The sequence below is a fragment of the Gopherus evgoodei genome, chromosome 4 (genome assembly GCF_007399415.2).
Source record: "Gopherus evgoodei ecotype Sinaloan lineage chromosome 4, rGopEvg1_v1.p, whole genome shotgun sequence".
Classification (NCBI taxonomy): domain Eukaryota; kingdom Metazoa; phylum Chordata; order Testudines; family Testudinidae; genus Gopherus; species Gopherus evgoodei.
This window is the reverse complement of record NC_044325.1, coordinates 112,907,218-113,029,113: the sequence shown is the minus strand read 5'-3', so window position 1 is coordinate 113,029,113 and position 121,896 is coordinate 112,907,218. Positions and strand designations below refer to the sequence as shown.

At 48.6% G+C, this 121,896-nt stretch overlaps 1 protein-coding gene across 2 annotated transcripts; it reads right to left on the bottom strand.

The window, feature by feature from the left end:
* Window positions 1–10,857: 10,857 nt before the first annotated feature.
* On the bottom strand, window positions 10,858–102,940 carry DUSP8 (dual specificity phosphatase 8). Of its 2 annotated transcripts, XM_030560581.1 has the most exons (7): window positions 102,619–102,940; window positions 80,133–80,516; window positions 61,178–61,316; window positions 25,474–25,640; window positions 21,998–22,157; window positions 21,253–21,376; window positions 10,858–20,081 (listed from the first exon to the last, which is right to left on the bottom strand). In XM_030560581.1, exons 2-7 carry the CDS (start codon window positions 80,361–80,363, stop codon window positions 18,953–18,955), a joined length of 1,950 nt encoding a protein of 649 aa, XP_030416441.1. In that variant the 5' UTR covers window positions 80,364–80,516; window positions 102,619–102,940; the 3' UTR covers window positions 10,858–18,952. The 2 variants fall into 2 exon arrangements, with proteins under 2 accessions (XP_030416441.1, XP_030416442.1); XM_030560582.1 differs by lacking the exons at window positions 61,178–61,316; window positions 80,133–80,516; window positions 102,619–102,940 and adding an exon at window positions 36,339–36,684.
* Between the last annotated feature and the right edge of the window lie 18,956 nt (window positions 102,941–121,896).

Genomic DNA, 121,896 nt, shown 5'->3' with positions numbered 1-121,896 from the left:
CATGGTGTTCTTGGGACAGTTGGCCTTGATATGTCCCAGTTCATTACACTTAAAGCATCTTCCATCTGATGGGTCACTGGGCCGAGGTGAGTTACTGGAGACTGGTGAGGTTGAAGGGTAGGGTATCTGTGGCTTTACTTGGGTGGTATGTGGGGTCTTTGGCTGTCCTCGGGTGTAGGGTTTATGGTCTGTGTGCCCCCTGGGGTAATCGTTCCCCTTGACAGTAGCTTTCTTGCTTTCTGCCAGTTCCATCCATTTGGCTCCAATCTCTCCCGCCTCAGTGATATTTTTGGGATTTCTATCTTGTATGTACCGTGTGATGTCTTCAGGAACACCGTCCAAGAACTGTTCCATTTGTATGAGGAGGTTCAGTTCTTCCAAGGTTTGAATGTTGTTTCCTGTTAGCCAGGCCTCATAGTTTTTTGCAATGTAGTAGGCGTGTTTGGGAAATGACACCTCTGGTTTCCACTTTTGGGTTCTGAAGCGCCGACGGGCATGATCTGGGGTTATCCCCATCCTGTATCTGGCCTTGGTTTGAAAAAGTTTATAGTCATTCATTTGCGGCTTGGGCATTTCAGCTGCCACCTCTGCTAAAGGTCCACTGAGGTGTGGCCTTAATTCTACCATGTACTGGTCTTCGGGGATGCTGTACCCAAGACAGGCTCTTTCAAAATTTTCCAAGAAGGCCTCGGTGTCATCACCTGCCTTGTAGGTGGGAAATTTCCTGTGCTGTGGAGCAATAATGGGCGATGGGTTGTTAGGATTGGCTGGAGTCTGTTGCTTAGCCTTTTCTAATTCCATGGCCTGTTGGTGGGCTTCCCTCTGGAGTTCTATCTGTCTTCTGTGGGCTGCCTCTTCTTCTTCGTGCTTTCTTCTGTGGGCCAACTTTTCTTCTTCGTGCTTTCTTCTGTGGGCTAACTCATCTTCTGCTTGTTTCCTTCGGTAGGCCACCTCTTCTTCTTCTAGTTTTCTTTTGTGTGCTGCTTCTTGGGCTGCCTGTTTGATGCTTTCTTCCTTTTCTTTCAGCTCCATCTCTTTTTGTTTTATTTCTAGTTGTCGCCTGTGTTCAGCTTCTTTGATTTGGTCTTCGGCCTCCATTTTTGCCTTAGAAGTCATGATTCCTGTTTTCTTGTGTTGGGGTGCCCTCCGGTGTTTATCTTCTGCACTGCAGGCTCTGTTCCCTCCTGGAGTCTGCCTAGCAACAGTGCTTTTTTCCTTTTCTCTCTCTAGCTAATGTTCAATTAAGGGAAACCAGAAAAACCACTTTATTTGCATGCATATAAGTGCTGGTACTTGCCTCCTAATGGGAGGGCTATTGCATGACAAAAGACCCTTAACAGTTTCTTGCTTAACATGCAAGGCACACACTGCCAGAGAGAGCAGAAAAAAAAATTCTCTCTGGTTCCCTTTTAAAACCAAACTGTTTCTCTCTGCTAAAAAGCCCTTAGCAGAGAAAAGAAAAATATAATATTCCTACTGGCTTCTGGATTCTGTCTATATCCCGCCGCTGCCACCATGTTATAACCTTATTCCCAGATTTGGACCTTAGCGTCCAAAATATGGGGGTTAGCATGAAAGCCTCCAAGCTTAGTTACCAGCTTGGACCTGGTACTTGCTGCCACCACCCAAAAAATTAGAGTGTTTTGGGGCACTCTGGTCCCCCTGAAAAACCTTCCCTGGGGACCCCAAGACCCAAATCCCTTGAGTCTCACAACAAAGGGAAATAATCCTGTTTCCCTTCCCCCCTCCAGGTGCTCCTGGAGAGATACACAGACACAAGCTCTGTGAAACTACACAGAGAGACTCCCCCTCTCTGTTCCCAATCCTGAAAACAAAAAGTACTTTCCTATTTCCCCAGAGGGAATGCCAAGTCAGGCTAGCAATCCAACACACAGATCTCCCTTGATTTCTTCCTCCCACCAATTCCCTGGTGAGTACAGACTCAATTTTCCTGAAGTAAAGAAAAACTCCAACAGGTCTTAAAAGAAAGCTTTATATAAAAAGAAAGAAAAAATACAAATAGTCTCTCTGTATACAGATGACACAATACAGGGCAATTTCTTAAAAGAATATTGAATAAACAGCCTTATTCAACAAGAATACAAATCAAAGCACTCCAGCACTTATATTCATGCAAATACCAAAGAAAAGAAACCATAGAACTTACTATCTGATCTCTTTGTCCTTACACTTAGAAACAGAAGACTAGAAAATAGAACTACTTCTCCAAAGCTCAGAGGAAGCAGGCAGACAGACAAAAGACTCAGAGACACAATTCCCTCCACCCAAAGTTGAAAAAATCCAGTTTCCTGATTGGTTCTCTGGTCAGGTGTTTCAGGTGAAAGAGACATTAACCCTTAGCTATCTGTTTATGACAGGCCCCTTAAGGACTACTCTAACACTGGGGCCAGATGGTATAGGATCAACCAGCTCCTGGATGGCCTCACCAGCCCTGTGTTAACTAACATAAACTAGCTTAAGTAAATAAGTACAAGTTTGTGTGCAGTCAAGACCTAGGACCCCAGTCTTGCACTGAGCTCTACATGCGTGATCTTTCATTTAACTGGGGCTTGAGCTCTTAACTGCTTTGAAGACTAGGGCTAAACCCTTGGTATCAAAAGCTGACTGGAAGCCTGCGGAGGGGCTTGAGCATAGGCTTGATGCGCTTACAATGGCCTGAGCCATGGTTAAAGCAGGCAGCGGCCTTCTGTCCCAGCTGGAGCCTGTGTAGCATCTTCACCTTCAGCTTCAGGTACAGTAATCCAGCCTAGAGGGGACAAATGCCGGCATGACTGCGGCTGGGTCCATGTCAAGGAGGAGGGGATGAAGTTTCCTAGAAAGCTGAAGGTGAAAGAAGGCATTTTTAGATACTCATGCTAGTGAGGAGTCACACAGGACACCACTGGGCTGCGTGTGTCAGGGCCAGGCCACAGGCAGCCTGTGTGCAGCTGCTCAGTTGCAGTCAGGAGATATGTAGTGGGGTCGGGAGCAGCCAGGTCAGAATGCCAGAAAGTCAGGGTCAGGAACCAAGTTGTAGGCAGTAGGCAAATAGCAGAGTCAGAGTCAAGGAGATCCAGGATACCAGGAAGCTGGGATCAGGCATGAGGATTATAGATATCAAGCAAATAGCAAAGTCAAGAACAAACTAGGGTCAGAAGCTGGAGTCTGGGGTAGGGGCAGACAGACAATCTGCATTGTTGCTCAGAAAGCTCCCCATGCTGGCTTCCTGGTTTAAATACTAGCATCCGCCAATCAGTGGGCTGTAGGGGGCCACTAATTTCTGACATGGTACTAGTAGTAGTGGTGGCTGCATCAGTTGAGAATGAAGCCTTGGCTACACTTGCAAGTTACAGCACAATAAAGCAGTCCCGGGGGCCCTAGCTCACTCCCCGTCCACTCTGGTGAGGCATATAGAACACTCTGACTCTGCGGCTACAGCGCTCCTGGTACTCCACCTTGACGAGTGGAATAACGTTTGATGCGCCCCTGCGGCGCCAGTGTGAACAAGGTGTTGCATTACTGAGCTGCGATCAGCCTCCAGAAACGTCCCATAATCCCCTTAAGTCAAGTGGCCACTCTTGTCATTGTTGTGAAATCGGCTGCAGGCATGCAGAAATGCCCTTTCAAAGCTCCGTTTCAGAGAAGCCGGCTGCTTATTAGCTCGGAGAAAAAGCAAACATTTACTGTTTGCTTTGAGTGAGTGAGAGAGAGAGGGGCAGGGTGGGGGGTGGGGCAGGGGGTCTGAACTTACAAGACAGCATGCTGACACACTCTCAGCACCCCAAAACCCCACTCTCTCTCCTCCCACATACGCACAGCACACTCCCCGTCACACTGCACCCCACACCCCATTTGAAAAGCACATTGCGGTCACCTGCATGCTGGGATAGCTGCCCATAATGCACTGCTCCCAATGCCGCTGCAAGTGCTGCAAATGTGGCCACGCCAGTGCGCTTGAAGCTGTCAGTGTGGACTGACAGCAGCACTTTCCTTACTGCGTGCTACAAAGGTGGGTTTAACTCACAGCGCTCTACATCTGCAAGCATAGCCATGCCCTGAGATACATTACTGAATATCAGTGGCATATGGTTGGCAGCTAAGCTCACTGTCACCCAGGGGTCACGTGTAGATATTGAAGAGAAGTGAGGACAGTACAGATCCCTCTGGAACCCCATAGGCAAGGGGCTTTGCAGAGGAAGAGCAGTTACCCATCACCATTCTGAGTTCTGCTGGAGAGGAACAACTGGAGCCACTGTTGTGCTCTGCTACATCATGTGGGTGATTTAGTAGCACCTGTGATCCACTGTGTCAAAGGCTGCAGAGATTCCAGCAGTCTGGGCATGGTGGTTTTCCCATGTCTGTGGCCATGATTTCAATGAGACTGCTCTCAGTTTCAAAGTTAAGCACATAGAAATGGAAGGGACCTTGAGAAGTCACCAAGTCCAGCCCCCTGTGCAGAGGGAGGAGCAAGTGAACCTAAACCATCCCTGACAGGTGCTCATCCAACCTATCTGAAACCCCTCCTGTGATGGGACTTCCACATATCATATGTAAGTCTTTACAGTATCAGGGCTGATAACTCAGAGAGCTGTGGTCTAGTGATATAAACACAGCACAAGGAGCCAGAAAGTCCCAAGTATTAAACTCAGCTCTGACACTGATTTTCCTCTATAGCCTTGGGCAAATCACTTGACCTCTCCGCTTCAGTCCCCCATCTGTAAAACAGAGATAATGAGCATGATTCTCTTCTCATTTTCACCAGTGGACTCCTTGATTTTATAGAGTTCATTCAGATTAATATGGGTGTAAGTGAGAAGAGGATCAGGCCCAATAACAATAATAATTACATAGCTCCCTCCCATGGGTGTTGTGAGGATTAGTTCATATTAGTAAAGCGCTGTAGATGTGCTAAGCATTATTAATGTCTTGGATTGCTCCAGGAGTGGATATAGCTTTCCAGGGAGTGACTGGTTTTTTTCCTTTGCTGGCATGGGTCTGCAGCAGAGTCATCACAGCTCAAGGTAAGCAAGGTCCTATTTCTGTTGGCCTTGGAGCACAGAGCAGCGCCTGCTTGCAGTACTAACGCCGCAAAACCTTCTCATCTTTCTTTCCTGCTGTATTTTCTGCTTTGGAATGGGGGCTGTTCCAGAAAGGTGCAGCTGTTATGTCAATGAATAACCAACACAAATAATTTCCTGCTTAATTCTTGCCTGCTTCTTTAGTAGCTAATTACTTTGGATGAAATCCACCCCTGTTCAGAGGGCCAGCATAAGCCAATGAACCACTTAAGCCCTATGGGTCAGATTTGTGGAATAAATTCCCCTTTTTACTGTTATTCATATTACAGTAGGCCCTAGCTTAGAGGCTCCAACCAAGATCAAGACCCCATTGTGCTAGGTGTTGAATACACATGCAGTAGAAGATAATCCTGGCCCTGAAAATCTTACAGTCTAAATAGACAAGACAGACAAAGGGTAAACTGAGTCACAGTGAGGGGACGTGACTTGCCTGAGATCACCCAGCAGGTCAGTGGCAGAGCCAGCAACAGAACCCAGGTCACCTGCATCCACTGCCCTATTCTCTGGAACACACTCTGATCCTCTCCCGAGTTGGTGCGTTCTGTTCCTTAACCAGTTCCACTCCTTAACCAGCTGAAACTCAGGGCCGGAGTCTTCTCTCAGTTACACCTCAGTCACTTCAGTGCAGTGGCACAGGTGTAACAAAGGGAAATGTGGCTCCCAAGCACCAATTCTTCCTGCACTTAAATGGAGCAGCAAATGAGAGAATATTTCCCTCACCGTGTCTCTCTTATACAACCAATGACACCAAAGATGAATTTGGCCCCTCCACACCATGGGTTAATGGTATCCTAGAAATGGGTTAAATCCCCTTACACTGCAGAAAATGGAATATCAACACTTCATTAATCTTTGCACAATGCCTTGCAGATGTCCAGTGCTCTCTTTTCCAGGTTGAAGGGAAATGCTTGGCTTCTTCGTTAAGGGTGATTTCCTTGATTTATAATTGTCTCACAGTGGTCCTCAGAAAGCATGAGAAGATTGTATTAAGAACATAGTACTCACCAACCTGGATCAGCACCATGGTCCATCCAATCCCGTATCCTGTCTTCAACAGTGGCTAGTACCAGAGACATCAGAGGAAGATGCACTAAACTCTGCACACAGCAGTCACGACCTAACCAACCCTCAGGGATAGCTTCCTTCTAACCCCCCAGTAACTAAAGTTTGGCTTATGCCCTGAGGGTCATATCCCTTTCAAACCCCTGCTATTTTAAAATCCTTATTATTGTAACTGTAGCTGTTCTTGGGATCCATATAACATGTCTGATTATTCTCCCAGTCCTGTTAAGCTCTTGGCCTCAGTGATACCTTGTAGCAATGGGTTTCAAATGAAAAAACTAGCAGCAGTTCCACTGAGGTCTATAGCGAGTCATGGCTTTCTAATGTGGGTAAGGAGGCACTCTTTTATGCCAGGTAAATGTGGCCAGTCAAGAATGAGGTCAGGCATTTCCACAGAAACCCAGGCTTATTCTCCCCCTCAACCCAAGGTTAATGGCCAACAACCAAACTGGGAACTGTGAGGTCCACTGTCTCTGGGGGAGGGGACAAGTGCGTGGCATGTCAAGCAACATTACGGTACATTATGAGTGCTGAAATGAGACTTCAGATTCAATTACAGAAGTAGAGTTCAGCTTCCTTCCATTAGCCCTGAGCTCTTTACCTGAAGGGCAGCTGTCAGCTCTGTACGCACAAGCAGAATGGAGAATGTGCTACTCTGCTAACCTCTCCTCCCACTGGGAGGGTGCAATATACCACATAGGTTCCCCTGGGAGACCCCAGCTGTCAAACCACTTTTTCCTATCCAAGGGATCCCATCTCCCCAGGAGCAGGAGTCCCAAGGTGTCTCCCCATATAACCACCCCATCCACTCAGAGGCTACCCCAAGCCTGACAATATTATCCCTGAAATATATGGGCCCAGGAGGCTCTGGAAGGGAATGCCTGGCAGAGGCTTTTTTGCTCAACCCCTCAGAAATGTGCACTACTTTTGGTGACCCTCTCTCCCTGCATTGACTCAATCTTTCACCTTCCATGGGTGGCCACAGCACGGTGTGGGATAAAGCTAAGGTAGAATTAATCCTGACTGGCAAGCTTTCAAAGAGGCCATAAGCTAAATAAATGGGTTGCAGCCTATTTCAGTGGCTGCTATATTTAGCACTAGAACATTTATTTATAGGCTTGGCAGCCTGTCTGAGTCAATAAAAGCCGGAGAGCTGGAAAAAGGCCGTTCCTGTGTTTCGCAGGCAATAGCAGTTGCGGCCAAATGGAATGGGATTGGCAAGACAGGTTGTAGTAGCACCCTGCCTTGGAACTAGGGTAAAGGTGACAGGACAATCCCAGACATGTCAGAATGCACATAACACATCCAACCACATGTGGGCCAATATGTATGCATGCATACACACCGTGAGCAGTGCACACATGACAACACATGTAGTCACATACACCCCCAGCATGCACACGAGACACATGTTGCCATGTGTGCCCATTCACCCCAAGACACGATAATCACATGTACATAAGCACACTCCTGTTGCCGTGGCCGCACAAGTCAGATAGTTAAATTGAGAGCTGATTTGCTCCAACAGTATTAGCAGAAAAGAAATGCTTTCTCTTTCCTCGTTCTAGACGGAGCTGGGGCCGTCCTACTGCAGACGCCATGCTCCAGTTACACTCCCATGTCTCAAGCCCAGTAGCATGTTCACGCCAGGGCACTAGTCTCAGGAGTTACACTGCCAGCCTCCATGGACTGCAGTCTGCATCGGTTTGTTACATGTGCTTCCACGCCAAGCCTTGCACTTATCCCTGCCATCTCTCTCCGGAGCAGAAGCATTTCCAGCACGGAGGCAATAGGACTGGTTAGTTCTGACTTTCTGGTTGATCCCTGGCACATTGCCTTAGGGTGCGAAACCAGTTCTTTAGCCTTAGAGCCAAGGAGCTCAGGCAGCAGAGATCCTCAATGGTGCCATTCGTGCCTGTGTTAGGTATTACTAATGGTCTCAAGTTGCAGTGGGGAAGGTTTAGGTTGGATATTAGGAAAAACGTTTTCACTATGAGGGTGGTGAAGCACTGGAATGGGTTATCTAGGGAGGTGGTGGAATCTCCTTCCTTAGAGGTTTTTAAGGTCAGGCTTGACAAAGCCCTGGCTGGGATGATTTAGTTGGGAATTGGTCCTGCTTTGAGCAGGGGGTTGGACTAGATGACTTCCTGAGGTCCCTTCCAACCCTGATATTCTATGATTCTATGATTACTAATAATACAGGGTAGACCCCGGGAAGGAGGGATGTTTACCGGGCATGATAGCTTGTGGGGACTGCTCATTTCCCCCGTTCAATGAGTGCAGGTACATACCCTGCAACAAAGGGTAGCTATAGGTGAGAAGGGAGGGCTACCAGCTCTTCCATAGTGCCAGGCTGTGGCTGCCTGACAGACTGTCAGTACCTGTGATGCAAGGCAGAGAAACTTCCAACTGACCAGCTTACACCTCAGCCACTGGCTCAGCCAGAGCCAGATGTCCCTGCTGTGCAGCTGATGGAGCTGCTGCCTTCTAAGCACAAGGGCACAGATTTGATTCTCACCTGAGGTGGTGTGTGGGTCTTACAGTGATGGACAGAACCATCCCTAAATTATTGTGTTCCCCCAAGCGGAGGGAGATCAGCCATCTCCTTTGGCAGCCCACTGAGCAAAGCTGGAGTGCAACCCTGCCCTTTGTCGCAGACCTTGTGTGAGGTAGCCACATGGATTGTGGGATCCCAAACACACAGGGACTTCTGGGCGGGATGGCAGGTGTTCTGTATGCAGTGGCAGGGAGCCTCCCACTTACCCAAAGGTGAAGTCTGCAAGGCACAAGGGAAATGCCCGTGTGCACGTCTATATTAGAAGAGGTTAGTGGTCATGAAAGCAAGATGCTCACAGCACCGGACAACGCCAGAGATTTTGTAAGCAAGCACCGTGCAATGTCCCACATGGCTCTGCTAATGCACTGCCATCCAGATCTGACACACATCCCTCTGTGGTGCCGGTGAGTCTCCTCTCAGCTCTGCCAGGCCACTTATGTAATAGGTACATGCTCACCATTGCTGGGTGAATACTCATACAGGACACATGGTATGAATAAGGGCTTGGAGCACTTCTCCTTTGTGCTCCCCAAGTCACACTCGCTCTTAGTCACGTTGCACTTGTGGGGGGCTCCTTTCTGGAGGAGCTTTCTGGAGCTCCCTAGCTTGGAAAGATGCATGTACATGAGAGAGAGCTCCTGCCCCTGCTTAAAAAACTCCCACCTCCCTTGGCCATGGGTTGGACTTTGCTGCATGGGAGAAAGAATGCATCTGGCCCCTCTAAAGGTATAACTGGTGAAATTAGCCAAGCAGTGGGGCAAAGTTTTGCTCCTTGCTTCTGAGCTGGCTACATTGTTAAAAATCTCCTTCCACTCTAGGTCTGTCCTCTAACTGCCCAGAGAATGGAACAAGTATCCTACCTAGGTCCAGTCGTTGCAAAGTACAAGGGTGGGGGATCCCACTGTTGCTCCAGAATGATAAACTAAGAAAGGTGGTAGCCATTCCAGGTAATCTGCCTGAGGACTGTGGGACTGCATCAGGATTAATGGTCTCCTGGTTTGACAAGTTTTGATTTGTACAAGACATCGAGATTTAGCTGTGCCTGCCGTTACCACTTGGCAATGGGTGGTGGTGCCAGATGTTACTAAGTGTGTTAAAGTCAATTAGCGCTTCAGTTTGCTGGAGCCTGATTGATACAGTGCCCGCTCATGCCCTCTCTCCCATGTTAAGGCTGCTGAGAATGGAGGGATTTTGTTTCAGTTTAATAAAGTTCTTCAGAACTGGTCACTGATCTATACATCCCAGGGGTCTGAAATGAAGTGATGACAGGTATTCAGCAAAGGAAGGGATAAGTTCCAGGCTGACTCAGTATTGTGTCAGTCCTGGCTGGATCTACGTGGGCATCTACACTATAACTATCGTACTTAGCAATTACTGAACTACTTTGCAAACACCAACTAATTTATGCTCACAATGACCAGGGCAGGCTGTTACAATATCAGGCATTGCCAGATCAAGAGGAAACTGGGAGTGTTAGATAAACTACTCCTCCCCTTCTCATTTGGATGGGGGATAGTTGGGTTGCATTACAAAAATGTAAACAGATACCACTAAACCTCCTGTGTTCCTGTGGCCATTTGGAGTATAGTTTGTTCTGCCTCAGTCACGACTAGGGACACCCCCACCCCTCTGCAGGTCCAGTCCGAAGCAGAGACTGGCCAGCTTTTCACATTCTGTGGGTGGGCGTTGACGGCCTATGGGCATGCCCAGATCATGCATTTTAAAGGGAACTTTATGGTCGTCTAGTTTGACCTCCTGCATAGCACAGGCCATAGACCCTCACTCTGTAATTGCTGCATCGAAGCCTAACTTGCGGCTGAGCTAATGCAAGAATCTAGTTTCCATGTAGAGATGTCAGGTGATGGAGAATAAACCACATTCCTTGGTAAGTTGTTCCAATGGCTAATCACCCTCACTATTAAAAACATGCCCCAATCTCCAGTTTGAATTTCTCTAGCTGGAGCTTCCAGCCAGTAGACCATAGGTGGACAGATCTTCCAGCAGGGCTTACCAGTGCCGATGGATCCCATGCAAACCCATTTCCATGCGCAAGAGCCATGAGTTGAGCCTGCTCTCCCAAGAGCGACTGTTCAGGGTAGGATTCCATGGCACCCCCCGCACGATGGTCTCACCATCAAAGAACAAAGCCAACACCGGCTGTTAAAACATCTATGTGGGCATTTATTACAACACGTTGTTCCAAAGTACAAAAGAAAGGAAAAGAAAGAGGGTAAAAAAGCACTGCTGTTTACAGCCTCTGGTAATAAATAAATAAAGACAGGACAGGGCAGAGCTTGTCTCTCGGTCCTGCCAGGTGCCATCCGACTTCAGCATTGGTGTAACAGGCAGGAGATGAGTTTGGTTTCAGTGACTGAGAAGGGAATGGAACACAGTGGGCTGGTTGCAAGATACTGTCTCCCCACCTAGCACTTAGGATGCATTGCAAGTGCCCCTGTCCATTCTGGACCCAATCTCTCTGCTGAGGGGCGCTGTGTGTTTGCTACTGAAGGCCTGGTGCTCTCCTGTACGGTATTGCACACCTTCTGAGCAACATCCTTGGGGGCTAGGAGTGCTCAGCCCCCTCAGGCCCCAAATCCACAGCATTGTCTGCAGAGCAGGTGATCCTCATTTAACCCTCTAGCCACTGCTGCCTGGAAATGCACTTGAGAGGGGAAGAATGGAGCCCAAACTGGATTTCTAGAAGAGCTGGAATGGATTCTACATATGACTCCTGAGAAGAGGATAAAGCCGGAACTGGATTTCTCTGCTCCTCTAGAATGGATTTTGAGTGACAAAATAAATTCAGCACAGCACAAGGAAAAGATGACTTCTATCTATAATAAACCACACTCATGTTAGACACGATAGGCCATTGCATGGCTGTTATTGGAAGGGCAACATTAATCCCTTTGATTTAAAATGACTTCTAACTGGACTGGCTAGTTAAAGAGATAATATTTGATACTGTGGCACACAGAGAATTCCCTCCCTATTGCACTGACACTTTCTCTCAGGCCTCCTCCCCACTCTGTTGACTGGGTACTTGTAGGCTTCAGGACGAGTCCAGACTATGGGTACAAGAAGCAAGTGCCAGGTTCTGGCCACTAGAGTTACTCGGAAATCTTAACTCTGCTTCCTGTGAATTCTTAATGCTGGAAAACCAGTTATTTCTGCCAGCAATGCATGCACTTATAGGGCCATTCCCCCTCTCTTCTTGCATCCCTATCATTCTTAGAGGCCAGTCTGATCAGATCTCTCTTTGCCCATGGGCTGGTCTTCCACTAAGCCTCTTCTGGGCAGCCTGGAGCTCTGCTGCTCTAAAACTGAACATCCTCATTCCCCAGAAGGTGTGGCTCCTTGGACAAAGAAAGATCATCAGGTGGCAGGGAAACTGAACCCAAGAAAGCCCAGGATTGCTCGCCAAAGAAAGGTGTGGTGGCTTTGGGTGGCTGGGAGAATGCTGCCAAAATAGCTGGCGATGCCAGGCCACTAAACCATTCCTGGTAAAGATAAACTTCCTGGATTCAGACACTAGAGTGGGGGACCCTGAGAGCATGTGTGCATTGACTGTTTCCTGGAAACCTGGTCAATTTTCCTTAGTTTTAAGCTTGTGCCTTTGAATTCTCCATTCCTGCTCCCTACAAACTTGAGTAGACTCCAATGGGTGTGGGTGTAGGGGAGAGAAAGGCATTGCCCTGGGCTTTGGTGTTTTCAGAACCTCTGGAGGTTTCACTCTTTCAAATCCACTCACATGGGCCTACCAGTGTGTGCTTTCTTCAGGACAGCTAATGAACTAGGCCTGGCACAGTATAGTGCAGCCAGCCCCAGACTGGTGGGGCAGGTACAGGGTTGAGGCAGGTGGGGAATGGAGAGGTGGCTGGGGGTCTGCACTTATTCACAACAGAGAACCAAAGAGCAACATACAAAGATTAAGAAGAAAAAATTACATAATAGTAATAATAATAATAAAATAATAATAATAATTAATAAATACTTAAATCTATAATTCATAGATTGCAATTACAACACTGACAGCTTATTATTGGTAGTTTAAGAGGGAAGGCAAAAGGGGTTTCTTTTGGGTGTAGGCTTCCTATAGCAGAGACATGACAGGGATGCATGGCCACAAAAAGAAACAAACACAGAAAGACAAGAGATTGGGAACACAGCACAAGCTAGGAAAATACCTTTGGGCTTCAGTGTTGCCGACTCCTTTCCTCCCAGGATCCCTCCCTTGCCAGTCCTCTGAAGCTACAAAAGAAATGGGGATGCTGCAGGGTGTCAAGGAGTTAGCCAGTTATGCCTGACTGAGTGTGGCTCAGCCTTGCACTCCTTTAGAAGCTGGGAGATATGGAGCATTCTAGAGGAGGGTCATCTGGATAGCTTTACTGTCTGCCCTTAAGAAGGTTGAAAATCTACCAATTCGCAGCTGCACTCCAAGCAATGCAGCTATAGCAGGAAATAACTGGATGATCTAAGCAGCAGGGCACCAATCAGATGCTTTATAAATTCATCCGATTGTCCAATAGGGGGGCTCATTTACTTTCCTTAGGGCCAATCCTGCTCCAATTTAAATCAATGGGACAGAGTCTGATCTCACTTACCCTGCTGTAAATCAGCAGTAACTCCACTAAAGGCAAGGGTGATACATCACTGTGAACCAGACCCTAGTGAGATCAAAATCAAGCCCAATGACTCTGTGGCTCAGAGATTCTGGCTGACAGAGTTCATTAAAGAAACACAGTTAGGGATGGGGACCAATTAGGCAACAGATAAAATCCTCCAAGGTAACTAACCTTGATACAAGAGACAGAAAAGATCTATTCAGCCATGCAGGGCTTGATCCAAAGCCCAGTGAAGACAATGGGAAGACTCCTATTGAGTTCAATGGCTTTGGATCAGTCCTACCACTCGAGGTTAATGCAGGAATCTTCCCTTAGAGGATATTTTTCTAGAGTTTTAGCTTTAAAATGCTCCAAGTGAGAGCAACTCCTCTCACAAGGACCATCAGAAAGGGCAGGGCAAATGCAAGCATATTCACAACACTGATGAGATGGGTTATAAATGCGCCATGGTTCTTAAAATCTTTGGCTTAGTTGCAGAATGGACAGCAGAGTAGATGTCACCTCACTGTGTGCAGACACAGAGCTGCTGAAGGGCTTTGCTGACAGTCTAGGGTTGAGGGAGACAAGACAAAAAAACGAAACCCCCATTTTTGCACGCACCACAGTAGCTGTTTCTCTAAAATGCCACAAGATGGAAGCTGTTCAGAGCCCTGCTGCTATTTCTGAGCAGGGAGCTGCTCATGTCATTCTTCACTGACCCTGTCTGCTTGTTGTTTGTATTTATAAAGGTTGAGATTGCAGTGTCAGGCTGAGGATGGCCCAGATGTGTCCCAGAGCACACTCTGCAGTGACTTCATGTAGGACTAAGGGGCTGAGCCCCATCACATCTCATGTCATGTCTGTCATTAAGTTGCATCTACACTAGATTTTTAACCCCCAAATGTCCTACCATTGCAGCTCTAATAGTGGTATTAGTGCTGGAGGGTAATAATGTAGAGTAGGATCCTGTGTACCACCATTTCATCCAAGTCCACCCAAGTCTTGAGGTCATACTGGTAAAAATGCCAATGCCTTATCTACTCTAGAACTCCACTATAGCTACCATGGGTGGAGCTGGACCAATGCTAGCAGTGGTGGTAAGACCCACTGCAACAGGAAAAGGAAACTCTTATTCTCTCTAACGCTGCAGGGTTAAAAGATGGGAGACAGCAACTCCGGGCCGAGCTGGTGCTGGCAGCTATGGAATGCCAGCTGTGGTGGAAGGGGAAAACCCCTTACAATACAGAGGCTAGCAGAAATCCAGGGAGGAGACTGTGGCTTTGGGGTGCTTTGCAACTGCTGTGGCTCATACTTCTCCCAAGCTTCAACCAATAATATATGAATGGAGGCACCCTCATTAGCTCCTCCCTCTGCACTGCAAAGCAGCTGGGTCACATGCCATGGAGGGGAAACTATCACAAACTTCACAGCTGAAGAGGTCTCTGTACTAACTGCAGTTCTAGTGCACCAACCCTTGGAAGATCAAGGGCAGAACCTACATGAACAGATGTCCGTGTGACTTGCAGAACAAGAGAGAGTCATTTACTGCTCCTAAGCAGCTGGATGGCTCTTCTCCTTGTCATAAGGCAAGTATCCTTTAGGACTGCTGATCAATACAGTTGAAATGGTCAGAGAAGCTGTGTGTTCTCTATGGAGATACTCCTGTATATGACAGCTCTGCTTTCAGGTCAGGTGGAATGCAATAAGGATACAAATGGGGATTCTCCATTTGTGGTGCATGATCCTGTACTAGGCTTATGGAACATCGGTAAGATGTGAACATGGAAACGCTGTCTTGCTAGCATATTTCACAGTGTAACCTCTTGCTGTCTGGGACTGACCAGCCAATTGACCTGGCTTGGCTGAGAATCTCTGAATTTATATGTTGAAATTTAAAAAGGGGGGAAAAAATGTAGACAACCATTTGTTCTCTTTTTTGTGACTAGCTCTAGGGCTGGCTGGAATTTTTCAAATTTCACCGAAAATGCAGCACAGAACGAGAGAGAAGATTGGCGGCCCAAAAGGGTTAAAACATGAGACAGGTCATATTGCAGCCAGTGGTTAGTGGAGTCTCAGTGGTTAAAAGCTCAAGAAGCCCTTTGAAAGCTTTCCTTTGTTATTAACCTCCCGGATGCTACTTAATATACCAGTTCCCTTAGAATCACCGCCTCCCCATTGTCCCCACACACCATATCTCTACGCTGGACGGGAATGCAAGAAAGAAAGGGGAAGGATTCTGCCTGCCTCCTAAAAACATAGTAGTCGGCAACACTGATGCTGATTTGAGGTGCTCACTAGAAATATGGATGCTGTGTTTTTTAAGAGAGAGAGTTAAAATGAGTATCTACCCCCCCTTTCAAAATAGCTGTAGGAAAAAGAGGGATGGGATAGGCAGAGGGATCCAACCATCATCAAAACTTGTATTTTATTAATACTTCAACATGGAAAATCAAATGAATTTAACCACCCAACTTTCCCCTCCCCCACTACCAACTCCAGCACATTTTGGGGTACCAGAAGGGATTATTTGAGGTTTCCATGCTTCTCACTTAACCCCTTTAAAAAAAAAATCAAGAAGCCTAATGCCAGTCATAAGCCTCCTTGGAGAGTCCCCTCTCCCATCCGCCGAGGACACGTGCACATCAGCAGAGACAGACAATGATCATAAGGAAAGTGACAATCTGATGCCACCAGAACATTATAATTATTATTGCAGCTCCTCACGGCTTCAGTCTGTGGTTAAGTTTTAAACCTGAGATCATCATTTTTGTCTTGTGTAGTTTGATTTGAAAATAAACACAAACAAACACATAAGAAAAAGAAGGGAAGGTGAAAAAAAAAAAAGAGCTGGGGGGGATCTAAAATCACACACAACACACACATGAACAAAAACCCCTGAGGTATTGGCTTGGAAACCAGCATGATACTAAAAGGAAGAAAGCTCCAGAAAGCGAAATGTGCTTTGCAGCAGAGATAGATCTGTGCCCATAACACCAAGCAGCGGCTCAGCAGCAAGGTCTAAGCATCCCGCTGCGTGGGAGAAACACAGCTTTGGGGGTGAGGGCTTTGCTCCCCTTTAAAACAGGGGTTTTCATAAAGAGGAGAAGCAGCCAAAAGTGTCTGAGAATCAGAACAGAAGCCACTCATGCCCCTTTGTCATTCTTCTCTTGACCGTGCTTGCTAACTTATGGAAGCTTTCTGCACTGTGCTCATTGGCCTCCTTGAGGGCTCCCTCTTGCACCCTTGGCTTCAGTAATAGCAGGACCTGGCCCTTCCTCAACACCTGTGTTATCGTAAAGGTCCCACCTGGGCCCGACGCCACCTCTAAAAAAATAAATCAAGGGAAGAATCCCATGCAGGAGGCCTTCCCTAGGAAATCCTCACCCTTTACCCACCCGAACTCCCAGAGGGAGACGGGTTTTTGGCAGGGATTCCCTTGGCAGCTGGCACCCTGCCTTCTACTGGGTAAGAAAGAACCATTATTCGCTTCAGATACTCTGAAAAGGTCAATTAACAGAGACTCTCCAAAGCAAAATCCCAGGAAAAGAAAAAAAAAACAGGAAAAGAAAAACAGTGAAACCAATCTTCTTAGCAACACATCTGAGTGTGGGAGGATGCTGCTGCAGGAGGGTGGGTGGGTTTGGAGATAGGAGATGGGGGTGGGGTAAGGAGGGAGTGGTTTGTCCTCATACTAATATCCCAAATATTGGGTTTGGCTCTTAGCCTTTCAATGCATTTCCTGGCGTTTCCTCTCTCTCTTTTCCTTCCTGAAGTGCCTATTCAGTTTGGTCTTTCATTGGCTTCACCTGTGTCTTTGGACTGTTTTCCCTCTGCCACATGTCACTTGCATGCCCACTGGAGCCCCAGTGCTGGATATGCTCCATGATCATGCTCCCTTACACACACACGTGTAGAGAACTGGTGCAGGAGTACCGAGCAATACTTTATGCTAAGCACTCAGAGGTAACTGTCTAACTATCTTGCAGTGGCAAACCTGTCGCTGTTCTCAGGACCCCCTGGGGTTCATTCTGGTACTACAATAAATAACTCCATTTGTTCCTAAGGATGAGGCCTGTATTTTCCGCCAGGGTGCAGCCCCTCTGGACGGCCATGTGGAGTAACACTGGGAGGGGGAAAGCAGGGCCTCAAGGGCTTTTCATTACAATCTCACCCATCCACAAGGGTGAGAAGTGTTCCCTATTTCTCCAGGACACTATTGCCCCCACCTCCTCCCCAGAAGCACCCTGAGCAAGTGGGCAAGGCAGTTGCTCATGAGAGTCCAGCCCACCCAGACCCACTCGAGAATTATCTAGGGAGTGATTTTTTCTCCAAAAGGACTCAGTAACCCCCAAATTCTCCAACACAACCCAGTATGGGTTGCTGCCCCTTTAATGAAAAGCCTCCTCTCCTCCCTCATTCCTCACATCCCATCCTCCATTTTTTACATAGTCTCTCCCTTCCCCCCTGGTTTTTCCATAGAACAATGCCAGACCTTCTGTCCCAAAACTGGGAGAGGGAAAGATTCTATGGCTTTGATGGAGACAAGAGAGAATCAAATAGGAACCAAAAGGTAAAGCAGCAGCTTTCAGGAGAGAATTTCCTGCTCAGTTTGTGTTGAAAGAAGATATTTTGTTTTGTTTTGTTGTCATTTTTAAAAAGTGCATGAAAGATTTTTCCTGCCCAGTTTTTGCTTTGCGCACAGGGAATGGGGAGTCCTTGTCGCTGACGTGCGCTACAGAAGGAGTCACAGGCCGCGGATATTGCTTAGAAACTCGTGTTTCAGATTTAAATACTATAGACAGTAAAAATAGAGCTGAAAGTACCGCCCCACAATATCTGCAAATCATTGCCAGAATGAACAGCTTCAATAAATTAAAAACAAAACCATTGAAATATTATTTACGTCTCAATAAAAATTGCAGTAAAACCGTTTACCTTTTTCTTTGTGTGGGGTTTTTTATATTATATATAATATATATTTATATATGTATAGGGCTGCGGTAGTGCAGCATTAAGATACTTAGCCAGAAAAAACACAGGCAGAGCATGCTTAGTGCACCAGGAAGAGAAAAAGGCTTAGGGGGAGGAGCTAATGCAAATATCCTCACTCCACCCTTGAGAGGGAGCCTCCTACATTTGTCCCCCACCCTGATACAAAAGGACGGAGAGCTGGAGTGAGCAAAGCCTCTGCCATTTCCTATTGGTCAGGATAATGCTCTCTTCTAAATGAAGACACTCCTACTTTTTGATTGCACGTCTGCAGAGAAAATATTAAACCTCACTCAGAATTTTAAGCTGAGAATGACACCGCTGGGGTGCTCAGATATGATGAGCATCTCCTCCACTTCAGTCAAAGATTCGCTCTTCCATCACCCCAGCGAGTCACTTTCTGCCCAGGGGGCAAAGAATCCAGGGGTGAAAGAGGCTCATCCCTCCCAAAAGGGAATGCAGCCAGGGTGGGGAAGAGGAAGGGGCACTAAGCATGCGCAGTCATGTTTCCTGACTTTGGATTCATTCATCTTTGTTTCATTTTGGCGTGTGTGCACCTGCAAATACACACACGGGTATAAATACTGTCCCCACCCCACCCCCACCTGGCCTCTTCCCAGTTAAATATCCACCCCTCACTCTCCAATGCCCCAGGATGAATGTCAGGACACCTCAATAATCTCCATGCTGCCCGAAAAGCTAGACTGTTTGCCTATTTTGCCCAGGTCTTCCCGGGACCTGCCCTCTGACATGGTCTCCTCGAACTCCATCTGGCAGCTCCTCCTCTTGAACTGCTTCTCCGCGGCAGCATCCTCGTGCCAGCTGTGCCGCCCATCCCTCTGCTCCGCTCTCTGCTTGTCCCTCAACCTGATCTCACAGCTGCCCTGCAGAGTGGTGCAGCTGAAGGAGGAATACGAGGCAGCACTGGCAAACAAGGCCCCGCTCCCTCCGCCGCTGCTGCTGCCCACTGCCGAGTCTGTGCTAAAGTACCAGGGGTTCTCTGACGACGGGGTGCTGGGTGATTCCAAATGCACACCCCAGGCGCCTACCCCCCCTCCGCCGGCAGAGTTTGGTGCCACAGCTGGCTGTGTAGGCTGCTGTCCCACGCCAGGGAGGCTTAAGCGCAGTGTCTGCTTGAGATTGTCCTCCACGCTGGTGCTTTTGTGCATGGCACACACCCCACTGAAATTGAGGCTCATCCCATGGGCAGGGGAGCCTGCCTGATGCCTGTGTTTCCGCCTCTGCCTCACCTTGGCTTCCAGCAGGAAGTCCGGCCCACTGGGCCAGTCGGGACTATCTGGCATGGGCGAGAACTGGCACAAGCCGTTAGGTCCAGAAGGGCTGTCCAGCTTGCAAAGCTTGGGGGCTTCCCCGGTGTCAGCAGGGCCTGGGGTGTCCTGCCTCAGGCCGGGGGAGAAGGCTGATTTGATGTCCAGGGAGAAGGAGCGCTTTAGCCGGTTGGTGTCTTGAATGCGCTCCGAGGACAGGTGTAGGCCATTGAGTCCTTGCTGTAGTGCTGTGGGTGAGAGAATTTTGGGAGCGCCTGCTGGCTCACTGCGGGAGGGTGCCAAGCTTGTGCTTTTCGATATGTCCTCGGCCTTTTCTGAGGTAGAAAGCTTCAGGTGCCTGTTGCTCTCAGGCACTTCAGCTGGGTCTGGTTGGGCATCCCCCTCACTCCTATCACCTTGGGCCTTCAAGGCCTTGAGGAGCTTCAGGCTCCTCTCGTACTCCAGGAGCTGGCCCAGGAAGTTGAAGTTGGGCGATATGGATGGGCGCCGGTCTTTGACAAACCTGCAAGGGTAGACAAACAGATGGGGTGGTCACTTGGTCTTTGGCCCACCAGCTAGTCTATCTTAGCTCTGCCGGTCTCCTCAGCGGGAGAAGCTAGTGCATTCTACCAAAAGCTCAGAAAGAAACAGGTGATGGGCTATCCACAATGCCACAGGGCACTCTGCAGAGCAGGGCCGGCTCTAGCATTTTTGCAGCGCCAGGCAAAAAAAAAAGAAAAAGAAAAAAAAAGGCCTGACTGCCGAAGCAAAAAACCAGCAGCCGCAGCTCATGGAGGGCAGTCAAGGTAGCTTGCAGGGGGGTGAAGGGCAGCACCCGCCTGCTCCCTCCACCCGCGAGCAGCCAGGCGCTGCAGCCCGCTCACATTCGGGTGAGAGGGACTCCCTCCTCCAGCCTTGGGGTGCTACAGAAAGTGGTGGCTCAGCAGTTCCTTTAAAGGCGGCTCGGCCAGGCTGGGCTCAGACCGGCGCGGGAGGTGGAGGCCGCTGCAGGGGGCGGGGAGTAGCACGTCCCGGGGAGCCCGGCGGCACAATGAGTGGCGGGGATTGCTAGTTCCTGCCGCCCACTTGGCCAGGGTCCGTGTTCCTGCAGGGCTGGCCTGGCCACCCCAAGATTGGCCGGAATGCCGCCCCTTACAATGTGCCGCCCCAGGCACGTGCTTTCTCATCTGGTGCCTGGAGCCATCCCTGCTGCAGAGAAAGCCAGGACTGCTCAGGCTCTAGGAAATTTACCACCCTCACTCTTACTTTTCCATGGGCAGCCCCCCACCTCCCATGGCATGTAGTCCCATTGTGATATTTCAAAACTGCTCCCGAAGGACAGCCCTCCGCCTCCCATGAATGCAGGGCAGCACCAACCTGCTGCTAGGCCAGCCTACACCAGATTTCAACCTAGTCAAGAGTTTTGCTTCTTGAAGCTGAGCCCTTCATTTCCTTTGACTGTGGCAGCAATGAGGGGTGTGCACGGGCACTGCTCTGTGGTAGGGCACAAAGCGTATACCCCACCCAGGTGTCAGCCTAGCAGCGTGTAATCCACTAGCACTCAGAAAATTCATTCAAAGCAGTGCTTTGAAACCCTTTCTGACAGCTTCTTCTGCCTGCGCCAGCCTGCTTCCCTTTACTAGAGCAGGGTACATTCACGTACTTCCTCATTCCGCTCATCCAGTTGCACCTACCTGTAGGCGTCGTCTGAAGACATGCCCATGGTCTTCATGATGTAGGCGATGGCAATGGTGGCTGATCGGGAGATCCCTGCCAAGCAGTGCACTATCACTTGGCAGCTGGATACCTTGGCCTTGTCTGCAGCATGGTACAGAAAGAACAGCTTTCAGAGGGGTGCCCCTAGAGGTTGGACAGAGTCATTTCATCCTCTGTCCCTGTGGAACAATCTTTGTGAGGCTGTATGTCTAGTGGCCAGCACAAAGGATTGGGAGGCAGGACTCCTGTGTCTCCCCCTGGCCTTGCCAGTGACTCGTTGTGTGACCTGGGCTAATCTCTGCACCTCTCAGTGTCCCCATTTCCCCATGTATAACATGGACATAAGGATACTGGCCTTTGTTTCTCACTGAGACCCTCAGATAAAAGGTTGTCTTACAGGATGGCAAAGTATTATCATTTGCACAACGAGCTGGTTGTGGCAAAGGTCACACTTTTAAATGACTGATGCTGGTTGAGGTGCCAAGTTTTCTAGGGGAGGAAAGGCTTCTCCTAGTGGCTGAGTGCACATGTTTCACTGTGGGTGAAGGGACAAGGGCTCTCTGGACGAAGAGAGGAGTTGGGGGAAGAAAAGCCTGGGTTTTGTTGGCTAGGATAGGCAAGGAGTGAAGAGTCCAGCTCTCAATGTCTGGGGCAGCACAGCAAAATCAAGACTGGAGCTGGAAGAAATAAATAAAGGCCCAGAGATCCAGGGAGATGCCTCACCAATGAACTCAATGGACTTGTCCAGCCAGGGAAGCAGCTTCTCACAGTAGTTGTCATTGACAGGAATGCGCATGAAGTGACTGTCACAGATGAAGTCTGGCTTGGGGCAGGAGTTGCTGGCGTTGAGGACGTAGCTTATTCCATTCCGAGTCATCAGGTCCTGGTGACAGAGAAGATACAAGCGACGTGGGCTCAGTCAGTACAAAGCTGGACCTTCCCATCTACACTCTCATAGGCCTCACGCACTCCAGCATTCTCCCCTTGCAGTTCCCCACAGTAACTCCAGTGCAGTTCAAAGAAGCAACATGGGGAGCACCAGCACAGATGAGCCAATGAGGAGTAAACCATTGTCATATGGACCTGCTCTGAACATGAGTAAGCTGTCTGCAGTCTCTCTGCACTAGTTCTTCCACCATTGCTTCTGCATTGTACTAGAGCATGAGGTTCTCACATTTGGGGTCCTGATCAGGTGTTGGGGGTGCTGACCACCTTACCCTTCCCGTACTGGTAAAGAAAAGTGGGTCCTGGGTAGAAAGCAGGGAGTGTGCTTGGTGGGCTCCTGATAGGGGAAAGATTGAGAACCGGGGAGCTAGAACAATGGTGGGAAATTTTAAGGAAGAAAAACAAAATAGTCTAAGGGTTACATCTGCTGTAGAAGAAAGCTTAGAGGGGCCAGGTTCAGGGGAAGAGAACATCATACTAGCAGAGCTAGTATTCATTGAATGTAGTCCTCTTTTCTGTTTCCAAATCACCTGGAGACAAGTCATGATTTCCCACAGATTTGTTCCCTGTTTGAAACTCTCCTCTCCATGGTTTACCGGAGCCAGTTTGCAGTCTATAAGAGACCTGCAAATGGTTTGCTGCTGGTATCATTCCTAGCACAGGAGACTGGCAATTCAGAACATGAGATGTTTTGTTTGGGACACATTTAGGTCATGTGATTTCCTTTTGGGATGAATGTAATCATGGCTCTGGAGTGAACTCTTTGGACTAGCCAAAAGAGAAGTAGCTTTCTATGAGTGTTCTGCCATAGTCATTACTAGTCACCACTTCTTCCTAACGTTCCTGCCAGTAACCTGATTCACCTGCATGCTTATGGAAAGTGAATGAAAAAGTCAGAGGGCTAGTTCAAAATGTCAAGTCAGTGTTCATGGATCATTTCTTGCCATGGTTTGGTCATTGGGCACATGTATGTGACCTCTCATCCTTCCCAGAGACAAGGCTAGATTCACCAGTGTGCATGGCCAGAGCAGCATAAAACAGCCAGAGTGTAGTGGTGAATATGATCCGTTGTTCCCCCTGAGAGCTGAAATCCAAGCCAGATTATGTCCAAAACAAAGGAGATCATCCATACCAAAGATCCGATAGCTCTAGTCCTACGAACGCCTGTTCTGTGCTATTTTGGGGTGAGGAAGAAGAATACAGAATTGAATGGAAGGAAGCAGTTGAGAAAGAAATAAAGGTGCCATAAAATTGACAATGATTAAGGAAATGGAGAGAGAAAAGAAACCTCCCTCCTGCCCCAGGCTGAGCCCTGTGCCATGGCAGCAGTGAGGTGCAGAGCTGCCATATGAGGTTTGCGTAGGGTGACCATAAGTCCTATTTTGGCCGAACAGTCCCTTTTTTAAGCCCTGTCCCAGCCATCCTGACTTCTTTTTTCCCCAAAAGAAGGCATTTGTCCCTTTTGCTCTTGCTGACTTGATCAGCTGGCAAGAGCAAACAGGACAAACGTACACTTTTGTCAAAAAACTGGGGTGCGGTGCAGAGGGAGCGAGGAGAGAGGGAGGAGGCAGGCATTGCAGCATGCAGGGGAACCCACTGGGTTCCAGCAACTGGGCAATAGCCTGGTGTGTATGTGTGTGTGTGGGTTTCCCGTGACCGGCAACAGCATGGGGGTGGGGGGGACGACAATAGACTTGGGCAAGTGGTTGGGGGTGTCCCGTTCTCTTTTTGGGAAATATGGACACCCTAAGTTTGCGTGCTCACAAGGTAGCCTGCTATCCCATCACAGAGTATTGTTCTCTGCCAGCTCTGCTCTCTAATGCCCTAGATTATGAGGAGGGAGTGATTCTTGTCCTCAGTAATGACCACTGCGCAGAGAGGGAAGCAAACACCTCTCAGAACAAAGGGGTGAGCAAAAGGTTGTGCTGAGATGGGTGGGGGGCAGGGTTGAATCCTAGTCAGTCCGACGCCTGATGTAGGGCTCTCAGGGGACACGGCCAAGATTTCCTCCCTGAATTCCATGTAATTCACCCTGTGGTTCCTATCCTAACTAAGCTTACATAAGAGTCTCTTCCTCAGCAGGCTCCCTAGAAGCCTAACCTCAGCTCCTAGGAGCCAGCCCAGCTCCTGAGTTCACATTCTTGGCATTTTTCTCTTTCATTTCCTTCTACTCCCTGTATATAAAAATTTCTCTCTCCTCTTTCTGGTCCACCCCCATGCTCCTGTCAGATGCTTCTCCCCTGGCCCTCTCCCCAGGCGAGAATGTCTGATTGGCTCCCTCCTGCCCACAGTAGGCGCCCAGTGGAATTTTAACTACAATTTCTGTTTCTTTCTTCTCTCATTTATTTTTTTCTTCTCTTAAAACAAAATTCCTTCCCCGAGGTGACATCACTGCCCAAGCATTCCGGCACCTTTAAAAGGACAGTACCCCTCTTTTCCCTCCGCTCTTTTCTTCCCGAAGCAAATCTTTGTCTATTTCCAGGCCTCTTTAAAGAGCTCCTTGCCTTGGACTGTGGTTGCTGGCCCCTTCCCCACTCCCCCCTCAGGATTAAACATCCCAGCTTAACCCCTCCTCTCCCTCTGGCTGCCAAGCTGGGCCTGGAGCAGCTGAAGTCAGCTTTGGCAGCCCAGCTGGCAGGGGGGATTAGTTGGGAGAAGCTGGCTCCCTTGGTGTGAATCTCGCAGGGGCTCCTTTGGGGCGAGGCACCCTGGCAGCTCCTTCTTCTTCTTCCCCCTTCCCAGCTCCACTGTGCCTCTTCTGTCTCTTCCCCACTGCTCCTCTCCGCCCTTCCTGGATTGGATGCCACTCACCAAGCCCAAAGAGCTTAAATCTTCCCTACATGCATATTCTTGGCCATGCTCCCTCACCCTTTGCCACCACAGAGCATGGCAGTCAGGGAAATCGGGCAGCTCCCCTAAAGCTGCAGAGAGATGGCCGGTCCTTTCTCACACACCCCTTCAGGACTGAATCAAACCACAGCAGGACAACACCCCTGCCAGCCAAGAACTATGCAAGGCTCCTCCTGCGGATGCTCTCCACCCCCCGAGGCCTTTGTATGTATGGTCCATGTCCTTAGCTCCTTATTCACTCCAAATTGGGCAGGACAAACACTGAATGTTACATATGCATTGTCCTCAAATGTGAAAAGTACGAGCTTCCCCTATGTGCCATCTCGATCAGATAGGCCTGTTCCAATTGGTAAGGGGCAACAGCAGTGTGGGGCAGGCGCGTCTCCCCACCAGCAAGACCGTACCTTGTTTAGGACATCTTTCTGGGAGCCCAGGTAGAGATGAGGCAGGATGCGGGTAGGGCCAACATTGGCCACTGGCAAGCACGGCTGGGAGATGCTCATTGGCAAGATGGCAGCTGGTTTCCCTTCGCAGAGTCCTGGGAAGCAAGAGGAGAAGGTGGCAAAGCCCCCTGCAGACAGAAGGAGGAAATTTAGACTATGTAAACTCTCCAGGACAGAGCAGGTCTCTCACTGGGTGTCTTTAAAGTGCCTGGCACAATGGGGTCCTGATCATGGTTAGGGTTTCTTGGTGCCAGAATAAAACTGGAAGAAGATACCGACAGTCAATTATAATCAAGCCAGCCCCATAAGAGACCTGGTGTTAAACTGATCGTAGGCAACCAAATAGCTTAATGATGGGCATCAGTGTCAACTTACATATAAATAAAATATACAGAAAGTACAGGGAGGGGCTGGGGGTCGGCAGAACTAAATAACCTATGTTAGAATTTGGCCAGGACCCCATGGCTAATCCTCTTTCTCGTATAAATACATCCATGGGATTTTTAGTGGCTACAAGCAGTCAGTGCCAGGATTTTAGATCTGATCCAAATGACAACAACCCTAGCAGCGCAGTGGTTTGCTAGCACTGTGCTGGGCAGTGGCTCAAGGGAAGAGGGAACATGGCAACTGCTCGCTGCAGGATTTAGGTGTTCTTTGGCGGTCTTCAATCTAATGAGTCGGACCCTGCTTAGCTTGTGGTTTTTGACAGGATCAGAGCACAAACAGCTGCAGGCCTTTGTACTTGAGCAGGATCAGCGTCAGAGTCATGCAGTGTTTTAAGTGGCATTTACCCCCCCCCCCCCCAAACACACAGCTCCTGTCTCTTTCCTAAATGAATGCCTGCCTGATTATGCAGCCCTGTGTACAGTGCTAATTAGAAAAATGAGTCCGCACACAGAGGAGGAGGGAGGTGGGCGGCTGGGATGCAGAAAGTATTTGGACAGAGAGGGTGGAATCTGACTTTTTTTAAACAGATTCCTGAGCAATTTTTCATGGTCAGATGTTGCTAAACGTGATAGCAAGTAGTGTCCGATTCACTGCGCCAGCGCAGGCTGCAACCCTGTTTGTGTCGGTTTTGCTCAGACGGCCCCGAACACCAGATTCAGAGGAACAGCTATGGGGTGGCAGAAGCAGGTAGAGGATGACAAGTGAAGCTAGAATTCTGAGAACTCTAGTCCAAATACAGAGCAGCTCTTCCAAGTCTGAAAATTATAGCCATGCTCACCCAGCAGGAATGGGGAAACGGAGAAGAGAATCTTGTTGCACTTTCCAGCCAGGGATCTCCAAGTGCTGTATGAACTTGTACAAATCCTCACCTCCCCAAGCGATTAGGTAACAGCATTAGTTCGTTTTGTAGATGGGGACGCTGAGGCTCAGAGAGGTGAAGCGATGTGCCTTAGACCAGTGGCAGAGCTGGAAATGGAAACTCAGGTTTCCTGCCTCCACACCTCTGCTAGGCCACAGCATAGCCAAATGCAGGATTTACCGAAAGGAACACACAACATGGTCCCTCCTTGCACTGCTTTAACTTGTTATATATGCAAGAGACCTGCATTCTTGAGGGAGTTTCTTAACATACACCAACTCCTTTCTCCACACACAGAGTTAGGCCTAGCAACCCCTAGCAAGAACTACATCTGGACTAGGTTACCAAGCCGAGAGCTGGTGTCAATATGAAGGGTCCCGAGTGGTGTATGCCCCCACTCTCTGCTTTTCATACTAGGGACTATAGATAGTATAATACAGACTGGGAGTTTCACAGAGGCTGAACAAAGTTCCTGACTCCCACTGACTTTCACAGAGATCTGGATATCTAACATAAGGTGACCAGATGTCCGATTTTATAGGGACAGTCCTTATTTGAGGGGCTTTTTCTTATATAGGCACCTATTAGCCCCGTGTCCTGATTTTTCACACTTGCTATCTGGTCACCCTAGTCTAAATCCATTAGGTCCCATTGAAACTCCCAGTCATTGTTTCTATAGGGACTGTTTCTGTAGAGTCGAGTTCAGTTAAAATAAGAATCTCTGCCCTTGAACCCAGCCCATCTCCATAACTGAACTAAAATGTCTACTGAAGTTCACTTAAAGACCTTCCACCCAATCCCTCCCCATCTAGGGAGATGGAAAAGGCTGAAACATGGCCCCCCTCCCCCAGGTCATACTCAACAGAGTCCTGTCAACTTCCCAGCAAACCCCTCTGAGAGTCCCCATCCTTACCTTACTGGATCCTGTGTGAGGCTCTGATGAGTCCTGACTAGTGTTGAAATCAAACCTCCAGTGCTCTGGGATGAAGTAGGGGAGGGGCTGACACAATGGGCTCTGCGGTGCTTAGCCCTCGAGCAGACAGTGTCTGAGAGCAGCAGCAGCCAGGCCTCATAGACTGAATGCCCAAGTCCTGGGCCCTATCTCTGCTCAGATGGGGAAGAGGTCCTCAGTCCTCCAAACAAGGGAGATGCCTCATTTTCCATGCCACAGGAACCCCAAGCTACTTTGGACAGACACCAACCTCCATGTCATTGGCCCTCACTTTGAGTCCTTTGAAGAACAATGCCTTTTCCCAACACAGTCACACAGCAGGCAGCCCAGCTGTACTTGCCCAAGGAAGCCACCATATTGGAAGAGAAATTGATCTCCAACCTGAAATGTGTCTCCGCTGGCCGCTTAAGCTTCCCTGTGTTGCTGGCACTTATCATCAAGAACAGCTACTAAGACTTTGGAGACTTGGGATATGAAGAGTTAAAACACCTTCCAACACTTCCTCATCCCCGGTTCTTTCCAACATGACATCACTCCCCTCAATTGGGATATTAAATCAGAGTGAAAGAAAGATGCTCGGCACAGAGGTGCACACAAGCTCTGGTTACTCCCACTCCCTCCCCGGCCAAATCAATCTCACCAGGAAGCATAAATCATGAGGCAGAGTGGGGTGTTCACATGAGGATTTGAGTGCAAAGAGCCCACATCTGGAGACTGCAGAAGAGGTTCAGTGGACAATGCAGCACAATGGGCAGTCAGGCAGAAGGGCAACCTGCTGCTCCCTCCCAGAGAGACCTTTCCTTCTATTATGCATCGGTGCCAAAGGAAGGAAAAAAAACGATCTCCTGTACTTTCATTTGGAGGGTGTATGTGTGGGGAGGTCTAGTTTTGCAATGAATGCATGGCCGTACCAGGGCCAGGTTTGGGTCCATAATCCTTTGTTCACTCAAAAGGCTTAGGAAGCATTAATAGCACAAGAACTGGTGTTTTTCATCTTGGAGCAAGGTGTGTGCCATTCCCCCTGGAGTACAGGCTGGAAATCAATGCCTGCCTCCCAGCCCCCGGCCTCTCTACTTTGCTCATGTTCATTATTGACCTATATAACTCAAAACGCTCTTCAGGAGCCAGCAGTGTTCAAGGTGACATCATAGCTAAAGCAGGCTGGCACATGCTGCGACTCTCCTAACAATGTTCCCCCTCCTCTTGCACCCGCCAGCACTTGTCTGCCTGCAGATCCTTTGCTGGCTCTGCTGGGGAAAGCACAGACAAGTGACACAGGGAGTGTGCAGGGGGAGATTCACTAAAAGGGACAGAGTCACCCTTGCCTCAAGTTTGTATGTCCCAACCACCTCTAGGGAGGAGACATGCTCCCTATATGGCCCACAACAAAGCACCTAAGCACATGCTTAACTTTAGGAATGCGAGTCGTCCCATTGAAGTCATTTAAACTACTCTTGTGCTTCACTTTAACATCACGCTTATGTGCTTTGCTTGACAGGGTCCTAGCTGAGCAAAGCTTTTACCATTTTCTGCTCTGTCCCTTCATAAACCTCTTTCCACATAAACCTTATTTCCTCCCAAACATCATTGCCCACAGCTATTGAGCAATCCCAGGGTTTGAAACAGAACTGGGAGACAGCCTTGAGCTGAGGACATCAGGCCCCGACACCTTCGAACTTTCAGGGATATAAAACCCAGCCCTAAAACGTGCAGCTACAGCAAGTCTTACATTTTTGGAAAGCAAAGCTGCTTCTTAAAATCACCCCAAAGGCAGTAACTGTCCCTGGAAGCATTCCAAGCAATACTTGGGCTTTCCCTTACCTACACAATACTCCACATTTTAGTGTTAATTCAGAACAAGAAGGGGCCGTTCTAGTCCTTTATTTGTAATGCTAACACCTCCCTGGGGCTGGCAGTGGGATTCTCCTGGCACGCATGGAACTAAGGGTGGGGGTGAGAATCTGTATTTTGGGTGGAGTGGGTGGAAAGAGATCTTGGGTTTCTTCTAGATGCTCCCTCAAGCAGGAGCACTGGCTGAGGCTCTTGGATAAGGAGCTTGTCCCTTGAAATGCACAGAACCTTATCCTTGGCCTGGACTCCAGCATTCCTGAGGGCTTTAGAAAACATTCCCTACTAAATCCAATGTTTTCCTGGTTTCTAGAGTTACCTACATCATGCGAGGGTGGAGCCCAAGCGAACAGAGAGATGTGTGTGGATGTGGGGCCCGAGACTAGGAGAAGTGCTGACACCTGCTACTCCTGCTGAAGTGGAGAAGAAAAAATTACAAGAGGTGAGCGCATCAAAGGATCAAGACGCTGGTGGGACTCCCCACCTATCCTAAGCTTCATGGATCAGTCAGTCTTTTTGAAGTAAGAAAAACCCTTAGTGCCTTCTTCCTGAGGCTCTCAAAGAACTTTACAGACAGCAAGGAACGTAGCACCCCTGGCACATATGTAATTGCTATTGTTCCCATTTAGCAGATGGGGAAACAGAGGCACAGAGTGCCTAAGTTACTTGCTCAAGGTCACACAGCAAGTCTGGGAACAGAACTCTGGCCTCCTGCCTCCCAGTCCTGTGCTTTCACTACTAGGCACCGCTGCCTCCCTCCCTTTGTAAAACTACCCAAGTGTCCCTGTAAGAGGCTTTTCTCAATGCTCTAGACACTTTGCTGCTGGGGGCAGGAGTCATAATCACTTTGGGAAGCAGCATGGAGCATTTGCCTACTGTACACTGAAAGGAAAGAAGCTATTTCTTACTTCCACTCCCTCTCCTCTTCCTCTACCCTACCATCCCAGACTCTCAACCCCATCCCCCTGTCACTTCCTCCAGCCCCAGATTGTCACAGAGGATATCAGTGACAACCACCCATTACAAACAACTTTCACTGGGAAAACTGTGAAAGTTCAAGGGTGAAGGCAGTGGGCCTTGGAGTTCTTTAAAAGCCCAGACATTTGACAGAGAAAGCAGCTGCCATTCCCTTTGAGCTGTAACATCTTCTCATACCACCTGGCCCGCTGGTAGATAGTGGAGAATCATGAGAACTTCCCTCCTGGGACGACAGGCCGGTGATAAATAAAAACAGTCAGAGGGTTACAAAGAGAACAAGAAGCCCTGTACAATCATCTCACTACATGTCTGGATAATTAAGAGCCAATGTACAAAGCACATCTCAGCAAACACCAAGACAAAAATAGAGGCACACTTGTAATAGTGCTTAGCCGCTTTGTGCCACCATCATAGGGGAAGAAAATGCACCCACAGACATGGCCTAGGAAAGAGAAACATATAGGTGAGGGTCTCCATAATCACTGCTGAATAATTATCAAACCTCGGATTTCTGGATTTGAAAGAAGAAGCTGCCTCCATTGCCTGCGTCTAGCCACTATCCTCAGCTGGCACAAACTGGTGTCGCTCTCCTGAAGTCAATGGAGTTGATTTACACCAGCTGAAGATCTGGCCCATGATTTGAACAGTCACAGAAATAACAGTCAGAGGACTTTTCTCTAGACAACGCTACACATCACCAGTGCCCACGGTATTCTAGATCATGTCCAAGAATTTTGGGACAGTACAAACTGATTGGGCTATCAAATCCATCTCTCTGCCAGGGAAGGACTGCTCCCGATGGTGTGTTCTGTATGACCCTGTGCAAAGTGTAACAAGTTCTAGGTGAAGGTAAGAGCAGAGTCCCATTGTTTCGCCTCCTGGGTGGTAAACCCCAGCTTTGTGGATATATACATCCATAAAGGAAAGAGTATTGTTGAGTTTTAAGAACAGTAATAGACTCCAGTGCAGCAGAACAAGAGACCATCCCCTGCTGTCCTCATTCACACTCAGCCAGGCATCACAGACCCACTCCATTGCCGCTCTCACTATGATCACAGGAAAAGCCAGCAGTTGTGAAAGCAGCTGCTAGGGCAGGGGGAAGGGGACTTTGATAAAAGGTATGCTCTCAGAATCAAAAGATACCAGCGTCTGACTTCACAAGGGAGGACGGGGAGAAAGGGAAATGTGATCCTCATTCTCCTCTAGGGATTAAAGGGCTTGGAAAACCCTTTGAGATATGAAGGCAAGGCAGGGAAATGAGGGGAAGCGCTGAAGTGAGATCAAAAGGGATGTGGGCACGTTAAACAGGGCCATCCACATTCCCCACTGTTTAACTGGGGGACATTCCACTCAGGCTTATGGGACTGTGTTGGGCCTAGCCATCTGTGATGCTTTGCTGCTCCCAGTCAGGTCTCCTTGCAGTCAGGGTCATCTTGGCTTGAAAACCTGTTAACCTGCTGTTTTGAGGGCCCCAGGCTCCTCCTTTATTTCCAGCCATGTGGGCTCACCCCTCCAAGTCTCCACTGAAACCTCATGCCTAACTGTGCCACTGAGGCCTTGGTCCTTCTCCCATTGGAATAAAAGGGAAAACTCCCACTGACTTCAATGGGGAAGGATTAAGCTTTATATAAACAACACCCCCACTCCCTGCAGTAACAAACACTGAAGCGATGCTCTAGTGCGGAGACAGCGCTTTGCTCCTGGCGGTGCTCTCTGGGAGTCTCCAGTTCCCACGGGTGCCTCTGACGCACTGGTGCACATGCTTTCCACAAACACCCCTTTCCCCGGAGAGCATAAGGGCTGTCTGTGGTAAGACATACTGGACAGCAGAAAAGTGACCCACGTACTCATCCCTCCCTTTCTTCTGTGCACACAACACGGGCCCTCTGGAACGGGCCCGGGAAGGAGGGTTGCACTTTCACATCAGCAAAAGCAGAGCTGTCCTTAGCAGAGAAGAGGAGGGGGATGGAGACACAGCCACAGAGCGACAGCCTCCATTTAAGCTAGCTGGCTCACAGGCCATTCTGCCCCATCTTCCTCTCTCTCTGGGGGAAGCATAGGAGCAGCTGGTCCCCATCTTTCTAATAACTGCTGTTTAAAGGCAGTGGCTGCTGTAATAGCCCTCCTGGTATGGCTCTGATGTTGGGTATCTGAGCCTGCACCGCAGCCTGAAACCCCACCTTCTGGTATGACCTGGAGCGGCACAGGACCTACGCCTGGGAGACAAAAGGTGCCTCCACCTGGAGGTGCTAAAGCTCATCTGCTCTAGGGTGAGACAGTCCCTGCCTGCCAACATCTCTGTGCCTTTGAGGGGGAAAGTCACAGTAGACTCTTCCCTCCCTGGGCCTTGGTGTCAGTAAATGCAGTCAGTGGGCTCAGGATTCAGAGATGCTCCCTGATGTGGAAAAGGTGCAGCAGTGCATGCAGTTTCACACAAGTCAGGTACGGCCTTATGAACACTTAGTCTCATGTTGCTCCCGCACAGCCAAGCCAGGGCTGGCTCTCCCTCCTGGATTACATAAAGCCATGTGCTTTCAGATCTCCTGTCCCTCAATAGGAAACAGCTCTTCACGCTGGTCCCTCTGTGATATCGCCCTGTGCTCGTAACTGTGCCTGGCATTCCCAAGCTGCTTGGCAGCGCCAGCAGTGAATCCACAGCCTCCGCTGTGCCGAGGGATATTCATTACAGGCTTTTAAACAGCTGGAAGCATTCTCGTCTTTGAGTAACAGAGATGTCACTTTCCTCCTTAAGGGTCAAGCCCTCAATTCAGCAAGATATTTGAACACATGCCTAAGTGAAAGGATGAGTCCCACTGAAGTCAGTGAGAGATGCTTCAAGTTAGGCATGTGCTTATGTACCTTGCTGAATTGGGGCACAAAGCCTGTAGTCCTTACTTGGGCAGCGAGTCAACCAGAGAGTAAAGAACTGAGAACTGCAGGATCTTGCCCCTAAAAAAAATACCAGCCCTTTGTCTCTTATTCAGTCTCAGCTAAACCTACCCTGTTCTCCTAGGCAGTGACATGACTGAACACGCTGGCCAGGATTCCTTCGAATCAGGGCAGAAAAAAAGGAGAAAAGCACATAGACCAGAGGGGTTGGACCACGACAGCTGCCTTCAGATACTAAAGTAGCATCATTTCCTTGGCCTCTGGGAAAATCCCTCACTGCAGCATCACCTCCCCTGGCTCCTACCTCATTTTTTTGCTTGGTGGTGGCCCATTCATGCTAGCTGCTGAGTGAGATGATGAAAGGGCCTTTACGAACACCCTTACTCATCACTCTTTGGAAAGTTTCTTGGTGTGGGTCAGGGCTTCCTACTCTCTGGGAAGTTTTAGGTTTCCGCTCCGCCCTGCCATCCTCATCATTTCTCCATTGGACGAGGTCCCATGTTTAGCCCTTTTGATTTTGCACAATGACCGTCTCAATGCATAAGAACGACCCCCACCCCACCAAGCTTCCTGCTGAAATAAGTCATACAGCCACTGCTGGGTCTCAAGTGCTGGGAGTAGGGTGACCAGACAGCAAGTGTGAAAAATCAGGATGGGGGTGGGGAGTAATAGGAGCCTATATAAGAAGAAGACCCAAAAAACGGGACTGTCCCTATAAAATCAGGACATCTGGTCACCCCAGCTGGGGGAGCAAGTATCAGTGCTGGTCAGGACCCAGCACTGCAATAGCAGGGGAGGCTGCAGGTCTGGACTAAGGTGTATAGGCACCTGCGTGGGAAATCTGTGGCTTTCTGTCATCTTCTCTGTAATTAAGAAATGAGTTCTGGTTTCCCTTCTTCCCAACTAACTAAAGATCCTGCCCTCCTCTCAGTCAGGTCAACTCGCCCTCTGCTGGACAATGCCTGCATACGTCTCCAATTTCCTTTTTGTATAAGACATCGCTAGAACTCCCAGAGCATTCCAGATGTGGCCTCACTGATTCCTTATACAGGGGCTAGATTAGAAGGTCCCATCAGCTGGGTTTGCTGGCTTCCCGGACCCTTCTTCTGCTCTGTGTTTTATAGCCTATGAGGATATATTCTCTATTCAGGTTCTTCCACTCCCTCCAACCTTATCACAGTGGAGAGAAACATACATCTACCCTCTCTACTCCTAGTCACGCTGAATCTCATAGTATTGTATCGATTGACCTCTCTCTTTATACCTTCCCTCTCCCTTAGTTTGGCACAATCAGGAGATTTCAACCCCCCACTGCAGGTTCTTTCTTCCAGGCTGTTAGTATAAGAAGCAGATGAACTAGCGCTCCATTACTGATCCATGTACATTCCCCACTAGTCACTTCCTTCCCTCCCAAACTGCTTCCACCCACCAACCTTGAGCCTCCTTTGGCTGTCCTGCCCAATACTTATTCTTGATTTTATGCCAGCAGTTGCTGACCTCGTAGATTCATCCTACAAACCTGAAGACCGGGTAAGCCTTGTTGCCTGCTCCTCCCCTAGTCTTGCCAACTGGGTTTTTGGTACTTCCTTAAAAAAGAAAAAAAAAGAAACCCACAGCTCCAGCCCCCAAAAGTTGCTTGTCCTGATTTTCCTCTGGTGACTGCGCCTGCTCTGGACCAGCTTTACTTGTTCTAAGTAAAGAAGAATGTGTCATTTCCACGACTGACTTATTACTAATTACACCATCACTGGGTTATGTGGCTCACGCCACAAAAACATGCCAAGCTCATTTAACAGATTCCCATTTTAAGGGATGATGATGGTGGGGGGGAGGGGGGAGAATTGCTTGATTAAACCATTTGGTAAACTAGGTCATTCGAGGCTGGGCATATTTTAAGCCGCTCTATTTAATTTCACCCTTTCCTCCTCTCACTCCAGTGCTGTGGAGCTAAGACATTGCAAAATCTCTTTTTGAAAAAGGCACTTGCAAGAGGGGAAATTTAGTGATCATCTCAGTGGGGAGAAATGAAACAGAAGCAGGGGCTATTTGGTTGGTTGGAGGTGGGCTGAAGCAGTGTCACTTTCTTAATATTGTTTCTTTGAACACCCTGTCCGCAATCATCACTTTCTTCTGGGGGAATTCCTCCCTTTGCTCCCGCCCCCCCACCGCCCTTTGCACATGAGGACAGATAACAATTGCCTCACTGGCCCCTAGCAGCCCAGCAACCAATGCACAATGCTGCTTAATGCCTGGAGTTGCCTACAGGAATACACCATTTCCTTTGTGTCCTGCCCTGGAGGAGTGCAAGTGCGGGTACATAAGGACGGAGCCCCCCCACCTTCCTCCTGGGACAGTTCTCTTCCACTCCTGCTTAGCCACTCCAAACTTGCAGGATTTAGTCCCAGTTATCTAATCCCACTAAACAAGCAGCACTCCTGGTTTCTAGATGGGAGCCCAAGCAAGTCATAGGAGGAAACCCAGCTGACACCACCTCCTAATGTCAGTCTCCTCCTTCCCTCTCCCCTTGCAGTCAACAGCAGAACCTCACTTGCCATGCTCTGCAGCGAAATATCTCATTTCTTCCTTTGCCACCCCCCGCGTCCCCTGGAGGGAGAGGCCAGATGCCCCCTAAAAAGCTTCCTGAAATTGCAAAGGTTGAAAATTCCTGGTATTTCTCCCCATCCAAAAATGCTCCCTGGATCCCTCGATCCTCATGCCTGCAAGATGCCAGCTGTCCAACATCTTTCCATTGCCTGCACATCAGCAGCTCTGCAAAGACAGCATCTTACCGCATGGGTCAGGCTCATCAAACAGCACCCCCGGCACCCAAAGGAAAGTAGCTGGCCAACAAACCTCGCATGTCCCTGCTCTCCTTCATCCTTCGCACCCTGATTTTCAGCTTCATCTGCCCCTCATGCATGTCCATCCAGAACTGGTCCTCGGAGGGCGCAATCATAACATCTAGAGGCATCCAGGCAGCTGGGCTGCGTCTCACTGAGGCACAGCTTGCCCTTGCAAAACAGCTGGCAGGCAAAAAAAAAAAAAAAAAGCCCAAACTCCCCCCCAAAATCCAGCGTCCAGCAGGAATTAAAATAAAAGGGGAGGGGGGAGAAATGGGGAAGAGAGATACCCTAACACCCTTTTTCCAGCACTACAGCTTCTTCTCTCTCCTCTCTCTCCCTGCGTGTGTGTGCGCAACTCCAGCTCCCCCGAGCCTGAATGAGCTCAGCACATGAGCAACAACCCTGCTGATCATAGCTAAGGGGTCAGGCATGCAACCGCATTCCTTACTCAGCACACAGACACGCAGTTTAACTCACAGGCTACACCACTTGACACATGCTTCACTCAGCTGCTTAAAGGGGCAACATCCCATTTTTTCCCATTGACCTTGCTTGCTCTCTGAAATAATTGCTCCCTGAACGCCTGCAGAGGACGGCCAGCTCCCTGAAGGCAAGAGGAGCTGCAGCAAACAGATCTTTGTTCCATCTGAAGTTATCGTGATTTACTTTGGTGAGTTAATAGTTGTACAGTGAGTTGAAGGTAGAAAGCTTTGTACTGTCTATCTAATGCAACTATCCAGGGTCCATCACCATGGTACCTAAGCACCACCACACATGCTAGCACAGTAATTTTATGATTCTGGATGGAGCACAGCAAACCTTTCCCCATCGCCTGGTGTTTTCAGGGGTAGATACAACGAGGAGACTGGCTTGTTTCTTTTTAACTCGTTGATGTTCTTTTTCACTGAAGCCTGAGAGTAGAAGGTTTAGCTTGAGAAAAGGAACTGGAGGGATGGGAGGAATAATCTGGCAGAGACATAGGCTGCAGGTGAGGGTTGCTGGGACGCCCATCAATAATGAGAAGGGAAGAATGGTCCAGCAGTTAGGGCACTCACCTAGGATTTGGGAAACCTGGGTCTGAGTCCAAGATATGCCATGGACTGCCTGTGTGACCTTGGGGAAGTCACTTAGTCTTTCTATGCCTCAGCTCCCCATCTGCAAAATGGGGATAACAGCACAACCCTACTTCACAGGGGCATTATGAAGATAAATCCAATAAAGATTGGAGGTGCTCAAATACTGCAGTGAGTGGGCCATATAAGTACTGTAGAAAGAGCATGGAGAAGGGGTTGATCTGGGATTTGTGGCTACACTGGATTTAAGTGGCGAGTCACAACACCCTGACTGTTTTTGCAGAGGAAGGACGGGAGGTGGGGCTGGAATTTGAGGATTTGGTGGATCTAAGTCCAGTTCAGTGTTACTGCACCCTAACCTCAGCACTTGGTGTAACTGCTTACCACTAAACACAGAGTTCTACCTGCTTCCTCTGTCAGAAAGCCCTAAGTGTCAGTGAAATCAGCAGGAACAGAGTCTAAATGATTCTGTGGGCAGTGTTGTTGTAGCTGTACCGGTCCCAGGATACAAGAGACACTGCTGATGAGGGAAAATCTTTTATTGGCGTTAATGAATGGCCTCTTAAAACATATGTTAACTGCTTATGCTCAACACTCTGTTCCACGTTGTATTGAGCTGGGACACTGAGTACGTTTCCCAGACCCGGAGAAGAGCTCTGTAGAGCTCAAAAGCCAGATATACACTACAAACGTACATTGGTATAACCACATTGCTCCAGGGTGTGGATTTTTCACACCCCTGTACGACACAGTTATAGCAACCTAATCCCCGCTGTAGACAGTGTGATGTTGACGGGAGAAGCCCTCCTGTTGCCAGAGCTACTGTCTCTCACACATGTGGACTAAGGACACTGACGGGAGCTTTCCTAGTGGCCCTAATAGCACCTTCAGAGAAGTGCTCCAGCAGCAAGCGTTTTATATATAGACCTGCTCTGAATGACTTGTCCAGGGTCACACAGTTCTGTGGTGGGGCAAGGACTTGAACCCACTCTCCCAAGCCCTGCGTCAATGCTTTAACCATGAGGCCAACTTTACTCTCTCCCCCAAGTGCTTCTTGGTCTCTATACTGAGTGGTGATGCAGGCCATCCCCACAAAGGCATCAATGTGGCCCTGTAACAGCGGTAGATTTTGTGACATGGTCACTCGTTCATTAAGATCTGGATTGAAACCTCAGAACTCACACAGGCCAAACACACATGAGAAGACAACTTCCAATAACACCCAATCTGCAGGGGAGTCAAACCTGCAGGCTAGATGCAAACGGCTCCAAATCCCATCTGCATTCTTCTAAGCCATTGCCTCTTCTCTGTTTGAGGCACTCCTTTGTACGTACACCCTTGTGTCTACTGGAGGAGATGCACACATTGCCTAGGCTTCTTTTCAGGTGTAAGATACAGTGAAAAGTTACATACGTGAATGGTCTGTTCCCATTCACAATGTGGCTTGATTAATGAATTATGACCTCATGAGCAGACCCTCTTCCTCTTTTGCGAGAGAAGTATTCATTCTCCTTGCCTGGCTTCCACAAAACCTTGGAACTCTTTAAAACATCTCATCATACTTCCTTAAAAGGTTACTTGTTCTGAATTCTTCCTAAACCTCCAGAAAATTGCTCAGGATTAGACTAGGCAGATGGGACACATTGTATCTTTAAACTCTGAAGATTTACAGGCTGAGAAACACAAGGCTGAGTTATACATAGGAGACGTCAATGTTTTCCCTTAGAAGTGACATCACGCGAGATGAGGTCACCAGCACTAAATGAACCCCCCTTTTCCCCCATTCCACCCACCAGCTCATGGAGCCAGTGTTTTAATGAGGCTTGTTATTGTGAGTTTTATTATTGTCAGATGTGGGTCAGAGCCTGAGGTTGGATAACATTCAAAGCACATTCAAACCAGGTTGGAAAAAAGGATCAGTGTTCAACCAAAAGCAACGCTTAGGAACCTGGGAAGTTGTTCCCACAACCCAGGGTCTCTTCCCAACAAGCACGACATTGACTAGCAGAGTGGATGGGGACAACAAATGCTGTTGCACCTCATAGTGGTCCTGTTTATGCTACACTTGACACGATGATGGAGGAAGCATAAAACATGCTTCCATCATGTAGTGTAGATTCTCCTGTCTACCCAGGCGGGCAGATGAATCATAGGGAAATTTCATAGTCCTGTCTACACTGCATGGTCCCATCTATGCTGCAACCAAGTTGGAGGACAACTCTGCTGCAACCAGTTCCTCCAACACAGTTGCATTTGCAGTATGTATGGGAGTGAAATTACATCCAGATGACAACACTGGCAAACCCCATTTCCCATAAGATCTAATTATGGACTCCATGCAGGAATTTGTGTGTGAAATCCTATGGTCTGTCCTATGCTACATAATCATGATTGTCCCTGTGGGCCTTGAAATCTATGAATATATTGTCTTCCTTTGCTAGCCTCTAGTAACAGGAGGGACTAACTCCCTCATGGCTGAGAGATCCTAAAGCTAAGTTATTTTGGGGCTGCAGGTTCCTTCAGGAAGAGTTTGGACTTGTTTTTTGGCTCTGCCCATCACGGCTGGGGAATCTCTGGCTGAGATCTGTAATGCAGGATGCTTTAGCAGAACCCTTCTTATGAAAGGTTGGCCTATGCTCTGCATCCCCGCCCACCCTCCTAAAAGACAAATGTGCCCACAGGCAACAGAACCCATCTTCATGGGGAGCAGTAATTAATCCAATTCCAACTGCAAATTTCTCCCTGGAAATAACATCTCTATCCCACCCTCCTCAGAGTAGCTCTACACTGCAGCTGGGAGGTGTGGGTAGATAGATACACGCTACCTCAAGCAGAGCTAGTGTGCTAAACATAGCAGTGTAAATGGGATAAGATGGGCGGTGGCTGGGGCATCTGCCTACCCCAGCCGGGAAGCATGCTTCCAGCGGCAGTGTTGACATTCCTTTAGAGTTGCCTCTCCCCTGCTCTGCTCCTGAACCTCCACCTCTTTCCTTCACCAAGTGCGGCCCCCGTTGGAGGGCTAATGTAGGGAAGGAAGAGAAATTTCCTCAGTGCCAGAGACACCATTTCTCATATTTACCATTCCCTTTAGATCATTCTGCATAGACATGAGAGATGAAAAGAATCCCTCACCCTGCTGAAGGCTCTCTCTCGAGGTGGCCACTGCAGGATTGGCCCCTCTGGTGTATGCCTCAGTGGGTGGTTCCATCTAGTTTTTAGTGGCTCCACGGATAGGGCTTCCTACATACAAGACTCTCTTGTTTGTTAAATACATAATGGCAAGGGCAGGAATGCAGCATTGGGACAAGGGGGCTCTTTAAGAAGAGATGAGGGAAAGATAAAATCAATCATCAACAAAGAAGGTAACATACATTAAAATGATGATCAGAGAGAAAGCATGGTCTTGTAGGTAAGCCACTGGGACGCAGAAGATCCAGGTTCAGGTCCTACCTCTGCTCCAAACTTCTTGTGTTGACCTTGGGTAAGACTCTCTGTGCCTCAGTTCCCCCATCTGTAAAATGGGAACAGTGCTTCCTTCTTACCTCTCTTGTCTATTTAGACTGTAGGTTGCTTGCAGCAGGAACTCTCCCCCCCCCTTGGTGTGTGCCCACTGCCCAGGGGTGGCTCCAGGCACCAGCACGCCAAGGGTGTGCCTGGGGCGGCAAGCCGCGGGGGGCACCCTGCCGGTTGCTGCGAGGGGGGCAGGCAGGCTGCCTTCGGTGGCTTGCCTGCAGGAGGTCCACCGGTCCTGCAGTTTTGGCAGCAATTCAGCAGCAGGTATGCCAAGCTGTGGAACCAGAGGACCTCCCACAAGCATGCCCCCGAAGGCAGCCTGCCTGCCTGCCTGCCTGCCTGGGGCGGCAAAATACCTAGGGCCGCCCAGAGTCTGGGAGGGAGGAGAAGCCATGCGGCGGGCACTCGGGGAAGGCGGTGGAGTGGAGGTGAGCTGGAGCGGGGAGTGGTTCCTCTACCCCCTGTTACTTCCTGCGCCCCACCACCCTAGCTCACCTCCGCTTCGCCTGCTCCCTTGAATGCGCCGCTGCTCTGCTTCTCAACCCTCCCGTGCCTGAGAGAGAGTGGGGAGAAGTGGAGCGGCAGCGCACACAGGGGAGCAGGCAGAGCGGAGATGAGCTAGGTTGGGAGGCCGTGGGGGCCCCCAGGAAGCAATGGGGAGGGAAATGCTGCACACTTGGGGGAGGTGATGGCGCTGGGGATTTGGGGAAAGGGTTCAGAAAGGGTGGAGTTGGGGAGGGGCCGGGGGCATGAAAAAAAAAGAGGGGGGGGAACAGCCAAAATTTTTTTTGCTTGGGGCGGCAAAAATCCTACAGCTGGCCCTGCCGCTGCCTACCCCAGTTGGGTCACCTAGGTACTCCTGCAGCATATATCATCATAAATGCTAATGAGGGTCAGAGTCATCCTGGGTGTAACTCCACTGAAGTCAGCAGCATTATACTTGAGAGGAAACTGGCATGAAGCGTCTGCCACACCGAGGAGCATAGAGTCTGTCTTCAGCACTTACACACACATGCAAGGATTAGCGATAACCCAGCTGGTTAGTGGCCAGCTTTTCTCTCCCCCTTCCATCACAGAGAGCTTATAATCATGGCAATTTCAAACCTTTCACATGAGCCTCAGGAAAAGGGGATGATAGGGGAAGGGAGGGGGCACTAGGTTGTTCAAAAGGAAGGAAAGCATAACTGGGCACAGTTCCTGTCTGCCAGGCTCATTTACTGGGAAAAGTTTCCTTCCCTCACTTTAGCTTTCCAGAAATGAGATATGAAATGACACGGTTTTGCAACTCTTGGCAACTTGTTCTCCTACTCCCGTCCTCTTCCCCCTCCCCTTGTTTCCCCTTCTTCGTCCAATTGTTAAACATGCAGCTGGGGGACAAGGGGGTAGCTCCAAGGAGTAATTATAGAATCAGGAAAACAAGTCCTCTGACGACAGTGTTACTAAACAGGGATGTTTAGAACACAGGCCAGGAATACAATCAGCTCATACATATGTGACCTGGCTTAACCCATCCCAGAAATTCAGCCGCTGCTCCCTCTGGGAAGAAAACAGGCAAAGATATCCATAAGTTCAAATGCAAGGGTAGGGTGTGATGAGAAGGGGTGAGAGCTTACCAGGATGCTACACCTCAGCCTGGAGAAACCACTCCTTCCTCGCACACAAAAGGGGATTTGGATATTATGCGCCAATCCCCACTCACTTTGCTTTGACAACAAGCAACCACAGCTAGATTTAGGTACCTACCAGAGCAGTGGTTGTGGTGTAGCACAAGGTAGAATCCTCCATGAACACTAGCCTAGGAAGGTTCCATTTCCTAACAGCCTGGACTCACCCAGCAGGCACAGCATTCAGTACCACAGCATCTCTGCCCTGGCCCAATCTAGGCAGTTTTACATGGTTTTGCTGCAGTAAAGAAAGCAGCTCCTTTGATATTTTGAAACAGAGAATGGCCATGTGACAGAGTTAGTCAGTCAATGGGGCCACAACCGGAAAAAAAAGTAGTGCCCACAGTTAGGATTCTAAGACCATATTTAGACACAAACTAGTGATTTGATTCTTTTTCTTTTTAAGTGCCAGCTCCCAGCATCTCCTACTGTGTTCAGCTGTTCTCAGTCCCTCTGAAAATTAGGTGCTTGGGGAAAAGCAAGAGGAAAAACACACATCAGACAGTTACCACTCCACCAAACATAGGCATTGTCATAGGACATTTTCCTGCAATATCCTGAATGAACTTTATTGAATTAAGTTAATACCTTTGGGATCCATTGCATTAAAAAGACAATTGTATATTTGTTATTGGGGTACTATGTATTTCCATAGGAAGGGTAAACTACTGAGGTGGAGAGGTACATATATACTGGTTCAGACTAGACTCTCCAGGGACCAGCAGACAAAGAACGGGTTTTTAGAGAAATAGTCTAGTTTTAAGCAAGCTCAGAGCTTTTCCTGATGCAGCAAGTGGACAGGACCCTCAAGCCACAGCTTTAGGGTAGGATTGGAAGGACTGGGCCTCTACAGGCCACATAAGAATGGGTGCTTGCTTTGAGCTTGAAGATGTGATGAACTTGTAACCACAAGGAATCCCCTTGGGTGGGGATCTGAAGGACTGTTCCTGCCAGAATCCATGCTAAGGTTGGGGTGAATTCTGCTGAGCTTATTAGCATGAATGTAGGTTCTTTTATTGTTTTTAAATGAGTTTTAGCTGTGATGTTTTTTACCTTAAGAATAAATTAGGCTTGCATAGGAAATGCTGTGCGGAATCTTGAGTGTAGCAGTTACACCTTTAACCGACACCGAACAGGCACCAACCAGTGTCCTGGGCAGCCTGTTTGTCCTGGGAAATACAGTGAAGGGAGGGAACTGGCAGCTTGGAAATACCCCTGTCAGAAGGGAGAGAGCTGCGGGTCTTCACCTAGAAACAGTGGGTTGTGAAGCCTGACCATACATGCCCTTGCTGGACCACTGAGGGAAACCACTGGGGCAATTGCCCTGGCCAGTGACATTCCACATCCAGACACCCACGCAGCCATGAGGGGGTCTAAAACTTGCACCCATGTGGGCATCCTAAGTTGGGAGTTAGATGTTCTATTAAGATGCCTGATTGAAAGCTAAACTTCTTGCTGTATTGAGTGGTATATTCTTGCTCTCTTTTTATAGGCAGCTGAAGAGCAGGGTCCTAAGGCTGATGTGATCAAATTAGTTGGGCTAGAGGTGTCCCAGTAATTATCCATGAAAAGACCTGCACAGACGTACACATATGATGGGGAGGCACATTTCTGAACAGGTTCAGAGGCACTAGTTCGACTTGAAATGGGGCTGCATGGGTGAAATAGGGCAGAATTTGGACCAGTAACTGTAAGTGACTTGGACAGAAAACATACTCTACAGTAATTGCACGATGGGGTATTAAATCATCAGGACTAGGCTTAACATGTTAGCATGTGGCCATGTATTTTCAGGTCCCTACATTAAGTGCAGACCCTATTCGTATCAGAACAGAAAGGGCCACTGCCCTGATTTAGCAGCATTTATGATAGTATTCTCCCACTGCTGGAGAAAGGGAATACAGTCCCTGTGGAAGAGATGCAGGAATATCTGTTGTGATTCCTGAAGGAGCACAACAGTAGCTAGTTATACAAGGACATTTTCGCAGAGGATATAAAGATATTTACAGAAGCTACTTTGGAACTAGGTGACCTCTCAATCCACTTAGCACAGTGCTGGCAGGTTTCCATTCAGCCAAACTGCTCACACTTCCCCCTTCAAGGCGGATGAGACAATAATAAATATTGGGCAAAGTTATTCTGTGTCCAGAGCGTTTCATTAAATAAACCAGCAGAGAGCCCTGTGGGCTCCTGACAACTCCTAATGTTGTCTTTTCTCTGGCAGCTCCTTAGCGCTGCATCTACAGAGTCTTGGATAGGATACGTCCCGCTTCTCCCAGACAACACCACGCTTTATGACCTCCTGCAACAGCAATGGGAACAACCAAAACTGCTCAGAGAAAACTCTTGTGAGCTCAGGACAGAAATTATTTCCTGCAGTAGACTCTCAGCTGTGGAAGTCCCTGCCACTAGATATCAGGTAGTGAGTCTCCGCACTAACATGCCTTCCAGAGCAGTCCTTCACTCATTCACTGGACAATCTGCAAATATAACTCGGTAACATGTTTAAAAATTTGATGAAAATCTGATATTTTGAGAAAGAGTTTTGGGGAAAAAATCTCCCTGCCTTTTTCTTTGACCAACAACCTTGGCCAGAACGCTTCTAGTTTCTCTGCAATTTCTTACTTGGCAAAAATACAAAATTGGAAAATCTTTTTCTTACAAAGTCCGTCCCAACTTATTTTTGACCAGTCCCCTCTGCAATGAAAAACACAGGATGACCTCACTCCAAGTGGAGAGAGCAACGATAAGAGCAGGGAGCATAGCCCTCAGGGAGAACTGTACTTGTCTAAATACACCTCACTACTCCTTGGAACGGGTGCCTGCCAAGGGCCAGGCTCAGCACTGCCTTGGCACCTGGGGTGTGATTTCCATCAGTGCAGAAGGGGAGTCAGAACGTAACGTGTCGCATTCCACTTAGCACTGGTGGAGATACGCTCATTTACGCCAGCTAAGAATCTGGCCCAGCATGCTTAAATGGACAGCTTGGTAAAAGGGGGGTGCTCACCGAGTGGTCTGAACAATCTCTTTGTTTTCCTCGAGCACGGACTGTACAGTCTCCTCCCTACAGAAAATAACACTATGGCTCTGCCCTGGAGCATCATTGCCAAGCTACAGTGTGAGGTGGAGCGAACCAGGCTGAGAAAAGATGCCGTGGAATTAATATGGAGTTTGTAGGCTTTGGGCCACTGGCCTTAGTTCCATCTTCAGAGAGCAGACGAGGAGTCACGGTCAGCCCGTCCCTATTATTATTTAACATCTGTATGTGATGTAATAGATCAGCTCTTCGGGGCCAGAATCATCTTTTGGTTCTGTGTCTAGTGCAATGGGGTCCTGGTCCATTCCTGGGTCTCCTAGGTGCTACAAAAATCATAATAGGAATCCATGGTCCCCAACAGAGACAATACTGAAGGGTTCCCAAGCACTTTGCAGACCATATCTACAGAAGTGTCACGCACCACTGGGATGCAGCTGGCATGGAATGCTGCAGCCAAGCAATTTCAGCAGCCAAGCAGCACTATAATAGTTTAGAACAAGAAATATTGGGGGGAGAGGCGGGAGAAGGCTAGCAGAATGGAGTTACTGGAGCTGGAATTTGTCCATGAAATCAGATTTTAAAATCTTTTTGTGACAAATTGCCATGGGACCTTTAGTGACCACAAATGGAATCCCCTGGCCCCCAGTCATACAATGCCCTCCAGCACTATCCTGGGGCACTCTCTGGATAATGACACAGAGCAGAGAGTGCCACCTACAAAATCAGTCTGGATTTACCTTGGAGATCTTCCATCCTTATGCCAACAAGGTGATCCTTGCTCTGCTTGGAGATCTGATATCACATGATCCTAGGTGGCACAGATGCAGGCTACTACACCTACGGGCATACATGTCTACTAATTAACAGGCAGGGTAGGGTTAAAATCAGAATTCCAGTGCTCTAAACTTCTCAGTTCAACCAGCAGAACATTTGCCTAAGAAACTCCCTCTGTAAAATCTGTGCAAGAGAGACACTTCTGTGTTATTACCTGTGCTGCTTTTCAGGTTACCGAGAAGAGAGCAGCACAGCAGGAAGAACAGCACTGAAATCGCATAATTATTTAGGCCTCCCCCCAACCACATCACCACCTGCTTATTCAGGTCACCCACAGGGCTACCCCAGTCTCAGGCCAGTGCCAGCCCAGCTGTTAGCAAGCACAGGTTTGTGTATGTGCACGAACATACAGAGCAATGGTTCTCAACCAAGGGTCTGGGGCCCACTGCGGGGGCTACGAGCAGTTTTCAGGGGGGTCCGCCAAGCAGGGTTGGCATTAGACTTGTGGGGGCAAAGGCAGAAATCTGAAGCCCCACTGCATGGGGCTGAAGCCCAGTGACCCAAGCCCCACCACCCAGGGCTGAAGCCAAAGCCTGAGCAATGTAGCTTTGCAGGGTCCTCTGTGGCATGGAGCCCTAGGCAATTGCCCTCCTTGCTACCCCTTAACGCTGGCTCTGGCTTTTACATGCAGAAAACCAGTTCTTGTGGGCCATGGAATTTTTATAGCATGTTGGGGGGCCTCAGAAAGAAAAAGGTTGAGAACCCCTGCTACATAGGACACTTTATGGCAAGACACTTCAGTTCCCTGGACAGTGACCCGACAAAGGGAACTGCCTAGGGAAACTGAAAAAGCGCTTGGAGGGTATGGCACAGACTAGATAGACACTGCTTAGTGCACGCTTGGGCTCACAGAATAAAAGAAGAAACTCAGGCTGCTACACCTAGACACAGCCATACCAGATCAGACCAGTAAGGCCCCAACTAGTCTGGAATCCTGGCTCTCTTGGTGGCAAATACCAAACACTTCAGAGGAAAGTGCTCTGGACGATGATGGAATAACCTGCCCAGACAGAAGTATCCGTCTCAGTGCCCCCACCCCCATTAGTTAATTTCTGGTTTATGACTTGAAGCAGGAGGGTTTATATTTTTTATCCTATCTAATGTCAGTGTGGATGCTCTCATTATCCACAGAAGTGCCCTGACCCTGGTCTTCAATCTTGCTAGGCACTTAACTTCAACTATACCTATCACGGTTGCTTAAGTTCTGTGTGAAAAAAAGTGTATTTTTCTGTTTTAAACTTGCTGCTTTCAAATCCATTGGCTGCACCCTTTTTCTTGTTCTATGAGAAAGGGTAAATAGACACGCCTGATTTCCCATCTCTACCCCATTGGTTATTCTGAAACCTACAGCATGTCCCTTATCCATTTCCCCTCTAAACTACACAGTTCTAGTCTCTCTTCACACGGCAGCCTTTCTCCATCTCCGTCGCCTGCTTCTGGATGCCTATCCTGGCCCTGTCTTTTTTGAAACAAGGTGACCAGCACTGAACACTATATGCCAACCGAGGGCATCCCATTGACTTATATAACAGCACGATAATAATTTCAGTATATTAGCCCCGAGAACATCTTCAGTTAGACTAATGGCTCGTTTGCCTTTTTGCCCATCCAAACCCACTGAGCTGAGGTTTTCATGGAGCTGTTCATACTGACACACAGCTCATTCCCCCTGAGTGTGTACAGTTAATGTAGAACCCAGCAAATGTATGGGCAGTTCAAACTCTCTTTTATCCATTACTAGTGAATTTCATCTGCCAGCACATTGTCCATTCACCTAGCTTGGCTGGATCGCTCTCCGGGTGGATAAAAATTGATGACTTTTTAAAAAACAATTTTAAAAAACCAGACTTTTTTTTATTTAAATGGGACATTTTTTATAAAAGTTTTTTTGAGGAAAAAACCTATCTAAAGATAGTTTTAATTAAGATATATTATAGCTCAAAGATCTCTCATCATGGAATAGGGATTATAAATTCTAATTCTATAGTATGAGACAATATATTCACATAATGTTTAAGAAAAAAGTTTTGTAAATGAGTTCCAATAGTTCATGGATTAGGGACCCAATTTTATGAGGTTCCAGGGGCTTCTGTATAGATTAACCTAAATAACCTTTCTATCTATCCAATGGGACTCAGTGATCAGTCTAGAAGATATCATCAGAGATGCTTAGTTTTGCAGTTCTCAAATTGTGGATTTGTGTCTCCAGAGGTAACATGCTTGTTAACAGCAAAAATGTTTTTAAATACATAAATGATATATAGAGGTGAGAAATAACAGACTGCAACTCTATTGTCCCTCTGCAAATGTGTGTACACAGAGTCAATCCCTTATGTCTCTCAAAGTGCAAAGTTTCAAAAAGTTCAATGAACAGAAGATTGTTGGGGATGGAATAGATCTGGGCAAGGAGAAGGGAGGGACAGGCACTAGAAACAAAAGTGAAACTGTTTGAGCAGCATATTCCAGAAGTCTTGAGGTCTTTGAATGTAGCCTTCATTGATTTGAGATTTACCATACCATTCTCTCAATAGAAGGGAAAACCTATAATGGCAGCAGGCCATAAAAGAGACCCTGTTTGGGAATCAGAACCATTCAAGAAATATATGTTTGCTGATCATATTTTAAAGAAAGTCACTCTGGTGAACTGGTGGAAGTCACTTAAGCACTTGGTTTCAGAGACTGTTGAAGTGATAATCTCACTTTTAACAGCAGTAGCTTCTGCTGCGAGTGTAGAAAGAATCAGTCCTTTGGACTAATTCATTACAAATTGAGAAATAGTTTGGGACCTGAAAAAGCACAAAAGCTTGTTCTCGTTTCCAGATTATGAACAAACAGGAAAATGAAGGTGAAGATGACTGAGTTAGCTGCAGAAGCCAATATTTTAAGTTTGTCATGTTGACCTGGCTGACATAGTCTATTTAATTTTTGTTTTTTAAAAATATTTCATTTAACTATTTTAGTTAAAAACAATTTTAACAAAAACAAACCTGATTTTAAAAACCTGAACGTTTAACTAAATTCAAAAATTCATATGCTTGTTTTGTTAAATTATTATATGTTTGCTGTTGAAGAAAAAAATCCAGAATACATAACACTTGTTTTAGTTAAATAAAACAATTTAAATGTCTGTCTGGTGATTTCTCCTCCTAGTACAGCATGGCAAGAAAATCCTCCAAATATTAATGATTAACCTATTGAATTGGAAATAGATCACCTCCCAATAACTTCATAAATATCTGCTTCAATTACCTTTGGTAAATGAAATAACCAAATTATTCATTTTCTGATATAGCTGTAAAACTAATCTGAAAAGTTTTCAAAATAAATCACTTAAAAATGCATAGCGTGTATCTTCTAAAAATGAAACCTACACCTATGAGTTGTGAAGAATATGTATTAAGGTTATAACAACCAATAAGAATGCACTTTTATGTAGAAATCCATGATTAAATCGAGTCTTCCTGACTAGTGATTTAAATCAGTTTGATTTAAATCAAATTCACCCTGGTCCCGCTGGAGTCCTTTAGTCCTCTCTAATCTTGACTATCCTACACAATTGTGTGCTTTCTGCAAATGTGGCCAAATCCTCCCTGTTCATCTCATTTTTCAGGTCACCGATGAGCATATTTAAGCACCATCACTCCACACTGTTAACTTTCTGCCATGGTGTCTATCGGCCCTTCATTCCTATATTGTTTGCTGCCTCTCAGCCAGCTCCTAGTCCAGGACAGAACTTCGGCCCTCACCCCATGGCTACTTAACTTCCTTAATAGCCTCTTGGGAGGGGCTTCATCAAAAAGGCCTTTGGAAAGTCCCAGTAAATCATACTGACTATTTCTCCCACATCCATTAAGTCACTGACACCTACTCAACAAAAATAGGGCCCAGACAGCTTGTTTTGCACCAAGCTGGAAGGCAGACTCCTGCTGAGCACTCTGGCTAAAAAGGGAACAATTAAATAGACCAACCAAATATTGGCAGCGAGCTCATCAAACCAGCATGAGATGCTCTTAAGACGCCACGTGGACGCCTGCAGCCTTCCCCTAATATTTATATTCTTGCAGGAAGCAAATGAGAGGGCGAGTCGACATTTAAGCTGCTTCTGTGGAAGATGCAGGCTCGCTCCTGTACCATTGGGCTGTATACGGTCTGGGCCCCTCGCCAGCTCTGTCAGGGCCAATCTGTTTGCCAAAGGGGGAGGGGAGATTTCTCACCGCTGATATTGTTAACATTCTTTCCGAATCCCGGGAGTAAACAGACGCTCCAAATTTAGAAAGAACAGGACTGGCAAGTTTTAAAAAATTCCTTGCAGACCTGGGACAAACTGAGGGAGTTGGGGACTGGGGATGATCTCACATGTACATCCGAGCCAGATGAAAAGCTCATGACTGAAGTTCAGAAAGCAAGCGAGGGGCCTGTTTCAGGTTAGTGCACAAGATGGGAAAGAACAGCTTCCTCCCCCACCCCCAATCTAACCCCTCTAATCCCAGGGGGTCCCAGTTCTACCCAGTCTACCATGGCAGAGGGCCCTGGGGGCAGCCATCACTCCATACCCCTAGTGCAGGCAGGCAAAGACACTATTTGAATGGACAAAGAGTCCCCTTTGCTTAACGCCAGCACCAATTATGACTCATGGTGATTATAAGGGTTTGCACCAGCACACGCACCAGCAGCTGGAAGCAGGGCAACCTCTCAGCATAGACAAGGCCTAGATTCTTCTTCATAGGCACCAAACACCTCCCCCAAATTAAAAATCACACCTCCGCCCTGGCTGTTTCCCTCTTCTACCCTACAGGGGCAAGGCTTGCAGTCATCTCATGTACATTTAGAGTAACTTCACTGACTCCATGATCTGTCAAGCATCAAGGGCTGTTCTCTCTTTTGCACATAGTGTAAACCACAGAGGTACAGCTTGCTTTGTACGCAGCATATCCATGCCAGGGGTTTACACTGGTGCAGCAGCCTCGGTGTCAATCCATAAGGTCCCCTTTACACGGTAACTGGGAAGGGGTCACTGTGCTGCCCGCCCATCTGGCTGTACACCTGTCTTATTAGTCAGGTGAGTGGCTTCAGATCTGATTTTCAGAGGGATGTCCGAGGCCAGCTAGGAACAAAGCTCTTAGCTCTGGGGTTTGGGGAAGGGGAAGGGGAGGGGCTATAACAAACTGGAATAGGCTGTACGGCAGCGTGGGCCCAGGCATGCAAAGTGCCATGCAGATGCAACCAGCTGGAGAAGCTTCCCAAGCACTGAACTGCAGATGCCAATTGTAAAATGGGAGAACACTGACATGGGAGCCTGCCAGGGACCCCCTTAGTCCCACCCATCCTTCTCAGGTGAACACAAAGGGAGGAGAAGCGCAGGTGACACACCATGGTGGCTCAGCCCCAAATAATACCACGGGTGGTGTCAAGTCCTCAATACAAGAGCCTGCAGCACTGACCGAGGCCATTAAGAGCTTCTGCTGAACAAACAAACAGCCATCAATAAAAAACAGAGAGTTTGCAAAAAAGCAAGAGTTTGTGCTGAACTAAACAGAGGTTAAAGAACAGTCAGGCTCCTGCTGGAATAGCACAGTTCGGAGGGGAGGAAAAGGGGGCATTACGTAATGCAGGAAAAATGCTGGCTCCATTCAGTTTTCCACCACTTCATGTGATGTCAGGAAAATCATATAAATCAACAGGCTTTCTGCTCCCACGGATGGAGGGCAGTGAGCAGCACTATTTATACTAAGAAAAAAAAAAAAAGAAAGCAACAGGGAGATGATTTCCAAGACTGGGAATAATGGACTCTAAGGTTCCACCCCCCCTAGCCTCTTTGGAATCATCATGCCTTCCAGTTTGTTAACTCTTTAGGGGCTCCTGCCCTCTATCCCATCACCCCCTCCCCTCTTCCTTTCAGGCCCATCTGCGGCTGCTGCTGCTTTCACGCACAACATAGAACTCTTATGCAGAAGACTGGTGCTAAGGAGTAGGGCTGCCCAGAGGATTCAGGGGGTCTGGGGTCTGCGGCAGGGGTCCTGCTTCGGCGGTAATTCAGTGGTGGGGGGTCCTTCCGCTCTGGGACCTGCCGCCAAAGTGCCCCAAAGACCAGTGGCAGGGAGATCCTGCCGCCGAATTGCCACCGAAGACCCAGCACTTCAGCGGCGGGTACCAGGATGGAAGGACCCCCTGCCGCCGAATTTCCGCTTAAAACCCGGAGCAGAAGAATCTCTGGGGTCCCGGGTCCCGCGAGAGTTTTCTGCAGCCCCCGGAGCGAGTGAAGGACCCCACTCCAGGGGCCCTGAAAAACTCTCATGGGGCCCCTGCGGGATCCGGGGCAATTTCCCCACTTGCCCCCACCCCGGGCAGCCCTGCTGAGGAGTCATGTGGTAAACTGTATGGCTACAATGCAATAAAATGCTTGCGGCACCAGGGACGGCTCCAAGCACCAAGCGCATGCCTGGAGCAACCTGCCGGTCACTGTGAGGGCAGCAGTCAGGTGGCCTTCGGCGGCACGCCTACGGGAGGTCCACTGGTCCCGCGGTTTCAGCGGCAATTTGGCGGCAGGTACACCAAAGGCGTGGGACCAATGGACCTCCCACAGGTGCGCCACCAAAAGCCGCCTGACTGCCATGCTTGGGGCTGCAAAATACATAAAGCCTCCCCTCTGCGGCACGGCCACCCCTGGCCCAGGTCAGTTGACTCGGAATCACAGGGCTCGGGCGGAGGAACTATAAAATATTCAGGGTTGGGGTGGAGCCTAGGGTCTAAAACTTGTGAGGAAGAAGGCTCTCAGAGCTGGGGCTCCATCTCATCCCAAACATCTAAACTGCAATTTTTAGCCCCTGAGCCCAAGCCGTGCAAGCCTGAGTCACCTAACCTGGGTTTCAAGACTTGGTGCCGCGGGTTTTTGATTGCAGTGTAGATATACTCCCAGGCACAGAGAGGGGAAGTGACTCGCTCAAAGCATCACAATGAGGAACAGAAGCCAGGCATCTCCAACCTTGCTCAAGCTATTAGATCTTGCTGGGAAAATAAAAGGCCTTTGTCTATAACGGGGGAATTCCTTTCTGTTCAGGACACTACTGCAAGTTTCATTAGCCACCATGTTTCACTAGCATCAGCCACAGGGAAATTCCAGACAGATACTGCTGCCAGTGGGAGTAAATCATTGGTGGGAGAACAGGACACACAGGTTTTAGTCCTGATCAAGAATTGCTCTCGATACACCCTCTTCAGAGAGAGGTCACAAATGCAATGAGTTTAGCGGTCTCATCTGTGCCGATTAAACCAGAAAATAAACCAGATGCAATTTGACTTAGGTTTTCTGTTTCACCTCAGCACTCCTGAGCCTGTAAAATTGCACGGGGTGGAGGTGTTGTCTACACTGAGGATTTACCCTGCCTTCAGTCTCTAGCATAGCTGCACCAGTACAAACTCCTAAAGCAGACGGGCAAACCTGCCATTTGTACTGGTGGAGCCAACCCCTGCTTGAAACCAGGGCAAGCTGCACTAGGGACTTATACCCGTGCCGCTATGCTGGGTCCAGCTACCAATCACCAACACGCACAGTGCAGACAAGACCTCAGCACAGACTGAAGCATCATTCTTTGGGAACTGAGGCCCAAAGCTCCCATCATCTCCAAAAAGCAGTGGGAGAAAATGCACCATTACGCTCCAAGGGGATGCAGGACAACACTCCGGCACGATGCAGGCGTTAATACATCATGTACAGGAAGGGACCGATGCTGAGATTGGGGGTGGGGAGATTGGTTTTTAATATCAGAATTTGTTGTTTTGATCTAAATGCAAAGGATAAATCAGACCATCTGGGTGAGTCTTCCCCACTGGGGTCCTGCGTCTGGGACTTAGGTTGGGTTCCCCGGCATTTGACCAAATGCCTGGGATGAGATTAGCTTTCTTGCCTCCATTTTAAACAATGATTTCACCTGCCTTGGAAGAGCAGCGGTGGTGGCTTTGATAAACAGATGGTAAGGTCTGGCTAAGGTCATAGAGCTTCTGTCAGTGCCAACGCGTGCTCAGTTTAGCCATCATTATATAATGGCTCAGAGCCACACTCTGAAAAAGACAGCAAATACCCACTCTGTGCCCAAGCACAACATGCTACCCAGCGATCCTAAGAAAGGGGGACTATTTCTTCTTTCACCTAGCAGCGGAAAAATACTGCAGCCCCTAAGCTACAGTCACAGCACTGGCATTCTCTGGGCCCTTTCTGACTTTGACTGGGAGTGTTGCTGAGCAGGTTCACTAGCTACCATTTTTCAAGAGTGACTAGTGATTTTGGGTCCCTTTGTTAAGACACCTTAGAGGGGCCCAACTTCCAGGAAGTGCGGAGCGCCCACCCTCTGAAAACCAGGCCCCTTTAAAAGGTGTTTCACTCACCCCAAAATGGAGGCATTCGGAATCACGAGTCACTTTGGAAAATCTTGGCCCATGTCCTTTACCCCTCTGCAAAGATCCATGCACGCGATAGCATTAAACAAGAAGCCAGGACCAAGAACACCAGTTACAAGAAGGGATCAGAGGATGCTTTGATTATTCTCTCTCCCCATCTCCCTTCAGCCTATTTAGTCTCTCTGGCATTCTTCTTTTGCAGTTTCTTGAAGGCGGGTGTTTTGGCAAGTGAGATTGGCTGATCAGAGATAAGTCATCATTATTATTATTAATATTATAGTACTGCCAAGTGGCCTCAACTAGGATGAGGACCCCACTGTGCTAAGAGACACAATAAGACACAATCCATGTCCTAACAAGCTTTCAATCCAAACAGACAAGACAGGATGACTAACCCCATTTTACAGATGGAGAATGGAGGCAGAGGATGAAGTGACTTGTGCACGGTCAAACACAGGACATGTGGCGGAACTGAAACACAGATTTCCTGAGTTCAAGTCCGACACCTTAGCAACGAGGACAACCTTTGCAGGAAGAGTTTCAGCCTAAAACCTGTAAGAGCAGACACCCCAACACCTTCACTGAGAATGAGCAATAGGATGTGGACAAAGGGTTAGTCATGGGCAGCAAAGTATGCCCCTACGACACTTCCACTGGAGAGACTAACAGCTTGTATCCAATTTCACTCAGAGTGTAAATCCAGAGTACAGCCACTGAAGTCAGCGGGGTTATTTTGGATTGATGCTGGCATAAGCAAGATGAGAATCTGGCTCCAAATCTCCATTGGAGGCTGCATTCCTGAGCAAATCCCCAAACTTTATATGCAAGCAGGAGAGAGGGCTTCATTCTGGTCTCCCTTATGCCAGATTTGCAAGTGGGTGATGCCACTACTTTTGGTGAAGTGCCTTGCCATTGGGATGAAATCAGCATCAGTCTCACCACACACATCCCCCTCAGACCTCCCAAGTGCTGCTAACGTGCGTCTAAAATAACTGGCTGCTGCCCACATTACAGGAAGGAGAAAACTGCATGAGTGTGTGCACGCGCTCAGGCCCCCCACCTCTTGAATGTTTTCAGCAGTATTTTTGAGTCACGATTTCCATATAAAACTCAGCAGCCATGACCCAGTGTTCTACATTTTGGTTCCTTTTTTCCACACATTAGTGGTCTGCGCTTCCCATTAGCGAACCGGCAGGCTCCAGGGTGTGCAGCTCACAAACGCCACAGCAAAAGGAGCATGAGAGGCTTTGCCAAAACCTCAGCAAGGCAATTACCAGCCACTTCTGGGAACACATTCACCCCCGCACCCCCCACTGGCTGTAATTTCTCTTCCAGGGTTTCTTGTACATAGCTATTGTTTTGGAGCTGGAAATGCATAGGGCTAGACTTGGTCCATGCAACGAACAGACCTATCGCAGCACAGAACCGAACACTCGCTGTCAACGAGTGGGGGAGTTTTAATTTATAGACAGCATGGGCAAAAGGAGCAGCTGTAGTAAGGGGGGAAAAGAGTGAGACACAGACAAGTAATTGGCACTGGAGAGAAAAGGCCAGCTTTAGGAGTCACAAACAAGACCCAGGATAACGGAAGCGGCCCATCAGCACAAGGCTTAATTTTATTCCCATTATTTCTTTGCTCCATCCTCCCAGCCAACCACGCCGTCACTTACAGAGGTTATGTCTATGCTGGAGCTAAAGGTGTAAATTTCCAGCTTGGGCAGAGATACCCGTGCTCATGCTAGATGGAACTACCGTGCTAAAAATAACAGTGTAGCCTGTGCAGCCACAGCTAACGGCCCGGACGCTAATCCTGTCTGACACCCTAGGGATGTACGCAGGGCAGCTAGCTCTTCCCGTCGCTCATGCAGTCACAGCTACACTGCTCTTTTTAGTGCTCTAGCTGGATCAGAGCGAGTGCTGGCAAATCTCCTCAAGCTGGAAATGATACCTGCCAGCGTCAGTGCTGATAGGCCCATAGCGTGTGGCACCAGAGAGGGGGAAAAAGGGGGTAACAGGTAGTTCTGTATACAGGTAAAAAGGGGAGACCCGTAAAAATCTGAAATGCTGCACTGTAGCTGAGAAGATGCTACGTGAGCTCTCCCAATGGTACAGCAAAGGGTACTGGAAGAAGTATTCTGCCCCCAGCTAACAATTCCCCGCAGTCCAAAGGCATCCCTCCAGCACAGGAGAGTTTGCTTTTTTGTACTTCACCTTATGGAACCCGTGAGCTAAAGAGAGGAGAAGCGCACATTAGCACAGCTCCTCAGAGGATCTTAGGACACCCAACTCCTATTATTTGCAATGAGAGTTAGGCTCCTAGACACCTTTGAGGCTCTGTGCCACTGTGACCTACCTGGGCATGAAATCCAGCATGATGGGGGTGACTCATACCTTTCTGCTCTCACATGGGTTGCTCAATGCCTAGCCAGTGGCATGCAAATCACTACACATCTGGGAATGGGGCAGCATTAGCAATAATTACCGCTCCACACCTGGAGCTGGGTCTCTGCTCTGGAGGTAGGGCTTGGGCGAATTTGCCAGCTAAATGCACTGGAACCTCCTCTTCTTCGACCTTGGGAAAGCAAAAGTGTTGCTGGTGCATTAGGGATTGTGGCAAGGAGGATGCTCCTGACACATCCCCATTGACTGAGCTGACTCCTGGGGAGGTTGGTAAAGAGGACTCTTTTCACCTCATTGTGCAATTTATGCAGGGTTCTGCACTTACAGACTCCACAGTGACCTTGGAGCTGCAGAACAGGCCCTGCCGACCACAAGCCTGGATTACTGTATCTCCTGTCAACCAGGCTTCACTGCACTGGTAGATTGTTCAAGAGGCAGCAGTATACTTGCTTGCTGGCCTGAGGTCCTCTTTCACATCACTCCTACCCTGTGCCCTACTACACTGGCTGCCTCTGAAGTGAGGAGGGGGATTTCAAAGGTGGCTTTGCTGGTTTTTAAAGCCCTGGGTATAGTCAAAGCCTTCTCCTTGAGCCTTTCTTCTGCATACAACAGTAGCACCTTGAAGGCCCATCTAAAATCAAGGCCCCCTTGTGCCAGGCACTGTACAAACACAGCCCCATGGATCTCAGAGCAGTTCAGATTACTAAGATCAGATATTCATCAGAGACTTGTCCTTTGTGACAAAAGCCCGTGGCTGCTATGTTGTTTCCACAACTGGACACAGCCTTTGTACCTGGCCAGCATGGAACTGAGCCAGACTCTTTCATAGGTACTAACAAATTTCATCCCCATTGCACAGAGGGCAAAACTGAAACACAGTTGTTGCCAAAAAACACCGCACGCCACTGGCAGAGTAGGGAAGAGAAACCAGGGAACCCCTGCTTTAACCCCCAGAGCGTGACCTATGGAGGTGCCTACCGGTGCTAACACAGCTTGAGTTGCTGCATGTGTACACACGCCTTGCGTCCAAGGGCAGGAGCCGGCTGCCTGAGTCCAATGCAGCAAAGAATGCACAGGATGGCTACGTGATGGGAAACAAGCCAGGCAGCCCTGTCATCCTAGCTGCCAGAATGAACAGGAGCTTTCACCCTCTCAACACCTGCTCACCATCTCTTTTTCCTGCCAGAGCGAGAGAGAGATTCATTCATTCATTCATTCCCTACTCAGCTTTTCGTGAGCTTTGTCCCAGCACCAGGAGGGCAACGCTTGCTCTGCAGCAAGCCCATAATTAGAACATCATGCTCACTTGCTCTCATATGCTCTGTCTTCTTGGATAACACCCAGGGGACCCCGATTCATTCCAACAATAACTTCTCCACTCCCACTCCTCCTTTTCTGAATGAAGAATCCCTCCCTCCTCCGGGTTTTTTTTTTTTAATAGGCGCGAGACCGAGTGGAGCTCTGGTAATTCATTCACTTTTTAAATATCAAGCAGCATGGGGTGGATGATTTCATCTGGGAGAGGGTAACTGGATACTTTCAACCACCTCCCTGCCCTCTCCATTCACATCCTCCCATGCATGCTCCCTCCTCAGCAAAGCTATTCTGTTACACAACAGCCCTGCTGGCTGCTCCTACTGTGGGACTGGCTCCAAGCAGGAGACAGATGGAGAATGTCCCCTAAAATCACAGGGAGTTAGAAGGCACAAGAGGAAAAAGAGACAGAAGAGCAAGCAAACCCCTATCCCTGCAGCCTTGTGCTTCTTCTTGGGGGAGCTTGGATGGAGCTCTTTTGTGTTGATGGACAACACTGCCCTCTACTGGGAGGAACATATGGAACAGACACCAATGTTTAATCAATGGGTTTCCTTTATTGACTGAGCTTGGGGAGCTGTTCCTTGAGCTCAATAGACAACAGTGAGGCAGACTAACCGCCGTATAGTCTAGAGAAAGACTGTATCATCCCTGTCTGCGTGTGCCCAGGAAACATGACAGGCTGCCATGCTGCCCTTCCACAGAGAGCAAGTTCACCAGCCTATTGGCTGGATGTGCCGTGCACCCCCCACCCCCGAAAGTCAGCCTTAAACCCTGCTGTCGCACAAGATGCCACCAGCCAAACCAAGCGAGCAGAGCCTTTGGCCCACATCTGTTCCCAAGTGACTGCTGCCTGCAGAAATGCAAGCTGAAGGGGCAGCACAGCTTCACTTGTTTCCTCTGCGTTAAGAAGGGCACAACTGAGCGGCGCTGGCAAATCCCTCAAGAGGGTGCACTGCCCTGAAATCCATTTACAAGAGATACTGGAGACTTCTGGCATGCTCACAAATGGCCCAAGAAACACAGCTGCAAATACGGCAAGGTTCTCTGTGGGAGCAGAACTGTGCTGGCTACACCCAGGCCTAGACATGCTCACTTCCAGCAGGATTCTAGCATTTTTTTTCTCCTTGAGCAAAGTGGACAAGGGCTCTGCTGTGCTAGAACCAGGACATAAACCTGTGGCCTGGACAGAACACTTACCAGGGAAGCGTGTAGCATGGTTTACTTAGGACAGAGTTTGAGAAGAAAGAAAAAAAATTCTCTACAATTATGATGTATTCTGTTTTGAGTGCAAAGGTCTCTCTGGAGAAATCATGCTAAAAGCATAGCAGTAACAGTCATGGATGAACAATGCTGGGCCTAGTGTTGTTCAGATCCCACTCTGGATGGGGTCTCTGTCTGTGTGGAACAAAATACAGGCACTAAACATACCCAAGGAGTTTTGTTCCAAGTTAATTTGGTCCTTTGGAGCCACACGCAGCTCCCTCCTCTCACTCACACCCACCCTGCCTGGCCAACTGTATCTCAACAAGACCTTTAGAGAGTCCCCTCTTTAGGGTCACATTACCAACACCTGGGCACTATGCAGAGATCATGAGCCATGTAGTAGGTTTGACATGGGCCAGCACCGTAAGGTATCAGGGAACAGACATCAATACTCAGCACCTCAGGACACGGAAGACCGTGTCCTTATTCACCCTCCATTCCTGAGCCAAGAGTGGATGCAGCCCCCTCGAACATCTGACAGCCCTGCATTGCTAATTGTGGGCTGTGTCAGCGAGACCCCAGGCAGCAGATCCACACCATGGCACACAGGTGCCTCCTCACGATACGCACAGCACTGAGTGTGGCTGGGTTCTGTGGGGAATTTCTTCCCTCTCTCAGGCTGCTGAGCTCCCAGCATTGAACCCAAGCACTCTCTTTAAGAGCGGATCTAAAGTGGGAGTGCTGAGCACTCATTGCAGATCCCCTGGCGCAAGAGAAAGGGTGTTAATCCCAGTGCTCAGGCCACATTCCAGCTCAGGTAATTACACTGCCTAACGCAAATTTCCTCTACATTTTCATCTGTGGGGATGTTAGTCTTCATTCCCAGGCCTAGAATTCTTCACTTCCTGTCTTAGAAGCACTGTGGTATTTTTCAGTGCGGTATTAAACAGCTGCTGGGTTCCACCTCAGAAGTGGATGCCTTCCAGTGGAAGGTGAAAAGGCAGCCTCTCATAGGTAGACTGAGAAGTGTGTTGGGATGAGAGACTCTACACATGTCTCAGTCCCCCAATATAGCACCTGCCTACAGGTTGAGGGACCCAACGCTGGCTTAGACAGCGGTACAGATGAGCAGGACTGGTGATGTGCCAGATAGGTGCTGCAGACATTCTGCATTCTTGGTGCCACAATACCCTCTAAGGACGTCCCATCTCTGGGAGATGGCACAGTTCATCCAGGAGTGTCACCTGAAGGCATGGAGGCACTCCTATGGGCACCCTAAGGTGCTGGTGACCCAGCGTCTGGCCCGGAGATAGAAACATTAGTCACAACCACATGTACTCAAGGGAGACATCCTCCCTGCCCCCTTTCAGGGGCAGAGTCCCCACTTCTCTATGGCATCTCAGCCAGATCCTACCTGTGAGGATGGAGACGTTGTGGAAGCAGCTGTCCAGCTTGCCCAGGAGGATGAAGAGGAAACTGTCGGCAGCCAAGCCACTCACGTCCCGTGTGCTCTGGTCATAGACCACCACGTCCTGGTGCTCTTCCGCCTCCACCTGGGGGGGGGGAACCACCACAACAGAGCATTACTGAATGTAGAGGGCAGATAGCAGGGGGGGCAGGGGTTGGATATGAGGAGTTCTGCTGCTCTCCACTGCTCTCTGTGTCGCCAAGGTTTTCTGACTTCAGTGCTGGAGAAGAGTCCCCAGCCTGAGGTAGGATGGAGCAAATCCTCCTGCTGCCCACACCCCAGGAGGCAACGGTCCCTTCAGATCAGGGATGAAGCAAGAAACAAGCAGGGGAGCTAGAAAGGGAGGGAGAAGGGGAGCTGGTGGCCACGGTAAGGTTATGAAGCAGATTAATTTTGCTCCTCTAAACTGAAGGAGCATGGAGACGTGGCTCTCCCACTCACGTCTGCAGAGGCTGGCTCTGCCAGAACAGGTCTAGGGTCTACTGACAGAAATCAAGAGCTGAATGGACATGGAAACTGAACTCCCCAGGAGAGGATGGTTCCTGTAGGTCAGATCTCAGGATCTACTGAGACAGCTGGATGGAGAAAGCCTATGCTGAATGGACATGGAGAGGGAAGCCCCCTGGCCTCCATTATAACCCAGATAAGAGATGGGAACCACTGTCTAGGTGAAGCCGAGGAATCAGATGACAATGACATTTACCTCAGCCCTGACCCTGCCACCTCAGCCTGTGCAGGACTCTGTCCTATCCCAAGTGAGGAGGCTTCGCTCACCACTCTCCAGGCTAGCAACTCTTACAGACAGGAATGGTAGGGTGTTCTAAGGTGCTCAGCATAGGCCTCACTTGCACCCAGCTCTGTCACGGAGCGTTTTGCCATGGACTCCAGGGGAGCAGTCAGGCTAATTGTGAGCACTTCTGAAAATCCCACTCTCAAGCCCCCCCTTCTCCCATACCCTGCCTAAATTTTCCATTGCTTGACTTCATCCCCGTCCTCCCAGTTACACTCCCCCACAAACCATTCCTCCCCTGCAGATCCACATGACAAACACTCACTTCCTCGTTTAGCCAGCTCTGAATTGTTCAGCTCTTTCAATAATTCCGCACAAGCAAACCCTCCAGTCCCCCATTTCCCTTGTACTGCTCTTCTCCAATCTGCCTCTCTCATTCTGGTATCAAGGTAGCTGGAACTGAATCCTGCATGGCAGGGATGCTCTCAGGGCCAGCCAGAGAGAAGGAGACATGGGCTGTAATTGCCACCTTATAATCTCTCTGCACAGCCAACCTCAAGAGTCACATCCATTTGTTTTGATAGCACATCAGGTCATACGTGAAACAACATGGTCCAGTGGATTGGGCACTGGACTGGGACTCAGAAGCCCTAGGTTTTATTCCTGGCTCTGCTACTGACCAACTGTATGACTGCAGGTAAGTCCCTTCATCTCTGCCACCTTGGGCAAGTTACTCCCTCCCCCGCATCCTTTGCCTGTCTTGCCCATGTAGATGTTAAGTCACTGGGGGAGGGGCTCTCTCACTTTGTGCATGTACAGCACCTAGCACAATGAGACTCCTGCTCAGGTGTTACCACAACGCAAATCAATTACAATTTGCCATCTGCTCGCTCAGAGTCTCCTCTGTTAGGAGTGCATTACCAAGTCAAAGCCTCCTGCAGACAAAGCTTGGCCCTAGTACGAGAAGTGATGGGAACATCCCCACATCAGCTGTTTGCCATGTGGGCTCTCATTGCCCCCTTTCCCTAGGCATTCCTAACAACAGGGACTGCACACAGCAGAGAGCACTGTGTGGGGGGGAAGATTGGCCTGACCTGCTCACTGCACCTTTCTGTGCAGTGAGCAATTTACAGAGCCAGCTGCTATTCCCAGATCCTCAGAAACCCAGTCCAAGACATGGTGAATTCAGGAGCACCAGTGAGGCGTGCCAGCTTTCACGGCTTGCGCCCAGGGTACTAGCCATTCTTAGGTGGGCGGGCTGGGGGAGGAAGAGAGCAATCTCTGAGGAGAGGTTATATGGTGTCCAGTTAATGGCAGGATTACAGAGACAGTGGGAGGCACGCTGTGTCTAATGAAAAGTTAACGCGTTAAAGGCTGATAAAATCCTTGCAGTGCCACAGCTCAGTGCACCTGCTGAATAGGCAGATGGTTGACATACACCTGCCTTGCGAGCTAGCAGCCTCCTGCTCTGTGGGGCAAGGCACATTTGTCATTCTGCGGTAGGTGGAGGCAGCAGCTGTGAAGCAGAGCCAGTATGAAACCTGCCAGCAGGACTTGGGGGGTGGAGGGAGGGAAGCAGGGAATGAACAACTCTTTCCATTACAGCCCAAAGAGCAGTTTAGCACAGATACTGTGCAGCTGGACAAGGAGTTTACAGTCTAGGGCTGTCTGTGTAGCGAGTTTGCTGTTCTCTGCGGTGCGGGCTTGTATTTGCATTGGCAATCTCAGTTCCCAGGTATGGGGAGCTGGGGCTGTCACTCACCTGCTTCAATAAGGTTTTGGGGCAAGTGGGGGGAGGTGCCTGCCATTGTGCCACACTCACTAACCCTTCAGAGCTTTGATTCGGCAGCAACCGCCACAGAATGACACGCTTGCCGGAAGTCCCTGGCCAGCAGCATCGCCTGACAACCTACTGACCGCCCTGCATGCAAAGATCCGAGATGCCTTTCCCTGGCCTGCCAAGCACATCCTGCCCCATCTCTATTCTCAGCCATCGGAGACATCAGTGACCTTGCCCCAGCACTGACCATCACCCCCCAACGGCCATCTGGGCTGAGAGCAGAGCCCGATGGGTGGTAGCTCTTGCCATTGTGCTTGCAGTGACTTCTGCAGTCCTGCCCCCACTCCATGTGCCCTTGGTGCCACACGCAGGGCTTGGTGCCAAATGACCATTACCTTCAGCGTTGCCAGGCATACTTCACCTCAGCACCTCCCCTGCCACCCTGTCTGGTGCCCTCCAACCCATCTCACCCTGAGCTGCTGAGTGAAGCCAACTCCCCCCAGCACAGCACAGCACTCAGCCCTCCACCCCACACCCAGCTTCTTCAGTTCTGCTCTGCAGCACAGGGGGCTGAGCACTGTAGCTCTCCAGTGTCCTGAACAGCAAAGAGATCAACGGCTGCCTGCACTGCCAGGCTCCAGGCCTGCAAGAACATATGAGGCGGGAGGCCTCTGGAGGCCAGCTTGTGAACTTAGGATGAGTGGCTCCCCCGCTCACCCAGAAGAACTATAAAGACTGACTGAGCCATCCTGGAACATCACAGCACAAAGGCTGGTTTAATGGTCCTCTCACACACCTGAAGGTGCTAGTGTGAGAAAGCACATCCCATCAGCTTGAATTCTGGAAGAGGGAAATAAAGATAGCAGGCATGAAAATTATTAATCTCTTTCTGTTCAGTTTGGACTTCCAAGAGCTGGCGCTAAGAAACGAAAAGCAGAGATCCCCTGGGTCCGCCCAAAGAAGACAGGAAGTGTTGACAGATTACTACATCTTTTGGAACCACAGACTGAACTCATTTGCGCAAATATGTTGCCTGCTTTAACCTGTAAATAAATCTCTCATTTCCATTTCGTAGTTAATAAAGCCTTAGTTAGTTTACTATAGGATTGTCTTTGCTATGAGATCTAAGGCACAAATGGATCTAAGGTAAGCGACTCGTCTCCTGGAACGGGGAGCAACCTGAATATTTTGTGATTTTTGGTGTAAGTGACCATTTATCACCAAGTCCAGCTTGCCTGGGTGGCCAGGTAGACTGGAGAACCAAAAGGGACTGCCCGTGATTCTATGTAAGACTGTTGCAGTGATCCAGGAGTTCACATTTGTTACTGGATTAGTGAAATGTACTTATAGAACTTATCACCAGTTTAAGGTGCCTGCCAACCTCAGGGAAGACTGTCAAAAACAAGCCACTCTTTGGTACGAGCCACTACAGACAACGTGACAACCTGAACCCCAGACACCACTGCACTATGAAGGGGAAAGAGAAACTGACTTAGCTTGGACCCGGAAAGTCAGCGCAGAGAAATGCAGAAAGGTAAGAAAACAGCATGAATGGGGCAAAAAGGAACTGGGCTTTCTAGCTGAGATGGGAAATGGGCACTTTTGGAGGTCTGAGCTTTAATGTCCCTTGCACTTTTAATAATCTAAGATGCTATTCTTAATATAAGTTCAGAGATTCATATTACAGGGTCAGATCCTCAGCTGACATACTGGAATAGCTCCAGTGATTTCAAGGGAGCTACACTGATTTCCACCAGCAAAGGATCTGGCCCAGGATTTTCTTTGATTTTTTTTTAAAAAAAGTTAACTATATCCCTTTAGTGGCACTGTTGAATAACCCAAATCCAAACAGAGCCCAAGTGCTGATGAGCCTTCTGCAGTATCCGCAGCTCAGCCCCTTACAGGGCTGAGACAATAGTACCCTACAAGCTCCTTCAGGAATGGTTTGAAGGGAGAACTTCCAGCCTCAGTAATACTCAGCGCTACCTATAGGGTCTCTCATATGTGGCCCTCAAAGCATTGGAGAGAAGCTAATTAAGCCTCATAACATCCAGCTCCGGTAGGGAAGTACAGTCCCATTTCACAGATGGGAAAACAGAGGCAAAGAGAGGATACGTGACTTTCTAAGTGTCATATAGTAAGTATGGAGCAAAGACAGGGATTAGAACCTCAGGCATCTGACTCTCAGGTCCCACCTCAGACTCGTAGCCTGCCCACCTTCCCTGACTGTTGGACAATCGACAATCTGGCATAGCCAGCAGTGAAAGAAAGGAATGATGGTCTCGTAGTCACACTGGACTGAGACTCAAGAGATGTAGGTTCAATTTAATCCCAAGCTCAGTCACAGACTCAGTGTGACCCTGGGCAAACATCTTAGTTCCTCTGTGCCTTAGTTTCCCCATCTATAAAATGGGAATAATAATAATTCCTTTGTCTGTTTTGTCTACATAAACTGTAAGTAGGGGCAGGGACTGTTTCTTGCTCAATGTCTGTACAGCACCTAGCACGACAGGGCCCCGATCTCAGCTGAGAGTCTCATGCCACTAACAACATTACAACCCATGCAGGTGGAACCTCCTGTTCAGATCCTGGTCAACTTCCAGTGCTCCATGAAGCAGGGAGGAGGAATAACTGTGGACCAAAACATGGGGGGGGCGCGCAAACAAAAGCACTACATGGGACAATGCGGCTGCTTGGCTGTGTACCCATTTCCTAACGCCTCCTGGCCACATCCTGGATAGACACTAAGGCCTGGTCTACACTACGCGTTTAAACCAATTTTAGCAGCGTTAAACCGATTTAACGCTGTACCCGTCCACACAATGAAGCCCTTTATATCGATATAAAGGGCTCTTTAAATCGGTTTCTGTACTCCTCCCCAACGAGAGGAGTAGCGCTAAAATCGGTATTACCATATTGGATTAGGGTTAGTCTGGCCGCAAACTGACGATATTGGCCTCCGGGTGGTATCCCACAGTGCACCACTGTGACCGCTCTGGAAAGCGATCTGAACTCGGATGCACTGGCCAAGTAGACAGGAAAAGCCCCGTGAACTTTTGAATTACATTTCCTGTTTGCCCAGCGTGGAGCTCTGATCAGCACGGGTGGCGATGCAGTCCCAAATCCAAAAAGAGCTCCAGCATGCACCGTATGAGAGATACTGGATCTGATCGCTGTATGGGGAGACAAATCTGTTCTATCAGAGCTCCGTTACAGAAGACGAAATGCCAAAGCATTTGAAAAAAATCTCCAGGCCATGATACAGAGTCCACAGCACAGTGCTGCGTGACAAGCATAACGGAAAGCCAAAGAATCAAATGGACGCTCATGGAGGGGGGGGGGTACTGAGGACTCCAGCTATCCCACAGTCCCCGCAGTCTCTGAAAAGTATTTGCATTCTTGGTTGAGCTCCCAATGCCTGTAGGGTCAAACACATTGTCCGGGTTGGTTCAGGGTATAGCTCGTCAATTTACCCCCTCCCCGCCCCTGTGAAAGAAAAGGGAAAAAAATCGTTTCTTGACTTTTTTCAATGTCACCCTATGTCTACTGAATGCTGCTGGTAGACATGATGCTGCGGCAGTAAAGAGCAGTATCTGCTCCTCTTCCCTCCCCGGTGGCAGATGGTACAATATGCTTGTTATCTGCTGAGTGCACCTGGCAAGCCTTAGGTGAGGCCGGCCGGGGGCACCTGGGTAACAATAGGAATGACTCCTGGTCATTCCCAGTAGATGGTACAGAATGGCTGGTAACTGTCTTCATCATAGCAACTGGGGGCTGAGCTCCATCAGCCCCCTCCCTTTCATGTGTAAAGAAAAGATTCTGTACTTCCTGGACTATCATAGCAGTGGGATGCTGGGCACCTCTCCCCCACACCACTTAATGTCCTGCCTGGACTAATAGCAGTTGGAGGCTGCCTCCCCCTCATTTTATCTCGCTAACAAGTCAGTGTTTCTTATTCCTGCATTCTTTATTACTTCATCACACAAATGGGGGGGACGGACACTGCCATGGTAGCCCAGGAAGGTTGGGGGAGGAGGAAAGCAACGGGTGGGGTTGTTGCAGGGGCACCCCCCATGAATGGCATGCAGCTCATCATTTCTGCGGGATCTGACACAGAGCAGCTGTGCTCTCCTGTTCTGATACACTCGTTCTCTAGTACACTTGCCCCATATTCTAGGCAGGACTTACTATTTTTAGATACCATAAGGGAGGGATTGACTCGGGGAGTCATTCCCATTTTTGTCTTTGCACTCCCGGCTGACCTCAGCCAGAGGCACCCATGACAGCAGCAGATGGTACAGAACGACAGATAACCATCATCTCAAATGGCACAGCAGACGGTACAGAACAACTGATAACCATCTCTGCTGTCATGCAAAGGCAAATGAATGCTGCTGTGTAGCGCTGGAGTATTGCCTCTGTCAGCGGCATCCAGTACACATACGGTGACAGTAAAAAAAAGCTGAACGGGCTCCATGGTTGCTGTGCTATGGCGTCTACCAGGGCAATCCAGGGAAAAAGGGCGCGAAATGATTGTCTGCCGTTGCTTTCACGGAGGAAGGAATGACTGATGACATTTACCCAGAACCACCCACGACAATGATTTTTGCCCCATCAGGCACTGGGATCTCAACACTGAATTCCAAGGGGCGGGGGAGACTGCGGGAACTATGGGATAGCTACGGAATAGCTACCCACAGTTCAATGCTCCAGAAATCGACGCTAGCCTCGGACTATGGACGCACACCACCGAATTAATGTGCTTAGTGTGGCCGCGTGCACTCGACTTTATACAATCTGTTTTACAAAACCGGTTTATATAAAATCGGAATAATCCCATAGTGTAGACATAGTGTCAATAGTGAGTGAGGGATAGTGAGGGATAGCTAAGTGGTTTGAGCATTGGCCTGCTAAATCCAGGGTTGGGAGTTTAATCCTTGAGAGGGCCACTTAGGAATCTGGGGCAAAAATCAGTACTTGGTCCTCCTAGTGATGGCAGGGGGCTGAACTTGATGACCTTTCAAGGTCCCTTCCAGTTCTAGGAGATAGGTATATCTCCAATTATTATTAAATAACCCTGATCTTGTCAGGAGCCCATCAACCCTGCACACCACAGCATCGGAATGCACCAAAATGATCCTTTCTCAACAGGGTGGGGACACGCCCCGCCAGAGAACAGATACCTTAGCCAGGCACACCAGGGTGCCCCCTCAAGTGCAGGGGGCCCCCAGGGGAGATAACCACTTGCCAACCAAATTATCCCACAATAGGATTTAGTGTTCCTCCACACGGGGAGGCTTTGTTTTGCCTATTACTGAAGGGTTGCTAGGCAACGGCAGATAGATGTGACACGGTTTACATCTTATTAAAGTTACAAGCTTTCGGGCAATATAAATGCCAAACAAGCCCTGGCCTTGCATGGCCTAGCTGCAATAAACAAACACTGCATTGGCCGAGGAGAGCTCAGAAACAGGCTGACGGAAGGGCTGGCTTCCTTAAATGTATTAAAAATTCCCCCCCCCCCACCATTTTCCTTTGGAACAAACAACAAGGGACAAATTCAACCTTGAGCTGGTGCTTTGAAGGAACAGAGGACAGACAGTTTGGGCCTGCCCTGACCAGCAGCTGCTGGCTCCAGTACTCCCCCAAGCAGGCCGCACTGCTGCCTTAATTGCCCAACCCAAAAGGGCTTTGCAGGGTTATAGAACTCCTGGGACACAGGTCCACCTCAGCCCTTGTTCTGCCCCTTGCTGCAATGGACAAGGGGACAGGGCTGGACTGATATGCAAAGCTGGATTATGCTGCTGGAATTGTAAAGCCTCTCACAGCACTGCTGTGGGGAAGCTCACAATACTGGCAGAACCTCTCCTAGCACAGCTATAAGGAAGAACACAAGGCCAGAGCCTTAGCTGGCATTATGCAAGCGTTCGGCAGAGAAGTGCTGGACTCTTGGCTGAAGAGACTTGGAGAGGTGAGATGGAAAAGTGCTAGTGGATTATGTTGGCTATCCTTAGCCATGCCAGGGTATGAGTGCTGTCTACAGTAGAACACGCTTCTGACACTCTATGGCAAGCTAGGCCACCTTTGGGCCTAACCATAGAGGGGAAAGTTGATAGGGAAGCCAGGTGTTGAAGCCAGGATCTGTGTCTACATGGATACTATTTGAGCAAGAATAAACCTGGAGGAAACTCTACAAGAGTTAAAGAGGAGGTGACTCCTCCTAGCACACTCTCCAGGGAAAGCTGCACCTGCTTAGGAGATGACCCAATGCTGCAGAGGGATCAGGAAGCACTGGAGCTAATTAACCATTTCATGCCAAGTGATACACCTTGCTCTCCCAAGAACCAATCCTCATCCAGCTGCCTAAAGTTACAATCCGAATGGAAGGATGCTCTACCCCTAGGATTCTGAAATGCCCATCACCATGGTAATCTGCTGCCAGAAAGTGCCTTGTTTGACACTGTCAAAGGAGTTAAGTGATCACACCCCAAGTGCATCCTGAATTACTGCGGGAAAACAAGGACTAGCACCAGCTTGCAAACAAGAGCAGCGATTTCAAACCTTTCCACCCCACACCAACTGCTGATTCCAACAGGTGATTCTTTTTGCTTAAGGGTCATCGACAGATACCAGACATGATGTCCTGTCCAAGGTGCCAGTTGTGGCAATGGATGTGTGATCCCCACTGGACACCTGTCCTCTATTAACTGAGCTGACTCAGTAGCTCAGACAGTAGTCTACAGTTTTCCCCAATACGCCTTGGCTCAAGACAAAGGTAAGCCCCCTTTCAACTGGAGGAGGAACCTATTTCTCTCTCCCAAGACCACTGTCATAAACAGATAGCTAAGGGTTAATGTCTCTTTCACCTATAAAGGGTTAACAAACAGTGACCTGCAAACACCTGACAAGAGGACCAATCAGGAGACAAAATACTTTCAAATCTCGTGGAGGGAAGCCTTTGTTTGTGGGTTTTGGGTTTGGTTTTGTTCTCTCTGGGTCCTGGACGGGACTAGAGGTGCAAACAGGTTTCTGCCAATCTCCCTGCTACAGTCTCTTATCTATTCAGAATTGTAAGTAAGAAAAGGCGGTCATAGTCTTTTAATTTGTTTTTTTTTTCCATTTGCATATGTGTACTTGCTGGAAGTAGCTTAAATTGTGTTTCTGCTGGAGAAAGTTTCTTTCTATTGTTTATAGTTAAAAGACCCTGTAACTTTTTACCATCTAAAGTGCAGAGATAAACCTTTTACTTTTTTCTTTCTTTTTTATTAAAAGTTTGCTTTTTAGAGCTGTGTGATTTTTTTCTCCTAGTTAAGGTTCAAGGGAATTGGTGGGGAGAAGGGAAGGATAAATTTTCTCTTTGTGTTATATTCACGCAGCTTGTATTGCCTCTGGATGAGGGGAAGGTAACACTCCTCTCGGTGTGGTGATTCAAGAAGTTGAATCAGGCGATCTTCTAGTGTTCCCAGGGTGGGAAGGAGCTGGGAGGGAGAAGGGAGGGGAAAGGGAATGGTTTATTTCCCTTTGTTGTGAGACTCAAGGAATCTGGGTCTTGGGGTCCCCTGGGAAGGTTTTGGGGGGGACCAGAGGGTATCAGGCCCTAAAAATTCCTGATTGGTGGCAGCCTATCAGATCTAAGCTGGTAATTAAGCTTAGGGGAATTCATGCTAGTACCCATATTTTGGACGCTAAGGTCCAGAATTGGGAATTATACTTGACAACCACGTCTTAACTGCCTGAGGAATCCCAGGTAATGGAGACTTCCTAGAGGTTGGGAGACATTTGGCACAGCCAACCAGTTAACGCAGTTCCACATATCACAGGCAGCTCCACTGACATTTTCAGACACAAAAGTATACAGTCATTGGCCCACCAGTCAGATGGGACATGGAGCTTCCTCTCGCTACACCATTGGTACGAGCTACGCATATGTATGCCATGACTGCCTCAGCAACCCACGTCCTCGCGAGCAGGATGCTGTGGTGCTGTGGGTCCAGCAGGCCACTTACTGGACTGGGAATTCAGGATCACATGACTGCTATACTGTATCTACAGGGAGCAGAGGAGGACTTTTAAATGATCCAGGCTGGAACCTTCTCAGTGAACCAGGACCGATGGACATGTGCAGCCAGACACCTTCCACTCACAGTTCCATAATCCCATTCAGGTTCCTGGGCTGAAGCCTTTGAAGAGGGAGAAAACAAAAACAAAACAAAGCCAACACCCCCTCAACCAGCTGTATTTCTGAGTGTGACTCAAAAGGTCTCCAGCTCGGTGGCTTTGGTTCAAAGAAGAGTTCACATCCCTTTTCGTTCCAGCTTTGAACGACCCCACCCGTTCAGAGTCTAGTTGCAGCTCAGCAGAGGATAAAGCCATGGCAGTGAGGACAATGCTTCTCAAGCTTCTTGTGCTCAAACGCCCTTTCCTCAGCATGAAGACTCAGATGCTGCCCTACGTCAAACAATTCACTGTAATAAAACTGAATTCCCTTCCATCTTGCTAGTGCTGAGGATGGGGCTCTTGCAGGGCTCTTCCCTATAGGCTGTTCTGCCTGCTGCAGCCTGGCTTAGGAGAGTTCTCTCAACCAGCTTACAGGATGCTGATCAGTGCTTTGCAGGGGGGTTGGGGGGGAAGGAATAAAGCCTTTGGAGGGCACCTGGGGACATCCTTCTCTAGGGATTATTATTTAAACGAGCAATAAAATAATCTCAGCCTTCTAAAGGGGGAGGGAGAAGGAGCACAAACGGGTGCAGAAGTGCCCCATGAGAAATCCTCACATCCCTCCTCACCTGGCTGTGAGAACTCTCTAGCAGAGTCAGTACTCAGGTAAGAGGAGGAACTGTCCAGAAGTTGGGGCATCATATTAAGACTTGGGAGACCTAGGGTTCCATTTTCTACTCTGCCACAGACTCCCTGTGTGACCTTAGGCAAGTCGATTAGCTGCTCTGTCTCTCACTTCCCAGCTGGAATGGGGATAACAGCACAGCCTACCTCTCTGGGGTGTTGTGAGCATAAATCCATTAAAAGATTGTGTAGCACTCAGATCCTATGAGGATGGGGGTCTATCCCTACCCCATTTAAAAAAAAGTCCGAAAACTATACTTTCATAAAAGTGTTTTTGATTTTCATAGCTCTTCACACCCGAGTAGCAGGTTGACACTTTTTCAAATGCTGCCAAGGTGTGTAGATTTTTGCAGACACTTTTGGCACGATCCTGTCAGCTCTCACATGCTACCTGGAGGGAGGTCAGACCCTGTGCTTAGATAGTAGACTTTCATACAACATCCAGGTGCTATTGGTGCTTCCCTGCAAGTCAGTACTGAGCCAGTGACACAGCATTATGGCAGGAAGCAATGGAGATTTCAGATAAGACCGAGTATGTAAAGAAGCATAAGTGTCAGCGTGTGAGTCCAAGAGCTTTAGCCGAATTCCTGCTAACCTAAACTCTCCCTGCAGTTTCAGTTGGGTACAGCTCCTAGCCCAAGCAGAATATTAAGTATTCGTTGATTTAGATCAGTGTTTCCCAAACTTGGGACACCGCTTGTGTAGGGAAATCCCCTGGTGGGCCGGGCCGGTTTGTTTACCTGCCCCGTCTGCAGGTTTGGCTGATCGCAGCTCCCACTGGCCACTGCTCCGGGCCAATGGGAGCATCCCTCGGCCCGCACCGCTTCTAGCAGCTCCCATTGGCCCGAAGCAGCAAACCGCGGCCAGTGGGAGCTGCGATCCGCTGAACCTGCGGACGGGGTAGGTAAACAAACCGGCCCTTTCTGCCAGGGGCTTTCCCTGCACAAGTGCCATCCCAAGTTTGGGAAACACTGACTTAGATTACAGAATGGCACTGGACTGGGGCTTCAGACCTGGGTGCTGTTCCCAACTGGCCTGCTGGGGAACCTTGGACAAGCCACTTTATTTCTCTCTGCCTTGGTTTTTCCATCTGTAAAATGGAGATAATTATACTTTTCCCTCTCGTGAAGTGCTCTGAGATCTACAAATGAAAAGGGCTACATGAAAGCTAAGTATTATCCAAACACGTCAGACACCTCACAAAAATATTTCAAAACACAGTGACTCATTGTACCAAGTAAACAGTAGCTCCGTATCACTTCATGACGTGCAGGCAGCACAAACAATAGAACGATCCCCTGGTTTCCCTATACACATCACCCCTAAGACAATAGTTACTTCCTCAGCAGCCCTTCAAAAAAAGATGATGGCAACATTACACAAGAGCAGCCATTGTTTAACTGTTACTGCAGCTCCACCCCAGAGGCAGCCGCATTTCAGAACTGGGTAGCAAGTGGAGCTGGCTGCAAAATACTAAGCATTTCCTGTGAAAAGTTCCAAAAAGCAATTGAATTCTCATTCCTCCTTTCCCCCCACCCAAGAAAAAAAAATTGCAGAAATTTTCCTTTAAAAAAATAATAAAATGTTTGTTGTTGAAAAAGCTGTAAAAGTTCAAATATTTTGTAACCTTTTAATCTCAAATAAAGGCCATTTGTTAACTGGAAAAAAAAGGTTCCATCCCCAATTTTGCACACAGCTCTAGTTGCAGAGCTTGATGTTGTCTAAGAGGCCAAGGGGGTTGTAGATCTTTGAAATTTCTCCTATTTCTGGGGCAAGAGGCTCCTGCCCTGTTGGTGGGTCCACTGAGCACATGAGGTTAGAAACCTCTGGCTTAGATATAGTCTTTCTTCTTGCACTCACTCAGGCAGGTCAGGAGAAGCATATGCACATTTCAATACAAGCCCTGGAAAAAGCAATTTTAACTTTTAAGTACCTACTGCTCAGCCAACGTGTCCCTTTGCCTCACATTTTAACAAGGGAAGCCAGGTGTCAGTATTACTTATCCATGGCAATGAGCCAAAGCAGGGCATCTGAAAGGGTTTGTAAGGGAGGGTGGGAGGGGAGGAGGAAACATTCCTGGTGCCAAGATAACATGGCAGAGATTATTACCCTTCTTGCTGCAGGCAGGGAGGGACGGAAAGAGGGTGTGGTGAGAGCAGAGTGGGAACATCAGGGCAGCCACACTAGAGGGGGGACCAGGTGTTTGAATGCAGGAGAACTGCCGCCACAGGGACAGAAAGGGACACATGCCCCTCTCCACCAGCTCCCATGCCTACCTAAGAGAGGAGTAGCAGGTGGCTTCCAAGGTGAACTTGCCCTATCCCCTGGGTTCTGCAGTAGATAGGAAAGCATGGCCTGGCAGGGGCTGCTGCTCTTGGAGTCCGTGCCTCCCTCTACTGCCCAATGAGGTAGGGCAAAGGCAATGAGCTGGACAGCAAGGGTGTGTGTGTGTGTGTGTGTGTGTGTGTGTGTGTGTGTGTGTGTGTGTGTGTGTGTGTGTGTGTCCGTCCACCCCCAAGCCCAGAAACGTAAAGGGGAGAAGTGCTGTGGATCCCTGGCTGCCTTTATCTGTCAGCAGGAAACCAGCAAAGAAGGCGGGAGGCTTGTCAGGAAAAATAATGGGGTAGGACAATCAAGCCTATGATGTCACCCTTCCTGCCATCTGCTACTCAGCAGCAGCTTTGCTGGTCCCAGCCCCCTCCCCCACCAAACACACACACTGGATCACGTGAGGGTGAGCCACTCAGCTGGCGCCCCCCCCTCCAGGGACCAAGAAATAGTGGTGATGGGGGGAGCATGTATTTAACACACTGAACTGATATTGTTCAAAGTGCCAGGGATGGTGCTGCCTTGGTTGCCAAGGGGGGCCAGGGGAAGAAACCCACCAGCAGCCTGTACCTTGAAATAGACAAGGAGGGGGACCGGGGTTGAACAGAGATCCAGAGGGAGCACACACTGTGCATTACCTGAACTAGCCACCAAAGGGAGCTGCTGTTCCACCAAGGCCCAGTGGCTGGTGTAATTCTGTGGCTGCAGACAACAGGGGAGAACAAGTCAACCCGACCCTGTCCAAATCCTTGGCTGTAAACCCAGCTGTGGGTCAGAGGTTGTAGCTCAAGCCCCTCTGTAAGAGACAATCTACCCGCTGGGAATTCAAACTGTTTCTAAACCTCCCTCTGCACAGGAGGGTTCAGATCTAGGGGCTGAGTTTGACCCATTAGAGAAGACTCGGAATTCAGAGATGAACTTTGGGTTCAGAGCTACCACCGCTGTCAGGCAACAACCCCATCCCACTCATCGGCCCAGACCAGCCACTTCGTTCTGACGTTACATTCCAAATCCAGCTTCCTCGGGCAGATTCCCGGCCGCTTCACTGCACAGTCAGCTTTCATGGACCATTAACCCAGCAGGCTGGACCACTGGCTCGTACATAAGACTGGAAGGGGACCTCCTGGGTCATGGAGTCCAATCCCCGGCTATCACAGGCAACCCTGTCTTATAATCCTGATCATAAATGTATCAGGCTCAGTCTTAATACTAGTTAAGCTGTCCTAAACCACTACAGGAATAGTGAGCAGGGTTACTACATATGCAGACGGGCAACAGTTTCTTCTCTGGAAGTGAAGGTGGGTTGTTTGGCCTCCTTAGGGCCTGCTCTGTTCATGCTGAGATTTTCACAGTGCTCAGCAGCTCCTATTGTTCTCAATGAGAGCTGCTGGGTGCGGAGGCCTTAGGAGAACTGGCCTTAAGTGCATAATGCTACTGCGTACGGAATTAGAGCGGGTAAGAGCATTTTTTTTCTTTTTTAAGAGCATGTATGTTTCCTGTTCTAGTTTTATGCTTCTAATTTGCAGCCATATTCAATTTCTGCTGCCCGTTCTGCCCACCTATGCCTGCAGCCAGTCCCTATACCTTCCTTGCAACCCCAAGATCCTGATCCAAGTCCCATTCCCTCCCTCAAACACCTCCTCTTAAATGGTCCCCTGCTATCCCATCCCTTCCCCTTTCCCAAGCACCTGACAAGTGCTCTATCCCCAACTGGCAATAGTCCCAAGCCTCTCCCATCATCCCAATGGCTTTGATGGGAAGGAAAGAAGAGAGGCGCTGGCAGCTCCTCCCCTCAGCCCTGCTCTGGGGGACTCAGGAATCTTCATCCTTAGCCCTAAAGGAGCAATCATCTCCTCTTCTGTCCCTCTGGAAGCAGACATAGAAGCTCCTTCTTTCCCCAAGGGGCCAGTTATTAATAACCACAAATCCCATAAGGCCCCACTCCTCTTGTGGTGCAATAAACCACCAGGTGAAATATTCAACACTCCCCAGCTCCCAAACTGACCAACAAAACTGAGATGCCCAATAAAAACGACAGTGAGCAGCACACAAATTTAAGGTTTTTTGAAGGGGGGGAGGGAAAAAATTTAGAAGTGGGGTCTAAAATATGCTCTTAAAGGGACATCAGCAGGTTATAAGGCCCAGTCCTGCTCCTATTTAAATCAACAGCAAACATCACTTTGACTGAAACTACTGGGAGCAAAGTGCATCCTTGACTTATCAGTTACTGCAGTCGGGCTGCTTTCATCAGCCCAAAGTACACTTCCTTAAGAGTGGTGCAGTTCAGAAGCCTGATCACAGGACTTGGAATCAGGAAACCCACAGCCACATCGGCCGCTGGTGCACAAATAGAGCCAACAGAGCTTTAGACTGGATTTATACCAGCAGAGGATCTGACAAGAACCCTTGGCTTCCTGGGGCAAGTGGCTTAACTCCCCGAGGGTGCCTTGAAGATTAACTCCAGTGCTCTGGAGGTACAGCATGCTAGAGGATATTAACGAATGGCTCGCTCGCAAGCACAGCGGAAGAATGTTCGCGTCTGGCCTGGGAAGCACCATGACAAATTTCAGCCTTAAAGGAGGTAAGAAGAGAAGTTAAACCAACGAGTGCCTCCTCTCCCAGCACTGCAGTGTCACTCCCAGGAAATTATAATTCTGTCCCTCATCAATGCCCACATCGCTATGTAATTACCCACTGGGGGTCTCCTGCACCTTCCTTTGAAGAAGCCACTGTTAAGAGCCGGGATATTGGGCTAGATGGATTATTGATGTGAGCTGGACAGCAATAAAGGGCCACGCACGCCTGCACCAGTCTGAAGTTTGGGTGACACCGGTGACGTTAAAGCGTCCATTGGCGGGTGGGGGTTGGAAGAGAGGAGCAATGGGGGGTGCTGGCCCAGCTCCCTTTGGCTACTGCTGTGGGGATTTCCTTGGCCTGGCTGTAGAGACGCTGTACTCCTGAAGCCCTGCAGGTCTGCAGACAGAAGGTTAGGCTCTTCCCTGCCTAACACTGGTCACCACCCCCATGCACACATGCAGGGCATCAGTGCTCTGTTGCTGCTGCTGCACATGACCATGCCCACTGCAGAGGTAACCCCAGACCAGGGGAGGGTGGATACACCTCTCTCTCTTTCTCTCTCAGTTTGTAAAAACTGCTTATTCGGCCTTATTCGCTAGCGGATTTAAGAACAGCTAAATCCCTGCAGGAGGAATTCTCTGCAATCCCCTCCAATCCCCCGGCCTGAAGCATCAGTAACACAGACTGGAGGCAAGGCTCCCCAACCCACCCCGCAGTGCAAACCTCCTTGATCCAGGCAGGGTGATGTCACCGGCAGCCAATCAGGAAGCCCGTGTGCGCGCGTGCATGGGGAGGGGGTGTGAGGATGCCACAGATGGCTCCAGCTGGGCCTAGCATTTGATTAATCGCCTGAATTACCCTCACTTTGCCATAAAATGGGGAGCGGGGGGAGAAGAGAGAGAAAGGAGAAGAATGAACAGTAAAAGCAGGAGCAACTGCAGAGAGCAAGCCACAAATGGAGAGGCCTCAGGAGAGAGCTTATTGTTAAACGGCCAAGCATCCACCTGGGTTAATGCAAAGCATGGGAGGGAACAGCCCCGCAGACAGAGGGTGAGAGAACAGGGGAGACACCGGGTGGCTGAACAGTTGCTGCTGCTAGGGTATCATGTGCCCCCAGTGCGGGCAGGTTTCTAGCTGCATGTTGCTTTAAGCCAATGCCAGGACCACCCTGCAGGAGGATGCACCCCTAGGGGGGCCTCTGGCACATTACCCCGCCCCCCCCCCACAAGGAGCTGCGTCAGCTTGAACGCTGCCTGTCTGCCTTGGAGGTTCCAGGCCAATAAACCCCACGCCTGGCAGAGCAAGGAGCCGGGGCTGATCCCGTGAAGCACTGACACAGCTAGCAGCAGCCGGGTGACCCCACGGATTCTCAGGCCCTGGGCACCCCCTTTAGAAATGGGCATATTAGCACTGGGGTAAATAGGCAACAAATCCAATCGGTTTGGATTTTCCCCAAGCCCCAGAATGCCTCTGAGGGAGGAAGGGGCAAGGTCAGCACCAAACCCCACCAACAGGGCCAGCATGGTAGGGACGACCTTTCGGTAGGCAGATGTGAGCCTCCCTCCTGCCACTTAGCCCAATGGCAGGGCACACAAAAGGAGCGGAAGACTGGTATGGCGCCTCATCAGCAGCCCAGCCCTGCCATTCATCCAGCACGCAATGAGCTCTCATTGACATGAATCCCATTTGAAAGGATTATCCCCCCTTTAGTCCCTGGACTCCCAGAGGGATGGCCGCTAGCAGGTGGGTTTTGCACAGCTGCTTTTGCAGGGACGGTTCTATCAGGCAAGGAGCTAAGAGAAACAAATGATGCTTGCACCATTCAGTGTGCGAGAAATTAGAGTCGTGTAACAAAGAGAGCTTACGAAAGGGTAAGTGCAGCATCCAGCTGACTGGCTGCAGGGGAGTGAGGAGATGAACAGAGATCCCCTACAGCAGTGCTTCTGAGCCTAACGGCAAAGTCCACCCTGGTAGGACTTGCTCCTGCCAGCACTGAAGCAGCCATCAGGGCACCAGTGCCATTTTAAATCGAGTCGGACCTGAACCCACACAGCTGGGGGCGATCAGAGCCCGATCCAAACTCTGGGGCTGAGCCCAACAAGGGGCATACGCGAAGAAAAAGCAATGCTACTGGATAGGAGCGCTGGAGTCCCAAGGGAGGAGGAATATGGGTCCCTGAAGAGGGCAAGCAATGGAAGAGGGGAGAGACGAGTTTTTAGTGGGGATTAAGTACTAGCTACTAGAGGGCTGTGGGGCTGGTTTGCCAATGCAATGCCCCTTGCCCAAGGCCAACACACCCGTTAGTCTCTCCGGTGGCAACCTCAGGCGAGGGACAGTAGAGCATCACGAAAGGGCAGCCTCTTTTAACGGCTCAACCCCCCTCCTTCCCACATTAACAGGCAACACCTCTGTGGGCCATGGACACAGCGAGTTGCGGGGGCACGACTGCTCTGCCTCTGTGAGATGGCAGGGCCAGAGGGCAGTGGCTGGGTTCCCCTCTAAGGGACTGGAATAAGCAGCAGAAGAGCGAGCCAGCAGCAGACACTTCCATCCTGTTGCTCCATATGACAGTCACGTGCCCTCTCAGGCCAGGTCCCTAGGTGGGGGGCCCCAGTGGAAAGGCAGGCAAGGGCCGGATTGAGTACCTTCATCTTGGAGGCTGGCTGGATGAGCTCCGTGATGCAGACTTTGTCCTGCTGAAGCCTCCTCTTGACCAGCTTGGAACAGCAGATGTTGATGGAGCTGAGGACGTGCCAGGAGTTATACTCCACAAAGGAGCGGCTGTCAATGACCAAGGTGCCCTCGGCCCCGTTCCTCAGGAGGCTGGCCAGCTTCTTAGCATCCATCACTTTGTGTGGGAGTCTGTCCCCGGCCATAACGGGCCTGTCCCCTCCGTAGTGACTGGGAGGAAGGGAGGGAAGGCAGCACAGATCTCCCAGAGGAGAGAGGGAGTGGGATACAGCGCGAGCAAGGCAGCACCTGTCCTGCCACGCCGCTAAAGCCCAGGATGCCAAGTCATCATGCCGAACCTGTTGAGGAAAGGGGAAACCCAGAGTCAGGTGTTATGACAGCATGAGCAGCCCTGAGAATTCAACTGGAAACAAGTTTCCAAGAGCCAAATCCTATCTTGGCCACATGGGCCAACAACTGAGTCCAATGGGGTTACTCTTGATTTACACCAGGGTAGCCACGGAGATAAACTGGCATGGACTGTGGTACTTTCTACATGGAATGTCAAGGTACATTCACCTGTCAGATCAGCCAACTGGGCAGAAAGGTGAAAATGGAGACTGCAGAATGGAGCCAAGAGTGCTGGTCTTTTGGGTCTCTGCAATACCTGCTGCACCCCCTCGCTATCTGAGTGAATCCCTCCACAGGGTCTGTTCCCTCTCACAGCCTGCCCTACCACCACACAACAGCTTCTCCCCTCACAAACACACAGAACTTCCACCTCAATCCCTCTCCCCCCATCACCCCAGAAACCCAGTCCAGGGTATGGAAGGAGGCAGCTCAGAGGAGCAGGATTCAGCATATTGGGAGCAGTTTCATTAAACACTGTAACCAGAATCTTTCCGTTCTCCCAATTACTGCTAGCCTGGAGGTGGTCCCACCTGACCCTGCCCGGACCAGCTCACTGAAGCACATTGTCAGAGGCAGGGCCAGTGTGAAGGGCAGGAGCTGTGGGGCCCTGACCACTGTGAGATTAATAAAGAAGTTAGAGGGACATGGACCAGTAAAGCCCAGCTCATGGACCCCCTCCTCCACACCCTGTAGCTGGCTGCACGGGGGTGCTGGGTTCATGGCAAGTGCTCTCCCTTTCTCCAAGGAAATGAAGTTATTCAGTCCAGCAGCCTAGCTCTCATCATCAGGAGCACCCCTGCAGTGACCAGCCAGCATAAGCCAAAGGCCAGCACACAGCATGAGCAGCTTTTGCATTACCTAAGCCCTGGGCCCCAGGGTTGGAAGAAGCAGCAGCCCAGCAAACTTTAACACAAAAGTTAACTCGGGAGATCAAGGTGGTTTGAACTCAGCACTTGTGCCAGACTGATTAGCTATTCTAGGTGCCTGAAAAGGGGCCTTCTTTTCAGAGAGTGGGTGCTCAACACCTGCTGAAAAATGGGGCCCTTTCAGGTGTCTAAACTTTGTGCACCCACAAATCACTAGCAGCTTCTGAAAATATTGGACTCTGAACATTATTCCCAGCTCTGATGTGCTGTGTAACCTTGGGCAGGTCACTTAGCTGCTCTGTGTTTCAATGTGTGAAATGGGAATACTACTTCACTCTCCCCCAGGGGTGTCTTGGAGAGGGGCTCATTAGTGTTAGTGACGTGCTCAGAGATCTTCCATGGAAGCTTCACAGAACTGCTAAGTGCTCTACAAAGCCCCAAACTCAGCATCTGGGAGCAATCTGCTCACATCTGCAGGATGTCTGCCTGGCAGGCACAGGGGAAAGGCTCAGGCCTCTTCAGTTTTAATGCCCTGCATCACTGTAGGATACAAGGAGAGCCATTCGGAAATAGCAACCAGGTTATTACAGTGCAGACCACGTTGTATAGAAAACCCACAGGCCGTACCAGGGCAGCCCAGTGTGTCTGAGCCGGGAAAAGTGAACAATCACTTCTAGCGGGGCCAGTTCAGGACAATGTCAGGTCCACCGACTTTCTTGGAGCCAGGATTTGTTGCAGAGACAGTAGCAGGCATCTCAGTCACTCAAAGGATGCTGGTTGTTCTCAGCCATTTCCATATTCTGATCCCTCTTCTCCACCCTCCTGCCCCCCCGCCATGTAGCAATTCAGAAAGGGCATAGCTAGGGTTGTTATGTCCCTGCATTGCTGTCCCCCCAACCCCCACCCCCAAGCTGGAAATCCACAGAACATCAGACTATTCACATTTTCCCACGCATAGCATTACTCCTATAGAAGAACCTTTCAAATGACAACTGATACATGAGTCCAGACACACAAAGTGAAGCATGTGAAATAGTTAACTCTGCCATCATTTTAATAGTAATAACCAGCTTTGATGTCAACTCCCACTCAAAGCCAAAAGGAGGGGAAAAAAATCATTCTTCCACTGCTGCCGCTATTTCAGTCTTTATTGTTTAATTTGTATTATGTCAGCTGCAGCATCCAGTGGTCCCAAGCGAAAACAGGGCCCCATCATGCGAGGCACCGTACTAAAAACATATAGTGAGAGAGCATCTCTGCCCCAAGGAGCTTTCCATCTCAGTAGACAGGACAAAGGCTCAATACCATTTCTATTTATATGGTGAAGGCCCTTCCACAACCAGGGGGAGCGAGAGAGAAATCCCGCTCTTTAAAAGGTAAGTGATTCTAGAGAACACAGTGAACATCCAGAAAGACATAAATCCTCAGAATATGGGTTTTTTTTCCCCAGCCTCTGAAGGCTTCTTTTAACCCCGCTGATGAGCAACCCTAAAATAATAAACCCCCTCTTCTGGGCATAGAAAGATCCACACCCCAAAGCACTAGGATCACTAGAATCTATACCCCCAAACCGCCAGTGCCAAGATTCATGCTCCCAGTCTAGGGACACAACAGGAACGATACACCAAGAAACCACATACCCACAAACACACCCAGTCACCCATCGCCATATTAAATTTAGCTTAAAACCCATCAGGAAATGATGATTATGGCCCCCTTACAGCACAGAAAGCTTCTCACAGCTTTGTGCAATTGTCCCCTGTAACATTGTGCGCTGGTATCGCTTTACATCTCAGCACAAGGATTCCAATCAGAGCTCAGCTACCCCTTCCCATAGACAGCTCACAATCCCTCCCCACCACAGCTATTCACACACTCGTATTTTTTTCCTTCTAGGGAGGGTTTCAAAAATGAAACAGTTCTAATTTAGAGGCCTGGGGGAGGGGGAGGAGGGAAGGCTGGCTCCTGCTGTGATATGACCCACCTCATTATGCAGTAACAGCCTCGCTGGAGACCCCCCGCTGCACTTGGGCTATAGAGCATGGGCAATCAGAAAAGATGCAAATTAGCCAGCTTTTGCTAGGTTTCTCTCCCTCTCTCTGCTCCTATCCCCTCTCCATCAGGGAATACAAGCTGCCAATTCCCCTCCCGATTCCTCAAACGCCAGCCAGGAAAAATAGGAATTGGAAGAGAGAGAGAGACAAAGAGGTGGAGATAAGGTTCAGACGGAGGGATAGGTATGGAACACTGGAAAGGGATGGAAAGGTGTCCACCAGAGACGGGAAAGGGAGAGAAAGATAGCTTATTATCCAAGGAGATAATAGGATCCACTCCTCTCACTCTCCAGATTGTGAAGAAGGGGTGGCTTTGGGGTTTTCAAACACAATCAGAGGGGCTTGGGAAAGATCACAGCCCCTTTATCTCCTAATTGCTCCAAGAAAAGCCAGTTTGAAAGAGGTTGTGTGTGGTCAGTTCTGAGAGGTGAGCAAGCATTTAGATAGACAAAGCGGCGGGGAACATGACAGAGGGAAAAGCAGCCAGGCCCAAGCGATAACCCCCACTGCCCAGAGAGGACTCTGTGTACACAGGTAGTGTGCTTTCCCCACACTCTAGCTCTTCCAAAACAAAGGCTGCAACGACAGCCCAGAAGTTCAGTCCAGACAATTCACCATCCCTTGACACCTAGAGAGTTGTTTATTCTAGTGCACTCCCACCCACTCAGCATCATGGGAGGCAGAAGGGTCTATTGGATAAGGTAGCACTACACTGGGACATGGGACTCGGGAGGGTTCCACCTCTGACCTGCTGTGTGACCTGTGCAAGTCATCTCACCTCTCCATGCCTCCTCCTGCCCCCTACCCTTTGTCTTTGACTGTAAGCTCTTTGGGGCAAGGACTCTCTCACTACATGTTTGTAGGGTGCCCAGCACAACGAGGTCACAATCTCAGCTATAGTCTCTGGGTGCTAAGAAATACAAAAAATTGAATTATGCCTGGTTGTGCCGACAAGGTGTCAAACAGAGATGCTGACATGATCCCTGATCACGTATTCCCTGTCTCCCCACAGAAACGAACACCAGGAAGCTATCCACTCAGGCAGGCATCAGGGCTGCATCCTCTTTCAAGTGAGGTTTTGCTCTGGAGAGAGACTATGCAGAAGCAGGTCTGCTTCCTGTATGAATTCAGAATCCCATCTGCTGACTTCATAGGACTACAGCAAATTTTGACAGCTTGATTTTATTTTATTGCGGATAGCCCTGCAGTGCCGGCATTGCTATGGGAGAGTGAGCTAAAGTCTGATCCTGCTGGAACATCACACTAACTTCCATTTGCAGAATCTTTATTGCTGGTGATGCAGAAACCAGAAAATGCTCCATCCCTTCACTAGTCTCCCCCACTTCCCCGCAAGCTTCCCACCATTGCTACCACCTGGTTCAGCTGTACAGATGGTAACAGCAGCAGCAGTGCTAGCACAGACATAAGCTCCTGGCACTAGTTATTAACATTACAGAAACACCTAGGAACCCTGATCAGCAATCAAGGCCCCATCGTGCTAGGCACTGTCCACACAAAACAGAGTTCCTGTCCTGCCCTGTCCTGTCCACCAGGAAGTAGCAGAAGGAGCAGTCAGTGCTTTTACCACTACGCTGTGCAGCCACAGGGAGAGCGTGTCTCGGTGACATGGTGGTAAAAACACCAATGGCTGCTATCTGCTCTGTGTTATTGCTCTCAACCTTGCCAAAGCCAGTTGGGCTACACCGTCCAGTGGGGACAGCAACCGCAGGAAATTGTGAGGGAGGCATGCAGGGAAAGCTAGTGGAGGAAAGGCCAAGAGAGCCCAGCTTGACTCCTCACATCACAGGCTGGGCTTGGCTTGGCGGGCTGGCAGCAAGAAGAGAAACATTTTTACTCGTAAACCAAGGATATTTGTTCTACAGTCACTGAAAGACACTGATCCGGACACCCTGCAGTGCTGTGTTTTACAGTCTCTCTTAAGAGTACAAACGAACTTTAACACGAAGTTAACTGGGGAGATACGAGGAGAGGCTAAATAAGGGAAGTGTCTTCTTCCTTCTTGCCAACTGGGTCAAAGTGAAGGAGCAGGAATGGCTGGTGGATGTTGCTGAGCAAGGTCCAGAGAGGTCTCCCATTACCTCACCACCATGACAGGAGACCACAGGAGTCCAAAGGAGGGGAAAAGGTTAACCTGAAACCTAAATTGGGGTTTCAGAAACAAAGCTGTGTCCCTCTCTTATCACTCTATTAAAGCTGCCTTAATCATCTTGAGCATTCCTGAAGAACATTACCATAATCCTTTAATCCCACCTCTCCCTGAAGTGCCTGTAATGAGGAGATGGGCCACAGGCTTAGCTGAATGGGGACAGCAAAGCAGGCGGCGCCATGCTGCCGCTCAGGGACAGAAAGACAGCTTCATGTGTGCCTTACGCTCCCCATGCGCCCCCCATCTCTAGACAGTGGGGCAGACTCATCCCTGGCATGCGACTCAATTGAAATACACATCAGCAAAATCGCACGGGGTCAGCACCAAGGGTTTAACCACACACAGTAGAGCATGCCCTGCAATACAAGCCCAAAGTGGGGCCAAACACTTCTATGCAATAACTTGAAAACACTCAGCTCCTTGGGCCTGAACTGTGCTGCCCTGAGCGCTTATTTGCTCAGGTGCACAAGTGGCTATATCTGGTGGGAAAAAATGGAAATCAGGCCCAGGGTTTTCGGCTGCCCATTCAGGTCTCCAACTCCCCCATCTGCCCTCATATCCCCTCATTACTTTAGGACTCAGACTACTACTTTTTCCTGCTGCTGGTGCAGGACGCCTTGGAGAACACCCTTCACAAATTAAAGGTGGTTTCTTGGTGGAGACACCTAGCCAGGAAGCCTCAAGATGAGAGCTGTGGGAAAGCTTGAAGAATGCCAGAGAACATGGAGTTGGGTGAGGATCTCTGGCCAACAGGCAGCCATCTGTTCTCATCCTTCTCCCTTCCCATAAAGGGCCCTCAGGCATGTCCCTGAGGAGGGGCAACGCCTGGGCAGCTGCATTCAAACAGTATTGGCCCCCACACCAACATCCAGATCAGATTATTTCCCCACAATTGGAGTAATCAACATCTCACACCCCCTTGCGTGTAATATAGCACAGCACCCATTCCACACACACAGTCCTACACACTTAGAGAAGCCATGCAAAGGTTCATGTGCTCTAGATGCACACCTGTTTTGGCATGCTCGGCAAGCACATAAGAAGCTCTGGAGAAGAACAGAGCCTGAATTCATCCCTGTGCTGTTGCTGAGACAGAGCTCAGCCTCTCAGGTCCATCCTATCTTCCACCCTGGCTGCAATTAGGCACCAATGGGCCATTGCAGCAGCACACAAAAAAAACCCCCCAACCCCACTAGGTATAGCAATGTCCTGGCTGCTCCTGCCCTCAATACTTCACTCCTGCTGGCTGCCTCAGAATGCTCCCTGGTAGAAGGCAGAAAGCAGCGTGTGGATGAGCCCTACTAGGCCTCCTACTGGGGACATGTGCATAGGAAGGGTGCTGAGCTGGCTCCTGCAGAGAGTTTCACACTGGGGGATGTTAACGAGGGAACCTCTGCAGATGTACTGAGTAGCAACCATCAACCCCAGGCAGCCAGTTTCAGGTCACCGAATTGCTTTGCGCTAGCACTTGTGCCTCCATGATGGCTCTTCCCTTTAGTACACTGGTCTAACTCAGAACTGCCCCTCTTGCTACCTTTGGCAAGTCAACTGCACTGCAAGAAGTAGTGGGTTCAACATTGTTCATGACCCAGCCTGTTTCTGGCCCTTTTGTTCCTCTTCTCCCCATCCACTCCTGCTCCCTTCCCTGATGTTTTCTGCTCCCCTTTGTTGTTCCCGCAAGTCCTAAATATAGATGGAAGCAGCCAAGGCTCAGGGAAAGAGAAACAATCTGAAAGAAGGTTAACTATACCCTCGCAAGGCCAACAACTAGCTCGTGTTTCTCCCTCTATTTTCTCTTCCCTCTTCCCAGCCAGTAGCAAGCAGAAGGGTCATCTATGGAAAGGGCTCATCCACACGCTGCTTTCTGCCTTCTACCAGAGATCTCCCTTGCCGCAGAACCATACTGAAATGCCAGAGACTTGACTACCATGGGTCCAACCGTACTCCCATCAAAAGCAAAACTCACATTGACTTTGATAGGGACAGGATCAAGCCTAAACGTTGGACATGACTTTAAAACGGTCAGCTCAGGCAGAAGAGGCAACAGGTGATAACTCCAGCCTGGATGTAGTGCTGGAGAAAATACTGGAGAATATACTATAGGGGACAGTCCTGCATTGGGTGGACTAGACAGAAAACAAGTGATGGAGCAAATAGTTTCAAACACGGTCAGTGGACATCTGGACACAAGGAAGCAAAGGGGCAAGGAGAATACCACCTAGCTCTTTTCATCCATGACCTCAGAGTTCTTTACAATGAGAGGAAAGCATCATTATATCCCTGTTGGGAAAACTGAAGCACCGAGAGCTGAAGCGATTTGCCTATCACCCACTGACAGAACTCAGGTCTTTTTACCCTCTGACCAGTGCCATGCCCACCCATGGGCTACGCAGCCTCTCAAGGTGCGCAGAGGGCAGGTGTTGACAGAACTTGTCAGTAATTCTTGGCTCAGCCTTCAGGGACGGGAGGAGATTATCTGCGGGAAGGACTGCTGAGAAAGTAACTGTCATCTTATGGCCTGAAACACTGGCAGGAGCGTTTAAGCTTCAGCGCTATCCAGGTGCTTATTAAGATGTAAATTCTGGCACTGTTGCCAAGGATTCCCCCCCCCTCGCTCCCCCACATATCCCTCCTAGTACATGGGCACTTAGCAAACCCCCTCTGCCAGCTCACACTACCTGAGGGATCCCTAAATCATGGGACTATTACTAATTATTAGTATTTTGCAGCAGCAATCAGAGACATGGGGCTCATTAACAAGTTAGCACCTCTGGTTTCCACAGCAACCATGTAGCTGCCAGGCAACCGCTGCGTCTCAAGCCCCGTGGAGACATTAACTGGGTTTCTCTGCAGTAAAGACACCTAGCAAGCAGCAGGAGCCTTGGCCCAGTCTTAACTGCACTGGCACTGCCTGGGTGACTCCAACCAGCCTCACAATCTGCTTGGGTCGGGGGGGGGGGGGTGCGCGGGCGGGGAGAGGAATGCCCTGACTCAGATTTGAATTCACAGAGAGGACTACAGGCTGCTTCCACCCCCTTTGTCAGACATCAGTCTACAGTTTGTCTATCTGCAATTCCCCTTTTTGCTACTGAGGCTAAACACGTACAACCTAGGTTAAATGGCAGCTGTGGCTTCTGAGAACGACACCCAAACACCTAGCCAGCATGGGGCATGTTAGGACTATGGGGTGGTGATGGAAGGAGGCAGCATCAAGTACCACTGCTAGGATGGCCCTTGGAGATTTGTCAGCAGACAACTTGGGATGCCCTTTAAAAAGGAGATTCAGCCTCACTTAAATGACTCTCCCCTTCTGAGGGGAGATTCCCTGTAGTTAACATATCCTGGGTGAGGATCCTCGTTAGCAGAACCTTGAAACACTGTCACCAAGATCTGTCAGCTCAGGCACAAAAAATTGACTTAGCCTCTTCAAGGGAAAGGTGGGTAATGAAAACAAACGGCCATTAAAAACCCACAAATGATATTTTACTTTCCCAACAAGATAAAATGACTTGCCTCTAGGTTGCGTAAGGGATGGATCCCTCAAAAAAAAACCTGATGGCAGGAAATTGTCTTTCCACCTCAAGCATTTGGATAACTACAACAGAGCAAATCCTCATACAGGGATAGGTAGGTACTACAGTAGGACCTAGAGACCCCAGCCCAGCTCAGGGCCTCATAATGCTAAGCACTGTACAATATATATAGCAAGAGCTTACAATCAAAATAGATCAGATCAGACAAAGGGTGAGGGTAAGGCAACCTGCCCAAGGTCACACAGCAGATCAGAGAGAGATCTGAGAAAAGAAGTCATGTCTCACAGTCCAATGCCCTTTCTAACCTTGGACAGGATTCTCCCAGGACAGACAGACAGACTAACAGAGGAACCAATACAGAAAGGAGAAACCACCACGCTATCTCTCACTTGAGACTATCTTTCACTTCGTCCTTTGTACTGCCTGACCTCCCTCACCTTAAGATCGTCATCAAGGCAAAGCACAAGTTGTAGTGCTCTCACTGCAGCAAACCATCTGTGCAAACAAATCTCACCTTAAGAAGTCTGGAAGGGGAGCTTCCATTTTTGGCCCAGCACAGCAGCTCAGTGGCAGTCGGCACACGCCTTGAACATACACAGGCCCAGCTGCTTGCTGGATCACTTCCCCTCTCTCGTTTCCCCATGCTGCTGCATTTCTTCTTGCTTTATAGTTTAATTCCCACCCTCAAGTCTTATAATGATTTCTTTCTGGTGTTTTAATGCTGGCTGGGACGCATAGTAGGAAACAGAAGCCTCCTCGGTTTTAAATATGCCACTCTCTGCTGCAAATGGATCATGGTCCATCTAGATCTGTACTTCTAAGGTATGAATTGTGCACCAAGATACACACAACAGAATTCTTGGACGTTGGGTTTTCTGTAAGAGTCTCATTGAACCCTTAAGTCCAAAGGCACAAGGGTATTTCTGGTCATCGGATGTTACATGTGTACGCAGAATCAGGATGAGCTCTACCCTGACATCTGGTGGTGAATTATGGGGAGTGTGGAAAGGAATTTTAGGTATTTGCATTGGCACACCCACCCCACCTAGCACAGCACACGGCAGCCTGGGATGGTTATTTTCACAGCTCTGGGATCCCCAAATGCTTTGCTTTTGGGGCAGGAGGAATAAAGTGTTGTCACCCTGATTATGTGAATGAGGAACTATGAGACTGCTTTATGACAGAGATGTCTCAACATCAATTAAGTAGCACTTGCTAGACAAGGGACATGGGTGCCAAAACCCACTGAAATGAGAGAGGTTGGGGACTGGTGTGTGTATCTAATGGTATGGGCCCCTTTTGAGGGCTTGGAACACCAATTGCCCATCCTCCTCTCTCCATTGTTGAAGAGCAGAGCTAATTTTGATTCCATTAGGAGTCCATCTAGAGGCTTCTGAGGTCAATTCATGTTGGATCAATGGTGCACCAGCACCAGGGCTTCCCTACTACAAGCTGAAATAACTAAAAGAGCTAAGCTTACTGAGCTGAGATCACTGAGTACTGTGTTAACTAGTGGGGGAGCCTAAAAATATTTTGCTAAGCAGCTGGCAGAGCGCAGCAGTTTGCAGCATGTTGGAGCAGCCCATGGAAGAGTGAGTGGAGTGGAGTGGAGCGGTTTGTGGGGACAGCTGGAGCGGCTCACAGGTCAGCTGGTGGAGTGGACCTGGTCGTGGTGAAGGCTGCCGCAGAACTCCATGGTGCCCATGTAAGGTGCCCCCTAAAACCTTGTGTGTGCCTCCCCATTTTCACCCAGGCTGGGGGGCGGTAAAACTCTGCAGATAAACTTTTGAACACTGGGGTGGCACTGACCAGAGACTTTTGGGTTGTTGGACTTTGGGGTGATTGGACTTAAGACCCTAAGGGGGAAAGGACATTGCCAAACATACTTGGAGGTGGCTTTTTTTGCTTATGGTTTGTGTTATAATCCTGTTTGTGGTGTTTTTCCAATGTGATGCCGCATTGATTCCCTCCTTTATTAAAAGGATTTTGCTACGCTCAGACTCCATGCTTGTGAGAGGGGAAGTATTGCCTCCTAGAGGCGCCTGGGGGTGGGGGTGGTATGTGAGTGTCCCAGGTCACTGGGTGGGGGCTCGAGCTGGTTTGGCATTGGGTTACTGAAACGGAACCCCTGGATACTGAACCTGGCCCTTGTTGCTGCCAGCTCAGAGGGGCAGAAGGGTTACACATGCACTAAGGAGTTCTAATCTGCTCAATGTGATAATAGTGCATCAAGCACCACAAAGAAGTGGCAGCACAGAGGCCTGTCAAAAACTCTGGCACATACTTGCATAGGCGCAGGCTTTCGGTCGGAGACTGGGGTTTTTATGGACTATCTCAGACTTGCCTCAAGCACCTCAAAAATCAGCTGAGCTGCACACTCAAAATCTTGAGATACCACTGAGCAGACAAGGAGAGCAATGAGAGGAGGAGGAGGAGCCCTCTCCAGTTAGGCTATAAGAACATTTTCCCTGTGTGCCCCTTAGTGGCCAATGTGGAGTACACATTGAAATCAGAAGGGCATGGGATCAGGCGCTGCAGGGAGAACAGGGTGTTTAGTAGGGGCCTAGATAACATGCCCCTGTCACGTGTGGCCATAAAAGAAAGCAATGATCTTGCACTTCTGGAATGGGAAAAGGCCTTCGTGTGACCAGGACACTCATGTTTAAAACACGTGACAGCGGAGACCCTAGGGTTTGCCAGGACCATGTTTTAACCACAATTGTCCTTGCCCACACTCAGGGCAAAGCTTCCTAGAACACTGTGGTAGTTACGTTTTCTAACACAAGACTCTACCCACACTCAGAACAGTCAAGTCCCATGTCTCAGAACTGAAAGCACTTCCTACTCCAACCCACTAGCTACACACCTTAGCTGGGGCAAGGGAATGGGCTACACTGCAGTATTTGTCCTGTGCCTGTACATATCACTGTGAGGGACAAAGGTAATTCAGACTTACACCTGCTCACTTCTGCTATACTGGCTCCCCAATGCTTAATATTTAACAAGCCCCTTGCATCTCCTTTGGGTACCCATATGTTACCAGAGGTGGCGATATCAGGATTCATCTTGGAGGGTTTCAGTGGCTTGATCATCATTTCACAATGGGAATGGTTTGATGTATTGTGGTGGGACTGGCCTATCTCCCTTTGTCGGGGGCCCTGAACACCCTAAACATACACCGGATAAATGTTCAGCCTCCTGGGAAAAGACGAGCACAATGTTCTGTTCACAGCTGTTCCTAAGAATATCCCTGTAAGGAGGCGCCCTGGCTCCCCGCCGCGCCTGAGAGGGACGAGCCAGAGCAGGTGCCTCAGTGGGCGGAGCCAGCACTGCCTGTCCCCACCCCCCGGAAGTCAAGGGCCGGGACAGGAAGTATAAAAGCCCGGCCCCAGCGGTCATTTGGGCGCAGGCTGCCGGAGAGGACAGACGCTGGTGCCCGAGCTCCCGCCGAGCCGGACCTGCCCCGCGCCCACTACCCAGAGGAGCGCTGGCCGGACCTGCCTCGCGCCCACTACCCAGAGGAACGCTGGCCGGACCTGCCTCAGATCCGGTACCGGAGGAACGTCGGCCTGACCTGCCGTGTGCTCGATGCCCCGAGGAGTGGCCTGAGCTTCCCCACGACCGGTACCCGGAGGAGCCCATGGTCTGGGACCCACCAGACGACGCTGGCAAGAACCAGGTACCCAGAGAGGGGGAGGTTGGAAGTAGCCTGGGGATAGCCGACCCTAGTTTGGCTCCGGAAGAGCCCGAACCCATGTCAGTGTGTTGCGGCCAGGATCCCCACTGACCGGAGCGGGTCTTGACCGCTGCTAGGGCCCCGGGCTGGAACGCAGTGGAGTGGGAGGGCCTGCGTTCCCCCTGCCACCCGTAACCGAGTGGCAGACTCCCCCTCATCCCGGCTATTGCCACTGCTCTGCCCTGATCCAGAGGGCCAGAGCTAACTAGACTTGTGTTTGGTGCCCTGCCCGAACCAAGGGCCCGGGCTGACACTGTGTTTGCTCAGCCCCTGCTAGAGGCCTGAGCTTGAACTGTTACTGCCCAGCCCTGTCCAAGGGCTGGGGCTTATTTACTTTGAGGGCCCCAACCCTGGCTAGAGGGTCGGAGCTCTACCTTGTTTACAGACCCTGTACCCCACTCAACACCTGCTGAGGGGCTAAGCCTACCTGGACTGCAGTGCGTAAGGAGGCGCCCTGGCTCCCCGCCGCGCCTGAGAGGGACGGGCCCCGACACGACTGGCTTACAATCCCCCACAAGGTTTATGCACGAGAGGTAATGATGCACAGGTCTGAGCTGCAGGAGTCGAAGATAGAACCTCTTCAGGGTTTGGTGAGGCAGGTGAGTAAGTGCCTCAGCATTTCACCACTAAAGAACAATTACAGGTGAAATGAGTTTGTGGGTCTCAAGCAAGTCCCAAATATATGTTCTCTAAATTAGAGCTATTGAGAATGAGTGATGGTCACTGGTGAACCAGGGGACTGAAAAAACAGGGGAGTGCAGCAGGTTAAGGCTGAGGTGCAATGATACTTGTAGCCCATTTGCACTGTACAGCGGCATTAGTTCCTCACATTTATGAGGAAAAAGATAAAAAATTGAATCCACTGTTTAGCAGAAACAGTTTAACAACCTTGTTCCCTGAAAGGTCTTACAAAGTTTCTAATGACACCCATTGCAAACCATGGCATATGAATGGACTCCAGCTTGGGTTCTGTGCTAGTGTAAGTCAGCATAGAAATCCAGGGAGTTTCACCATTTTATATTATCTGAGGATCTGGCCCTCCATTTCCAGGTATCCTAAAATCCAGAAATTAAACTCAACTCCAAAAAAGATGCTACAGTAATCTTCCAAGGGACTGCAGATCCACAAACCTAGTTACATGTAAGAAGTTTGGCTCTGTTTACATCCTGCCCAAATCCTTGTAGACCAAAAGAAAGTTTGTTCCCCAGCATTGGAGTAATCTAGTACTTGTCAGTTGACGCTCTGCCCTCCTGTCAGAACCACAAAAGGAAGCCACCACTCCTAGATTTTGAGTGGCTCACCTATATCTAGAAGAATACACCCGGTAGGACGAGGATCATCTGGTATGCAGCGATATCCCACTCTCACCTTTTTGCTTAAGGCTTGTGATTTATTATAGGGTGGTTTTGTTTGGTCACTCTGAAATCATGGAGGTCAAGCCAAGTGACTTCTCATCTCTTCCGTCCCTCCATCCATCCCAGACCAATTTATGGGCAGTGGCCACACAGAGTCAGGACTTGCTCTTGTCACGCTGGCTCTCTTTCCTGAATAAGCCCTGGTCAACACTGGGGTGGTGGTGGGGGGTGTCGATCCAAGTTACGCAACTTCAGCTACTTGAGTAACATAGCTGAAGTCAACGTACTTAGACTGACGCTCCCCTATCGACTCTGCTTGCACCTCTCGTGGCGCTGGAGTACAAGAGACGACGGGAGAGCACTCAGGATCGATTTATCATGTCTAGACTAGATGGGATAAGTCGATCCCTGCTGGACTGATCGCTGCCCGCCAATCGGGCGGATAGCATAGACATACCCTAAGAAATCTCATTGTTTGCCCCTTTGAAAAGGGGCTGGATATTGCATATTTTCCAGCATAGACCATCTCCTGAGAAGCCAGAAGTGGAAAAGCTGGCAAAATGTGTTTCATTCATTAACCGGTTCACCTGCAAAAGAGGGAGGGGGCTACACACCTCTATTCTCCCCTCCCAATTCCAGGGGGTGTTTACTTTCAAGGCACACATGATTTTGCCATATTGTTTCAGACAACACAGAGTGCAGCAATAGAAGAGTGACCTGATTCTACATCATGATCCGGCCACTTCCAACATCAGTGCTTCAGCAGGCGTAATGAAAAGTATTTACGAAGTTTTGTCCTTTAGGACCCATTGCTGCCACCTCAATAAGATCAGTTCTCTCTCCTTCCCACTTCTCTACCAGAGTCCTTCCAGATTTAGCCATAGCTCAAGCCCACCTTTGTGTCAATTACTGCCTGGGAAAGGATTGCCCTGGCACCAGATACATGGAAATTGAGAAAAAAAAAAGGCAGCCAAAATAAAAAGATACGTATTGCAAAGAGACATGAAATTACAAGTGTCATCGTTTAGTGAGTGAACGGAATATGCACCACCATCCATATTTAGTGGTACAGCACAACTGCTTTGTGAGAATGTACATTCAGTGAGGTTCTGCAACCAGATGCAGCCATCTAAAATGGATGGATTAGTTTTGTGGGATATTCAGTGTAACTTAGGATTCGGTGGTTATTCTGCCCTTTTCTTGCCTTCCACCCAAAAATGTATAACAATTTGTGGGAGACTTTTTGGGCCTGAACAGGTCGACACCAGAGTCTCAAGCTCCTTTTGACCATTTGCCTGTGCTGCTGCATTCCACCAGGATCAGCATATGCTGAACAGCAGGCAACAAGTAAATAAGAACTGAGAGTACTGAGAGATTGTGCTCGAGTTCTGGGTCTCAGACAAGGTGGACTGGCAGAGCTGTGGGAAGCTACTGTACAGGACTCAGTGGTGGTCCCGCTGAAGTCAATGGAAACAAGACCAAGTCCACAGCACATGCCTGAACTTTGCTAGACATTAGCCAGGTTAGTGCAACCCTCTCCTCACAATCTGGGTGGGGAAAGTTGAATAAAGAAAAACTAGCAAAGTATTTTTGGTTTTCGTGTACATATAATTTTCATGCATTAATTTAGTGGCCTGAAGTCAGCAGTGCTGGCACCATCTCTGAACCATCTCTTGACCCAACAGCTTGAGTGTTCAGCATGAGGACAACTGTATTCCAAGGAGGGCTGCTGGCCAAGACAGATGACATTGGAATAAATACACACTCCAGCTACAACTCAACGAAAACAAGTCATATTAATGAGGAGTTCAGAAACAAGGGCTGCTCAAATCCAGTCCATCCACTGATGTTGCCTCCAGTGGTTATTTATTTATTAGACTGCTCTGGAGACTGATAGACCCTCTTCACTTCAGCTGTAAAGTGTCAGCGCTATCTAACAGGGTTTGGAAGTCAATGGGAATTGAGCAGCTTATGAAATCCCAGCCTTACATGCATTTTTGTTTCACTCGCCTTGACACAGGGGCCGCAAATGCTTGGCTAAGCAGATTGAAAGCTTGGTATAGTTTCACCCTATTTTCTGCCAGAGCCTCTGTAACCTCAATTGAAATATAATTTGCTATTTTTTGCAGCAATATTCCTCAAAGAATTAGTTTTTTTAAGATTTATTATAGACAGTGTATGTAGCCACAACCCTACTAGCCAGATGACTCACACTGCTAGCCAGAGGCTAACAGGAAAGATGTGGTAAGGTCACCAGCAAGGCTCAGGGGCAAGTGCTGGGAAGGAGGGCGGATGTCAAGAGTTACAGTAGGGCACTCTTATTGGATCAGACCGGTGGTTTATCTAATCCAGTACTCTATCACTGGCTCTGGTCAGATGCCTCTAGGGAGGGCAGAAGAAATGCTGCAGCAGGCAATTGTGGAATAACCTGTTCCTACAGTAAAGCTGCCTTCAAACCTCCAGCTGGAGATTGGCTTATGCCCTAATATGAGAGTTTATAGTCTTTCCACAACTTCCTTTTTACTTTTAGAAATCAGGATGTAAATTCCTTGAGCTCATTACATGGAAATGGAGAGAATTCCTCCTGCCAATTACTGTTACAGGATCCCAAAGTGTTCTACAGGCGTTCCAAAAGAACAAAAGGTCTCAGCCCCAAGGAATGGATAGGTTTATTTTAGATGAGACAATGAGTGAAGACACACACACACACACACACACACACACACACACACACACACACACACACACACACACACACACACACACACACACACACACGTGAGAAAAGATGAGTTACAATCAGAGCCCAGCATCCCTAGGTTAGGCATGTGCACATGTTAATCGCCATGCAAGTATGGGCTGGGTATGACTCAAACTTCTCCTGGTAGGTAACCTGGAGGAAGCGAATACATAGCAAGGATGTGAGTGAGGAGAGGGCGGTGACTTGGCGAACAGGAACCATCCAGGCATTTTGTACCTAGAGAGCACATGAAAGAAGACATGCAATGGGAGTGGGAACAGGAAATAAAGAGGGTGTCAAGGAAATGCTTCCAGCACCAGCCCAGTGACTAATACACTACAGCTACACTATGGACCTTACAGTGGCACAGCTGCACTGTTGCTGCTGCACCGTTGTAAGGTCTCCTGTGTAGCAGCTCTGCGCCAGCGGGAGACACTCTCCCATTGACATAGCACTATCCACACCAGCGCTTTTGTTGGTGTAACTTATGTTGGTCGGGGGAGTGTTTTTTTCCCCACACCCCTGACAGACAGAAGTGCTAGGGTAGATAAAGCCTATGTTACTTATTTCAAACCCAATGCCACATAACCCTAGTATTAATCCGAACACCATCTCTTGCTGTTTATTTTTGTAAGACTGTCGACATAATGGGGCAAGATTTTCAAAAGTGACTAGAGCTTCTGCACCCCCTGTCCCAATTGGGGGTACCTTCATAGGACCTGAGTTTGAAAGGATGGGTACTCACACTTTCTGAAATATCAGACCCCTTCAAGGCATCTCAAGTTGGACACCCAAAGCCTCTGGCCACTTTTGACAATTGTGACTCACAAATGCAAAATGTTGAAAGCGAGGCTGTAGAAAACTTCACATGTGGTAAAGAAGGGAGCCCCATATTAGTTCAGACTTCTCCTCCTCTTAGGGTTTGTCTGGGCAGGAAAGTTGTTCCTATTCTGCTACAGCCATGCTGATCAATTTCTCCAGGTAGGCAAGTCCTTATGTTTGGTTTATGTCCCTCTCATCCACATGGGGCTTCGAGGTTTGAAAGCCTGAGAACCCTCACTGGCAACACTTTCCACAGGAGGTGAACTCCTATACGCAGCTCCTGGAGCAGAGGGGGATAAGCTGTTGGCCCTTGTAAAAATTGTATGTTAAATAAAAGAATTGGTGGCAAAACTGTGTGCTTCAGCCATGGCTCAATAATGCCACACACCCCACCCCTCCGCTCTATAATGGCTTTGCCAGCCAGGTTTAAACAAAAAAGCCAATGTTTCAATATAGGTTCATTGCACTCCAGCCAAACTAGTTTCTAATGTGGTTCGAGCATGTGGACAGGCCAAAGCCATGATGGAAGAGCACTCAGAAAACATTCTAGTTTCCGTGACCATTAGTATGTTAATATTTACTATGCTGGAGTGCTCTATTACGGTACAATTGTGCCTGAGCATCTGGTCTCGCCTGTATGCATGGAACTGCACTGTATTACAACTATTTTACACAACCTAACTGCAATTCTAGCTCTCTTCACCCATGGAGGAACAAGCTGTGTTAGGACAGAGTCATGATGTTATCATATTATCACACAGTGCCTTGGTACAATGTCTTTTGCAAAGTAGATGCTCTGTAAGCCTGTGGTTTTCAACCTTTTCTCATTTGCGGCCCCCTAAAAAACTGCAAATGGAGGGATCCCTTTGGAAATCTTAGACATAGCCTGTGGACCCCGAGGGGTCTGTGATCTACAGATTGAAAACCACTGTTCTGAGACAAGTTACTACCACATTCCTAAATACATGGCACGTCCCAGGTGTGCCTGAGAAAATCTCTAAGGAAGAGCTAATTTGGCTTCTTATCAAATGAATTATGTTGGCCTGTTCACCTCCCATCCCCACCCCCCCTTGATTAGGGCAGGCATCTCTTCCCACTTTGCATCAGGCGTGACAGGTGCATTTTAGAAGAAATTCCGAGCTTGAAAAACAAGTTTTAAAACCCAGCAGCCATTAGGATGCAAAAAGCATTTTCAAGCAATGCACACTCTTCCCTGCCAGGACCCCAATATTAAAGGCAATCACTATAAAGGTTTTGCACTCAGCAGTTTCAAAGCCATTACTACACCTGGGCATTTCGCATGCAGCATTTTCCTAAACAGATAGGAAGTGATAGAACTTCTCATTCCTGTTGATTCCTGCTATCGCCTTTCACAGTTGCCATTGAACCCACAGCTCAGGATAAAAGATCTATGAAGGCTTCAGACTATTTTTTATCCACCACCGCCTCACCCCTCATGAGCATAACCCATTATTTACTAGCTCTCTTCCTCAATCACCTCCTCCTTCTCAATAGGTTCAGTTTCCAATAGCTGTTCAAATACAATAGTGATAGGTGCCCTAGGAGTGGATGTCATCAATCAAAGGCGTCGAGAGCCAGAACACAACTGCCTTTTTCCAAGTTTCATTCAGGATCTTTAGTTCATTACACATCTGCTACTTTATCACACGCACCTTAGCACAGCCCACTCACCACTTTTGGAGCCTGACTTCAATGGTGCTACCCAGCTCTACAGTAGTTGAGGATCTGACTCAAACAGCCTTCTAAAAAACCCAGCGGGTGCCCCCTATAACCATTCCATATGTGTATATTAGTCTATTGATGGAGGTAGGAGGGAAAATGAGGTGGAACATTGCTCCTTCCCACTCATACCAAGAGAAGCTTCTTCAGTTTGCGAGGAGAAATATGTTCAGTCTCCCGGGGTGGGTTGGTTTGTTTTTTTAAATCTAGGACTCTCCAACTTACCCAGAGGTAGCCTGGCAATAAGGGAGATGGATGACTAAGAAGTCTCACCCTAACACCTATTGTATTTTATCATCAGTAACTGTGTAGGGTGTCCAAAGGTAGATTATAAACTCTTTAAAGGCAGGCGCCAAGTATTATTTGCCTGCAGGGTACCTAGCACCCTTTGTTGGGTGCTATGTAAATAAGCACTAAGGGCCATATTTTCTAGTGTGCTCAACACCTAGCAGCTCCCTTTGCTGAGTGCTTTTGAAAAATCTGGCTACTTATGTACATATCTATGGCTCTGCGTAGGCTAGGATTTAAAGGCATACTGTTAGAGGAGATGACTTGAGTTAGTTAGCAGGCTAGCAAAAACAAAGCAATCTAAGGGCACATCTTCAATAGCTACATTAGTGGCTTGTGTAGTTGCAGCATAGCAAAAAACCCACCTCTACAAGGGGCGTAGCTCCCAGCGCTAGTGCACTGTCTACACTGGCACTTTACAGCACTGAAACTTGTGGAGGGTGTTTTTCCACCAGCACCACCCAGAGGATTCAGGGGGCCGGGGGCAAAGCAATTTCGGGGGCCCTTTCCATTAAAAAAAGTTGCAATACTATAGAATACTATATTTTTGTGGGGGGTCCTATGGGGCCCAGGGCAAATTGCCACACTAGCGCCCCCCGCCCCCCCGGCAGCCCTGTTTTTCACACCCGAGTGAGAAAGTTGCAGCACTGTAAAGTGTCAGTGTAGACAAGCCGGTCAGATGTGATAAGTGCAGCAAGTTAAAGCCTACCAGCGTTCAGTGTTGGCGTCTTAGAATAAACATCTGGTGAAGTGTCCAGCCTACGCTTTACAAACATTAGCCACCTTGAGTTAATTCCAGGTCAAAATTCAAGTGTCCACCGAAGCCAGGTGTAAACGAGACAGTTTTACCAACACAGATTACATCTGCAGGGGTGTGAAAAAATAATCACACCCCCAACCAGCATAACCACACCAGCAAGTTTGCCAGTACAGTTTATTTTATTCAGGGTTACTGGTATAACCCATACCAGCAAAAGAACTCCTGTGCTGGTATAAGCTGCATCTGCACTAGGAGGGCTACAGCTGTAACAGCAAACCCTTTCTGGTGTTGAAAAGGCCAAGCTTTTAAGTGGGAGCTACTGGGCACTGAGTTCATGGGCTGGGTTTGTTTTAATGTGTAGACAGCCATGCCTCCAAGGCTTCTGCTTTATATTAAAGTAAGTACTGCTAAAATAAGTCAATTGACACAAACTCATTGCAGCAGTGACTTCACCTGTTATTCAGCTGCAAAAGTGTATCAGATGGCCAATCAAAATCTTTAGCCTTCTGAACTTAGACCTCACTGGTTTTATATGCTTAACAAAGCCTCATTCAGTCATCATTGCAGCTACATGCCTGAAACCTCTTCGCTGGTGACAACTTTGCAGCGTATTTCTGATTGTAAGCTCTTTGGGACAGGGAACATCTTATTTTTGTCCTGTACGTTCACGCCTCCTAGGACAATGGGGCCAAGATCCCACTCACTGCAGTACGAATACCATGCATCATTATCTGAACCCAGCAGATCCAAACGTCCTTAAACAGAAAACAGGGCTGCAGCACCTCCTTCGTTACAACAAAACCCACAGATTACAGCCCTGCACTCCCCTAATGCAAGCTGAAGCACTGACGTCAGCTTTTAAGTATTGACAAAGCATTCATTTTTTTTAAGGGATTTATTAACCAAGAAGCCAAAAAACAAAAACCACACAACCCAAGAATCTTTCATCTAAACTCTTTGGAACATCAGCTCTCCGTGCTGAATCACTGCACAAACACCACTATGGTTGCAGGCTGATGCTCCATCCGTGCTCATGCGGGGGAATCATTATAAGTGGCAAGCTTAACTCCTTGCTGGCTAGCAGCTCCCTTTGAGCGATGGCAGGGAAGCACCGCGAAACCCCCCCTTATGCGCACACGCCCGTTTTCTTGGGTTCCTTGAAATGCCAAGGACATAAGGCGACACCCCATTGGGAAACCACAGGGCTGTTAACACCAGCAGCCTACCAAACGCTGAGCCTGAGCCCAAGACGGAGAATACTGGTAAGACACTGCCTGCAAAGCCCAGCTACACTGGAGCCCGGTTATTTCCCAGATCTCCTGTAAAACCCCACGGCATTAGAATAGCAAACCGCAAACATATGTTCCCCTACTCTGCAGCCGCCCCTGCCCCCCGTACACACACACACGCTTTTAGTTCACGCGGGAGGATCGTGTCATTTTATTTGCACCCAGCATGATCAGGATTTTGTTTAAACTTCTATCTAAATAAGCATGCAGGTTCCCTGTCAGCAGCTCCCTGCATGATATCACCCAGCACGGGATTTGGTTTTTATGTTTTTGTGTACGTGCGCAAGGTGAGTTTCCAGTCCGTTTTGCAAAATAACAAATGTTTTTTAAAACGTCTGTCAGCTCCAGGTAATAACACAACACACTCACAATTACATCTCCTCAACCATTCCCTCCAACGCATGCCTTGTAATCACCAATTCATGCACCACTTACTGCATCTTCCTGATCCTACCCCCGCATGTGAATACAAACGCACAGCATATCTGCGTATGTGTTGCATTATATATAATTGGTGTCAGGATCAGGAAGATGCAGTACGCATCTATATAAAAAAAATACACCTCTACATGAGAATTTTCTCCCCAGCTCCAGCCCTTAGGATCTATTGCAGAAATCTGCAGGGTCATTCAAATACAAAGCATGATTAGAAACCCTAGACCACCCCTTCTTCTTCCCTTACAACAATATAAACACTTACCCTCCCGTGTTTCCTCTGCAGCCGGGGAAATCAGAGCTCCTGAGGTTCTCCAGCTGATTGCAAATTTCTGCACATTCGTCAGGATAATTAAACGCAATTACAGGATGATCAAATGAGAAGCCCTGCAAGGCTGGTGCCAGTGTTGATGATGCAAGTTCTAGCCCCTTGCAAACACATACAGGCACCCACACTGAAATGTAGTCATAATTCTAGCCCAGTAAGTGAGGGGCAGGCATGTCCCTGCTCAAAGGGGGTGGTGGGGGTGGATGGCACAGATAAGCATTAACAGGGCCGAAGGGATCCAGGAAGACAGAAGGTTGCACTTTAGAACTAAAAATGAACTGAGGATGAGGTCATGCCTTGAAAAAAAAGTACCTGACGTCACCCCCAGCCAATCAGAGAGGGAGGCTCAGGGGCAGGGTGACGTCAGCCTCTGATCCTGGAGCTTTGGGTGCAGATTAAAGGGAGACAGGCAGGCATAGCTGCAGTTTAAAAGGGGTAATAGTCTAGTTCCCCCCTTTTACTTATTCCCTCCCAGGCTGTAAGCTCTTAAAAGGGAAATGTACTGTCTTACCAGCTACTGAAGGATTTGGGAGAGTGGTGCAGGGAGTTCTGAGCATGGTGTAAAGCAAGCCACTCATGCTAAATCAAGTTAGCATTTATTGTTACAAGGGAAGGGTGTGCGGGCTTGTGTCATCAGCACCTAGATATACCCTGCTGTTCACAAAGAGGAACTGGGAAACATTTTCCAATGCCAAAGGGAGGGGAGAATATTACTGACTAAACCTTCCATGCAGCAGCCTTACATTTTCAAATCAGATTTCATTTTGGAATGATGCACCGAGTGTCCTATAGGATTTTACCCTAAAAAAAAATAAAAATCCCACCACCCTCAGAGCCTTTGTTTTTGCATGCAGGGAGTGACCCAAAGCTGCCTGCTCAGTTTATGGTGCTCTGGGAGGAAAGAAAAAATACAGCTAAATGATAAGCCCTTAAAATGGCAAAGGAAAGGGGAGCAAGGAGCCCTCCAAGTCCCTGCTTTGTGGGTGGAATGTAATTTAGAATTTGAGATTATCCATCTCTTTCTGTACAGGAATTCCAGGCTTCTGCCTCCTGGAGTTCCCCTGAAACAAAGGCCTGATCATTTGGGTTGTTTTTTTTTAAGTTTCCCTTACAATCGTCTTTATTTCCTGTAGGGCAGGGTTGTTTTTCTCCTTGACATTTATTTTTATTGCCCACTAAACAGATCAGCCACACGCAGGAGGGAGCTATAAGGTTTCATTCTTTCAGTGGTGCTGCTATAAAACTAGCGTGGCTAGTGGAGCACTCACTATGGGATGGGTACTCCCTTCAGCTCAAGTACGCTGCTCTCTGACCTGCCATGGTTCTGCCTTGGGAACACTGGGCAGTGTTAAAAAGACAAGAGGACAATTTGGTGTTTACTTCCCCAACTCCCCTTCTTTACAGCACTTCTGTCCCCCATGCCTCACAGGCTTTCCCCCACATCAAGCAGCATGCTGGCCGAGCAGAGGGTGGTATTTCCATCTCACCCTAAACACAGGATCGTAAGGTGACCAGAAAGCAAGTGTGAAAAATCAGGACAGGGAGTGGAGGGTAATAGGAGTCTATATAAGAAAAAGACTCAAAAATCAGGACTGTCCCTATAAAATCAGGACATCTGATCAGGTCGCCTTACAAATAGCTCTGATCACTCCCCCATCTGCAGCTGTGGGAAATTTCCAGTAAGCACCTTCACCTTCCTCCCATGCTGCTCCAAATGCATAGGAGAGATTCTCTGCAAAGCCACTAGGTTGCCTGCTTTCAATCTCTCCTGTACTGCATGCCTAAAACACACACTGCAGTGGCTGGGCAGCTGAGGTGCTGTGACCACATTATGGTTGGTGTAATGAACAAACTGTCTCATCTACCTTCTACTCCCCCATTTATTGGATCCACTTGCTTTCTATCATCATGTACTTTGATTTAAAGTTATTTGGGGCAGGGACTGTTGTTTCCTCTTGTGTGCACAATAATGCCTAGACAATGAGGCTTTGTTCCCTAATTGGGACCCCTAGGTACTACCATATAGAATGAAAATTCATCAGAGAGATGGGTCCAAGCTGCAAAGTTTGAGTTTGGATCTGAACAACCCCCAAATCTGAAGATATGCCCAAACAAACCTCTAAGTACAAGCACTGAAGACTGTAGACCAACTTCCCAGGCCTGGCCAAGTTGTGCTTGTTGTAGGAATTAGTGTTGAGAAGGGAAGGTGGCTCTCAATTACAGCTATTTGAGAATTTTCCAACAGAACAGTCTCTCCAAAAAGACCAATTTGATAAAATTGAAACATTTTGTTTCAACTTGATTGCTTTGACTTTTCCATTTTGTAACATAAGAAGAGTTAAATAAATAAAGTTGAAAGAAATGTTTTGATAAGGTTGACATGTTTTGCGGTGTTTTGTTTTGTAAATATTTCTGAGATTGACAAATTTGAGATAAAACCAAAATTCAAAATCTCAGATTTTCCCACAGGACAGAAATTCAATTTTTTGATCAATTCTATTCTTGTTATCTCTCTGCTTTGCTGATCTTGGATCTGAACCACCACCTAGATTAATTTAGAGCAGCCGCCTGGCTGCTCTAAATTATATCTCTTAGAAAAAGACCTATATGAATTACTAAAATGCAGCATGTGCTGTCCATGATCCCTGCCACCATCAGCCATGCTTCTGATCAGCTCAGGAATGACTTCTACTCCTGGGCAGGAGGGGTGCAGGGGCAGAGATACAATCCCCAGCTGCCTTGTTTGTGTGAATAAGAGGGAGCTCAGGGCAGGATATGACCGTATGGCCCAAATTCCGCCTTCAGTTACAATGGTGAAACTTCCATGGAAGTCCATCAGCACCAACCCCATTCAAGCGAAGGCAGGATTGGGCTTTGTGTGATTCAGGGACAAGTTACTATTTTTATGCCATGACATACTTTCTGTATGTAAATAGTGAACACACCACACAGGAACCATGAAACCAGCGTCTGAGGGGAACAGACTCTGGGGCCTGCCTGTTGTCATTTGACTGCATCGATTTAGAAGGGAGGGGGAAAGAGAAAATGAAGGCAAGGCTGGGAGAGAGATGAGATTCAAGATATCCATTCCCAAGGCCCTCTGTGAGGGCCCACCAAACCCAAAAGCCAGCCCTCGGAGTCAGCACACATTTGGGCCCCTTGGAGAACTAACATCATCATGTGATGTTGCAGAGGGGGTGTCATGCTGTGATGGAAGGCCCCACCCCCATGCCACGCTAGTGGGCATGAACTACCTGCCAGCCAAGAAATCTCCAAAAATAGCAGTCATTTCCTTTGTGCCGTTGGATATAGCCTGACAGCCTCCAGCTTAAAAAGGGATTACATTTTAAAAGCTGAGGTTTTGCTAATACTTACGAAATCAAGGACAGACTCGCTCCCCTTCCCTGCCTCCTTATGAGGACAGAGAAGGATTTTTTTTTGTTTTATTTTTTTAACTTTTTCCTCTTCAAACACGTACAGATCAGCTGGCCAAGTCAGGATTTCAAGCTATTACAGTTACTTAGATTGTAGGGGATCGGCCCTTTGTTTATACATTTGTACAGCACCTAGCAGGCCTGGCCTTTAGGTGCTTCCATGATGCAAACCACCACTATTAGCAACTGGGAAGGACTGAGGTCCCCCTAAGTTCTCCTTTACAGCCACATGAAATTGATCCTGGGAGATACATCCAGGGCACTTGGGCAGAGAAGCCATCACTGTGAGTAGCAGGGGCAACGTTTTTGAGGAAAGTTCATTTTATATGCACCTAAGATGCATAACTGTGCTAGTTACAGCTTTGGTTACACCAGGGATTGGCCTGGATTACAACCATCGCAGGCCAGACCATTGTAGTCACACTTCTGGTATGGACCCCTAGCACGAATAGGCAGAGCTGCCATGAAGGTGCAAATCATAGCTTACAACAGACCTGACTGTCTGCACTAGAGGTTTGTGCTGGCGTAGTTATACTGGTAGCTAAAATCCCCAGTATAGCCTACGCCCTCATTTCAAATGGAATTTGTATATATTCTCTCCCCCCTTTGGCCTAGTCTCAGTCTCATAGCACATTCCAGCAGCAAAGTGATGGAGTTTAATTCTGTACTGCCTTGCGATTGTGAAGGCAACGCTTTATACCTGGTCAAAGTGCACGCAGCACACTGCAGATTGAACGTTTCAAACCAACAATGGCTTTCTCTCATCAATGAAAATTCATGAAGTTTTTTAAGGTTGTTCTCAGAAAATTTAAACCAAATGAGTTTGTCATAAAATGGTTCAGATTTCATCCCCCTTTCCCTCCCCTAAATCTTTTTTTTCCTTTTTCCACACCTTTTTCCAGTGGTAAATTAAAAAAAAAAAAAAAAAAAAGGCGGGAAGGGTAAGGAGGGACAGAGGAAGGAAGAACGATCTGAAAATGTTTGAAATCAAAGATTTAAGATTTAAAAAGTGTGAAAAATTCAAATAGATTAAAAATCATTGACTTTTGAAAATCGGATGAAGATGATTTAAAAAATGTTATAGAAAAAAATTAAACATGATTTCCAGTTAGTTCTAGCAAGATGCTATCCAGCTCAGAATTCTCCATACAGCTGGCTGAGATGAGGACATCATGGCAGGCACTGTGTTCTGAACCAGAGTTGCATGAGCTGGGGATGAGGATGCTGAGCATCCTATTTGCTGTGGTAGGTGACTTCTGGTCAGAAGACAAGGAATAGGGAGTTAGTAATAAAAGTCCAACGGGGCAAGGGGTCCTAGGGGATTGTGGGTAGGCATTGCATGCCTAGTGGCCCTCTGTTGTGGTACTGACTTGCTGCATCTGCACTGGACATAGTGAGAGGAAGTAACTCATTGTCTTCTCTCTGCCTCCAGATGTGTAATCTCGCTCAGGTGATGCCACTCCTGCACATAAATGACTGGTGGGCATGTCTGGAGGGGGGGGTCAGAGTAATAGAAACAATCATGCTTCAGCTCATGCTACATCACTAGAGAGGACAAACCCTTGGGAGATGAGATATGCCTAGTGCTGGCGCTCAGTTGGTGCTAGCAGGGGGTGGAATAGAATAGACCAGTCACAGGTACTTTTACCAAATCTTCATGCCAATGCTCTGCACTAGCATGCCTGGCCACTGCTCTACCAGTGCCAGAGCAATGGTGGGGAAGCTCATTAGTGGCAATACAGCTGTCACACAAGGCAGTGGAGAATGAGGTTCACAATCCCATCCACGTCACTGCAGTAAAAATAAATTAAAAAAAAAATCACCCTCAGGAGAGTCCCATACAAACGATTAACAGACGTTACCTCAGATATCCTGAGTACAGGTTAACAGACAGATGGTGACATGGGCTTGCGAAACCTGGTCAATCAAGCTGAGGCTTCGACAGCCTAGAGCTGAGCCTCTCGTGTTCAGGAGATTCAGACCCATGCAGGGAAAATAGCGTCCTGAGTGAACTTGTATTTTGGTGCTTCTGGCCCCTGTGGGTATGGCACCCTCCCATTTTCCCAGCCCCCTGTGGGCTCCTCAGCTGGCATTGCTGTTTGCTCCCAACCTCCAACATTGCTCCTCCGCATCCCTCTAGGTGGTTGTGAGAGAGGGGAGCTAGGAGCACTGTCGGGGCTCCCTGCATCCAGATGACTTTTCCTAACTGGGATTAGGGATGCCAACCCTCCCAGTTTTGCCAGGAGTTTCCCAGAATTGGGCTCAATATCCTGGAGGCTACTGAAGCCAAGCTGCAGCAGGGCTAAGGCAGGCTCGCTGCCTGACCTGGCCCTACGCCACTCCCGGAAGTGGCCAGCATGGCCCTGCGGCCCCCGGGGGGAGGGGGGGGAAGGGCCTGGGAACTCCACGTGCTGCTCCCACCCCCAGCACCAACTCCACAGCTCCCACTGGCTGGGAACTGTGACCAGTGGGAGCTGTGGAAGCAGTGCCTGCAGGCAGGGGAAACACATGGAGTCACACGCCCCTTCCCCAGGGGCCGCAGGAACATGACAGCTGCTTCCGGAAGCAGCGCAGGGCCAGGGCAGGCAGGGAGCCTGCCTTAGCCCTGCTGCACCGCCAACCGGGAGCCGCCTGAGGTAAGTGCCTCCTAGCCAAATTCCTCACCCCCTCCCACACCCCAACCCCCTGCCCCAGCCCTGAGCCCCCTCCTGCACCCAAACTCCCTCCCACAGCTTGCACCCTGCATCCACTCCTGCACCCCAACCCCCTGCCCAGGATCAACCCAGAGCCCTCACCCCCTCCCGCACCTCGACTCCCCTGCCCCAGCCCGGTAAAAGTGACTAAGGATAGGGGAGAGTGAGTGATGGAGGGAGGGGGCAGGGCCTTGGAGAAGGAGCGGGGCCAGGGTGTTTGGGTTTGTGTGATTAGACAGTTGGCAACCCTACCTGGGCTGTATAAGGGGAGGACAGGAGAGAAACAGCTCATGTGGGGGAAATTACTTGGAAGCTCGGAGCCCTTGTTGTTGATCCTTGCTTCCCCCCCGCCCCTTACAGCTCCTAAGGGGGCACAGAGGAACATTGGGAGGGTAAGCAGTATCTGCGTATCACCGCTTGCCCCTTCCCCGGCGTGTTCCTCCTCTGGGAGGAAGCAGAGAGAAATCTGGGTGCATAGGCACCAACTTTCCCCAGCACCTCTCCTCCCCCTCCCTCCCAGCTGCGCAAAACAGCTGTTTTGCAGCACAAGCGCTGGGAGCTAGGGGGAAAAAGGGAGCACGTGGCGCACTCAGGGAAGGAGGTGGAGTGGAGGTGGAGGTGAGCTGGGTAGGGAGCTGCCAGTGGGTGCAGAGCATCCACCAATTTTACCCCATGGGTGCTCCAGGGCTGGATCACCCACAGAGTCGGCACCTATGTCTGGGTGCCTCTCTACGCAGCACTACCTTGCCACCTGGGAGCAGTTTGAGTCTACACCAGCAGCGCCCACCTCTGCACTGCCGCACGGTGCCCACTTGACCATGGCACCCTGGGAAGTCATTCAGGTGACTCTGCAATAGTTACTATTTGTATTACATTAGTACCTAAGGTCCTAACTGCAGGAGGACCCTGTTGCACTCAGCACTGCATACATACTTTAGACCCCTTTTGCCTCTTGCTATCTAAATAGACAAGTTTTAGTATGGGGAATGGAAGCAGAGAGAGAATAAGTGACATTGCCAAGGTCCCACAAGAATGAGGGAGCAGTGTCATGAGTTGATCCCAGTACTCTCAATTCCTTGTCTTTATCTTAATCGCAATGCCAACCTCATTCCATTTCCCCCAACATACTCATATGGAGATTGTTCAAAACAGCTTACTAGCTGGATTGTTTGTTGTTTGAGAGCAGAGGCAGGGTTTTGTTTCAGACAGACCCAAACACACAACCTCCCCTAAAAAACAAACAGCACCTCACCTTACTTTTCCATTTTTTCCCCTTGCCCAAATTTCAGGCATGTCTGAACTGTGTGTCTGGACTACAGGTTACACACTTATATGTGTGATCCTTTTCTTCCAATGAGTCCATACATTTTATCAACTTAATCTCAGTTCAAATGTACAACTTGAAATCTGGGTCACCTATTATCTGTACATTTAATAAAAACCTCAACCTGATCATTTGGAAAGCTAGGGAGAGAAAGCTGGTTTGCCAGGAATTCCTCATCCATTTTAAGGAATTACTTCTCAGCCTGAACCGTGGTTCCCTTGAACTATGGAGGAGTGGCCCCAGTTGCAGCCAGCAGTGTAGCTGCATCAGTACAAGGGTTTAGAATTGCCAGGCAGAGCTGTTGTCTACCTCAGCTTGAAACCAGCACTATTTGGGGCTTATTGCACTGTACTTTAGCTACACTAGTTTGTGCCACTGCAGCTATACCAGGGCTGAAAGCAGGGTAAACCTTGAGTAAACAAAGTTAAAGAAAGTTCCATCGGTTCCCCTAAAGTTGTTCTTTAGTCTTCACTGTGCTCTGAAGTCTCCAGCCTTGCACCGTTTCAGTCAATAGGGAGTGTTGCCATTGATTTGAATGGATGTAATGTAGAGTCCTAGAAGAGCAGGCCATCCAGCATGGGGAGGTTCAGAGTAAGGAGTGCTCTGGGTTCCCTATTACTGTAGCTCAGTGAATGCTAGCTCACATGGCGGATCAGCCAGGAATGGCCCCACTGGGGTGCAGTTCCTTTTAGGGCCAGGGCCAGCGCTTCCATTGGGCGACCACAAGCGGTTGCCTAGGGCGCCAGGATTCAGGGGGGCAGCATTTTGTGCGCTCCCCACGGGGCACAAGGGAGCTTCCGGTTCCACTCCCGTCATGCCACCAAAGAAAGGACCTTCTGCCGAGGTGCCACGGAAAACAACGGCAGGCAATCGAGCAGCTCAATGACTGCTGCTGTCGCCTGAGGCTTTTCGGCAGAGGGTCATTCTTCGGCGGCGCAATGGGAGTGGAACTGGAAGCTCCCGCGCACCCATGGGGAGCGCACAAAATGCCACCCCCCAAATTCTGCCTAGGGCCCCAGAAATTCTGGCACCACTCCTGTTTAGGGCTGGCTGGCAACCTTTAAGGGCCCACATCAAAACTCACTGAAATCAGGGGAAAGACCTTCCTTGACTACAATGGACTTTGACTCAGGCCGTAGAAGAGCCAACTCTCCCAGTTAACTGACCCCCTGTTTACCTGGAGGTTTTCAGTGTACTTCAGTCTACAGATACATGGGGCTACCTCTTTTCCAGCTTAGCAGCAGGCCTTGGAATGGAATCACAAGTCTACATAAGAGCTTCACAGAATGTGCCACAAAGCTGATCTGCAGAATGCTGGTCCAAAACCTTTGTATTCAACCCAGGGGCACCACTCTAACCCAATGGCAGTAATTAGCTTGCTAGAGTGTCCATGCTAGCTTCATCTTTCAAGGGTACCTAGCCCTAGCTTAAGGCTAGTTGTCATTTTGGTAGCTTTGCCTGAGAAAGTTGGGGATCAGAGGAGTGATTTGTTTCCCCTGTAAATAAAGGCCACCTGAGAACATTCTGACCTGTTAAATAAGTTGTGGGAAGAGGAAAAGACCCTGAAACCTTAGGATCCCCACGCCCAAGTCATAATATAGGATTCTCCCTGCTCACTGTTGCAGAGCAAAGCAAATCCTTCCTCCTTTCGCTCACCAGGGTCTCTGCCCATGTACAAGTTGGGGGTGGGGAAGCTTCTGTCTCACCCCCCACCCCAAAAAAGCAATCAGTTTAATCATATGCATGTCTGAGAATGGCTTTAAATCTCCCTGCCCATTTGCACCTCTGGGTGAACCTCAGTAGCCCAGGTTTGTCATTTTCAATGGTGAAAGCGCCTGCTGCCCTGAGAGCCTATTCTGTCTCTGCTCTGCATTCTCCAAGACAGCCACAGAAATGCAGCAAGGTGCCTTGGTCCTCAGCACATACTGATGGATTTGCAAAACGCCACTAAATTGGATATGGAATCTCACCCCACATTGCCCAGGCATAGGCAGAAGCAGTTTCTGCCAATACTTTTATTGTTGCTGGCTGCAATGCTTGTACTGATTTCCCATTATTAATTTTACAGTCACACTGAAAGACCCCAACTAAGATAAGGGCCCAGTGCTAGGAGTTGTACAGACCTCTAAATAAAGAGCCCCTGCGCCAGGAAACCTACAGTCTCATCTGACAAGACAAAGTGGGAGAGGAGAAACTGAGGTGAAGTGACTTACTCAAGGTCACACAGCAGGTCAGTGGCAGAGCCAGGAATAGACTCCAGGGCTCCTGTATCCCAGGCTCCAGCCCCTGCCTATTTAACCACATGGCCTCTAAGTGCTGCTGCCTAAGGGTCTCTCAGAACATCCTTCACTGAGCAATAGCGGAGCTGAGGAATGTTGTGTTTTAGTGAGAGGCAGTACGGTTACAATGCAGGGAGACAGTCGCATTGTTTATTTACAGCTCAGAAAACAGGAATTAGATGCACAAGTTATGTTACTATGACAGGCCAGCCTCAACTTGTGCAGAGTTCAGGACGTTGAGGGTTAAGTCTGCTGCTGCCCCTCTCTTGACTCACCAAGCTTTGCCCTGGCACTACAGCACACATGCCACCTCTGACCAGCTCCAGGGTAGGCACTGCCCTCCCCCTATGGGACCTAGATGGGACAGGCAGATGGGCCAGATTCACAAACTGTCAATTGACTCCAACTACACTCAACCACTTTATATTAGCTGAGAGAATTTGGCCCAGGGTTTGGAGCTGGCTTGACAGCATTTGCAGCAACAGTGGCATCATCAAGCACTGAGCATTTGAGGGAGGAGGAAGGCAGAGAGCCAGCAGGAAAATGGCCAAGCCAAGTATTGCATAACAGCGGTATGTGTATTTGTGCACATGCCTGACATATCTGTGCTCTAGTTGGCCTGGGAGACTGCAGTCCCCCCCTGCCCAGGCATCAAAGGGGTTAATCTGTAATTCCACACACTGCCCTAGTGGGTGCATGACAACATCAATACGTACATGTATGTGTTCAGTACAAACATGCAAAGTCAGTGTCTTTGGAAGGGGCTGCAGTAGTCACATATTAGCCAACTCCTGGATGTTTGCACAACAGGAGAACCGCCCCATTCCAGTAGCTGCCAGTTACACAAGCCTTTCACTCAGCCAAAAGCTTTCCCTGTTCTCTGGATCAGGGCATGTGTTTTCCCTGCACACTGAGGGTACCGGAACAAGAGGAGGAATCACATGTGAACAGCACAAGGGGGTGTGGGCTCCTCAGAGTAATGTAAACAATGATGCAACGGATGTTAAATGCTGGAGGCTGGGGCTATACTCTGAGTCTGTGCCAGGTGAGCAAAAATCAATGTCATGTTCTTCCCTGAGCTCCTCAAGACTGGTGGCCTTTCAAGGTATGCACAGAGCAGGTTCTGTTCCTCGTGTGCACATTGAACAGGCTGAGGGGGCCCTCTGTCTGTCTGACAGAGAACAACTGTCTGGTTGGTGTGTTTCCACCGGTGACAAGCCCAACTGAAATACTAACCTCATCCTCCCTGCAAGAAAGTCTCTGCAGAGAAACGCGCAGGTCATTCTATGGCACCATACAGCCAGTGAGAGTGGGGTAGGTCCGCACAGGAACTCACTGGAAATCAGCTGACAGTAGAAAACACTCCACTGAAAACAGGAACAGAACATCATTTTTAACTGGTGGAACTGGCCAAAGTTTCTCAGCCAAAGTGCCTCAAAGGTGCCTCTGCTTGCTCCCCCTTCCAGGTAATTTCAAAAAAATGTGTATAAAAAAACCAAAAGCCTTTCAAAAGTTTGAAATTCCGGGTCTCTCCCTATTATCTGTGCCACTGAATGCAATAGAGGCCATGTCTTCACTGCCAAACAAGGCAAGTTTTTACAGAGAGATCACTACCTCGAGTCAGCTCTTACCTTGATGCAGGTAGTTGAGATAAACCCTAGGTGGAGGGAACATACTGTTGACTTTGACTAGCTACATCAAGATAAGAACTACCTGTGTCCTGTCTCCTCTAAGATTTTACAGCAAGATAGATAACTTGCGTTATCTATCTTGTTGTAGAACATACACTTTTTTTTGGCAGTGAAGACATAGCCAGAGTGAGCTTGTCTTCACTAGGAAAAAAAAGTATGTTTAACTCATGTTAAAATCCTAGCAAAGACAAGGTGAAAATTCTGTAGCTCTCACAAGAGTTAGCAGGTTAAGATAAACTAAAAACACTTTGTTTTTTTTAGCAGTGTTGTAGCTGTGTCGATCCTAGGATATTAGAGTTAAGATGGGTGAGGTAATATCTTTTATTGGACCAACTTCTGTTGGTGAAAGAGACAAGCTTTCAAGACACACAGTGCTCTTCTTCAGGTCTGAGAAGCTCAAAAGCTTGTCTCTTTCACCAACAGAAGTTGGTGCAATAAAACTTATTACCTCAGCCACCGTGTTTTTGCGAGGTGTTTAACTCCAGTTAGCTAACTTGAATTAAGACTACACCTTGATTTCCTAGTGAAGACACAGCCAGTGAATGATTCCAAGGATTGACTGGCAGTTTTGTTTCCTGCTCCACTTTTGGAGAGTTTTTAGAGAAAGTGTTGAAAAGTTTTGAGTAGCAAAAGGAAAAAGTGAAAGAAAAAAACCCCAGAGACCCAACCCTTGGAATCATTTGTTCTGTTGCATTCAGTGGCAAAAGAAGGGGATACAATTCTGAAATTTAGAAACTTTTTGTGCAAACAGAAGTTGAAAAAAAAAAAAAAAAATGTTTGGTTGACTTTTTTTGTGGCGAAAAAAGGAATTTCCAACCAGTTCTAATAACTGGGTAGCAATTTTCATCTGTACAAAACAAATGATAAGGGCTGTTCATATTATTTATAAGGGTAGCACCTAGAGGCCTCAGCAAACATCAGACCCCACTATGCTAGGCATTGTGTAAACATGTTGTAAGAGAGTCCCTGCCACAAAGTTACTATCTAAGCTGACAAAAAGGGAAAAAGCATAGAGGGGTGAAGTGACTTGCCCATTCACCTAGCAGGTTAATGACAGAACCTGGAAGAGAACCCAGAACCTTTAGTCTAAGGCCCTGTCTACCAGACCACACTGCCTTCTAAGCACAAGGATTTGAATTATGATTTCTTTCAATGCATAGACTTTCCCTCCCCCACCTTAGTTCTGGGCACATTGATACAGGTTAAGATATAATAGCCACACAGTTCTACTCCAGTCAGAATGGGACTCTCCTGCAGCAGGCCTGGTAAGAGAGAGAGCAAATCTGGGAAGCCAGTCTAGGCTCTGGCAGACCAAGGGTCAGAAGCTAGTTCCAAAGGCAAGATGGCTTCATCGAGAAGGCCCTGTTAGCAGGCCTCATTTAAATTGAAGGGAAGCAGCTTGAGCACCTCCACTGAGAGTGGGGGCTTAGCCACCTCTACCTCACACTTAGACCACTGATGAAGAACCATAAACAGCTTTGGAGAGCAACTTCCCTTCTCTATTTCTCTTAACAGCACACTCAGGCAGTGTAGTGCTGCCAATTTAGGGTCCCCCCAGACAGGGACATATGGCTAATGCAAAACGCATGAATTCTACACTGAGGGGTCCTTTGCATTAACACCACATCACTTTTCTCACTAAAGATATGGCCCTGTGAGCAGAGATACTGGAATCCACAATGGACACATATATGCCTATGTCATGTAGCTATTCCCCAGCAGATAATCTGAGCTCCAGATCTCCCTAGTGGCACACTTTCCACCAGAGGTCTGTGTGTAGCAAGTCCTTTCCAACCTTCACACATCCGTATATAGGGCAGCCAGGACCCCAGAGGCCTATGCACTACTTCCCTCTCACTTAAACCCCATTATGAAGGCTGAAGGGATACATGGGTATTGTTCTGGCCCTCTGTGCTGTCACCCCTTGAACATAAGTTGGTCACACAGCAACAGTACCTGGCTAGGCTGTAGTACGGCCAGAGCCTCATGCCTCTCAACACACCAGCTGGAGATCCAAAGCTGAGGATGGAGCGGGGCATGCTGCACGTCCAAAATGAAGGTGACGGAATTGCTCCTACAGAGGCATTTTGCCTGACCCAGTACTCTACAACCAGAAGAAAGGCTGGTTCAGCTCTTACTGTCCTGGCCTGAGAAACCTGGGCTCAGTTTTGTGCTCTTGGGAAAGTCACTTCAATGGCATTTAGGTGCCTAAATACTTTTGAGGATTTGGGCATACGCTCTCTGTGCCTCAGTTCCCCATCTGTAAAATGGGGATCAAAAGCACTGCCTACCGCACAGGCATGTTGTGAGGATAAATACAGTAAGAATTATGAAGTGCTCAGATACTATGCTAATGGGGAGCACATAAGTACCCTGGATAGAATGACTCAAGTTACTATTACGAATGAGATGTCCTCAAAACCACTCCCAACGGTTCTGGCTTTAAGAGCCGCAATCTGTTCCATCAGCCATAAGTCACCTACAGAGTCATAATGGGTTCTACTTTTCTGTCATCCGGTGCATCTTGGCCTCACTTCCCCTTCTGATCTGCATTCTTCCTCTAGGGGCAGGGACAGTTTGGTCTTTTAGACTTTGGCTGTCGGGATAAAGCAAAACTTCCCTTCTTCTACAGAAGTCCAAAACAATTCAAAATGGTCCTTTGCCCTCACTGTGCTCAACAATCGCAAAGCAGTGCAATTATTGCAGCTATCAGTAATAAAAGTATGAGAGAAGCAGCTCCTATCTACCTGGGCACTATGGGGTTAGGTTTCTCATTCATTTTAGGATAAAAAAACAAAAAACCCCAAAACAGACAGTTGAGGCACTGTTGGAGGAGAGCATAACTAGGCTCAGGGGCCACATGAGGCACAAGGGCAAAGTCTGAGGCCTTTCAACCCATCAGGAAGTGGCCTAGGACTATGTCTATACTGGGGATTTGTCCAGATTCCAGCAACTGATGGACAACATTACACCCATGCAGATGCATGGAGTAGGCAAGGAAAGCTGTAATTTTCACTGGTGGATCTTACTCACAGTCTATATTAGGCCTAGTAACCCACACCTTAGCATGGCTTATTGTGCCTTTAGAACAGAATAAAATGGAAAAAAAATGGCAGCAGCATTGCTATAGTCAGTAGTACACTATGAACCCCACACACACCCCAGTAAACCTCATCCCCTTCCCCCAAATAGCACTCCCATGAGCAATTACACCAGACAAGGATTGTTCCTGAAGCAACAAAACAAACCAGAATTTGAGGGAGGAAGTCATGTGCAATAGAATAGGTAGCATCAAACGGTGAAAGAAGACATTGAGTAACTTGGTGGATAGCAAGTGGTCCCTTAGTTCTTCTTTGTAGTGTGAAGTGAGTCAAGTGACCCTAGCTACAGGAAGAGGTAGTAGGGGCAGCTGTCCTGCTGGTTGTTAGGATGTGTCAGTGAGTTCTGCCCCAGTCTGTTAGTAGTGAGGTCTCAGCTGTGTGTTCTTGGGAGTTTGGTGCAGGGCTGGAATGTCATAAAAGGCCCAACTGGGAAATGAGAACATCACTTTGGGCAATCAGTGTGGCAACAGCCACATTGTGACTGAAGTAACAGGGCCTTGCCTGCCACTGGCAAGCCTGTATATGAGATAGGCCAGGTGGGTGAGGTAATGTCTTTGATTGGACCAATTTCTGTGGATGAGAGATAAGCTTTCAAGCCACACAGAGCTCTTCCTCAAGTCTGGGAGAGGGGCTCACTTCCCTCTGGGCACAAGCAGGGTGACCAGACAGCAGGTGTAAAAAAAATCAAGTGTGGGGGAGAAGGGGGGGTAATAGGAGCCTATATAAGAAAAAGACCCAAAAATCAGGACTGTCCCTATAAAATCAGGACATCCAATCACCCTAGGCACAAGTCATTTACTCAAACTTCTGCTCTTGACATGCTATAGCTCTGTCAAGGTCTTTTCCCCACTTTGAACTTTAGAGTACAAAAAGTGGGGACCTGCATGAACACTTCTAAGCTTAATTACTAGCTTAGATCTGGTATGCTGCCACCAGCCAGAATTTAGTGTCTGGTACACTTTCTGTTTCCCCAAAACCTTCCCTAGGGAACACAAATCAAAACCCCTTGGATCTTAGAACAAGGAGAAATTAACCACCCCCCCCCTTCTTCCCCCCCAGACTTTCCCCTCCCTGGGTTGCCTTGAAAGGCTTCCCACACAGATCCAAACTCACACATAGATCCAAACTCCTTGGATCTTAAAACAAGGAGGAATTAACCATCCCCCTCCTTCCCCCCCCCCCCAACCCCAATCCCATGTGAGTTCAGATCCAACCCCTTGGATCTTAAAACAAGCAAAAATCAGGTTCTTAAAAAGAAAGCTTGTAATTAAAGAAAGAAAAGGTAAAAAAATATCTCTGTAAAATCAGGATGGAAAATGCTTAACAGGGTACTCAGATTTATATAGCCCAGAGGAAACCCCCTCTAGCCTCAAGTTCAGAGTTACAGCAAACAGAGGTAAAAATCCTTCCAGCAAAAGAAACATTTACAAGTTGAGAAAAACAAACATAAGACTAATCCACCTTGCCTGGCTATTACTTACAATTTTGAAACATGAGAGACTGATTCAGAAAGATTTGGAGAGCCTGGAATGATGTCCCATTCCTCTCAGTCCCGAGAGCGAACAACAAACCAAACAAAAAGCACAAACAAAGACTTCCCTCCACCAAGATTTGAAAGTATCTTGTCCCCCTATTGGTCCTCTGGTCAGGTGTCAGCCAGGTTTACTGAGCTTCTTAACCCTTTACAGGTAAAAGAGACATTAACCCTTAACTATCCATTTATTACAAGCTCCCAGACAATTTTTACCCTGACTTCTCTCAGTGCTGCAGGGAAGGCACCAACTTCAGCACTTGCTAATTGCTAAGGTGCTGGCTTTTGTAATCATTCCATCCCTTCTCAGCTGGGTCGATAATTGACCAGGGTTGGCTGGCCCCTGGCTTCCTCACTCCCTTGCCTGGCCATTAAAGGGCCAACCACCCTGTTACACCAGAGTTATAATTAATGCTAACAAAAATGTTGGAAGGGATAATAATTAAACCTCATTTTTCAGGGCTAAAGGTAATCCAGAACTATTAGACATCAGGAGTCACAGATTTCAAGGCCAGAAGGGACCATTGTGATTATCTCACCTGATCTCTAGGGTAAGACCTAAACTGGGCAGAAGGTTATTTTAGATCCGCCTACTTTGTGATTCTTATACCTTCCTCTGAGGCATCTGTCTGAGTGAGGATACTGGCATGGCTGGAGCCTGGACCTCAGGTCTGATCCAGGCTGACAAATCCTTTGTATGGAAAACACCAAATGCAGTGTGGATGTTACTGCAAACAAATAACAGATCTAATGAGTATTATTACTACTACTACTACTATCCACCCTCTCAGTCCCCAACAGTTTATGTATAGAGAAAAGATGTGAAGCCAGTTCAATATTCCCTGTTGTTCCTTAAAACTCCATCCATTGTCTTTTAGATGAGACGATCCATCACAGAAAGAAATGATCATAACGCATTTGCTGCACTTGTTAAATGGAAGGAAAAGCTTGGCTTGGGTTAGTTCCAATGTTGTGTCAGCTCTTATTTTATCTGAACTGTTTCATTCATTCCCTGTACAGAGTATGCCTGCCACCCAGTGTTGAAAGCCCAGACCTTAAGATGAAGAGAGCTGTGGAGGTAGCACTGTGCCTGCAAGAGTTCATAGACTGTAATGCAATGTGATTTCTGAATGGAAAGCATCCTGCAGTACAATCTGCGGCACTACAAATCATAACAGCACATATCTACTAGTAGTGTTCCTCCTTCCATTCAATCCCACAGTTACCTACATTCCAGACCAACTTGATGTCTCCTCACTTTCGTTGTGGCGAGTGGATTACATCAGAATACAAAACTCTGAGGTTATAGTCATTTATATTAAAGGAAGGATTCATGCAGGACACAGCTGTCAGTGTCCTGCATGAATGATTTATTTATGCCCCTCATTTTGGATCTTTGTCACACACTGTATCCTGGGGCCAGGGCCAAAGCCAAAGCCTGAGCCCTACTGCGCAGGACTGAAGCCAAAGCCCAAGGACTTCAGGGGCTCAGGTTACAGGCCCCCTGCCTGGGGCTGAAACCCTTGGGCTTTAGCTTTGCCCCACCCCCTGGCTGGGATGGTAGGGCTAAGGGTTTGGCCCTGCCACCTGGGGCAGTTGAGCCCAGGCTTCGGTCCCCCATCCTGGGGTCATGCAGTAATTTTGCTGTCAGAAGGGGACAGCAGTGCAAATGAAGTTGGAGAACCCCTGTTCTAGTGTAAACCGACCCTAACACACTTTTCAGTTTTGCTGGATGTTTTGACTATTGTTTTAAAAAAGCATTTTGGGTTGACTGGAGACAAGACAATTTTTTGGCAAACCAAAAAGTAAAAAAAGAAAAAAAATCATATTGGGTCCAATGCAACATTTTGTTCGACCCAAAGTGAAATGTTGTTTTGGTTTTGAGCTATTTTTAAAGGGTTTAAAATAAAAAAACCCACCTGAAGTAAATTTTGACACAAAAAGCCATTTCAAATAAAAAAAATCAAATGTTTTTTTTTTATGAAAATGTTGAAATGAAATGCGCTGTCATTTTCAGATTTATTTTTTTTTTGGTGTGTGAAACAATTTGGCAGATTTGACAGGAATCAGTGAAATGTTTCGGTTCACCTCAATCTGCATTTTTTTGGTCCAAAAAGGTTTTGGGTTGAAAAAGTTCATCAAGTTCCAGGGGCGGCTCTAGGTATTTTGCTGCCCCAAGCACGGCAGGCAGGCTGCCTTCCGCAGCTTGCCTAGGGGAGGTCCGCAGTCCCGCAGATTCGGTGGCACACCTGTGGGAGGTCCGCCGAAGCCGCTGGACCAGCGGACCCTCCGCAGGCACGCCGCCGAAGGCAACCTGCCTGCTGCTCTCACGGCGACTGGCAAAGCACCCTGTCGCTTGCCGCCCCAGGCACACGCTTGGCGTGCTGGTGCCTGGAGCTGCCTCTGTCAGGTTCTATCAGAGACAGGATAAGAGTGTCGCTGGACCTGTGGTCTAATCCAGTATCATCAATTTCTTCTTGTCAAGCAGAAAGGTTATTAATAGACTTCCATCTCTAGGTCACCCATTCAAATGCTGCCCAGGCTAGAGTTGGAGCATATTGGCAGGGCATTAGAGAGAAGCTGAAAAAACTGAGCTGTAACTAGACTTTATTCTCCAGTTTGGTCAATCTGGTGCCTTTAAGAGTGATACAGTCACTTTAGACCAGAACCCTGAATTGTCTGAGAAGAAGTTGTGTGGAAGGTGCTCTGGTGTGATCGTTCATGCAAAGGCTATGGGTAATCTTACTGGATTCTACCAGAATGCATTTTATAGCAATTGCACACGGCATTGTTATGAGCATAACAGAGTGCTCTTGCTGAGGAAGGCTAACGAAGGTGAAGCCTAATTAAGTTTTCAGCGAGGTACCCTTTCATGGTCTATTGGTTTGGCCATTTAGGTCTTAAGAGCACAGTGCCGGCATTGGGCTGATGTGATTGAACAATTATTGAAGAAAGACCCATCCCATTAGTGGCTTGGGCACCTATGATGCAGGTGTGAATTCATGTTGTACCTTGATTTCCTGCTCCTGGGGATGATGAGTCTGACCCAGATGCTCATGGGTCTATTAGTTCTCAGTTTGAATCAGCATCGTGTCTCCTTTAGGAATTTTTGCACTGGTACAATGTACAGTAGTTAGAATGTTAAAGCTGGCTCTGCTTGTT

What these genes read in the sequence shown, in the direction of transcription:
- DUSP8 (XM_030560581.1), bottom strand. Translation starts at nt 80,363, where the DNA reads ATGGCCGGGGACAGACTCCCACACAAAGTGATGGATGCTAAGAAGCTG. An exon ending in AGAAAGATGTCCTAAACAAG is followed by an intron (nt 22,158 to 25,473) that starts GTACGGTCTTGC and finishes CTCTGTCACCAG; the next exon opens with GACCTGATGACTCGGAATGG. An exon ending in CAAGTCCATTGAGTTCATTG is followed by an intron (nt 21,377 to 21,997) that starts GTGAGGCATCTC and finishes ACCATGCTGCAG; the next exon opens with ACAAGGCCAAGGTATCCAGC.